The sequence below is a fragment of the Erinaceus europaeus genome, chromosome 1 (assembly GCF_950295315.1).
Source record: "Erinaceus europaeus chromosome 1, mEriEur2.1, whole genome shotgun sequence".
In the NCBI taxonomy this organism is placed as follows: Eukaryota; Metazoa; Chordata; class Mammalia; order Eulipotyphla; family Erinaceidae; genus Erinaceus; species Erinaceus europaeus.
In genome coordinates, this window is record NC_080162.1 from 47,915,433 (window position 1) to 48,059,611 (window position 144,179).

Genomic DNA, 144,179 nt, shown 5'->3' on the forward strand with positions numbered 1-144,179 from the left:
TAACAGGAGTGAGTAGAGAATTTGAAAAAATTGTAATCAGAAATGCAGGAACAACAAATGAGAATATGGAAGAAAATTCTAATTATCTCATGGTTATTAGAGAGCTGAAAGCTGAAATCACTGAGCTAAGAAGGCAACTAGCTGAACAAGCTAAAACAGTATCAGAGCAGGGCAACAAAATAGATGAATTCCAGAAAGCAGTAGAGGGCAGAGAGAATAGAATCTATGAGGCTGAAGACAGAATTAGCAAGATTGAGGATGAATTAGAGACAACTAAAAAAGAAGTAAGAGATCTCAAAAAAAGATTAAGAGATGCTGAAAACAACAACAGAGTCCTATGGGATGACTTCAAAAGAAACAATATACGCATTATTGGCTTACAAGAGGAAGAAAGAGAAGGAGAGGAAGAAAGCATTCTCCAGGCCATAATAGCTGAAAACTTCTCTAGTCTAGACAACACCAAAGGCATAAAGATTCAAGAAGCCCAGAGGGTCCCAAACAGAATTAACCCAGACCTAAAGACACCAAGACATGTCATACTTAGAATGGAAAGGAATAAGGATAAAGAAAGGATCCTCAAGGCTGCAAGAGAAAAACAAAGAGTCACCTACAGAGGAAAACCCATAAGATTAGCAGCAGACTTCTCCACACAAACACTACAGGCCAGAAGAGAATGGCAAGATATCTATCGAGTGCTCAATGAGAAAGGCTTTCAACCAAGAATACTATATCCTGCCAGACTGTCATTCAGACTAGAGGGAAGCATCAAAACCTTCTCAGACAAGCAACAGTTGAAGGAATCAACCATCACCAAGCCTGCCCTGAAAGAAGTTCTGAAAGGTCTCCTATAAACAACCAGACCACCACAAATAGGACATATATCAAAACACTCTAAAACTCTTCAAGAATGGCGTTAAAATATCTTCAATCTTTGATATCAATAAATGTCAATGGCCTGAACTCACCTATTAAAAGACACAGAGTAGGAAGATGGATCAGAAAACACAACCCAACAATATGTTGTCTACAGGAAACTCACCTAACTCAACAAGACAAACACAGACTTAAAGTGAAAGGATGGAAAACTATCATACAAGCCAATGGCCCACAAAAAAGGGCAGGAACAGCTATTCTCATATCTGACATGATAGACTTTAAAATAGATAAGATTAAAAAAGATAGGAATGGACACTACTTAATGCTCAGAGGATCAGTCAATCAAGAGGACTTAACAATTATTAATATCTATGCACCCAATGAGAAGCCATCTACATACATCAAACTTCTACTGAAAGAGCTACAGCAATATATTAACAGTAACACAATCATAGTAGGGGACTTCAACACCCCACTCTCACAACTTGACAGATCATCCAGGAAGAAAATCAGTAAAGACATAAGGGAGCTAAATGAAGAGATAGATAAACTAGAACTATTGGACATTTTCAGAGTCATTCATCCCAAGAAACTGGAATACACATTTTATTCAAATCCACATGGGTCATTCTCAAGGATAGACCATATGTTAGGCCACAAAGACAGCATCAGCCAATTCAAGAGCACTAAAATCATCCCAAGCATCTTCTCAGACCACAGTGGAATGAAACTAACACTTAACAATCAACAAAAGATTAGTAACAGTCCCAAAATGTGGAAGCTCAACAGTACACTTCTTAACAACTTCTGGGTCAAAGAGGAAATCAAGGAAGAAATCAAAATGTTTCGAGAGTTCAATGAAAATGAAGACACAAGCTATCAAAATATTTGGGACACAGCTAAAGCAGTCCTAAGAGGGAAGTTCATAGCTATACAAGCACACATTAGGAAACAAGAAAAGGCACAAATAAACAGCCTGATTGCACATCTTAAAGACCTAGAAGAAGAACAACAAAGGAATCCTAAAGCTACGAGAAGGACAGAAATCACTAAAGTTAGGGCAGAAATAAATAACATTGAGAATAGGAAAACCATACAAAAGATCAATGAAAGTAAATGTTGGTTCTTCGAAAGAGTGAACAAAAGCGACAAACCTTTAGCCAGACTCACAAAACAAAAAAGGGAGAAGACCCAAATAAATCGGATAGTAAATGAAAGAGGAGATATCACAACAGACACTGCAGAAATTCAACATATCATGCGAGGCTTCTATGAACAACTATATGCCATCAAGCTAGAGAACCTGGAAGAAATGAATGATTTCCTAGATACCTACCAACTTCCAAAACTAAGTAAAGAGGAAGTGGATAACATGAACAGGCCCATCACAGCTAATGAAATTGAAACAGTTATCAAAAATCTCCCCAAAAATAGAAGTCCTGGACCAGATGGTTTTACAAATGAATTCTACAAAACTTTCAAAGAAGAACTAATACCTCTACTTTTAAAAGTCTTCCAGAAGATTGAAGACACTGGAATACTCCCTGCCAGCTTCTATGAAGCCAACATCACCCTGATACCAAAAGCAGACAGGGACACAACCAAAAAAGAAAACTACAGACCAATATCTCTGATGAACATAGATGCGAAAATATTGAACAAAATTCTAGCCAACCGGATACAGCAGTATATCAAAAAGATTGTTCATCATGACCAAGTGGGGTTTATCCCAGGCATGCAAGGTTGGTTTAATATACGTAAATCAATCAATGTGATCCACCACATCAACAAAAGCAAGACCAAAAACCACATGGTCATATCAATAGATGCAGAGAAAGCCTTTGACAAAATACAACATCCCTTTATGATCAAAACACTACAAAAAATGGGAATAGAAGGAAAATTCCTGAAGATAGTGAAGTCTATATATAGCAAACCTACAGCCAGCATCATACTCAATGGTGAAAAACTGGAAGCATTTCCCCTCAGATCAGGTACTAGACAGGGCTGCCCACTATCACCATTACTATTCAACATAGTGTTGGAAGTTCTTGCCACAGCAATCAGGCAGGAGCAAGGAATTAAAGGCATACAGATTGGAAGAGAAGAAGTCAAACTCTCCTTATTTGCAGATGACATGATAGTATACACAGAAAAACCTAAGGAATCCAGCAAGAAGCTTTTGGAAATCATCAGGCAATACAGTAAGGTGTCAGGCTATAAAATTAACATTCAAAAGTCAGTGGCATTCCTCTATGCAAACACTAAGTTAGAAGAAATTGAAATCCAGAAATCAATTCCTTTTTCTATAGCAACAAAAACTATAAAATATCTATGAGTAAACCTAACCAAAGAAGTGAAAGACTTGTATACTGAAAATGATGAGTCACTACTCAAAGAAATTGAAAAAGACACAAAGAAGTGGAAAGATCTTCCATGTTCATGGGTTGGTAGAATTAACATCATCAAAATGAATATATTACCCAGAGCCATCTACAAATTTAATGCTACCCCCATCAAGATCCTAAGCACATTTTTTAGGAGAATAGAACAAATGCTACAAATGTTTATCTGGAACCAGAAAAGACCTAGAATTGCCAAAACAATCTTGAGAAAAAAGAACAGAACCGGAGGCATTACACTCCCAGATTTCAAACTGTATTATAGGGCCATTGTCATCAAAACTGCTTGGTACTGGAACATGAACAGACACACTGACCAGTGGAATAGAATTGAGAGCCCAGAAATGAGGCCCCATACCTACGGACATCTAATCTTTGACAAAGGGGCTCAGACTATTACATGAGGAAAGCAGAGTCTCTTCAACAAATGGTGTTGGAAACAATGGGTTGAAACATGCAGAAGAATGAAACTGAATCACTGTATTTCACCAAATACAAAAGTAAATTCCAAGTGGATCAAGGACTTGGATGTTAGACCAGAAACTATCAGATACTTAGAGGAAAATATTGGGAGAACTTTTTCTGCATAAATTTTAAAGACATTTTCAATGAAACGAATCCAATTACAAGGAAGACTAAGGCAAGTATAAACCTATGGGACTACATCAAATTAAAAAGCTTCTTCACAGCAAAAGAAACCACTACCCAAACCAAGAGACCCCTCACAGAATGGGAGAAGATCTTTACATGCCATTCATCAGATAAGAGTTTAGTAACCAACATATAAAAGAACTTGCCAGACTCAACAACAAGACAACAAATAACCCCATCCAAAAATGAGGGGAGGACTTGGACAGAATATTCACCACAGAAGAGATCCAAAAGGCTGAGAAACACATGAAAAAATGCTCCAAGTCTCTGATTGTCAGAGAAATGCAAATCAAGACAACAATGAGATATCACTTCACTCCTGTGAGAATGTCATACATCAGAAAAGGTAACAACAGCAAATGCTGGAGAGGGTGTGGGGTCAAAGGAACCCTCCTACACTGCTGGTGGGAATGTCAATTGGTCTAACCTCTGTGGAGAACAGTCTGGAGAACTCTCAGAAGGCTAGAAATGGACCTACCCTATGATCCTGCAATTCCTCTCCTGGGGATATATCCTAAGGAACCCAACATATCCATCCAAAAAGATCTGTGTACACATATGTTCTTGGCAGCACAATTAGTAATAGCCAAAACCTGGAAGCAACCCAGGTGTCCAACAACAGATGAGTGGCTGAGCAAGCTGTGGTATATATACACAATGGAATACTACTCAGCTGTAAAAAATGGTGACTTCACCGTTTTCAGCCGATCTTGGATGGACCTTGAAAAAATCATGTTGAGTGAAATAAGTCAGAAACAGAAGGATGAATATGGGATGATCTCACTCTCAGGCCGAAGTTGAAAAACAAGATTAGAAAAGAAAACACAAGTCGAACCTGAAATGGAATTGGAGTATTACACCAAAGTAAAAGACTCTGGGGTGGGTGGGTGGGTGGGGAGAATACAGGTCCATGAAAAATGATGAATGAAATAGTGGGGGTTGTATTGCTAAATGGGAATCTGGGGAATGTTATGCATGTAAAAAAAAAAAAAAAAAAAGAAGTAGAAACGCAAAGCAGAAATTGACTGAGTTTGGAGTATGGCACCAAAGTAAGAAAGCAGAAGTACACTAGAGTTTGCAGTGAGTACCTCCCTAATACTTCCTCTCCACTTTTCCAAGTTTTGGGTCCAGGTTTGCTCAACAATTTGTTTGGCTTTGTATGTTAACTCTCTTTTCAGTCACCAGGTTCCAGGTGTCATCAGGATGCCGGCCAGACTTCCCTAGATTGAAGACCCCACCAATGTGTCCTGGAGCTCAGCTTCCCCAGAGCCCCACCCTACTAGGGAAAGAGAGAGGCAGACTGGGAGTATGGACCGACCAGTCAACGCCCATGTTCAGCGGGGAAGCGATTACAGAAGCCAGACCTTCCACCTTCTGCAACCCTCAATGACCCTGGGTCCATGCTCCCAGAGGGATAGAGAATAGGAAAGCTATCAGGGGAGGGGGTGGGATATGGAGATTGGGCGGTGGGAATTGTGTGGAGTTGTACCCCTCCTACCCTATGGTTTTGTTAATTAATCCTTTCTTAAAAAAAAAAAAAGAATAACAAAAAAAAAAAAAAAAGGAAGGGAAGACAGAGAGGGGTAAAGAAAGACAGACACCTACAGACCTTCTTCACCGCCTATGAATCGACAGCCTTGCAGGTGGAGAGCCGGGGGCTCGAACCAGGATCCTTACTCCGGTCCTTGTACTTTGTGCCACTTGTGCTTAACCCGCTGTGCTACTGCCCGACTGACTCCCTTTTCTATATTTTTAAGATTTATTTACTTACTTAATGAGAGAGAGAACTAGAATATCACTGTGGCACATGAGATACCAGGGACTGAACTTGGGATCTCATACTCCCGAGTTCAGGGCTCTATCCACTGCACCACTTCCTGGGTTCCCGTGGTTCCTCTTTTAGCTGGGAATCAAATTATGCACATGCCAGGATAATCAGTAACTCAGGAAAACATTACTGAGTTGCAGGCTAAAAACTCCTTGAGTCGTCCATCAGACAGCACAAGCACGGAGCTCTGCTTGTAGCTGTTAGGGGTAGTGACATATTAGGCACTGCCCTAAGTTAACAACTGAGTTACTTTCTCCCCAGCTGCTGGTTTAGTCCTGAACTTCACAAACGCCATTTCATTACTGGTCTATCCAAGCCTACTAAAATCCTATCTTTTCTTATAAGCCCTGAACTATATAAACTACTATACATACTGGGACCAGGTGGTGGCGCACCTGGCAAAGTGCACACTTTATAGTTCAAGGACCCAGGTTCAAGGCCCTATCTCCCACCTGCAGAGGGAAAGCTTCCCAAGTGGCGAAGTGGGGCTGCAGGTGTCTGTCTCTCTCCCTTTCTTTATTTTTTTAAAGAATTTATTAACTTAGTCATGAGAAGGCTAGGCAGAGAGAGAAAGAACCAGGCATCATTCTGGTACATATGCTGCCAGGGACCTCATGGTTGAGAACCCAGTGCTTTATCCACTGCACCACCGCCCGGACCACTGTCTCTCTCCCTTTCTGTCTTCCCCTCCCCTCTCAATATTTCTCTGTCCCTATCTAATAATGAAAATAAATAATTTAAAAAAAAAAAAAGAAAGAAAAGAAAACACAAGTTGAACCTGAAATGAAATTGGAGTATTACACCAAAGTAAAAGACTCTGGGGTGGGTGGGTGGGTGGGTGGGTAGAATACAGGTCCATGAAGGATGATAAATGACATAGTGGGGGTTGTATTGTTAAATGGGAAACTGGGGAATGTTATGCATGTACAAACTATTGTATTTACTGTTGAATGTAAAACATTAATTCCCCAATAAAGAAATAAATTATTAAAAAAAAAAAAGAAAGAAAGTTCTGAGCTATGGCAGGCACACAGACACACCCTATGTCAGTGCCCCCAATAGCAGAAGCAAATGGTGAGGTGCAGTGGTAGAGGAAGCAGACTTCAGCCAACTTTCTTCAGCACTGAATGGGCTTCAGTTTCTCCATTTTTTTAAAAATAAAACTTTTAGTTATTTATTAAAAAAAAAAATTTCAAGGCCTCCCTCGATCCACAGAGAGAAAGTATAAAAATAATGATGGCTCCCATTGGTGAAGCACCTGCTCTATATTAGTCAGGTTAGATAGTGTCGGTGGCCAGGTGGTAGCCTACCTGGTTAAGTGCACGCATTACAGTATGCAAGGACCCAGGTTCAAACCCCTGGTCCCCACCTGCATGGGGAAAGCTTCACAAGTGGTGAATCAGGACTGCAGGTGTCTCTCTGTTTCTCTCCTTCTTACCTCTCTCCCTCCTCAGTTTCTTTCTGTCTCTATCCAATAATAAATAATTTAGACAGTGTCTTAAATCCTCATAGAAACTGCAGTAGAACTGTATGATACCTATCTCACAGATCCAGACTGGGGGCTCAGAGAGGTGAAATGATTAGCTATGGTCATAGAGAAAGAGGAAGAAGCAAGACTGATGTCATGTGAGGCTCAGTCCTCCCTTTTTCCATTTCTTTAGAAGGATAAGTTAGTTCCTCCAGAAAGACTAGTGTCCTCTCACTGCCCCTAGAGCAAGACTTTCTTAATTCTCTTTCCAGGATCTTCTAAAATTTCATAGGTCATCTCTACTTAGACTGCTGACCAAGTGAGTCCCGCCCTCACTGCATTGTTTCCTAGTTACTCACTTTCCTGTCAGTCTTGCCACTGGGCTGTTTGATGCTTCTACTGCATCATCTCTGCATCTGTTGTGCCCAGACTACTCAGCACATAGCTACTGTTCTTTCAGCGATGATTGAGCACTGGCTTGTAGACTGGCACTCTGCTACATGCAAGTTTACTCCAGAGACTGAAATAAAACCTTTGACCTACAGCCCAGGAGATAGTAAAGGCGTTTAAGCAATAGACTTTCATGCCCAAAGTTCCAAGGTTCTAGATTCAATCACTGACACCGCCATAAGCTAGAGCTGAACTGTGCTCAGGTAGAAAAAAAGAAAAGAAAGTAAAGAAAACAGAAAACCAAACGAAACCACAATAAGAAAGAAAACACAACCAACATGATATGGCTTATGTTCTGAAACAGGAAATTGAGAGAAAAATAAACAACCCATATACATGTGTTGCCTGATGTCACTGGATAAAAAGGGGCTCGGGATTTGGGTGGTATTGCAGCGGGTTAGTGCACATGGCACAAAGTGTAAGGATCCCGTTTCGAGCCCACCCCCCCACTCCCTACCCCTCCACCCCCCCCACCCCCCGCTCCCCACATGCAGGCGAGTCGCTCCACAGGAGATGAAGCAGATCTGCAGGTGTCTATCTTTCTCTCCCCCTCTCTGTCTTCCCCTCCTCTCTACATTTCTCTCTGTCATGTACAACAACAACAATATCCACAACAACAACAATAATAATAACTACAACAACAATGAAAAACAAGGGCAATAAAAGGTAAAATAAATTTAAAAAATTAAAAAGAAAGGGCTCTAAACCTCATCCCACTAGAAAAAGATAGAAACAGGCTAGGGGTATGGTTTAACCTGCCTATATCCATGTTCAGCAGAGAAGCAGTTACAGAAGGCAAACCTCCCACCTTCTGCACCCCATAATGATCCTGGGTTCATACTCCCAGAGGGATAAAGAATAGGGGGTGGTCTGGGAGGTGGCGCAGTGGATAAAGCATTGGATTCTCAACCATGAGGTCCTGAGTTCGATTCCCAGCAGCACATGTATCAGAGTGATGGCTGGTTCTTTCTCTCCTCCTATCTTTCTTATGAATAAATAAATTCTTAAAAAGAATAGGGAAGCTTCCAGTGGGATAGGGAACTCTGATGGTGGGAATTGTACCCCTGTTATCTATAATCTTGTTAGTCATTATTAAATCACTAAAAAAGGGAGGCTCTGAAGAAAAATAAGGCTAAGAAAGGGGATAGAGTGTTTTGAGGTTGAAAAGGGAAACTATTTTCGAGGAACGCTCTGTCAGAGAAGGTAATTTCAAACAGAGACCAGAATGTGGTGGGTTTGTTTGAATGAGAAACTGAATAGTCAATGAATGAATGAATGAGTGAATGAGTGAATGAATGAATGCAGGCTTGATTGAGTTGGAAACCTTACTTAGAGTGCAGAGGGAAGAATTTGAGATAGGGATTCTTGCCACTTTTTTAAAAATTTATTCTCCTATTATAGAAATAATGTTGCATTATAGATACCTAGACACCTATCATCAGGAGATGAGAGGTTGTACCTATGTGTCAACAATGGTATTGTAAACCATTAACCCCCCAAATAAAATAAAATAAAATAAAATAAAATAAAATAAAATAAAATAAAATAAAGAAATAATACTGTGACCAGGGAGGTGGCACAGTGGATAGAGCTGGGCTCTGAAGTATGAGTTTCTAAATTGTATTTCCAGCATCACACGTGCCACAGTGATGCCCTGGTTCACTGTCTCATAAATAAATAAAATCTTTTTTTTTAAAAAAAGAAAATGCTATTCTTCTATTTGAAGAAGCATCAAACATCATCAGGGCTGTCAAGATGGTTCACCTCGGAGGGCACCTGATTTGTCATGTGTGTGATCTAGGTGTGAGTATACCCCATGACAGTACTATAGCACTGGGGGAAGCTTTGATACTGTGGTGTTTCTGTCTCTATATATATCTAAAAAAAAAAAAAGTCATCCTGGACTGGCCTCTCTTTTTCTTTTAATATGTAGAATAAAATAATTGGACCAGGAGATCACTGCAAGATGCCTGCACGAAGGCCTTGGTTCAATCCCCCGCACCCCCCCATCATTGATAAAACAATAGCCTTGGGTCTATAGAGGTGTCTTAGTGGTAGAGTACATACCATGAATGCATGAGGAAAAAACAAAAAGAAAAAAAACCTCTCATTCTTCTCCAGTGCTTTTTTATTTAACACAGGGCAAGAAGTCAAGACTGGTCATCGATGTGCAGTCCTGAGATGGGAAAAGCTCATCTGCTTTCACAGAAAGTAAGGGATTCCTTGCCTACCTCAGCAAAGGCAGAGGTAGGTAGTGTGGGACTCCGGAAGTAGAAGATATTGGTTGCTTTGCATTGCCCAGATCTCCAGCATTCCTTCCTAACCGCTGTCCAAGGAGGGCCAGCCCCTCCTCTTCCCTGTCCGGGTTTAGCCAGAGGTAAGAGTAGCCCCTGTGCCCTAATAGCACTCTGAGGAAGTCAGTCCTCTGTCATTTACAAGGGTATAATGAGGGAGTGAGGGTTGCTAGAAGAATGTTTAAGACCAGATAGGAGCAACCTTTGGCCTATTTCACAAGGGTAGAGGCACCTCTCTCCTTAGGACTTCCAGAACATACAGTCTCCTGGCTTTGCTTCTTCTTTTTTTATTTTTTAACTTTATTTGTTTACTGTATAGAGACAGAAATGTAGAGGGAAGTGAGGGAGAGAGAGAGAGGGAGAGAGAAAGACATTTACAGCACTACTTTACTTCTCAGAAAGCTTCCTTCTGCAGGTGGGGGCTAAGGACTTGAACTGGGGTCCTTGTGTAATGTGTGTGATTTCCTGGGTGTACCATTGCCTAGTCCATGTTTCTTTAATTTTTTTTAAATACAATTTTTGTCAGCGGTATGATAATGATTTATAAGATTGCAGGTGTGTAGTTCCACATTGCACCTACTATCAAAGTTCTGTGTCCCCTCCCTATTACCACTTTCTAAGTCTGCTAGGCACCACCCCCCCATTCTTTTTCCTGAAAGTTCACATGTTTCAATTATCTATAGTCCGCATATGAGCAAATTCTTCTGGTAGTTGTTCCTCACCTGATTGCTTACTTTCTTTATTTAGTATCGATTCAGAGAGAAATTGAGGGCAGGGGTAGACAGCGTAATGCAAACAGACTCTCATGCCCAAGGCTCCAAAGTCCCAGGTTCAGTTCCCTGAACCACCATAAACCAGAGCTAAACAGTTGCTCTGGTTAAAAAAAAAGAAAAGAAAAGAAAAAAGAAATTAAGAGGAGGGGTGAGATGGTGGTTGAATGCACATGTTGCAATGTTCAAGGACCCAGTGTTCAAGCCCCGTCTCCACCTGCAGGGGAGAAGCTTTACAAGTGGTAAAACAGGTCTGACTCTCTCTCTCTCTCTCTCTTTTTTTTTTTTTGCCTCCAGGGTTATTGCTGGGCTCGGTGCCTGCATCACGAATCCACTGCTCCTGGAAGCTATTTTTTCCCTTTTGTTGCCCTTATTGTTTATGGTTGTTTTTATTATTGTTGTCATTGCTGTAGTTGTTGTTGGATAGGACAGAGAGAAATTGAGAGAGGACAGGAAGACAGAGGGGGGAGAGAAAGACAGAAATCTGCAGACCTGCTTCGCTGCCTGTAAAGCAATCGCCCTGCAGGTGGAGAGCCACGGGCTGGGATCCGGATCCTTAAGCTGGTCCTTGTGCTTTGCCATTTGCGCTTATCCTGTTGTGCTACCGCTCGCACCACCCCCTTTTTGCCTCCAGGGTTATTGCTGGGGCACGGTGCCTGCACTATGAATCCACTGCTCCTGGAGGCCATTTGTTCCCTTGTGTTGCCCTTGTTGTTTATCGTTGTTGTTGTTATTGCTGTCATTGTTGTTAGATAGGACAGAGAGAAATCAAGAGAAAAAGAGAAGACAGAGAGGGAGGGAAAGGACACCTGCAGATCTGCTTCACCACCTGTGAAGTGATCCCCCTGCAGATGAGGAGGCCCGGTCTCAAAACAGGAGCTTTGTACTATGTGCGCTTAACCCGCTATGTTACTGCCTGGCCCCCGGTCACCTCTCTCATTTTTTTTAACCAGAGCACCGCTTAGCCCTGGTTTATGGTGGTGCAGGGGATTGCCCTTGGAGCCTTAGGCAAGAGTCTGCACAACCATTATGCTGTCTACCACTACCCTCTCTCTCCCTATCTCCCTCTTTCTTCTCCATATCTTGCTGTCTCTATCCAATAAATAAATATAATAAACTATAATTTTAAAAATGGGGGGAGAGATACCTGATGCACTTCTTCACCTGCAGGAGGGGACAGGGGGTAGAACCTGGGTCCTTGTACACTATAATGTGTGTATTCAACTGGGTGCACCACCATCCAGACCCCTGCTTACTCACTTTACTAAGTATAATCGCATCCATTTCCGACAATTTGTTCTACAATTTTGCTTCCTATCTCTCCTATCTTTGATCTTCACCTAGTCATCAAAGTTGAACTTCCTCAAGGCTTAGCCTCTGACATTCTCTCCCTTTTTCAGAACTGGAGCCCCACAGATAGTATCGAAGTGTGGTTATAATTAACACTTTTGGATAGACAGATACACTCAAGCACTTTTATTTATATCTGCTTATCATTCAAGTATGTTCTATCATGAAGGAAGACTTATTTATATGTTTATTTATTTTTACCAAAGCACTGATCAGCTCTGGTTTATAGTGGTGTATGGAATTGAACCTGGGACTTTGGAGCCTCAGGCATGATAGTCTCTTTGCATAACCATTATGCTATCTACCCCCACCATGAAGGAACTTAAGTCTTTTGCTTCTTTGTTTCTTACTGTGCTGTGAATCTTGTGTTTGTAAATCTCTCTCTCTGCATTTTAATTATATTCTGTATATGATTTCCTTATAATTGATACAGTTCTATTTTCTCCCCTACTGTGCATACTATCCTTAATGGTGTCTTTTGATGAAGAGACATTCTTTTTTTTTTTTTTTTCTAAATCATCTTTATTTATTTATTGGATAGAGACAGCCAGAAATTGAGAGGGAAGGGGTGATAGAGAGGGAGAGAGACATAGAGACATCTGCATCACTGCTTCACCACTTGTGAAACTTTCCCCCTGCAGGTGGTGACCAGGGGCTTGAACCCAGGTCCTTGAGCTTTGTAACACGTGCGCTCAACCAGGTGCACCACCACCCAGCCCCAATAAATTCTTATCTTAATAAAGCCTAATTTACCAAGTCATTCTCTTTTCTAATATTCTATTTATTTTATTTTTATTAAGAAAGAGATGGAGAAGAACACTACTCATTCAGCTGTAGTTTATGGTGATCCTGGGGACTGAACCTGGGACATGAGATCCTCAGGCATGAGAGTCTTTTTGCATAACCATTATGCTAGCTCTCTAGGCCCTTCAAGTTTTGCCTTTTGGTTGATGTTTTTGATAAACTTGTAAATTAAAAAAAAAAAAAAGGGAAGCTGAGCGGTAGTGCAGTGGGTTAAGCGCAGGTGGCGCAAAGTGCAAGGACCATCATAAGGATCCCTTTTTGAGCCGCTGGCTCTCCACCTGCAGGGGAGTCCCTTCACAGATTGTGAAGCAGGTCTGCAGGTGTCTATCTTTCTCTCTCCCCTCTGGCTTCCCCTCCTCTTTCCATTTCTCTCTGTCCTATCCAACAACAACAAATAATAATTATAACAATAAAACAACAAGGGCAACAAAAGGGAATAAATAAATATTTTAAAAAGTTTAAAAAATAATAAAAAATTGCCTATTGCCTACCTGAAAGACATGAACATATTCTGCTTTCATCTAAAGACTTGTTTTATTGTTCACATTTAGGTTTGCAATTATCTTGGCTTATTTTGGAGATAGTGTGAGATATGAGTGTAAAAAATCTTTAAAAATTTTTTCCACATGGAAATCCAATCGTCCTAGTACTTCTTAGATTAAACAAAGCAATATGTGATTATGTTACAAGGTATTCATTCTTTCAATGTCTTATGATTTAAATTTTATTTTTATTTATTTATTATTGAATAGAGACAGAGAAAAACTGAAAGGGGGGAGGAGATAGGGAAAGAGACAGTGAGACACCTGTAGCCCTGCTTCAGCACTTGTGAAGCTTTCCCCCTGCAGGTGGGGGCCAAGGGCTTGAACCCAGGTCCTTGTGTACTGTAGTGTGAGTGCTTTACCAGGTGCACAACCACCTGGCTCCATGACTTAATTTTTTTTTTTTTTTTTTGGTGGGAGTGGGGTGGGTTACAGCAGTTTACTCAGCAAAATTTCATGCTTTTGTTTAAATAAAAATCTTAAAATGGGACCAGGTGGTGGCACACCTGACTGAGTGCACATGTGACAATGCGCAAGGACCTGGGTTCAAGCCCCCAGTCCCCACCTGCAGGAGGAAAGGTTTGCAAATGGTGAAGCAGGGCTGCAGGTGTCTCTGTGTCTCTCCCTCTCTATCACCCCCTTCCCTCTAGATTTCTGGCTGTCTCTATACAATAAATAAAATAAAAATAATGAAAAAAAATTTTTTTAAATCTTAAAATATTGGTGGAAAATGATGAAAAAAAGAAAAAAGTAGAAAGCACAGATAGACAAATTATGTGGGAGTAATACAATAAAAACACCATGTATAAGTTTTGATATGATGTGCTAATAAAACAGCTATGAAAGACATTTACTAAATAATGAGGAAAATTTGAGATTGGCTATCACAGGATATTATGGTTGATCATTTTCGTAGTCGTGATACCATTTTATATAGGAGAATGCTATTTTCCTTAATATTTCTGCTGAAGTATTGAGGAGTGAAGTACAAGGCAGAAACTTACATTGAAACAATTCAGAATATATATATATATATATATATATATATATATATATATATATATATATGAAAACAGAAAAACTATAATGATTTCATCTAAGTGGAGAATGTACAGAGCTCTTTGCACTATCCTTCTACGTTTGTCTGTTTCAAATTATTTATTAAAGGCATGGTGGAAGAGGGACCTTTGTGTGTACTGAAAAAAAGTTCAGCTCAGGTTATTCCAACTATTTGAGAGTTCTGATCCAAGCCCTCATCTCTGCTATTTCACTTACATTGCATCACATAGCTATGGAGGCAATGTGCACTAAGTGGTTGGCCAGTACTGGGCCCCTCAGTGCATAGCTCCGAGGGGTATGACTTGCTCACACAGCCCACTAAGGTCAAATCAAGATTTGAACCTACTAATTAACCGAGTCAGAGTTCTCATGTTTTATTTTCTTATTATTTATTTTCTTTTGGTTAAGCCCATTTCTCTCTCTCCCTTTTGGGCCACTGCACCTGCTGTTCATTCTTTCATGTCTCATCTCCATATCTCCATGTTTAATGAGGTCTTTTTTGACTATGCTAGTTTACCTTCAGCCATTCATCCACTTTATTGTGTTCAGATCACTTACCACTACCTAACATGGACTGATTTAAGAAAACAAAGATTTTTGTTTGTTTTCTATTTTGTAGCATTCGCAGCGCCAAGCGTGGTGTCTAAGCCTATGTGTGGCACAGGTCTGGAGTTCCATAAATGGTGACTTGAATGAATGAATGAATGAATGAATGAATGTAGGTGTATACTGAGCCTCTACGCCAACAATCTTCCGCCGCAGTGGGCAACCAACCGTATCAGACACTGCCTACTGCGCTTTAGCTCTCTGGTTGGGGGCGCTAAGCACCCGGCGGACAGTCACTTGACCGACACTCCCCGAAAGCCTGGGCGGTGGCCGGGGAGGCACAGGGGCTGTGGCCTTTTGGCGATGTTCTTAGCGCCGGTGGGGATGGGCGGGGGTCGTGCGGGGAGCACGCGCTGCGCGGGCGCAGGTCTTTAGCGACGGTGCCCGGCGGCGCTGGCCACGCCCCCTCCCCAACCCCGTGGGGCCCGCCCCGCCCCGCCCCGCCCCGCCCCGCCCCCGTGCTTGCTCGGGGCCGCTCAGGCCCCCGCCCGCTTCATGTGGCCCGGCCCGCGGCGGCCGGTGGCTGGGAGCGGCGAGGCCCAGGCAGCAGCGGACGGGGTGCGGCGGGAGCAGGCCTGGCCCGGCCCTCGCGCGGTCGCCCGGCTGCAGCATGCGCGTCCGCCGGGGGCTGCTGCGGCTGCCGCGCCGCTCGCTTATCGCCGCGCTCTTCTTCTTCTCACTCTCGTCCTCGCTGCTCTACTTCGTCTATGTAGCGCCCGGCATAGGTAAGGGACGAGACGGGGGGCGCGGGGCGGCTGGGACCCCAGGGTTGCTGGTCTGGTCTTCCGGGGGCCCAGGGAAAACCCCTGCCTAGCGCTGGGGGAACCCCGGCCCTTGCGAAACCTCCGACTGGGAGGAGACCCGCAGCCCGGCCTCCAGGAGGTTGCGGGACCGGGACCCGACCTTCGGGGACCCCCACTCCCGGCCCCTGGGGGACGCCAGAGCCTTCCCGCCCTCTGCACCCGGGCTGGGGGCGCCCGAGGTTCCTCTTTTCCCGCCCGCCTCCTTGCAGCCTTGGCCGCGTCCCACAGCCCCTTTCCCGCCCTCACCTCCCCAGGTCCCCCGCTCCCGCTCCCGCTCCCGCTCCCGCTGCGCCGGGTCTCCGCGCCCGGGCTCCCGGCATTCCGCGCACCCCAGCCCCCGCCCCCCCCCCCTCTGCCAGCCCCGGGGCTCAGGGCTCCGGGCGCTCCTCCTTCCTCGCTCTCTTCCATCCTTCTCTCTGCTCTCCAGTGACTCCTTCGTTTCCTGCTCCCCCCTCCCTCTTCCCGGGTATCTCCACCGTTTCCTGCCACCCCCAGCCCCAACCCACCCCCGCTTTCTTCCCTCCACTTTGCCCGGTTACATCCACGTCCAGGTCCTCCCCAACACGCACATTTTCTTTCTCAGAGCGGCCGGGTTCCTTCCCTCTCCGGGTGGCACCCTTTCCGCCACCTTCCATTCAGTCTACACAACCTCCCAGGTCTTCTCGCTCCCCACCTCCCCCCAAGGACACACCCTTGTCACCACCTGCCTCTCACCTCCTTTCCTTCCCCAAATTCTCCACACGCCGGTCCTCAGCCACAGTTTCCTCTTGAATGAAGACTTGGCTAAGAAGGCTCTTCCTTTCACGGCTGTCCTCTCTTAGTCTCGAGGGTTAAAGGTGGCCCTTCAGTATCCGCCTGGACCTGCTCTGGAGATAGAAGGGAAATTTAAATTGGCTCCAGAGCAGGGGCTAACACAGCACCTGGGGTGAGGGCTTGTCAGGCAGGAAGGGGAAGCTTAAAGAAAAGATGAAATGGTACTCATTCCCTTCCTAGGCATGCCTCTGGGTATACAGAATACTGCCCTAGCAGAGACTTTGTAAGACCATGAACAGATCTCTAGGCATAAAGAAAAATATTAGAAGAAATTCAGCCTGAGAATTAAGGACCTTGAGATCACCCTTGGATTCTAATTCTTGCCCTGTATGACCTTGGGCAACACTCGAGCCTTAGCTTTTCTCCTCTGTGAAATGGGGATACTTGTTTTCACCTCTTAGGGTCTTAAAAACAGAAGTGGGCACATTTTTTATCAAGGTACTTGATACAAGTAACCTGAGAGAAAGAAGGGAATGGGCAGAAGGTTTAAAGAATGTGTTTTGCCTGACTTGTCATTCCAGACAGGTTCTAGACAAAACCTCTGTTGAGGGTGAAAAATGATTAGAAGCTGCTGTTGGGGATGGGGCAAAGAGAGTGTGAAGCTGCAAATTCTGCTATCAAAACTACAGATTGTTTGGATGTTAGGAAAGGGTTGATGATTTATTTAACCATCAGTGGAGTTGCCATTAGGATTGACTAGTGCTGTTCTCACTGACCTGCCAACATTGAACTAGCTGAGTAGAGAAGTTTCCTGGTAGAATCGGAGAATTTTTTTAAAGCAAATTTCCTTTAATTGTTAATTTGATGGCATATGCTGTAAACTAGGCCTAGGAAGATTAAATGGGTAAAGTCAGATTGCCTTGTTTACAAGGTATTCTAGGGAAATGATCCTTACAGGGAGGTACAGTTGTATGGCCTTGATGGATTGGATGAGTAGGTTATGAAAGAATAGGAATTTTTGTAGCAGAACAGGTAATTAGTAGGATTAATTTCAGAAAGATTCACTAGCTTACTGAATATTAAATTATAAAATAGATGTGAAATGATGCAACCTTGGAGCCATAATTTCTTTTAAGGAAGTGACAGGTTACTTCTAGTGTTGGTGCATAAATCAACCATATCTTAATGGAAAACTATGTCCTGTAGGGATGCTAATCTCTCTTTTGATTAGAAAGGTTAGCAGCCAAATTCTCCAAGAGAATTCCTCAACAGTAGATGTTTAGGTCAATAGAACCTTTACCTAGTATAAAGCAATGGATTCTTAATATCTTTAGACTCTGTATCATTGATTACTAGCAAAGATCCAAACCATTTATTTTTCATTATTATTTCTTTAAATATAAGTTTCCTTCCTTCCTTCCTTCCTTCCTTCCTTCCTTCCTTCCTTCCTTCCTTCCTTCTTTCCTTCCTTCCTTTTTCTTTTCAGAGCCTTGCTCAGCTCTGCACTGCAGGGGGTTGAACCTGCAACTTTGGAGCCTCAGACATGAGAGTGTGTTTGCATAACTATTATGCTATTTATCCCTAAATGTAAGTTTTCTAAAGGGCAGATCTACTTAGGATTCTAGTTATCAGTTGGTGAGGAGAGCAATAAAAATAACTTGAAGTGGTTCAGACCACTTGAAGTGCTTACATTCAGTGATAGATTTTTTTTTTTAATCTTGGATTTATAATAATGAACTTAATTTTTTCAAATGACCAGCTTTGGACAGTGTGATGGCAATTTTTTTCAAAAGGTTAAGGCATTTTGCAGAAATTAAAGATCTTATGTGCTTTGGGACCTTATTTGAGGCACTTATTAAAATGAACTTCTTATAAAATAATATTAGGTTGAGCCATAGTCTGCTTTTGCATGTGAGAAGCAGTTGTAATTGGCAGTTTGATATAGCTTAGCTAAATACATTTCCAAATAATAGTAATTCTGTTTTCTGGCACAATGGAAAACATCAGACTTGTATTTTTTTCTAATTTACTTTTTTCCAGTTCCTGTTTTGATTTGCCATTTTACTCAATTGAAAAGAAATCATTACTCTTAAGAATGTTACAGCTGTTCTGAAATATGTAGATTTGAATTGGAGAAAAGGGAAAAGTCATGTTAGAAATGTCATTATTTTGCCACCAGGGTTATTGTGGGGACTCAATGCCTGCACAACTATTGCTCCTGGTGGCCTTTTTTTTTTTCGTTCTTCTTTTAGTTAGAGGGGGAGAGAGAGAGAGAAAAGAAAAAGAGAAAAGAGAGAGAGAAGCAGAGGCAAAGAGATTCTATAGCACTGATCCACCACTTAGCTTGTGAAACTTCCTCCCTGTGGTGACCTGGCCTTGAACATGCATCCTCAGATTGGTGACTCAGTCTGAAAGCAGAGGGCATTTTTTCCTGTACATGCTGAAATGGGAGAAATGATCTAAAAGGGGAAAATTTCTAAGTGTGATTTATTGTGGGTTTGTAGCAAGTGCTGAATGTGGCCACTTACTTTAATTTTCATACCCCAGTCTAGTTAGTATTTTTAGAATATGGCTTCACTGGTCATTTTGCTTTTGTTATTAATCTTATTATATCAGTAGTCTAACATTAGAAATGAAAAGGGTGGTGGCATACCTGGTTAAGTGCACATATTACCATGCACAAGGTCCTAGGTTCAAGCCCCTGGCCCCCAAGTGTAGGGGAAAAGCTTCACAAGTGGTGAAGCAGTGCTGCAGGTGTCTCTCTACCCCCTTTCCCTCTCAGTTTCTTTGTCCTAGTAAATTAAATAATTAAAAAATAAAATTTAAAAATCATAATAAAAAAGTATAGGGTAGAAAGTGTGAGAAAGATGGTGGAGGTAAGTAACAGGATGATTGATAAAAAATGCATGCATGCTGTTCCTCTCTAGCCCTCTTCCAGCATATCTCATACTTTGAGTAATTCTTTTGTATGTAATCATTTGTTTCTCCTGCACTGTTGAAATAGCCCTTTTCCTTTTAGGGTTCTGAAGATAACTTTGAACTTAAGATTCTTTAACTTAAAAAATTCTAAGGTCACAGAGTACTTCCATACTTCATTCCTTTTTTATTTTTTAATTTTTTATTATCTTTATTGGGTAGAGCCAACCAGAAATTGAGAAGGTAGGGGGAGATAGGGAGAGAGAAAGAGAGACACCTGCAGCACTGTTTCATTACTTGCAAAGCTTTCCCCCTGCAGGTGAAGGTGAGGATGGGGGCTTGAACCTGATACTTGTGCATTGTAACATGTGCACTCAATCAGGTGTGCTACCACCTGGTCCCTTCTGTACTCCATTCTAATCAAGTCTTTTTGAAGATAACAGAAGTGAACTATTAATAGATGTACATATGGGGTGCTGATTTAAAACCATTTTAATAACATATGGGGTGCTGATTTAAAAACATTTTAATAACATTTATGCTACCATCATATGATAGGGTTGTAGAGGGGTTATTGATCTTTGCAAACTGTTAAAACTGTTAACAATTTTGAGAGAAATCATGCATGCTGACAAAATTATAGTCCTTGCACTAATGAAATTGTTTTAAGGTTTTACCATTTGGACTAGTTTTTCCTTTGTCCTTTGATTATTGAAGAAAGGAGATGGGGAATGATTTTTCCCTTTTGATCTGCTTAGTTCTAGAAACGTTTGATTTATGAATGGCATTTGGAAGGCAGGAACCAGTAATTCTAATCCCACTTGATTTGACCAACTCACCATGAGCAAGTCACTTGATTTTTTTTTTTTTTTTTTTTGTTCTTGGCAGGAAAGCACTCACTCACTCACTCACTCACTCATACTTTGCTCCTGTTTGAAAGAACCACTTCTTAATCAAACTTTTAGTAAGATATATATATTTGACATTTCACTTACAGTTTGTACAAACTTGATAACTAAGATTATACATAAGGTATACGTTTTACGCAATCAAATGCAACTTAAAAAAATAACAATAAGGAAACTGCAGATTCACCATAGTTAAGCATAGTATGAAATTATATATATATTTGTTGTTCTTCACATGAAAATGCCCTATAAATACCTTAGTGTACTTTGTTCCTAAGCTTTTTTCCCCATTTATTTATTTATTTATTTATTTATTCATTATTGGATAGAGACAGAAAGAAATTGAGAGGGGAGGGGGAGATAGAGAGGGAGAGAGAGAGACACCTGCAGCTCTGCTTCACCATTCCTGAAGCTTTCCCTTTGCAGGTGGGGACCAGGGGTTTGAACCCGGGTCCTTGCTTACTATATAATATGTGTGATCAACCAGGTGTGCCATCTCCTGGCCCTGAGCTTTTCTTTTTAAAATTTATTTATTTGATAGAGGGAGAGAGAAATTGAGAGGGGTGGGGGAGATTGAGAGGGAGAGAGACAGACAGACACCTGCAGAACTACTTCACCACTCGAGAAGCGTCTACCTTGCTGGTGGGGAGTGAGGGCTTTAACCTGGGTACTTGTGCATCGCAACATGTGCGCTCAACCAGGTGCACCACTGACAGGTCCCCTGTTCATGAGCTTTTCAGGAAATACATATGGTAAAATGTGAGTTGTTTGTTTGTTTATTTATTACCAGAGCACTGCTTAGTTTTGGGTTCTGATATTGTGGGGAATTGAACCTGAGACTTTAGAGCTGCAGGCATGAGAGTCTTTTTGCATAGCCATTATGCTATCTCCTCTGCAAGGGTTGTTTAATTTTAGAAAATGAAAAGGCCTCCTCCTGCTAAAGTTACTTGCTCCCTCTTCCCAGATGTGCTGTACACGCTCATTCAAATAATTTGAGTATTGTGTCATGTCTGTTTTCTTAGAAGACAACCATATTTGCAAGGCAAGTTGAAATTATAGGTTTGTACAGTGACACTTTTTTTTTTTCTTTGAGAGGCAGAGAGTGAAAGACCACAGAACCAAAGCTTCCTTCAGCGTAGTGGGGGCTAGGCTTGAATGTAGGTCACACGCATGGCAAAAAAGTTTCCTAAGTGAGCTGTTTTGCTGGCCCTTGTACCACTTTTTTTTTTTTAAATTAGTGATTTAATACTGTTTTACAAAATTGTAAGATAATAGGGGTGTAATTCCATACAGTTCCTACCACCAGAGTTCTGTGTCTTATCCCCTCCATTGGAAGCTGCAGTAGTTCTCCCAAGGCCACCAATATGGGCTGTTTCTATAACTCTATGTGTGTATTTCTCTCTTTTTTTTTTTTCCAGTGGTCCTGCCTTCACCTCCTTTCTAGTTCAAACCTACTCTATTACTACTTCCAAGTACCTTTTGCCTTTTTTCCTTTTCTCGTAAAAAAAAAAGTAAAACCATGCCTGGCTCCTGGTCTTTTACAGATTTCTCCCCTTTTATTGATGGTGTAACAACAAAGTTTCTGGTGACAGACTTGTTGAGTCATTGTTGAGCTCTCTGGCTTAGTTCCCTTATTGTTTACCCCTCTGGGAGTATGGACTAGAATTCTTTATGGGGTGCAGAAGATGGGAGTTTTGGTTTCTGTAATTGCTGCTTTGCTGGACATAGCGTTGACAGGTTAATCCATACCACCAGCCTGTTTCTATCTTTCATTAGTGGGGTAGAGCTGCCCCAGCACCACTTTTAACCAGGACATTTGTGATTTTCATATGCTCTGTGCAGAATTTTGTTACATTAGAAGCAAAGTCTTGCCGATTGAAGTAGAAATGTCTCAAATAGTGAAAATAGGCTAGTTTAGGAAAGTCTTTGGAACTAGCAGTAAAGCCTTATCATTTACCATTCTAGGCCACATATAATACTGTAGCCTGTAGGTGATTCTGCTCCAATCCTGACATGTTTCCCCCAGCCTGACAAGCAGGCAGGGAGCAGCATGTAATAAATCGCCAGGAAGGAGGGTCTCCATTGCCATGACTCCTTAGGACTCTTCAGAAGAGAAGGATTTCCACAGCTCTAGGTCAAAATAGCTACTGATTTGCTTCCATAATTTTTCGGCTTTTCAGATCATAGAATATACGTTGGGCACACCCAGCCATGTACAGCAAATAAAATAAAGCTTTTAGCAGAGCTAGTGAGGAATGCACTTTTTCTGAGACCTGTTGAAGAAATAGAGAAGACTGGGGGGTTAACAGTTGTCAGGATAATGGATAATCAGAAGCAAACAGATTGGGCGTTGGCTTAAAAGAAGTTAGTGGCGCTTTCATGCGAAGAGAAGGCTGGCATGCATCATCAGTGAAAGGGCAGTTACTCTTTAATTTTTAAAATTTATTTTATTTTATTATTATTATTTTTTTAAGTTTTTTAAAAATAGTTATTTATTCCCTTTTTTTGCCCTTGTTTTATTGTTGTAGTTATTATTGTTGTTGATGTCTTTGTTGTTGGATAGGAGAGAAAAATGGAGAGAGGAGGGCAAGACAGAGAGGGGGAGAGAAAGACACCTGCAGACTAGCTTCACCGCCTGTGAAGGGACTCCCCTGCAGGTGGGGAGCCGGGGGCTTGAACCAGGATCCTTATGCCAGTCCTTGTGCTTTGTGCCACCTGCGCTTAACCTGCTGAGCTACCACCCGACTCCCAGTATTATTTTTTTTAAAACCAGAGCAGCCATGAGAGCTAAACTGCGGCTTCTGGTGGGACTGAGATTTGAACTTGGAACCTTTGGTGACTGGCGTGAAGGCCTCTATACTATGTAACCAGTCTTAGTTTCTAATACTAAATAAAGCTGTGACATCTTTGGCACACTAGGGATATTTTAGTAGGAAATTATGAGCCAATTAAAGGAATTAAGATGTGTGTATCAGTAATCATTGTGTGTGTGTGTGTGTGTGTGTGTGTGTGTATTTCCCTTTGTGGGATTTTGTAATTCTGGGTTAAATTTTCAGATAGAAAAAGACAGAAAGAGGGAGAGGAAAAGACAGTGCAGTACTGAAGCTTCTCCCCGTGGGGTGAGGGCTGGCTCAGATGAGGGTCTTAGGACAAAGGAGGCACCCTCTCAAATGAGTTATCATGCTGGCCCAATATTTGCTGGACAAGTAGTGATGTACCAGTGTAGTGCACATACCACCATGTGCAAGGACCCAGGCTCAAGCCTCCATTCTTACCTGCAGGGAGGAAGCTTCACAAGTGGTGAAGCAGTGCTGCAGATGTCTCTCTCACCCTCATGGTCTCCTTCCCTCTCCATTTCTTTATGTCCCATCAAAAGTAATCAACAAACAAAAAAGTTAGTATTTGAGTGTTCACCTGTTGTGTTACCAGCTATAGGAGATACTTGGATTCTAGACTTCTTTCATTTAGCTGTATAAGTTGAGTTGTCAACTAGCCCACAGTTAAGAAGTATAAGTTATCTATGAGGGCATAAACAGTATGGTTTAAAAGATAAGATTTAGCACAAGAAACAAGCAGAGAAAAATGTAAGATAGTATGTAACCAGTTGCTAAGTCATAATAGTCTTGGTGAAGTAGAAGTACAGATGCAGGCATTCATTTACTTATTCAAATTAATTTTCTGAGTACTTCTTACCAGTTAGCGTTTTGGATGTTGAACAATAGAGAAAGGAGCTTGCCTTCTAGTGGGAGGTTTCTAACTCTTCTCATGCTTTTGATTCTAGTGGGGAGACAGCCAGTAAGGGAGATACTTTCAGATATGAGTTGGAGTAATTAAGGACCCGTTTTCAGATAGACTGTCCAGAATAAATCTAGTTGAAGGGGTGATACTTAACTTGAAGAGATAGAACCAGTCAGACACAGATCTAGGTTGGGCTTGAGGGGTGTCCAAATTGTCCAAATGCATGTCAGGACCCTGAGATAGGGATGAGGTTGAATGAAGGATGAATACACACACAAACACACACACACGCACAGAGAGAGGGAGAGGGAGAGGGAGAGGGAGAGGGGATGAATTCAGAAAGGTAGCATACCATAAAGGACCTTGCAGGTCTCAGTGATAAATGTGATAGATAGAAGAGGATGAACAGTAAGTAGTTTAGAAATCAGCCAGTGTATCCTAGGGTTGGATACTCTGATTTGGTAGGTAAATCTTTGTTTTTTTTTCTTCCAGATTTATTTATTTATTTGAGGTGGGGGAGAACCAGAGCAACACTCTGGCACATGCCATTCCAGAATGTCAGGGATCAAACTTGGGACTTACTTGATCAGAGTCCAGCCCTTTATCTACTGCTCCACCTCCTGGCAATCACCCCCCCCCCCCCCAATAGATTGAGGGTACTGTCTGCTCAAGATTCTTGTGAGATTGAGTAGAATACACATATAAAAGGGATTTGCACAGAATTTGACACAGCCCCCATATGTTTATAATTGATATTTGTAAGCATAGGTATCCTCTTTGTCTTTCTTGGTCTCTGTTTGGACCCCCCTCCCCATTCCCCCCTCCCCATTCCCCCCTCCCCCTTCTGTCTTCCAGGTAGTGCTTTTACATTTTAATCTGCTAAGTCATTTTTCTCCTCCAGTTTCACACTTGCTTTTAGGTATGAAATAGAGCACTGGAGTCATTATCTCCTGCCCTATCCTCAGTCATCTAGGTAATTGAATGTTAAATGAAAATGAATATTACACTTTGATCCATTAGTTCTTTTTATACTGTGGCTTTATACTGAAGAACATTCATATCTCCTGCATATCCTGTGAATTCAGTGTTTTCCCAAGCATGGGAATCACATTGAATAATTTAACTTTCTGTCTCTTCTCAAATTTCCCTTTCCTCCCTCCTTTTGTTAATTGAGTAAGCATTTCTAGACTCTAGATACTGTTCCTCTCCCTTCCCAGGTTACAGAGATACACAGGTACTTTGCCTGAATTGGAAGGGAGCCTGGTCATTGTTTCTGAGATACCTTCGTTACTGTCATCAATTATGAATAGTTCTCTGACTGGTTGCCTAATCATTATGATGATGAAAAAAAGTTGTGGACTATCAAGTACAGAGTGTAGATTGTGGGGGAGTTGAGTGTTGTATTTGAAAACATAAATTGACCTTGGGTATACTAGTGAGCAAAGCTATTAGTTATTTTTATTAAAGATCTATAAATTTTCAGTGTCAATAGAGGGAACTGTTCTTTCCCCTTTCAGCTGGTCCTAAAAGTATGATAAAAATGGTGGGGTAGTTAGCATAATGGTTATGCAAAGAGACTCTTATGCTTGAGGCTCCAAAGTCCTAGGTTCAATCCCCTGCACCGCCATCAGCCAAAGCTGAACAGTGCTCTGATACAAAAAAGACCAAAAAAAAAAGGATGATTAATAGACATACAGGGGCCAGGTGGTAGCACACCTGCCTAAACACACACATTCCAGTGTGCAAGAGGGGTCAGGTAGTGGCGCACCTGGTTGAGTGCACATGTTACAGTGTGCAAGGACCTGGGTTCAAGCCCTTGGTCCCCACCTGCCAGGGGAAAGCTTCACAAGTGGTGAAGCAGGGCTGCAGATGTCTCTCTCTCCCTCCCAATTTCTGTCTGTATGCAATATATAAATAAAAATAATTAAGAAAGACATATAGACCTTTTTTCTTAATTGTGATGTGTTGAAAAAATTTAAAGTTGTAGAGATTGAAAAAACAGGAATATTTTTTCCTTTAGGGAATGGCTTGATTACCCATGTTGGGAAGTTTTGCTTTTGGTCACCAAAGCTAAATTATGTTCCTGATTTCGATATGCTCTTTGATTAGTAGGCCTTTGCTTTGTGAAGGTCAGAACAGTTTTTCTAAATGTTTGTATAGTTAATAAAAAACAAAACAAAATGTTACCTCAGTTCCGGCATGAAGCCCAGCCAGTCTATCTTGGCGTTACTCTCGATCGCACCCTGTCATTTCACGAACATCTCATAAAAACTACAGCAAAGGTGGGCGCGAGGAATAACATCATTGCAAGACTGGCCAGCTCCTCATGGGGCGCGAGCACTTCCACACTACGATCATCATCTCTGGCATTATGCTATTCCACTGCAGAATACTGTGCCCCAGTATGGTTCCGTAGCCCCCATGTCCACTTGGTCGATTCCAAATTATATTCCTCCATGAGGATTATTTCTGGAACCATCCGTTCCACCCCGGTTCCATGGCTGCCAGTTCTTAGCAACATCGCCCCGCCAGATATTCGTCGGGATGCGGCATCATCTAAGTTCGTTTCCCACGTCTATGCTCGACCGGACCTGCCAATATACGCGGATATCTTTGCCCACCCTGTCCAACGCTTGACGTCTCGTCACCCAATCTGGTCCCCTACGCCTACACTGATCTTCTCTGTTCCAGTCTCTTGGAAACAGAGTTGGCAGTCAGCTGAGGTAAAGAACAAACACCTCATCACAGACCCCTGCAAGCGTCAACCCGGCTTTGACCTAGCACGTTATGATTGGGCCCTCCTCAATCGCTATCGAACAGGCCATGGCCGGTGCGCCGCTATGTTCCATCGCTGGGGAGCCAGAGACGACCCGAACTGCCCCTGCGGCTACAGACAGACTATGACCCACATAGTCAACGACTGCCACCTCTCCAGATTCAAAGGAGGTCTCGAAACTTTACATCAGGCTCAACCTGACGCTGTTGACTGGCTACGGAAGAAGGGCAAATGCTAGAAGAAGAAGAAGTTCAGAAAAATGATAGAAATAGCTGCTTAAGTTAGTTAAACCAGATGAACCAACCATGATGGTAAGAGTACTTTAGGGTCCTTGAAATACTTTTTTAAAATTTGTATTTTAAATTAATATTTAACATTTTAACTTACTAAGAAAATCTCATGGGGTCAGAGAGATATGCAGTGATTGTGCACTAGACTTTTTCTTTCTTTTTTTTTTTTTGCCTCCAGGGTTATCGCTGGGGCTTGGTGCCTGCACTACGAATCCACTGCTAGAGGCCATTTGTCCCATTTTGTTGCCTTTGTTGTTGCCTTTGTTGTGGTTTTTATTGTTACTGTTGTTATAGCTCTTGTTGGATAGAACAGAGAGAAATCGAGAGAGAAGGGGAAGACAGAGAGGAGGAGAGAAAGATAGACATCTGTAGACCTGTTTCACTGTATGTGGCTTTGATCCCTGGTTCTGCATATGTTACATTGGGGTGATACTCTGATGTCCCTCCTACTTTCCCTCCCTCCCTCCCTCATGAAATAAATTATTGGGAGGGGGGAACTTGGGGGGCGAGGGCTGGGTGGTAGAACACCTGGTCGGGTGCACATATTACCAACTGTAAGGATCCCAGTTCAAACTCTTACCACCTGCAGCGGTCTGTTTCATGAACAGTGAAGCAGGTCTGCAAGTGTCTATCTTTCTCTCCTCTCTTTTTCTCCTTCTTAATTTCTCTTTGTCTTTTTTAAAAAATCTTTTAAAAAATATTTATTCCCTGTTGTTGCCCTTGTTGCTATTGTTGTAGTTATGATTGTTGTTGTTGATGTCATCGTCGTTGGATAGGACAGAGAGAAATGAAGAGAGGAGGGGAAGAGACAGGGAGAGAAAGATAGACACCTGCAGACTGCTTCACCGCTTGTGAAGTGACTTCCCTGCAGTTGGGGAGCCCGGGACTCGAACTGGGATCCTTACGCGGGTTCTTGCACTTTGTGCCACCTGCGCTTAACCTGCTGCGCTACTGTCCGACTCCCCCTTTTTCTTTTGTTTTAAAGATATATAATTTTACCTGAGATAAAGTTCTGTTTGAGGGCAAGAAAGAAGCCAGAGCCCCACTCTGGTACATGTGGCACTTGGGATTGAACCTGGATCCTTAGACTTGCAGTGCTGGCACTCTACTACCAGCTATGCTATTTCCCTGTCTGTCAAAATAATTTTTTTTTTTAACCAAAGCACTGCTCAGCTCTGGCTTATGGTGGTGCGTGGGATTGAACCCGCATAACCATTATGCTATCTACCCCCTGCCCTCAAAAGAATTTTTTTATATGACCTTTATATTTATTAATAATGCAAAGATGAAAGGGCCCATAGACACACCTCTCAAAACTTAAGTACGGGAGGTTCAGGCTAATTAATCACCTGGGTTTTTGGATAATTGAATTTCAATTTGTTTACGTGTGTTGTTGATTCAGTTAACTTAAATGAGTGTTTTTCTTTTTAACAAGTAAAAAAGAGTAGTATATAAAAAGGATTATTATGAGAAATGAAAAGAGCGAATATTTTGTTAGCTTGGTACCTGTTAGGTACATGTCCTCTTTCCCCCTTCACAGTCTTAATCACAGCGCGCTGTGGAGTAGAGAGAAAGGAAGGGGAACAAGCTCTCCTCTGCTAGTGTTAGCAACGTAGCTGAGTCAGAACGCGGTAGAGAGGAGGGAACAAGCACTCCTCTGCTAGTGTTAGCAACGTAGCTGAGTCAGAACGCGGTAGAGAGGAGGGAACAAGCTCTCCTCTGCTAGTGTTAGCAACGTAGCTGAGTTAGAACGCGGTAGAGAGGAGGGAACAAGCTCTCCTCTGCTAGTGTTAGCAACGTAGCTGAGTCAGAACGCGGTAGAGAGGAGGGCTGATGTAGTTGATTACATCAAGGTTTCTAGAGGATTTATTACTTTTCCCCCTACTACTCCATCCTTTATTTGAGCTTTTGAAATTTAAAACAGGAAGGACAAAGGTCAGCATACTTGTGAAGGAAAAACCTTTGTCCGCTCCTGCGGGGGAGGAAGGATGGGGGAAGGGGGAAGGCTCCGTGGAGCTTGGAGCAGGTGCTAAGACTGAGGATGCTGAGGTCTCTCAGGGACCTGGGAGCAGTCAATTACTGCCAGAGTGTATACCACCTGTGTTCTTTTGGTTCCCTTGGCCTTTTATTATCCCCCCCCCCCCAGAGGCTATTGTCAATTTCTGTAGCTATTTACATCAGCTTTGACCATAGCCAAGTGCATCTCTTGCAAAGAAGTAAAAATGCCCATAAAAAGAACTTGTTTTAGCCAAGGTTTTGTTCTTTGTGTTGAGTATATCCTTCTACTGCAACAAATTAAACAGTAATAGAGTTTAATTTCTACTAGTTTTGTAATTAAAGTAGCAGAGTCTGTGTAGATAGCAACTCTTATTTCAGGTCATATTGTATGTGTGAAAGCCTAACTCTTCATTATGAATTTTGAAAAACTCACAAGTAGATTACTTCTGTACACTTGTATGATCAGCATACGTTAAATCATGTTTAATTAGAATCTAGCAAATGTTACCACTCTGGTTCTTTTTTTTTTTTTTTAATATTTTACTTATTTTATTATTTTGAGAGATATGCAGAAGGAGAGAGACAGAAACACCAGAGCACTGTTTAGCTCTGGCTTATGGTGGTGGTGGGGGGGGCAGGGATTGAACCTGGGACTTTGGAGCCTCAGGCATGAGAGTCTGTTTGCATAACCATTATGCTATCTTCCCCGCCCACCACTCTGGTTCTGTTGAACAATATTTTAAAACCTTTAAATCAATTTTGAGAATAATAAAAGGAAATTACAATAATTGATTGAAAATCATCTCATCATAAGTGTTTTCATTTCCTTGTTTCCTTCTCCTCTTCGTACACACAGAAATTTGAAAAATTTGCACCTTAAGAGTTACTAGGCTGGGGGCCAGGTGGTGGTGCACCTGGTTGAGCGCACATGTTACAGTGCTCAAGGACCCAGGTTCGAGCCCCACCTGCAAGGGGAAAGTTTTGCAAGTGGTGGAGCAGGCTGCAGGTGTCTCTCTCTCTCTCTCTCCCTTCCTATCACTCCCTTCCCTCTTAATTTCTAGCTGTCTCTATCCCATAAATAAGTAGAGATTAAAAATAAAAAAGAGTTACTAGGCTGAGAAAACTGCTTTTGGAAAAATGACCAACAGTCTAATAAATGCTGTGAATGTTGTGCTAGGATATCCTTTTAGAATCTTTTTGCTGTAAAACATTTCCTGGTTAGTTGTAGGTTTTCCCCACTATAACTAAATATGTGTCTTGATACAAGTTTTCCTGAAAGGAAAGCTGTAAAGAAAACATACTTGCTATCTTTACTATTATGTGCACAAATTGATAGGGAATTCTAGTGGCTGTGATTATGGCTTTATGCTTACTGATTATTTTTTGCCAGTCTTGTATTTCCTCTCACGTTTTTTGAGTAACTAATCTTTGAGAAGTTACTAACGTAAATCAGATGACTTGAGCAAAGCAGATAGGGTAGGCTTTCCTACTAACATCAAACATACATGGCACTGCCATGGTTTCCTCTGCTTTGGCAAATATAGGTGGGTGATACAGCTTGCCCTCTGCATCTCTAGATAAAAGAATTACGTAGTTAAATTTAATTTGTGTGGCCTTTCCCAGGCAGACCTAAGCCTTCTTGTCCTTTGGACAATCCTGCCTGGAGTCATTAGATGCTATAAAACTCTGGCTGGTTCTTTGCTTCTGAATTTTGGAGATGATTAAATTGAAGACAAAAGTGGTATTTTCTTTCCCTACCTTCATTATTAAAAAAAAAATACACACACACACATGCACAGAATGGGGATGACATTGCCATCATATCATTTATTCTTTTCTGTAAAGATTTTTATTTTAGTTCTGCTATAATGTAACAAGTGTTCTTAAAGTCATGATATTATGTAAAATTGTTGACAAGTCATAGAACTTTAGAAACAATGAACATAGAAAAAATGAGTTTAGCTACACAACAGTTAGAAACTTCTTTAGTGATACATATTAAAACAAAGGAGCCCGCTAAAAACAGTAACACAATTTTACAAGTTAAATAGGTTGAGAAAAAAAATTGCAGCCAGGGAACTTTACTTTGAAAAAGACATGGCATTTGTGTTGAAGTGGGCATCAGAAAGAGAAGGGAGATTGTAACAAATGTTTGAGATACTGACTCAGAACTGAGGTTGCTGGTAGAAGTTTGAGGTGTGTGCTTAGGTGTGTGTTTGTTCAGTGGGTGGAGTTGCCCATAAGCAAATGTAAAATTCTATTGTTAATATAAAATATATCAGTTGATACATTTTTCTTAATTGTATCAATTATTTAGCAACAAATGTACTTAAAATTTTAAAAAATATTTATTTATTTTTCCCTTTTGTTGCCCTTGTTATTTTATTGTTGTAGTTATTATTGTTGTTCTTGATGTCGTTGTTGTTGAATAGGACAGAGAGAAATGGAGAGAGGAGGGGAGAGAAAGACAGACACACCTGCCAACCTGCTTCACCGCCTGTGAAGCAACTCCCCTGCAGGTGGGGAGCCGGGGGCTCGAACTGGGATCCTTAAGGCGGTCCTTGCTCTTTGCACCACCTGCGCTTAACCTGCTGCGCTACCGCCAGACTCCCCAAACGTACTTTTTTTTCCCCCTCCCTTGTCACTGAGGCTTCTCTGCTGACTTTTCCTGATAGGAAAGGAAAAGGAAAGATACATACCAGGGCACCAGAGCGTCCTTCACGGTTCACCAGGGCTGGGCTTAACCCTGGGTCATGGGCATAACAAAGCAAGTATATTATCCAGGTGAGCTGTCTTGTGGGCCCCCCGATGTGCATTTTCGAAAATTACATTTATAGCTGTCTCTATGACAAAATATGTGATAGGACTTTTTTCTTTTTGCTTTCTTTTTTCAGAACACTGCTCAACTCTGGTTTATGGTGGTTCTGGGGATTGAACTTGGGACCTTTGGTGCCCTGGGCATGTAAGAGTCATTATGCTATCTCCCTAGCCTGATAGGATTTTTATACATATATGAGACTTTAAAAATAATTGAATGTTAAAAAATTGAGATAGTTCCAAGAAGGATGACAGAGGACCTAGTCGGGGTTGTTTTGTTATATGGGAAACTGGGGAATGTTATGCATGTACAAACTGTTGTATTTACTGTTGAATGTAAAACATTAATTCCCCAATAAAGAAATAAAAAAAAATTGAGATAGTATTGGCTTTTAACAGTTTTGAAATCTCAAACTTAAAGAAAAAAAAGTTGCCTAATATAGTACATATGCTTTTCTTGTTAGAAAGATGTATTTTATTTATTATATTTGAGAAAGAGAGAGAGAAATGGAGTTTTACATAAGATAGAACAAAAAAAGGAAGAGAGAAACAAGCCAGATCTCTACCCTGGTAAATCTGCTAGCCATGAATCAAACAACCAGGAATATCAGGCATGCAAGACTGGTGCTCTATCAGTTGGGCAATTTCTCTAGATGCTACAGTGACTTTTTCTTGAACCATCTGATGATGATGTGATTGATGTCCCTTCACCACCAAATACTAGTTTTTTTTTTTTTTCTTGCACACATATTCTAGGAATAATCCAACAAGTAAGCATTGACAATTTACCTTAGGCCACCTAATCCTCCTAAAACTGATCATTAAAAATTTGCCAATTGTTCTACAATGTCTTTTTTTTTTTTTTAATCAAAGGGATCTAGTTTAGTTGTAATGTTTTTTTTTTTTAATTTTTTATTTAAGAAAGGATTAATGAACAAAAACATAAGGTAGGAGGGGTACAACTCCACACAATTCCCACCACCCAATCCCCGTAACCCACCCCCTCCCATGATAGCTTTCCCATTCTCTAGCCCTCTGGGAGCATGGACCCAGGGTCGTTGAGGGTTGCAGAAGGTAGAAGGTCTGGCTTCTGTAATTGCTTCCCCGCTGAACATGGGCGTTGACTGGTCGGTCCATACTCCCAGTCTGCCTCTCTCTTTCCCTAGTAAGGTGTAGTTGTAATGTTTTTTCTGTCTCCATTCAAGAAATTCTGAAAAAGTCCCGCAATATCTCCCCCTCTCCCCGTATCTCTTGGACTTACATGACCTTGACATTTTAGAAGTTGGCAGGCTGTTTTGTAGCATGTCACCACTTTGGTTTGTTTAATGTTAATAACTAGCATACTTCAGATTATGCATCCACTGGCAACAAAACCTCAGCCGTGATGCAGTAGCCTTCTGACGCATCCTACTGTATGACACAGGATTAGGCTTTGTTCCATTGCTGATGATGTTCTCTATATTATTCACTGAGGGGTTTTCCACCACAAAGTAACTAGTTTCCCATCTATAGTCAGGAAGTATTTCGTGGGGACTGTGCTTTAAAACTATCTATAAACACTGTGTTCTTCATTAGACATTTTTTTAAAGTAGATATTAATAATTTTTTAAGTTTATTCCCTTTTGTTGCCCTTGTTTTATTGTTGTAGTTATTGATATCGTTGTTGGATAGGACAGAGAGAAATGGAGAGAGGAGGGGAAGACAGAGGGGGAGAGAAAGATAGACACCTGCAGACCTGCCTCACTGCCTATGAAGCGACTCCCTTGCAGATAGGGAGCCGGGGGCTCGAACTGGGGTCCTTATGCTGCCAGTCCTTGTGCTTTGCACCACCTGCGCTTAACCTGCTGCACTACCGCCCGACTCCCTATTAGACGTTTTTTATTGGTGTTAGGAGTGAATTTATTTTCTTGAGCATATGTAATACCATTGAGCAACCTTCTAGACTCATTTTTCTTTTCATATTTTTTAACTCAAAGATATTCAGAGGACAGAGAAAAGAGATATATAGAGGAGAGACATCTCATACACTGCTCCACTACTCATGGAGCTGCCCCCTGTGCTGCTCATGGTGCTGGGGTATGAACTTGGAACCTTACGCACATTCTATGTAGTGATCTATCTCCCAGCCTCCATACTTTTCTCTTTTTCAGTTTGTCTGCGTGCATGACTGCCTGCCTGCCTATCTATCTATACCCAGGCCTTCTAATTTATTTTTATTAGGATGGGGTTGTCGTGCTTATGATCTGTTACTGTCCTGATTAGGATATTGAGAATTGGGGTCTGGGTGGTGGCCAGCACCTGGTAGAGTGTACACATTACCATGCACAAAGACCTGGGTTTAAGCTTCTGGTCCTCACCTGCAGAGGGGGAGCTTCGTAAGTAGGGAAGCAGTGTTACAGGTGTCTCTTTCTATCTTCTCTTCTCCACTCAATTTCTCCATCCTTATTAAAAAAAAAAAAAAGAAAGAAAGAAAGAAAAGGAAAGGAAAGGAAAGGGAAAAAAAATACCCACAGGGAACAATGGGTTTATTTGTGTAGATCTAGATCCATTGTGGTGACACCTAGAATAACAATAGCCCTGCTGGCTATTGTAAGTAAGATATCTATCTATCTATCTATCTATCTATCTATCTATCTATCTATCTATTTATCTATCTATAGATATAGCTATGGCTACTGTAAGCAAGATAGATAGGCAGGCAGGCAGGCAGACAGACAGACAGACAGATCAACCACCTGCTTATCCCGGTGTCTGTCCTTTGACACGTCCCCATCATTCTTGAACTCTTGTTTACTTCTTAGCATAACACATTTGTGACCTAGAATCAACTATTGATATTTCTCTAAAGTACTTCTATTCCTTTAATAAAATTGGGAATATCATTGCTATTGGAGTGTTATAGTTTATGACAGGCCTTTTCAGCGTAAAGTGCTATCAAATATAAGTATGCACACACACACACACACACACACACACACACACACACACACACACACACAGATTAACATCTGTATTTTCACCTGTAAAGGACCTGGTCTAAGGGAGCAAATATCTGCCACTCTAAAATATGTCTTAGGCAAAAGGTTAGCCTCATGGGATGGGACATGAGGGAAAATCAAATCAGTGGAGAAGGCAGAACTTAAATTTGAATGCATTGTTTACTACCTCTCTCTCTCTCTCAAAATTATTTATTGGATAGAGACAGCCAGAAATTAAGAGGAAAGGGGAAGATAGGGAAAGATACAGAGAGACACCTGCAGTACTGACTGCTTCTCTATTCACAAAGCTTTCCCCCTGCAGGTAGAAACTGGGGACTCGAACCTCTGTCTTTGTACATTGTAACATGTGCGCTCAACCAGGTGAGCCACCACCCAGCCCGTTTACCACCTGGCCTCTGTTTACTATACCTTTCCTGGTAAGCTTTGTACTTGGTATTTCTCCTTCTCAATCTTCTCTTCCAATCTTAAGCTATTTAAAGATGACATATAAGACTGTGTAGTGAATTAGTTTTTCTGGTTCTCTCCATTGTGTAATTTATCTTGTGTAATTATCTGTTAAGCAAAAATTACCAAGGAATGTATTATCAATCTCTCTGATATTTGATTATCTGGTCAGCTTCCAAGGAACCCAGAAGTGTATGTTATTGGGAGTTCAGAACTCCTGAGATCACAAACTCCATTCTTAGGTTTTCCTAGTTCTTTCCTCTACAGTGGAGAGACTTACCAAGTGTGGGAACCATTAACATGTTGAGACAACATTTATTAGGATTTAATTCAGAGACAGTAAAACCCCCCACCAAGGGGATGTTCTGAAGAGGAACAACAAACAAACAAAAAGGGGGGTTGAGAGAGCTGAAGGTCAATTTCCTTTGGATTTTTTATAGTCTTCTGAGTCCACCCCCTCTTCTCCATCATTTGTGGTGGGCCAGTTCATATTTGCATGGAGTGATTCAGTCCTTATAATCACACAGGTGAAGGCAGGTGATTTAAGTTATGTACATCTTCTTGTGAGGTCATTGTATGTAACCAGTGGCCCGCTTGGGCTAATACCCTGCATCAGATTGTCCCTGTGTGCAGACACTCCTCTCACTCCCTGCTTGAACTCTGGCCCTCTGTTCTGACACCTCTTACTGGGTGCCCTCCTCACCCATCTTGACTCTGACTCTTCGTGAGGGCCACCCTCTTCAACCTGCCATGTTCAGATAACCCTCTGTGTCTTGTCTGCCTGGCACAGACACCTACTAGCTTGGCCCCACCTAATGACTTCAGGGCTGAATTATTTTAGAAGTAAAGAGGAAGAAGCTATATAAAAAGCTTTTGGTAAATAAATTCACGCTTTTGAGGGAAACTTGTTCCCTGGACCATATTACCTAGTTTTGCATTCTGCAGATATCCTCCCCATACTTGGTTGAAACTTGAATTTAGACATTTTTCCTGTCTCTTCAAGAAGAGGATATTCTTTTTTTTTAATATTTATTTATTATTATTTATTCCCTTTTGTTGCCCTTGTTTTTTTATTGTAGTCATGATTGATGTCGTCGTCATTGGATAGGACAGAGAGAAATGGAGAGAGGAGGAGAAGACAGAGAGGGGGAGAGAAAGACACCTGCAGACCCGCTTCACCGCTTGTGAAGCTACTCCCCTGCAGGTGGGGAGCCGGGGGCTCGAACCGGGATCCTTAGGCCGGTCCTTGCGCTTTGTGCCACGTGCGCTTAACCCTCTGTGCTACCGCCGGACTCCCGAAGAGGATATTCTTGACTTCTTCCTATAGTTGGCAGATTTTTGGCTAACAAGAGGAGTGACAGTGAAACATTTAGCTTACATAGTTGTAATCTCCCACCTCCCAGTCAGTCTTTCCTATGACTGTCTTAGTCTGGACTATGCATTTCTTCTTCTTCTTTTTTTTTTTTTTTCTTCTTTTTAAAAACATTTAATTAATTTATTTATTGGATAGAGACAGGAAATTTTTTATTTACATATTTATTTATAAAAAGGAAACATTGACAAAAACATAGGATAAGAGGGGTACAACTCCCACCACCAGATCTCTGTATCCCATCCAATCCCCTCCTTTGATAGCTTTCCTATTCTTTATCCCTCTGAGAGTATGGATCCAAGGTCATTGTGGGATGCAGAATGTGGAAGGTCTGGCTTCTGTAATTGCTTCCCCATTGAACATGGGCATTGACAGGTTGATCCATATTCCCAGCCATGAGACAGGAAAATTGAGAGGGGAGGAGAGATAGAGATGAAAAATGAGCTACACCTGCAACACTGCCTCACTGCTTGTGAAACTTTCCCCCTCCAGGTGAGGACCAGGGACTTGAACCGGAGACCTTATGTATTGTTATACATCTGCTCTACCAAGCGCACTACTGCTCAGCCTCCATGGAGTGTGCATTGCCATCATCTTTCTTCAGTAGCCCATCTTCTGTCTCCCAACAGGGGTGGGCAGCAGGTGTTGCCTCCATTCAGTGAACCTTTCTAGAAATGTTTTGCGCACATTATTTTATTCACTAACATTATTTTATTCACTAACACTCTAGCTCTGTGGGATGAAAGGTTTTAGTGGTGAGGGATCTATACCTGGAAAAATTAGACATTTTGTTCAAGATCACATAACTTGTAAGGAGGTACACTCGTAATGTGAGCCTAAGTCAGATCACCCCAACTCCTCCAGAGTCTGTGGATAAGTCTTGAATACGTCTTTGCTGCCTGTATACTATTAGGAGAGATTTGACTGCATCAAGCTTCCCAGTCACTTTCTGATTCCTTTTGATGTAGGAGGAGGAAGTGTAAACTCTTGAAATTTGTCAAAGAAAAATAGATGCACTCAGCTATCCAGAAACATTGACACTTAAATGACTATTACTGGAATAGGCCCAAAGGAGTGATAAATCTGAAACCTGGATTAGCCTTTGTCTTTTCTGATCTAGATATAGTTCCTCTCTTTATACAGAAGGATCACTTTGAAGTATGATGATCAAAACTGTATAACTAGGGTGGGAGTATAGCATAATGGTTATGCAAAGAGACTTTCATGCCTGAGGCTCTCAAGTCCCAGGTTCAATCCCCCACACTGCCATAAGCCAGAACTGAGCAAACAAACAAAAAACTGTATAACTTCTGTTTGGAAACTAATGTACAATTTTTAAGCTGCTTTAAAAAAAATTTTTTTTTTAAAGGAAGAGCCATTTAGACTTCTGCTGAACTTACTGTTTAGCACTGCTAGTTTTTTAAAATTTATTGTGTGTGTGTGTGTGTGTGTGTGTGTGTGTATGGAATGATGTGGTTAACTGTTGAAAGTAAGTATCCATCTTGTGGCTATTTTCCCAGTGTTGTCTCTTCCCTTCTTAGTGGAACTGGTGTTAAGTAATCCAGGAATGTGGAATTTCCCCAGGTCACTTTTTATGCTGGTTTGTTATTTATGCAAAACTTCAGGCCTGCCCTGGAGTCACACTGCCGTCTAACCTCATTTGCTAGTGTAGGAGCTGAGCTAATAATTTCTGAGTGCAAACACATTGTCAGATTTTCTGAAAGTGGTGAGCAAAGTAAACTTGTTTCTTGATAATGTCTAACCTTGACAGTAGTGAGGATATTTATACTTAAAATTCTTTGACTAGAGATTTCAGATGTAGAAAGCTTACTTTCCCTTTTTGTGGTACTGACCTTGAGAAACACTTTATAAGTTACACTGAACTCGGTGATTGCACTGTATTTAGGACAAAGGGAATTTGCCTGTACCTGTATCTCAGTGAGTTCTAAGCTCATGTCCCCACATTGCAATCTGCTGCTTTTGTGACTTTGGACAAGTTACTGAGTCCTTCTACTCCTTTAATTTTCCCATAGCATCATAATAGCTCCTACCTCCTGGTTTTTAGTAGTGGTAAACATAACTTATGATACCTGCTACTAAGGTTGACATTCTGCCTATTGGAAGATTGTAATCTTAAATGTGTTTTTAGGACTGTTACATACACAGGACACAGGATGTAATAAAAAGAATTACAACCAAAAAAAAAAAAAGAGTAGGAGAGGTTATTCAAGATAATTGGACCAACCTCTATATTTTACAGGTGGAGAAATGGAATCTTAGAAGGATTTATTCAGCCCACCAAAGCTAGAACTGATTCCCAATGTAGTTGTTTTACTAAAGATTTTTAGCAGGTTTATCAGGCATTGAATGATGACGGTACTAGGATCTTTGGTGGGGTGGGGTGGGTGGGTGGTAAGGGAAGGCCAAGAGGCCATGTGTACAAATAGAAAAAGCACACTCAGCATACTGGTTGTTTTTGTTTTAACTCAGATTATGGTGAATGACACACACACACACACACACACACACACACACACACACACACACACACACACACACACACACACACGCAGTCACGACCCTGACAGGTAAGAATACACCAGACAGTGAGACACTGATTGTCGTGAGCATAGGTTTAAAGCTAGGGAGGGAATTACTGTCTGCTGCTGTCTTAGAAGCACGAGGCAAGTGGGTTGTCAAGTTGGACTGCTGCTGGGAGAGCCAGGTTGTTTACAACTTCGAGGTGAACTGGAAGAACAAAGAAGGTACAAAGGACACTACAGCTTTATTATCAGTGTTACCAGGGTCACTATAGGTCAGTTACAGGTAGGTTTTTTTTTTTTTATTCTTCAGTTGAGCAGTTTTGTTTTTTTAAAAAATATTTATTCCCTTTTGTTGCCCTTATTGTTTCATTGTTGTAGTTATTGATGTCGTTGTTGGATAGGACAGAGAGAAATGGAAAGAGGAGGGGAAGACAGAGAGGGGGAGAGAAAGACACCTGCAGACCTGCTTCACCGCCTGTGAAGCGATCCCCCTGCAGGTGGGGAGTCAGGGGCTCGAACTGTGATTCTTGCGCCGGTCCTTGCGCTTTGTGCCGCCTGCGCTTCACCCACTGCACTACTACCCGACTCCCCAGTTGAGCAGTTTTTATGTATTTCTAATCATAAAATAATATATTTAATGTATAAAATTTGGAGAATAGAACAAAGCATAAAGACAACAGAGTTAGCTTAGCATTTCATAACGTGACATAACATTTTTACTGCTATTTCTTATTTTCTGTATGTGTAATTTTCTTTTTAAAAAGTATTTATGAGACTTAGAATCAGAGCATCACTCTGACTTACTCAATTCTGGGAATTGAACTGAGAACCTCAAACTTTCAAGTCCAGTGTATGGACTGGGCTGGTGTATGTGTGCTTTTTCAAAAACATGATTGAGCTTCTAATGTATGTACTGTTTGATGTACTAATTAAAAATGAAGGATAGTCTAGAGGCAAAGTGACTATAGGGCTTTTAGCCTACAGAAAATGGGAATTTCGCTATGTGCAATAAAATGCTCTTTGGTGTGTCTTTCATATGTTAATAGTCTGTAAAAAAAATTGTGCTATAACTTAATTTTGTTGTTACCATCACTGGGGGTTCATTGCTCCAGGCCAGCTTTTTCTGGTGGAAGGACAGAAACAAAGATAGATAAACAGAGAGAAAGACCACAGCACCAAAGCTTCTTTTAGTGTGAGTGGGGACAGGATTTGAACTTGGGTCATGCCTATCTGTGATAAAGCAAGTACATTGTCCAAGTGAGCTATCTGGTTGGCCCTGCAACTTCATTTTAATTATCAGTACGATGACTCATCTTTCCATTATGGGTAGTCATAGACATTAACATAATACTGTTTATTCCTCGAGGAGGTTGTGCCTAGCTCAAGGAGCAACAGTTTGATTCTCTTACAGCTCTTATCTGCTCTTTGTTAATATTCTAGGACTAAAGCACAGACACAATTTGCCGTAATTTATGTTAAGTGGTTGCCAGATAAATTCAGGTAACTATAGTTCACAGCAGAGAGTGAGCAATCCATTATTGCCATGAATGGACTTGCTCATCTGCAGAAAGAAAAGCTAAATAGTCCAGGAATGAAAATCATCAGATGAAGCTGAAATCTAAGGATGAGGGTTCCTTCTGAGTATATTTTGTACCTCTATAAGTTTATAAAGACAAAATTTCATAGTGCAAGAATATTGTTAAATAAGTGTACATTAGTGTGCCTTGTTAGGAACTAAATAGCACGTTGAAAAGTAGGTTTATATCACTTTAAGAACATATAGTTGGGTTTAAAGATGAGGTTTATCATTCTGGTTTTTTGCTACCAGTTTATTTTTGGGGCTTGGTGCCTGCATGATGACCTTATCGCTTCTGGTGATCTGTCCCTCTTTTTCATTTTCCTTTTTATGGAAATGGAGAGATACACATAACACTGTTCCATCTCTTGTAAAGCTTTCCCCCTGCAGGTGGGGGTCAGGGAGTTGATCCTGGGTCCTCTCACATGGTTGTGTACACTTCACTGGTATACCACCCTTAGCCCCTCATAACAAGGGGGGGGGGAAGGGAGGGAGAGGGAGAGGACACTAAAGCATCACTCTGGCATAAGTGATGGGGTGGACTTTGAACTCAGAGCTTCATGCTTAGAAATCCAGTGCTTTTTCCTCTGCCACTTCTTAGATTTCAAGATTTTTTTTTTTTTAGAAATTAAAAGTAATATTCAGTAGTAAAAATGATATTATTAAATTTAGCTCCGGAAACATGTTTTTGCTTAATATTTTAAAATTAAATGACTGCCTCTTAGAAAGGTTTATTTATATTATTCCATATGACGAAGAAGGGGGAGATATGGAGGGAGAAAAAGACACCTGGGGTCATGCAGTGGCACATCTGGCTAAGTGCACATGGTACAGTGCCCAAGGACCTTAGTTTAAGCCCCTGGTCCTCACCTGCAGGGGAAAAGCTTCATAAGTGGTGAAGTAGGGTTGCAGGTGCCTCTCTGTCTCCATCTGCTCCTCCTCTCTCAATTTCCTTCTGTCTCTACCCAATAATAAATAACTAAAAATTAAAAAAAATAATTAATTAATTTTTAAAATATTTATTCCCTTTTGTTGCTCTTGTTGTAGTTACTGTTGTTCTTGTTATAGATGTTGTTGTTGTATAGGACAGAGAGAAATGGAGAGAGGAGGGAAGACAGAGCGGGAGAGAGATAGACACCTGCAGACCCGCTTCACTGCCTGTGAAGCAACTCCCCTGCAGGTGGGGAGCTGGGGGCTCGAACTGGAATCCTTAAGCCCATCCCTGTGCTTTGCTCCACATGCACTTAACCCGCTGCGCTACCGCCCGACTCCCCAACTCCCCCAAAATACTTTATTTAAAAAAAAATATTTATAAAGTGGAAATATTGACAAGACCATAGGATAAGAGGGGTACAATTCCACACAGTTCCCACCACCAGAACTCCGTATCCTATCCCTCCGTTGAAAGCTTTCCTGTTCTTTATCCCTCTGGGAGTATGGACCCAGGATCATTATGGGGTACAGAAGGTGGAAGGTCTGGCTTCTGTGATTGCTTCCCCACTGAACATGGGTGTTGGCAGGTTGATCCATCCTCTCAGTCTGTCTCTCTCTTTCCCTAGTGGGGCAGGGCTCTGGGTAGACCAGGCTCCAGGCCACATGGTGGGGTCACCTGCTCAGGAAAGTCAGGTTGGCGTGGTAGCATCTGAGACCTGGTGGCCGAAAAAGAGTTAAGATATAAAGCAGAACAAATTGTTTACTAATTATGAACCTAAAGACAAGAATATTGCAGATGAAGATTGGGGATCTCCATTTTGGAAAAAGCTTGTAGGACTATTTAGGTATATTCCAAGGGGCCCATGACTTTACTAGTTTTTGCTTGAGTCTGACAGTTAACATGCAGGTGGACCAAGGTATTGTCTAAGGGAGATGATGTCATAGTTGGTACTTTTACTTTTTTTTTTTTTAATTTGCCACCGCTGGGACTTGGTGCTAGCACTTCAGATCCACCACTCCCTGTAGCCATTCCCCCCTTTTTCTTTCTAATTTTTATTAGGACAGAGAAAAATTTGAGAGAGGGTGGGGAGATAGAGAGAGGGACAGAAAGATAGACTCCTGCAGACCTGCTTCACCACTTGCGAAGCAGACCCCTTGCAGGTTGGCAGTAGATGCTTGAACCCAGGTCCTTGCACTTGGTGATGTGTACTTAAATGGTCACGTCACCCTTGGGTCTATACTCCCAGAGGGATAAGGAATAGGAAAGCTATCAGGGAAGGGGATGGGATACGGAGATCTGGTGGTGGGAATTGTGTGGAGTAGTAGTACCCCTCTTATCCTATGGTTTAGTCAATGTTTCCTTTTTATAAATAAAAAATTAAAAAAAAAACAAAAAACAATGGCACTGCCCAGCCCCCAAAACTTAAAAAAAAAAAAAAAAGAGAGAGAGGGAAGGAAGAGAGTCGCGTGTATTACTGCTTTACCGCTGATGAAGCTTCCTGCTTACAATAAAGGACCGGGCTTGAACCTGGGCCCTTATGCATGGCAATGTGTGCACTACCTGGCTCCTTTTAAAAACATCATTCTTCTAACATTGACTCTTCACCAAGAGTCAAGGGCATGATCAGAGCTGTAATTATATAAAACGCTGCTTTGAAAAATAGTGGGTTAACAGTCACACTTGCTTTGGGAAGGGGCTTAAGGCAACTTGATAATATATTTGGGTTATATAGGTGTTTGCATTTGTCAAAACTCTGCAAGCACACTCTAAATTCATAGTATGAAATTTTAGATCAGAAGGGAAGTTTATGTAGGGCCAGCGAGATATTTCAGTAGTAGAGCAAAGGACTTGCACTTTTGAGGTTCCAGAGACACCAGATTCAATTCCTGCACTGCTATATGCCAGAGCTGAGTGATGTTCTTTGCATGCTCTCACTCTCTCTCATTCATTAAAATTCATAAAAATCAGACCTTTAAGAGCTAAATTATAAACAATAAATTTAAACAAACACTAATACCAATCTCTTGTTAACAGTCTGTATGCTAAAATATTTCTGAAGTTTACTTGGATATATATTTGAAGGATGCATAATGGATTTGTAGCAACCCTAAGTGTGTGTTATTTATTTATTTAATAAACCTTTCTTTAAAGAGAGTTCATCATATTTATTAGGGAAACAGAGAGGATGCCCCACTTAATCAGAGATCAAGCCAAGGTGTGATTTGGTGAAACTATTTCTTGTTTGCTTTCAGTTGCCCTGTTTAAGAACCTGGGTTGTAGGGAGTCGGGTGGTAGCACAGCAGGTTAAGCTAAGCGCACATGGTATAAAGTGCAAGAACCTGCATAAGGATCCCGGTTCGAGTCCCTGTCTCCCCACCTGCAGGGGAGTTGCTTCACAAATGGTGAAGCAGGTCTGCAGGTGTCTGTCTTTCTCTCTCCCTCTCTGTCTCCCCCTCCTCTCTCCCATTTCTCTCTGTCCTATCCAACAATGATTGACATCAATAACAACAACAATAATAACTACAATAACCAAAGAAAAAAAAAGAACCTGGGTTGTTTACCCTTTTCCTTTGTCATCTCCTGAGCACTTGGTTGATAAAAACTTCATGTGCTCTTTGGAGGCTTCCTTCCTTCCTTTTTTATTTTTATTTTTTTAGACTATATTTATCTATTGGATAGAGACTGCCAGAAATAGAGAGGAAAGAGGGTGATCGAGAGGGAGAAACCAGCAACACTGCTTCACCACTTGCAAAGCTTTCCTTCTGCAGGTGGGGACCGGGGGCTCAAACCTGGGTCCTTGCACATTTTAACATGTATGCCTGCTGACATGCAAGCTTTGAGATTCTACAATTGTCTTAAGAAAATTGGCCTAATTCTTCTCACTAGGGTCCTGCCCTTTAGGACTCTTGTTTTTGTTTCTTCATGCCTGAAATACTATCAAAAGATTTGCCGGTTTCTCTGCCCTTTAGTTAGCGGCTCCAGTCCTGTTCCTGCTCCAGTGGTTGGTTTCCTTAGCCTTGTTCTCGGCACCCAGAATTGCCAACTGCCCTGAGAGACAAACCACCTGTGGTATGTTGGTTCACCCTGAGGAGGTCCCTTCTTCAGGATTTTATCCCTTCATGTCAAGGTTGCAGCAGCAGTTCTCCAACAACTTAATATGTTGTATCTGGGTTTTCTTGTCCTCGGGGGAACCTCTGGAACAAGCTATTCAGTCATAGTCAGAAACAGAACTATTTTGATACCAATTTAGTTTGTGTATTCTATTCTTTAGGCTATAGAAAAGATGTTAAGCCTATTATTATTATTATTTTTTAATATGGGAAAACATTTTCAGTTCAAAGGGAATGGAAAAGAAATAGAGGGGCCAGGTTGTGGTACACCTGGTTGAGTGCATGTTACAATGCACAAGGGTCTGGGTTCAAATCCCCAGTCTCTCCCTGCAGGGGGGAAGCTTCACAACTGGTGGAGTAGTGCTGTAGTTGTCCCTCTTTCCCCCCCCCTCTGTAATTCCCCCTTTCCCTCTCAAATTTCTCTGTCTCTATCCTAAATGAAGAGTTAAATAATAGAAATTTTTTAAAAAGAAAAGAAAAAGAATCTGTTTCTTTTTTTTTTTATAAATATTTATTTTATTTATTTATTCCCTTTTGTTGCCCTTGTTGTTTTATTGTTGTAGTTACTATTGTTGTCGTTGTTGGATAGGACAAAGAGAAATGGAGAGAGGAGGGGAAGACAGAGAGGAGGAGAGAAAGATAGACACCTGCTGACCTGCTTCACCGCTTGTGACGCGACACCCCTGCAGGTGGGGAGCCGGGGTTCGAACCGGGATCCTTATGCCGGTCCTTGTGCTTTGCACCACCTGCGCTTAACCCGCTGCGCTACAGCCTGACTCCCGAATCTGTTTCTTAATCCAAAATTAATGTGGCCACAGGGTAGAAGGTTCCTCTGTTGGTAGTAAACATGTAGTAAACATGCCTTCATGCTTTTCCATGTGATGTTCTGGGTTTGTTTCTAACCACATTATAGGCCAGAGTGGTGTGTGTGTGTGTGTGTGTGTGTGTGTGTGTGTCTGTCTTAATTTAAGAAAATAGGATCAGAGAGATACCGCAGTGTATTGGGCTCCTGCCTTGTTATGCTCTTGGCCCAGGTTGGAGCCCTGGCATACTCTGAGAATGCCCTGGTCCTGGGGGAAGCTTTGGTGCTATGGTATTATCACTGCAATGTGTGTTGCGCGTATGTGTGATGTCGTCACCATTTAAGTACCTGATGTGAATTGGGAGTTTACTTGGAACAAGTTCACATGTTCTAGAGTTGAGAAACAGACTTTTGATTCCAGGTGCAAGTAACTGTCCTCATCTGCAGTGTCTCTGGCATTTTGCAGAGCATTTATGTTACAGCCAGTTTTCATTATGATCTGATGCACGTACAGTCTTCAAGCTGACTGGAAAAAATTAACAGAAATTATTTCAGGTAATGTCAGTAAACATTTGGAACTGATGATAGAAAGGATGTGAAGAGATCAGAATCAGGGCTATAAAAACAACAGAAAAAGGGTTAAAAGAGAAAAGGATGATTTCTGAATGATTCGACACTGCCAGAAATGATTTAAGCTGGTTGCTATTCTTTCTCTTACTCTGCAGACATTTTTCTGTTTTCCAAGTCTTTCTGCTTTGATGCCAAGGTTTTTATTAATTATGCATGGCTTTTTCATGGTACTCCTTCCCATCATGCCTTTTAGGTGCTGAGTCAGAGAAGATTGTAATAGCAGCAGTTGAAGACCAGTAGAGAGGAGAAATCCCTCTGCATTGCTCGAATGCTGCCCTTTTTCTGGCACACATGTCTTGTAGCAAGCAAACTTTTCACTCCACAGCTTCAACTCTGAATATGTTGTTTTTTTTTTTTTTTTTTTTTTTTGCTTACTCTTAAAGAATAAGGCTTTAAAAACTATTAAGAATGACCTATGATGGGAGATTTCTGATAATTCCTAAATTGGGTATAAAAAAAATGAGGGGAAAAAATAGGTCTGCTTGTTAGTGTAGATTGAATTTGATTTCTGACATTGTTGCTACATTGTTGCTGGTATTGTTATTATTCTTTTAATTTTCTAACTATTGTCTGGAAATATCTCTTCAAAGATTTTGATTTCTATTTTGTAAAAATTAAATAATGCTTTTTATACTACCTTTATAATAGGCAGCTGCTAGGAGTCAAACAGCTACAAGGGAACGGGACAAGTAATTAATTGTTTGGTGGAGCACTAGGATCCAGGCTTGGATCCAACATTTTCTTCCTTGACCATTGTCAGCCCACAGCATTCTGGATGTCCACTCAGAACCTGACCTTCGAGAGTGTGGCAATTTCTCTCTCTGCTGCTTTCAAATGAAGGTCTAGCTGGGCTGCAGTCTCTCATTTCTTGAATGGCTAGGAAATACTGTGTTGTGATGGTGGCCCCGGGAGAAAATAAAGAGATTTTTGACATTGGATTTGTGGTGGGGAGTTGAGGACCATGTCCTAATGTGCTGTCCACCCCCGCTGGTAATATGGAGAAAAAGGTGCTGGGTCTCTAATGAGCACGGTAGTCTCTTGGTCATGCCTGCCTGTCAACTCTGACACATCCTCTGGCAGATGTTAAATCAGTTTACCAATGTGATGTGGTGGATTTAAGTCAAGGCTCTCCCAGAGCAGCAGTCTTCATTGTTGTCATGGTTTTTATTAAATGGAACTTAGAGAGTATTTACCTCTCATCACGAACAGCCATTGTATAGATAACAATAATAAATGCACTGGAACTCAATGTAATATTGCCACACTCCCCCACCCCCACCTCGTAGATCTAAACTGAATCTAAAAGAAACAGTTTGTAAAAGAATAACTGACTTACTATAGACACAGTCTATTCTAATCATTAATGTTTTCCCCCCTATTTTATTTGATAGGACAGAGAGAAATTGAGAGGATAAGGGAGATAGGGAGAGAGAAGGATGGACAACTGCAGACCTGCTTCATTGCTTGTGAAGAGTCCTTCCTGTAGGTGGGGAGTGGGGTCTTGAACCTGGGTCCTTACATATGTTAATATGTGTGCTCAGCTGGGTACACTGGTGCCTGGCCTCCTTATTTATTTATCCATTTATTTCCAGAGTACTGCAGCTCTGGCTTATGGCGGTGTGGGTGATTGAACCTAGGACTTTGGTGTCTCAGACATGAAATTCTTTTGTATAACCTCTGAGCGATCTCCTCCACCTGACTTTTTTTCTTTCCCTTTTTATCTTTTTAAATAGAGACAAATAGAGAGGGGAGACTGAAAGAGAGGGAAGGGAGACTGAAAGAGAGAGAGATACTGCACTGTTGGACTATTTTGAAGCATCCCCCCCTGCAGGCAGAGATTGGGGGGGGGGGGAAGGCTTGCCCAAATCCTTGCACATGGTAACGTTCACTCTACCAGATGTGCCACACCTTTTGGCCCCAACATTTGTTATTTCTGACCCTCATAAGACTATAAGAAGGTTGGTCAGGAGCTCAAGACCATACAGTCCAGCAGAGTCGAGACTTCAGCTTTTGATCTGAGCTGAATGAAAGATGAATCCTACCTCATGATGCTTCTACTCTGTTCACTGGTGGTGGGTGGTAGTGGTTGTGGAGATAGAATTGGTTGAACAAGTGACTTTTCCTTGTATCTCCTTCATATCTTATACAACAAGCCTTTCTTCCTTTGTGTTACAGCACCACTAATATTGTATGGTATGCCAATCTACACATCCCATGTTCTTGATAGCTGATCTCTTTTAGTTCAGGGACCAACTTTTTCCTTCCTTCCTTCCTTCCTTCCTTCCTTCCTTCCTTCCTTCCTTCCTTCCTTCTCTTTTCTTTCTTTTTTTTTTTCTTTATTAAGGGGTTAATGTTTTACAGTTGATAGTAAATACAATAGTTTGTATATGCGTAACATTTCCCAGTTTTCCACATAACAATACAACCCCCATTAGGTCCTCTGCCATCATGTACCAGGACCTTAAACCATCCCCCCACTCACCCCAGAATCTTTTACTTTAGTGCAATACACTAATTCTTCCCTTCTTTATAATTAGCTGAATTCTGAACTAACATCTCAATGCTAACTATATAGAAGGCCCAGTTCTTAGAGCTTTGCATGTGTTGCTTTTCTGCCTAACCCAACAAGGTAGGTGCTTATTATTTTCCTTGTTTTATAAGTGAGGAAATTGAGGTCCGGAGACTCTAGCCTGACCAAGGTTACATAGTTAATATGTGACAAAGCTAGCACACAAGTCCAGGCAATTTATTCTAGAGTTCAGGCTTGGCACCATTCATAATGTCTTAACCACATTTAATGTCTGTGGATCCCCATCATTTCGTAAACACTTAGATACTGATGGTTAGATTAATACATTAATTAATATAAAGACAACTGTTTGGGGTGTGGTAATGAGGTTTTGACTTTATGAATATTTTTCTTTTACACTTAGGTCAGAGGGCTGGTGTCTGTAGGTTAGGCAGACCCTTGTGAGGCGTGGGACCAATTAAAAATAATTCTATTGTATTCTGTTAAATGAAGGCAGCCAGCAGGCTACTCAGCACTTGAGGACAGTATCAAGGTTTGAATTCTGAGTCCATGGTTGCTAGGTCATCCTGTCTTTCCAGAGAAGCTAGGAACTGGTTTTTTTTTTTTTTTATGTGACTAATAATACATGCATACATAGAGCTTATTGTGTTGCACTTTTACTTTAGTGACTTACAAATATTGACTTATTTAATCCCAAAGTAAGAGAGGAATATTATTGTCCCCATTTTATGAATGATTTGAGGCACAGAATGGGTAAATTGCCCAAGATTATTAAGTGGACTAGGATTTAATCCTAGGTAGTTCTCTACAATGAATACTTTTAATTGCTAGGCTGCTTATCTGGTAATTAATCAATAGTTTAAAGATACTGAGAGAAGCATCAGAAGACACCCGACAGGCCAGATATACTTATATACTAATAGTTTATAGCTTCTTATTTTAGTATTAACTGTGAAATCAAAACAATTTATCTCTATAACTGCCTCATTAAATTTTTTAGTTAAGAATTTTTAACTACTGCATACAATTTATTTTACTCTTCCCATAATTTATTTTTCTCTTACAAAGGAATGCGAAGTTATATAAAATTTAAACATTACAGAAATATTCAAAAGTCATGTATAATCCCTTTCAGTTCCTCCAAACAATCATTAAAAGTGGACTGTATCTTCTCAGTTTTTTCCAAACAGACTAATGTGTTACTGGCTTCTAAATTCATTTCTGGTGTATCAGTGTTCTTGTTAAATGTCAAAATTGTGTTTGTTAAACCCCATCAGGCTGACTTGTTACTTTGTTTGGAAAATTCAAAACCTGTAGATCTCCTTAGTGTTGATTGTGGGACAAAGTTTTTATAATCATTCTTCCCATCTTTGGCTTTTCTTACATGGTATTTTTTTCATTTTTTAAAAGAATTTATTTATTTATGAGAAAGATAGAGAAAGAACCAGACATCACTCCGGTACATATGCTGCCGGGGATTGAATTCAGGACCTCATAGTTGAGAATCCAGTGCTTTATCCACTCTGCCACCTCCCGGACCACTATTTTCCATCTTTTAAATGTTTCTTTTAACATTAGTGCTTCCACTTTTAGGAGCATGGGCTGGTGCTTTGTTTGTTTGTTTTGTCTTTTTTTTTTTTGTCTCCAGGGATAACACTGGGCCTTGGTGCCTGCACTACAAATTCACTGCTCCTGGAGGCCATTTTTTTTTTTTTTTTTCCATTTTGCTGCCCTTGTAGTTATTGGATAGGACAGAGAGAAAGCCAGAAGAGGGGAAAACAAAGAGGGGAAGAGAAAGATAGACACCTGCAGACATGCTTCACCATTTGTGAAGATGGGAGCCAGGGGCTCGAACCGGAATCCTTACTCCTGTCCTTGCACTTCACCATGTGCACTTAACCCAGTGTGCTACCACTCAGCCTCTCAGCCTCCACAATGCCTTCTTTTTCTTTTTGTAAATCTTTAACCTATATTATAAAAAAGCAGTTTTTTTTTCCTTTTAGTTCTGGTCATTTTAGCTAAAAAGATAAACTGAAAAGCCTACTTAATGGATAGTAGCATAGAATATGTACATGTATAAATTATATATGGATATGTATAAATTAAGATGTTAACTTCTAAAGATTAAAAATAAAACTTAAAGTTTAGTGAGATGTAAATTAGAGAGCTGTAACTTGAAGCAGATTTCAGGTTGTCAGCACACATTGTATTAAATGAAGCTGTAGACTAACATTTTATTTTTAGTTGAAAAAATGAATTCTTAATTTTTGAAGTATTTGTTTATATTTGAAATAAGCCAGTTGTATCTTCAGCTTCTTTTTTTTTCTTCAGAGTTTGTTTTTTTCATCTTGTTAATCATTTGGTTCTTATCCCCTGTATAATTAAAATGTCTTTAGCTGACTAACTAGCATATATGCTCTTTTAAATTAGTGATTTAATATTGGTTTACAAAATTATAACAGGGATGTAGTTCCATACCTTTTCTACCACCAGAGTTCTTTTTTCTTTTATCATTATTATTTATTTCTTTTTTACTTATAAAAAGGAAACATTGACAAAACCATAGGATAAGAGGGGTACAACTCCACATAATTCCCACCACCAGAACTCCATATCCCCTCCCCTCCCCTGATAGCTTTCTTATTCTTTAACCCTCTGGGATTATGGACCCAAAGTCATTGTGGGTTGCAGAAGGTGGAATGTCTGGCTTCTGTAATTGCTTCCAGGCTGGACATGGGCGTTGACAGGTGGATCCATATTCCCAGCCTGTCTCTTTTCCTAGTGGGGCGGGGCTTTGGGGAAGCAGGGCTCCAGGACACATTGGTAGAGTTGTTTGTCCAGGGAAGTCTGGTCAGCATCATGCTAGCATCTGAAACCTGGTGGTTGACAAGAGAGTTAACATACAAAGCCAAACAAATTGTTGATCAATCTTGGACCTAAAGGCTGGAATAGTGCAGATGAAGAGTTAGGGGGGTCCTCTATTTTGTAGATAGCTAGTAGGCATATTTTTATATTCCAAAGGGCCATGACTAGACTAGTTTTTTTTTTTCCCCCTGAGCCTGACATCTGATACGTAGGTTGATCCTAATTATTATCTGGGGAGATAATGTCATGGCTGGAAAAAGGACCAGAAAGCTGGATTAGGGAAGAGAGTGGCTCCCAATTATGGGAAAGGTGTATAAATATTGTTGACTGTAAACCCTATCGATTTGATATGATCTGGGGCCCACACTCAGCTTAGGAGCCTATGTGATGTCTGCATGCCTGTAGATCTGAGCTCACATTCTGTGTTTATGAGTAGGAACGTTCCAAGCTGCCTCAACTTCAGGACCCATCTTCCTCAACCACCAGAGTTCTTTGTCTCCATTCCCTCCATTGGACACTGCAGTAGCTCTCCCAGGATCACAGATATGGGTTGACTGTTATTTCTGTAACTCTCTGTCTGTATTTATATATATACATTTTTTCTGTGTTCCTGCCTTCTCTTTCTAAGTCATACCTACCACTTCTGAGTGCCCACCCCCCTTTTCTTTTTCCTCTTTGCTCTCCGGGGTCGTGGTGGAATTGGAGTTCAGAGCCTCTGGGAGTATAAGCACATATACTCCTAAGCTGCACTTTATTGGGCTATTACTATATAGAACTGGGATACTCATACAAACATCTCTTCCCAGAGAACCCAGTGGCTGTTGTATTGTTAGGTGGAAAACTGGGAAATGTTATTCATATACAAACTATTGTATTTACAGTCAAGTGTAAAATATTAACCCCCCAATTAAAAAATAAATAAATAATAATAAAAATAAATAATAATAATAAATAAAAAAAATAATAAAAAAACATCTGAATGTTAACCACGGGGGAAAAAGAAAGAAAAGAAAAAAAAATCTGCCCACTTGAGCTAATATTCTTGCATAGGGAGGAAAGTCAGATGAATGCTATAGAGAAGGATAAAGATGAGGAAACATGTGGATATGTGGTGGGGGTGGGGGGAGAGTGCAATTTTAAATTTAGCGTGGGTGGGGAAGGTCTTACTGAGTTAACACTGAAGTTACAGGAGTTTCACAAGCACATTTGTCTGAGGGGAGAGCAGCTGGTCTGAGACAGCATAGGCTGGGGCCCTAGAGTGGTATATATATATGTCTCTATAGCAAGCAAGAAGGCTCATTTGACTGGAGGTGGATAGGCAGAGAATAAAGAGAGGAGGAAAACGAGGTGAAGATGAGGTACAAATCATTTAGAGTAGGCTCAGGCAAACTTCTCTTGTAAAGGGCAGCTGTGAAATGTTTTAGGTTTTACAGTCTCTGTAGCAGTAACTCAGTGCTGCCTGATAGCTTGTAGCTAGGAAGCGGCCATAGACAATACACAAAAGAATGGGTGTGGCTGAGTTCCAATAACACTTTGTTTAGGGAAACAGACAGCAGGCACGATTTGCCCCCAAAGTTTGCTGACTTTTGATTTACAGCTGTATAAGCTGTGCGCCAGAGTTTGACTTCTACTCAGAGAGGAGGTTTCTAGATAGAGAGGAAATCCTCTGGCTTCTGGTTTAAGAGATAGGGGTTAAGGATAGAGTTACTTGGACCCTGGGGATGGCCCTGCAGTATAGGGCCTGTCATGCTTGAGCCTCTGGGTTGAATCCCTGGTACCCCATGAGAGCATCAAGGAGAGGTCTGGATCCAGGTGAGAGGGGCTTTGCTCTCTCTCCCCCTTCTTCTCTGTCATTCTTCCTCCCTCTCTGTTGTTCTCTCTCACTCAAAAAAGTTTTTAAAAACTTGTGCTGGAGAGGTGTCTTGGTGACAGTGTGCTTATGTAAGCCCTGGATTCAACTTCCAGAACTACATAAAAATGAATACATCTATTATTGATTTATTGTTTAAAAATTTATTTATTTATTTATGAGCAAGTGAGAACCAGAGCACCACTTCAGCATATACAGGCCTAGAGATCAAACTGGGCTAGGGCCTCATGCTTGCAAGTCTGTTGTTCTAGTCACTGTACAATACCCTGGCCAGCAATAATAGTAATAATAATAATAATAATAATTTTAGCTAGAGTGACTGTTGACCAGATAGAGCACGTTATGGGTGGGAAGGAATGGTGATTTGGTTTGGGGCAAATTATTTTTGAGAAGACTGTTGGAGACCCAGATCAAGATGGTGAGGATGCAGCTGGTTTACAGACATGGTGTTTAGGGTGGAAGTCAGGGAGGGACTTTGATTAGAGCATCTCAGCCTAAATCTGGTATCTAAAGTCATGAGATTGTATGGGAGACTGAGAGTAACCATAGCAGTTTCTACACTGTTTCGACACTTCAGGAATGTTGATTCTGATTACGGAGCCTTCTTGTTTCCAAATTAGGTTTATTGTATGCAATCAACAACCTTGTTAATCTCTAATTCTAATTTTTACACACAATTTTTAATAGCTGTGGTAAAGGGGCCCATCAGTGGTGCACCGGTAGAACACACACTTTACTGCGTGTAAGGACTTCACCAGGTTCAAAACCCCAGTCTCCACCTGTAATGGGGAAGCTTCACAATCTGTGAAGCAATGCTGTAGGTATTTCTCTTTCTCCCTTGCTATCTCCTTTCTCTCTCTCAATTTCTCTGTCTTATCAAATACAAAGAAAAAAGAAACAAGAAAAAAAGGGGAGGGGGAATGACCACTGAAAGTGTGCTGGCACTGAGCTCTAGTAATAATAACCTTGGTGGCAAAAAGATATTTGTAACAAAACACATAACTTACTACTGTAACTCTTAATTTTTCAATTAATTAATTAACTTACTAATTAGAGAAAGAGCACAAGCAAATCACCCTGGCACTTGTGATACCAGGGATCAAACTTGCACCACCATGCTTAGAATCCAGTGCTATATCTACTGTCCCACCTCCTGCTGTGGTCGCTATTTTTAAGACTACAATCTGGTGGCACTAAGTACATTCATAACTTCTATAACCATCACCACTATCCACTTCCAGAACATTTTCATAACCCTAAGTAGAAAATTTGCAGCCACTAAATAATAGTTCGCCACTCCTGATCCTTTTTCAAGGATATAAATGGAATCATATGATATTTGTGCTTTTGTGTCTGACTTACTTCACTTAGAATAATGTTTTCAAGTTTCACCCATGTTATGGCATGTACCATTTCATTTTACATACTTTTTAAATCCTTTGAATAATTAATACAGCTGTCTGATGTAGAGTTTTCTTTCTAAGAGGAATTTTTTGCTGCAGAGAAGTGTCAATAAACTCAACTTTGTTTTCCAAAATACTCAGGTACTGTGTGTTGGGAAGGTTTGAGAGTTTGTTGACATGGCCATTCAGCACATGCAGCCCCATCTATGTGTATTACAAGTAAAATAATGATATTAATTGGCTGTGTGATTCTCTAGCTAATGAGACTTGGTGGATCCTCTGGTGTTATCTGGCATTTTAAATCAAAGGATAAGCTTGTCTCATTTGTAATAGCCAAAAAAAAAAAACTTAGTAAAACGACGACAACTTAAAGGTACTGGTCAGGTCAGAGTAGATTCCTTCAGGAAATGGAGTGAGAAGTATTTTGGAGAGCATGATTTAAGGTTTACACATTTGACAAATTGCTGAGCTTGAGGGTAAGTGCTGTACTTTGCCTCTCTCTTCAAGGCAGTGTTATTTGTGTATCTACTAAATAACCTCTTCGCACTGCATGATAACACTGGCGTTTATGGCATCAGTGGGCATAGAAGGCAAACCTGGTTATCCTTTGGGGTTCAGGAGTTAAGTCCACTGAAAGCCTAGTTGACATGTGAACAATGCGTCATTTGTTAAACCAACAATTGTTCCTGCGGATAAGACTCAGTAATGTTCTTGATTGTGGTGGCAGAGAATGTTGATAGAATGAAAAGTTTTAGCTTTGTGACATGGCTGACAATTACAGAAATAACCAAACACTATTTTGGTTTAAAAAATTAAGGGGAAAAAAAAGAGGTTAAGAATTTATTTTTTAATACACTGTTTCATTAATTTCCAGTAGATCTTTCTGGTCATTTTTCGTAATTCACTGAGTCATCTCAGTAGTGCTGAAAGCCAGCAGTAATTAAAGGTAAAAAGATCCAAGTACCCATTGTTTTCCCCTTTTGAATTCTGGTTAGCTTTGGGTCTTGGTCCTAGATTTTTACATTTTTCACTTTTATATTTTTGACATAATAATCTAGTGGGTCAGAGATTAATATATTTTGGAGATGGGAAGAGTCTGTACTTTGGGTTCCAGGAACCCTGCAAATTTAATTTTTGCCTGAGCTAGCAATGATAGTAATGCCGTTGTTTGTATTCAAGTACATATAAAAGTCAAGAAACATGGTAGCTTTAGTTGGAAAACTTTGCAGAGAGCTTTTATGCCAGGGTGAAGGGTGAAGCAAGAGTTGACTTTTAATAAATATATATATATATATTTGGGTTCCAATTGTAATTTGTTCAAAGTGCACAAATTGTACCTATTTCATTTTAAAAAAAATTATTTCTTTATTGGGAAATTAATGTTTTACATTCAATAGTAAATACAATAGTTTGTACATGCATAACATTCCCCAGTTTCCCATTTAACAATACAACCCCCACTATGTCATTTATCATCCTTCATGGACCTGTATTCTCCCCCCCCACCCACCCCAGAGTCTTTTACTTTGGTGCAATACGCCAATTCCATTTCAGGTTCTACTTGTGTTTTCTTTTCTGATCTTGTTTCTCAACTTCGGCCTCAAAGTGAGATCATCCCATATTCATCCTTCTGTTTCTGACTTATTTCACTCAACATGAATTTTTCAAGGTCCATCCAAGATCGGCTGAAAATGGTGAAGTCACCATTTTTTTTTACAGCTGAGTAGTATTCCATTGTGTATATATACCACAACTTGCTCAGCCATTCATCTGTTGTTGGACACCTGGGTTTCCAGGTTTTGGCTATTACAAATTGTGCTGCCAAAAACATATGTGTACACAGATCTTTTTGGATGGATGTGTTGGGTTCCTTAGGATATATCCCCAGGAGAGGAATTGCAGGGTCATAGGGTAGGCCTTCTGAGAGTTCTCCAGACTGTTCTCCACAGAGGTTGGACCAATTTGCATTCCCACCAGCAGTGTAGGAGGGTTCCTTTGACTCCACACCCTCTCCAGCATTTGCTGCTGTTACCTTTTCTGATGTATGACATTCTCACAGGTATGAAATGATATCTCATTGTTGTCTTTATTTGCATTTCTCTGACAATCAGAGACTTGGAGCATTTTTTTCATGTGTTTCTCAGCCTTTTGGATCTCTTCTGTGGTGAATATTCTGTCCATGTCCTCTGCCCATTTTTGGATGGGGTCTTGTTGTTGAGTCTGGCAAGTTCTTTTATATGTTGGTTACTAAACTCTTATCTGATGTATGGCATGTAAAGATCTTCTCCCATTCTGTAAGGGGTCTCTTGGTTTGGGTAGTGGTTTCTTTTGCTGTGAAGAAGCTTTTTAATTTGATGTAGTCCCATAGGTTTATACTTGCCTTAGTCTTCTTTGTAATTGGATTTGGTTCATTGAAAATGTCTTTAAAATGTATGTGGAAAAGAGTTCTGCCAATATTTTCCTCTAAGTATTTGTTTGTGGTCTAACATCCAAGTCCTTGATCCACTTGGAATTTACTTTTGTATTTGGTGAAATACAGTGATTCAGTTTCATTCTTCTGCATGTTTCAACCCATTGTTTCCAACACCATTTGTTGAAGAGACTCTGCTTTCCCCATGTAATAGTCTGGGCCCCTTTGTCAAAGATTAGATGTCCATAGGTGTGGGGGCTCACTTCTGAGCTCTCAATTCTATTCCACTGGTCAGTATGTCTATTCATGTTCCAGTACCAAGCAGTTTTGATGACAGCAGCCCTATAATATAGTTTGAGATCTGGGAGTGTGATGCCTCCGGTTCTGTTCTTTTTTCTCAAGATTGTTTTGGCAATTCTAGGTCTTTTCCAGTTCCAGATAAACATTTGTAGTATTTGTTCTATTCTCCTAAAAAATGTGCTTGGGATCTTGATGGGGATAGCATTAAATTTGTAGATGGCTCTGGGTAATATATTCATTTTGATGATGTTAATTCTTCCAACCCATGAACATGGAATATCTTTCCACTTCTTTGTGTCTTTTTCAATTTCCTTGAGTACTGACTCATCATTTTCAGTATACAAGTCTTTCACTTCTTTGGTTAGGTTTATTCCTAGATAGTGTTTTTGTTGCTATAGTAAAAGGAATTGATTTCTGGATTTCAATTTCTTCTAACTTAGTGTTTGCATAGAGGAATACCATTGGCTTTTGAATGTTAATTTTATAGCCTGACACCTTACTGTATTTCCTGATGATTTCCAAAAGCTTCTTGCTGGATTCCTTAGGTTTTTCCATGTATACTATCATGTCATCTGCAAATAAGGAGAGTTTGACTTCATCTCTTCCAATCTGTATGCCTTTAATTCCTTGCTCCTGCCTGATTGCTATGGCAAGAACTTCCAACACTATGTTGAATAGTAATGGTGATAGTGGGCAGCCCTGTTTAGTACCTGATCTGAGGGGAAATGCTTCCAGTTTTTCACCATTGAGTATGATGTTGGCTGTAGGTTTGCTATATATAGATTTCACTATCTTCAGGAATTTTCCTTCTATTCCCATTTTTTGTAGTGTTTTGATCATAAAGGGATGTTGTATTTTGTCAAAGGCTTTCTCTGCATCTATTGATATGACCATGTGGTTTTTGGTCTTGCTTTTGTTGATGTGGTGGATCACATTGATTGATTTACGTATATTAAACCAACCTTGCATGCCTGGGATAAACCCCACTTGGTCATGATGAACAATCTTTTTGATATACTGCTGTATCCGGTTGGCTAGAATTTTGTTCAATATTTTCGCATCTATGTTCATCAGAGATATTGGTCTGTAGTTTTCTTTTTTGGTTGTGTCCCTGTCTGCTTTTGGTATCAGGGTGATGTTGGCTTCATAGAAGCTGGCAGGGAGTATTCCAGTGTCTTCAATCTTCTGGAAGATTTTTAAAAGTAGAGGTATTAGTTCTTCTTTGAAGGTTTTGTAGAATTCATTTGTAAAACCATCTGGTCCAGGACTTTTATTTTTGGGGAGATTTTTGATAACTGTTTCAATTTCATTAGCTGTGATGGGCCTGTTCATGTTATCCACTTCCTCTTGACTTAGTTTTGGAAGTTGGTAGGTATCTAGGAAATCATTCATTTCTTCCAGGTTCTCTAACTTGGTGGCATATAGTTGTTCATAGAAGCCTCGCATGATATGTTGAATTTCTGCAGTGTCCGTTGTGAATTCTCCTCTTTCATTTACTATCCGATTTATTTCGGTCTTCTCCCTTTTTTGTTTTGTGAGTCTGGCTAAAGGTTTGTCGATTTTGTTTATTCTTTCGAAGAACCAAAATTTACTTTCATTGATCTCTTGTATGGTTTTTCTATTCTCAATGTTATTTATTTCTGCCCTAACTTTAGTGATTTCTGACCTCTCGTTGCTGTAGGGTTCCTTTGTTGTTCTTCTTTTAGGTCTTTAAGATGTGCAATCAGGCTGTTTATTTGTGCTTTTTCTTGTTTCCTAATGTGTGCTTATATAGCTATGAACTTCCCTCTTAGGACTGCTTTAGCTGTGTCCCAAATATTTTGATAGCTTGTGTCTTCATTTTCATTGAACTCTCGAAACATTTTGATTTCTTCCTTGATTTCATCTTTGCCCCAAAATTGTTAAGAAGTGTACCGTTGAGCTTCCACATTTTGGGACTGTTACTAATCTTTTGTTGATTGTTAAGTGTTAGTTTAATTCCACTGTGGTCTGAGAAGATGCTTGGGATGATTTCAATGCTCTTGAATTGGCTGATGCTGTCTTTGTGGCCTAACATATGGTCTATCCTTCAGAATGATCCATGTGGATTTGAGTAAAATGTGTATTCCAGTTTCTTGGGATGAATGACTGAAAATGTCCAATAGTTCTAGTTTATCTCTCTCTTCATTTAGCTCCCTTATGTCTTTATTGATTTTCTGCCTGGATGATCTGTCAAGTTGAGAGAGTGGGGTGTTGAAGTCCCCTACTATGATTGTGTTACTGTTAATATATTGCTGTAGCTCTTTCAGTAGAAGTTTGATGTATTTAGATGGCTTCTCATTGGGTGCCTTGATGTTAGTAATTGTTAAGTCCTCTTGATTGACTGATCCTCTGAGCATTAAGTAGTGTCCATTCCTATCTTTTTTAATCTTATCTATTTTAAAGTCTATCATTTCAGATATCAGAATAGCTGTTCCTGCCCTTTTTTGTGGGCTATTGGCTTGTATGATAGTTTTCCAGCCTTTCACTTTAAGTCTGTGTTTGTCCTGTTGAGTCAGGTGGGTTTCCTGTAGACAACATATTGTTGGGTTGTGTTTTCTGATCCATCTTCCTACTCTGTGTCTTTTAATAGGTGAGTTCAGGCCATTGACATTTATTGATATCAAAGATTGAAGATATTTTAACGCCATTCTTGTAGAGTTTTAGAGTGTTTTGATATATGTCCTATTTGCGGTGCTCTGATTGTTTATAGGAGACCTTTCAGAACTTCTTTCAGGGCAGGTGTGGTTGCTTCCTTCAACTGTTGCTTGTCTGAGAAGGTTTTGATGCCTCCATGTAGTCTGAATGACAGTCTAGCAGGATATAGTAATCTTGGCTGAAAGCCTTTCTCATTGAGCACTTGATAGATGTCTTGCCATTCTCTTTTGGCCTGTAGTGTTTGTATGGAGAAGGCTGTTGCTAATCTTATGGGTTTTCCTTTGTAGGTGACTCTTTGTTTTTCTCTTGCAGCCTTCAGGATCCTTTCTTTATCTTTATTCCTTTCCATTCTAAGTATGATATGTCTTGGTGTCTTTAGGTCTGGGTTAATTCTGTTTGGGACCCTCTGTGCTTCTTGAATCTTTATGTCTTTGATGTTGTCTAGACTAGAGAAGTGTTCAGCTATTATGGCCTGAAGAATGCTTTCTTCCTCTGGTATGCCAATAATGCGTATATTGTTTCTTTTGAAGTCATCCCATTGGACTCTGTTGTTGTTTTCAGCATCTCTTAATCTCTTTTTGAGATCTCTTACTTCTTTTTTAGTTGTCTCTAATTCATCCTCAATCTTGCTAATTCTGTCTTCAGCCTCATAGATTCTATTCTCTGTGCCCTCTACTGTTTTCTGGAGTTCATCTATTTTGTTGCCCTGCTCTGATACTGTTTTAGCTTGTTCAGCTAGTTGCATTCTTAGCTCAGCGATTTCAGCTTTCAGCTCTCTAATAACCATGAGATAATTAGTATTTTCTTCCATATTCTCATTTGTTGTTCCTGCATTTCTGATTACAATTTTTTCAGATTCTCTACTCACTCCTGTTATTATTTCCTTAGCTAATGTTTGGATGTTGAACTCGTTATTTTGTGCTTCACCCTCTGGAGGACTTTTTGCTGGATTCTTGTCCTGGTTCGATTCTTCAATATTTTTTCTTGTTGTTTTAACCATTTTTTTTTGTTTGTTTGTTTTAACCATTTTATATATTATGTTATGAGTTCCCTTTATCAGTACTTTTGAAATTATTGATCACTATTGCCTGGATTGACTTGTGTCTAAGTAAGTTATTAAAGGGTTCACAGTGGTGGAAGTTAACAGTTGTTTCAATCCCTGAGTTGGAGCTTAGTGGCTTAAAAGCCTCTTTTTTTTTTTTTCTTCCCTGTAGGCTATGGGAGCCTGAGGGCTTTTAAACTGTCAATAGGCTTCTTAGCTTAATCACTGACTCCTGACCAAGAGATAAAGCAGGGTGTGGCAGAGATAATCCAGTGGTTATGCAAAGAGACTTTCACAGCCCCTTAGCTATGCCACCGAGGTATAGGTCTTCTTCTGAGTTTCTTGGTTAGATCTCTGTCCCCTGGTGTCCCTCCCTGTCACTGCTCCAGATTCTGAGGGTAGTAGCAATGGAGACTCAGAGTTGCACTTGGTGAGTCTCTGGGGAGTCCTCTCCTCCCTTCAGCTGTCCCCTTGTTGGTGGAGCAGACTGGAGGTGGTGTCTCAACTGATAAACTGCTGAACTGTTAGCAGTCACTTAATCTCTCCTTAGGCTCCTCTCTCCTCTCTGTCACCAGCCACACATGTTTGTACTCACCGGTGATTTACTGGGTTCCTGTGGTCATTCTAGTCCTGTCTTGTTTCGGTCCCGGGTGGTCTCCTTTGGTATTCCTAGTTGATCCAGGAGAGGAGAGGAGAGGAGGGGGGGGGGGGGCGGAGAGGGGGAGGGGAGGTGGGAGGGGAGGCAGGGGAGAGGAGAGGAAGCGATCTGCTGCTTGTAGCTCCGCCTCCCCCTATTTCATTTTTTTAAAAAAAGCTCTGGCTTATGATATTGGGGTGCACAGGGGGTTAGTGTGTGTGTGTTCAGGGAGCCTCAGGCATAAAAATCTTTTGTATAACTGCTGTGCTATCTCCCTAGCCTCTATTTCATTGAATGTAGACAACCTTTCTTATTATTTTTTCGAGAAAGAGAGCAAAAGATTATAGCTCTGACTCTTCAGTACGGTGGGGCAGGCTGAACCTGGGTCACACACGTGGCAAAGCGGCATACTATCCAAGTGAGCTATTTCACCTGCCCTTAATTTTTTTTTAAAATTTTTGTTTATAAAATGGAAACGCTGACAAAAAAACATAGGATAAGAGGGGTACAATTTCTACCACCAGAACTCTGTATCCCATCCACTTCCCTGAAAGCTTTCCTACTCTTTATTCCTCTGGGAGTATGGACCCAGGTTCATTATGGGGTGCAGAAGGGGGAAGGTCTGGCTTATGTAATTGCTTCCCCACTGAACATGGGTGTTGGCAGGTCTATCCATACTCTCAGTCTGTCTCTCTCTCTCTCCCTAGTAGGGTGGGGTTCTGAGGAAGCGGGGCTCTAGGACACATTGGTGGCGTCATTCGCCCAGGGCCTTAATTTTTTTGTTTCTTGATTCTTTGGGGAAGGATATGTCCTCCCAGAGACCCAGTGAGCTCCTAGGTGGCTTCCAGGACTCAGTGATTATCTTATCAAGTATTTTATCTAGCAGGCATTTGGTAGACTTTAAAAAAAAATTCCCTTAAGGCCTTATGACCTTGTTTATCAGCCTTGCCTTTCAAAGGCAATGCCCACACCACTGAGAGGATGTAAGACTGGTGCTTAGTTTATGGCTACAATAGGAAGGTACTGCATTCTTGGAATATGATGTAACTCAGGAAAGGGCCTAATATCTCTCTCTCTTACATTTTTGTTTTTAAATTTATTTTGGATAGAGCCAAAGAGAAATCCAGAGGGGAGAGTTGCGATAGAGAGGGAGAGAGAAAGAGAGACACCTGCAGCACTGTTTCATCAGTTGTGAATTTCATCCCCTGCAGGTGAGACCAGGGGCTTTCAGCCTGATTGCTTGCACATGGTAACACCTGTGCTTCGCCACTCAGCCTCCCCTTTACATTTATTTATTTATTTGTTAATTTTTTAATTGGGATTAATGGTTTATAGTCAACAGTAAGATACAGTAACAAAAAATAAAATACAGTTGTTTATACACGTATAATACTTCTCAGTTTCCCACATAACAATTCAACCCCTCTAGGTCTTTTGATAATCATGTTTCAGGACCTGAACCCTCCCACTCACCCCAGAGTCCTTTACTTTGGTGCAATACACCAAATTTATTATTATTATTTTACCAGAACACTGATCAGCTCTGGCTTATGGTGGTGCGGGGGATTGAATCTGGGACTTTAGAGCTTTAGGAATGAGCATCTCTTTGCATAACCATATGTTATTTACTCCTGCCCCACTAATTTATTATTTTTTAGCCTTTTTGTTCATGGAAACAGAAATTGAGAAGGAAGGGAAACATTAAAAGGGAGAAAGACACCTGCAGCACTCCTTCACTGACCGTGAAGTTCCACCTCCCCTCCCCACAGATGAGGACCAGAGGCTTGAACCCAGGTTCTTAAGCATGAGCAGTCTACTGGCTGTGCCATTGCCTGGCCCCCTAGGGCCTAATCTCTCTCTTTTTTAAATGTTTTGTTTATTTATTATTGAATAGAGACAGAGAAATTGAGAGGGGAGGGGGAGATAGAGAGACAGAGAGACACCTGCAGCCCTGCTTCACCACTCATGAAGCTTTCCCCCTGCAGGGGGGGACCAGGGGCTTGAACCTGAGTCCTTGCACACTGTAATGTGCGCGCTTAACCAGATGCGCCACTGCCTGGCCCCCAGGCCCAATCTCTTATTTAGCCAAATTATGATCCACTTGTCCTGGACTACTGATAATGTGAAGACACACATTCAGTTCTATTTGAGTTCCAGGTTTGGTTCTGTTTCTGCCTTGACCTCCTTGGGTAGTCTCTGGGAAGTAAGTAACTGAATTGACTGTTATCTTTTAATTTATCCCAGGAGCCCTAGGCTGTATCTGATTCACATAACAGGAGAGGGTGAGATCCAGGGTCGCTTCCAATGTCATTTGAACTTCTACTTTGCCATTTTTCCTTTGTTCTGAAGAAATAAAGTCTCTTTATTTCTGTTTTGTGTCATAAGGTAGAAGTATCATTTAGAGCATCATGCTATCATATGATTTAAAATTTTGTGCTTCACAGCCTGGCGACATAGCACCATCAGTATAGCAATGAACTTTCATATCTGAGGCCCCAGAGGTCCCCGGTTTAATCCTGAGAACAGTATTTTTAGAGAGTGTTACCCTATTTTATGTTGTATTCTCGCTATATTTAATTTGCATTTATCCATTCAGCTGTAGATTTTATCCATTGACTATAGATTACTTATTTCTTTATCAGAGCTCTGCTATGCTCTGGTTTATGGTGTGGCAGGGGACTGAACCTAGGACTGTGGAGCCTCAAGCATTAAAGTCTGTTTGCATAACCATTATGCTATCTACCCTTGCCCCTCAACTGTAGAGTTTTTTTTTCCAGGTCCATCTTTAGCCTTCGTTTTTCAAATAAGAAAAACAACATCAGGAGTTGGGTGGTAGTGCTGCGGGTTAAGTGCACGTGGTACGAAGCGCAAGGACTGGCATAAGAGTCCGGGTTCGAGCCCCCGGCTCCCCACCTGCAGGGACAAGTTGCTTCACAGGCGATGAAGCAGGTCTGCAGGTGTCTTTCTCTCCCCCTCTGTCTTACCCTCTTCTCTCCATTTCTCCAACAATGATGACATCAGTAACAAAAAGAATAATAATTACAACAATAAAAAAACAAGGACAACAAAAGGGAATAAATATATAAGTAAATATTTTTAAAAAAAAGCATCTGACTGCCTCAGGTATTCTCCAGGCTCTTTCCCCACTAACTACATACCGGAACATACCTGAGACTTCATACCTGCATAATTCCACTGCTCCCAGCAGACTGTCTGTTCTTCTTCTTTTTTTTTTTTATTATTCACTCCCCTCCTTTCCAGATAGTGAGGGAGAGAGACAGAAAAAAAAAGAAGGGAGGACACTACGGTACTGCTCTACCTCTCATGAAGCTTCCCTTTTGCATGGTACGTGGTGGCTGGGGACTCAAACCCAGGTCCTCTTACATGGTAAAATTGCACACACTATCAGCGTAAGCTGCCTGCTGGTCCTCTTCATAGCTGTATAATTTAAAAAGCAGTTTCCACTCTTTCTTTATGCAGGTAGTTCACATTTTTCCTTTCCCTTTTTCTTTTTGATAGAAACAGAGACATTGATGAGGGTGGAAGAGATGAGGAAGAAAGACATCTGCAGCAATGCTTCACTTTTTATGAAGCCCCCATTGTCCTGCAGGTGGGGACTGGGGGCTTGAGCCCAGGTCTTGTGGGTAGTAAACTTTTATGCCTAATCAGGTAACCCCCCCCCCCCCCCCCGCCCTTTCTTCTCTCTTGCTGTCTGAGGTAAAGCCCTGGCCACAACCAAAAGAAAAGGAACAGTGTTGTCTTTGAAATACTGTTTTGGGGATACAGGAGTAGAAAAAAAGGGAGTGGGGAGTGGGGATACAGGAGAACAAAATAAGGGGGGATGATGGTGTAGTGTTAAGGGGATGGAAACTAAGTTTCCAGCATCATACTTGACCTCTGTGGTGTTGCAGTGTCAGACTTTTGGCAAGGAGTTCTCACACTCAATAAAGGGCTTGATTTCAGTTGAATGTGAATCTTGTTCCATGATGGGAGGTGTGGTCATGACCATCTTGAAGTCCGTGGTGGTTTCCTTTCTAGCAGGTGTTCACCAGGTGCCACTTGAAAACTGTAGAATTTTCTGGCTAATACAGTAAGTTTCTTCTGACAAGACTGTAGAAATGCTCCCAAGGGAATGAAGAAGTCAGTTAAGTTATAAGGACATTTAAAGATGGGTTCATACCTCACAGGGTGTTATTGGCATGTCCCAATCCCGTCATTTTGGAGTGGTTATGCCTTCGTGTAGGTAGAGGAATACAGAGATAATTCTCTGGTTCTCAGGACAACTTCCCATCATTACTCAGCAGAAAGCTCCAGGTTCTAGTCATGTTGATCCCAGCATATGAATGCCATTTAACCCTGCTCATAGAGCATGGAGCCCATTACCCTGCATTTCTCCTTCCTCCAGGATGGGCCAGGACAGGCCACTCACTGCTTCCTTTGTGGCTGTGCCACTTTTCCTTTCAGCGAGCCAGCTTTCTACTAAATAGGTCGTAAGCACCCGTATTAATCCTTGTACCGTGCGTGAGGTCTTCACTGATTTCACAGCCACCACACAGCTGCCAAGTGCAAACAGTGTTGCCTGTAAGAGCAACCAGACTTCTTCTTTTTCTTTCTTTCTTTCTTTTTTTTTTTTTTTGCCTCCAGGGTTATCACTGCCTGCACTACGAATCCACTGCTCCTGGAGGCCATTTTCCCCATTTTGTTGCCCTTGTTGTGGCCAATGTTGTTGATATTGTTGGCTAAGACAGAGAGAACTTAAGAGAGATGGGCAAGACAGAGAGGGGGAAAGGGACACTTGCAGACCTGCTTCACTGCTTGTGAAGCGACCCCCCCTGTAGCTGGGGAGCTGGGGGCTCAAACTGGAATCCTTTCACCAGTCCTTGAGCTTCCCGCCATGTGCGCTTAACCCGCTGGGCTATCACTCCGCCTCCTTTTTTCCTTCCTTTTTTTCTTTTTTTAAAGAGATTATTTAGCTTGTACATTTGAACTGGATTTGGAAGATTCTCACTTACTCATCTTTCCCTCACAAGGTCAGTACAGTTCTCAGCAGCTTAACTTCATCTCTGCTTTTACTGCTGCTTCCAGCACAAAGCCATTTAGCACAAATGTAGAATAATCTAATAAGACTATTCAGTATTGTCCTGCTGTGAGCATCATTTTCTTGAGTGTATTGTGTTTAGTGGATTCATTTAGACAGGTAGTTTGTGTAAAAGGTTATAATTGCATGTCCTCCCCCTTTTTAGAAATTTTCTTTTATTCCTAAATAGTTCACAGTTTTCCTGTAGCACTTAAAACAACAACACTTTTTATGTGGCAATATTTTTATCCCTTAAATTACTAGTTGAGGCCAGGCAGTGGCGCATCTGCCTTGAGTGCACATGTGACTGTGTACAAGGACCTGGGTTCAGGACCGCAGCCCCCATGTGCCGGAGGGAAGCTTCATGAGTGGGAAAGCAGTGCTGCAGGTGCCTTTTTGTTTCTCCCTCTCTACATTCCTACCCTCTCAATTTCTGTCAGTTCTATCAAATTAAAAGATTTTTTTTTTTTTTTTTTAAATTACCAGTCACCTCAGTGAACTGAGTGATTTTATAAGCAAAGATCAGAAATACCAAGCTTTGGGATTGGAGCTGGGAGAAGAGGCAATATTAATCCATACAAGTCTAACCTGAAGACTCAGGGAGTTCCTATGTTTTGAGTTCAAGAGTTAGCTTTATTTTACAGTAGTTTTATAATAACTACAGTGACCTTGCTCTAAGGATGAAGTCACTCACCTCTTTAATGATTTGCCAGATTTTTGAAGTAAAGTCTAGAGCTGAAAAGTTTGCTCCTTTTTAACAGTGATATAATTGTGAGAAGTACAGATGGCTACTGACGTTTACAAATGTTAGGCATTTGCTGATTTTAAAAATAACTGTGAGAAAGGAAAACCAAGGTGAGAAGACTCAAAATCAGATTAGGGTTTGGATCCTCAGACAACAGAAGAAATAAAACAAAATGCAAATACACAGAATTTGCTCAGGTGATTATAATAGTCCAGGTTTCTTGCTGCCCTGTACACTGAACTGAACCCTTGGTGCTTTGTTTGTAATAGGCTACTCGCCAGAGGCATCTGCTCACAAACCCATGGGGTCATAAGCACCTTTGATCATCTAGGGAGCTTCTTGTTGGGTGTAATGGGGAATGCTAATTGGCCTCTGAGTGAACTAGGAGCTCTGCTAGGATTCTTATCCCTTGATAAACTTACTCCCTCTGGCAGGCTTGTTAGTATTTAAAAATAAAATACTGAATCTATTACCAAGCAACCTAATTTAATTTTTGTGACATTCCAACACTGTATGGTTGAAAACAAAGGGTCAATATCTGTTATTTTTTTTTATTTTATGCCAGAGCACTGCTCAGCTGTGGCTTATGGTGGTGCTGGGGGTTGAACCTGGGACCTTTGGTGCCTCAGGTATAAAAATCTTTTTGCATAACCTTTTTACTGTCTCCTCAACGCAGGGTCATTATTTTAAAGTCTTTACTGAATTTTAATACTTTTTTTTTTTTTTTCATTTTTCTTTTGGTCAGCTTGGAGCCTCATTTCTAGCTTAACTGTTTTCAGATAGAGACAGGGAAGCAGAGAGGGGGGGAGCAAACCACAGCACTAAAGCCTTGTTCTATGTGGTGGGGGCCAGACTCAACCTGGATCATCATGCACCTGGCAAGACAGCAGTACACTACTCATGTGAGCTTTTTGCTGATCCCTGAGATGTGTTCCCCTCTCTCTCTCTCTCTCATTATTAGTGAGGCCTATACTACAAATTCACTGCTTCCAGAGGCCATTCTCTCCTTAAAAAAAAAAAAATCATGATAGAGACAGAGAGAAATAGGGTGAGAGAGTGAGGGAGAGACACTTTCATCCTGCTCCACCACTTGTGAAGTTTCCCCCCCCTGCAGGTGGGGACCAGTCCTGCAAACCAGGGTCCTTGTGCAGGGTAATTTGTGTGATTACTACCTGGCCCACTGAGTTTTAATTCTTCTTCTTTTTTATTTTTAGTGTATTTATAAAATGGAAACACTGACAAGATAAGAGCGGTACAATTCCCACCACCAGAACTCTGTATCCCATCCCCTCTCTCGATAGCTTTCCTGTTCTTTATCCCACTGGGAATATGGACCCAGGATCATTATTGAGTGCAGAAGGTGGAAGGTCTGGCAGTGTGTGTGTGTGTGTGTGTGTGTGTGTGTGGTGTGTATGTGGCAATTGTCTGACAGCATGGCCAGTCTTAGAAACTAGTCTTTTTTTCTTTTGATGAATGTACACATGTAATTGAAGAGAGCCACAGACAAGCCAATCCAAGCCATGCTGCATGTAAACGGAAGGGGAGGCACAGCTGCATCTGGTATTCACTGGACTCCCCCCCCATGCCTACCCTATCCCTTTTCCATCCTGAGTTCAGATTTTTTGTTTATGATAGATGAGTTTTTCTAGGAAATTTTCAACGTGTAAATCTTGGACTGTGTGTGTTTTTTAATATTTATTTATTTATTTTCCCTTTTGTTGCCCTTTTTAAAAAAAATATTTATTCCCTTTTGTTGCCCTTGTTGTTTTATTGTTGTAGTTATTATTGTTGTCATTGTTGGACACAACAGAGAGAAATGGAGAGAGGAAGGGAAGACAGAGAGGAGGAGAGAAAGACAGACACCTGCAGACCTGCTTCACCGCCTGTGAAGCGACTTCCCTGAAGGTGGGAACCGAGATCCTTACACCAAGATCCTTACGCCGGCCCTTGTGCTTGGCGCCACCTGCGCTTAACCCACTGCGCTACCGCCTGACTCCCATGACTTTGTGTTTTTAAATTCTGGGCAATGGGAACAGCATTGTCTGGGATCTTGGCTGCTTCTAGGTAATTGCTATGCCCATTGTGACTGGAGTTGGGGAGAGGCCAGATCTGACATTGCAGAGAGAGGGTCAGGTTTTATGGTCTCTTTTAAGTCATGCTAATTATGAGGAATTTGGACTTCACCTTGACAGTGGTAGAAAACCATTCAAATATTAAGAGAGCAACAGGAAGTATTATTTTTAACTTCTCTTCGCTCCTCCTATGAAGTTATATGTAAAGAATGAATTCATTTCTTGGTTCTAAGAACAGAATAATGCAGTGGTTTTGTTCTGTGGTGCCCAAGAGATGATGCAGTACATAGTGTTATATTTTCAAGCAAGAGGTTCTGAGTTTGATCTCTTGCATTACATGTTCCAGAGTAATACTCTGGTCCCCCCCCCCCCCCCACCGCCATTAACAAATAAATCTTAAAAAAATAATAATTTTCTGGCTTGGATTTGCTAATAGATATTTAAACATCTGTGTGAACATTACCAGGATATTAACTCCCTTTATTTATTTACTTAATGCATGTGTGTGCTCTTCTACTGCTGTGCTGCAGTCCTAGTCTGTATTACAAGTTTTGATCTACCAACAGGATTCTTAGGATTAGTAGAGTATTAGAGTATTTTAGGTTTCCTTGCCAGTTTAGATACATCCACAATCAAAATTCTCTCCACTGTTTTATTAAAGATCAAAAGAATAACATACTGAACCCATGACCCTCTACCTGGAATCAACAGTTAATACATTTTGCCCCATTTCCCTTGTTTTCCCCAAACAGGTGAAATTAAATAATATTGATGGATATCAAGACACTTAACCTAACTACTTAAGCATATCTCTCTCTCTCATTTTATTTTTATTTTATTATTGTGTTTAACCTTTGGACAGAAAGATTGAGAGAGAGAGATTTCTTCATTGCAGTAGGGACCAGACTTGATCCTTTGTCATGCCCATGGCAAAGTAACTAGATAATGTTATTGAAGCCATGAAAATTAATGATATTTTCTTTTTTTTTTTAATTTTTATTTATAAAAAGCAAACACTGATAGAAACCATAGGATAAGAGGGGTACAATTCCACACAATTCCCACCACCAGAACCCTTCCCCTGATAGCTTTCCTGTTCTTAATCCCTCTGGGAGTATGGACTCAGGGTCATTATGGGGTGCAGAAGGTGGAAGGTCTGGCTTCTGTAATTGCTTCTCCACTGAACATGGGCGTTCGCAGCTCGATCCATATTCCCAGCCTGTCTCTCTCTTTCCCTAGTGGGGTGGGGTTCTGAGGAAGTGGGGCTCCAGGACACATTGGTAGGGTCGTCTGCCCAGGGATTCCGGCTGGCATCATGTTAGCAATGATATTTTCTTAAGATCTTCTAATAACTAGTCTGCAGTAAAAGTTCTGCAGCAATGCTCAATGCTATTTACAGTGGCCACCTCACCTTTATTATAGTAGCTTTGTGAAGAGTCAAGCTCAGTTGTCTCATGCCCTGTATTCTAGAGTTGCCGGTATCAGTTTGATGAGTTTCTAAAGCTCTGTTTTTTTGCCCCCCCCCCCCCCACTAGGGTTAATGCTGGCTGGTGCTTGGGCTTGGCACTATGAAGCCCAGGCTCCTGGCGACAATTTTTTCCTATTTATTTTTTACTTTTACTTAACAGATCAGAGATAAATTGAGAGGTAAAGGGAAATAGAGTTGGAGAGAGGAAGATAGATACCTGCAGACCTGCTTCACCAGTTGTAAAGCATCCTGCCAGCAGGTAGGGGGCGGATGCTTGAACCCAGATCTTTGCGCATGGTGGTATGTGTGTTTAACTGGATACGCCATCGCCTGGCCCCCAAACCCAGTGTATTTTTGTAAACTAGTAGATGGGTATAAATATTGATTAGACCTCAAGGTTAAGACTGCTTGGCAAGAATCCCCTGAAGAGAATGTCAGCATGTTGCAGTGTTAGTGTTGTCCAGTTTGATCCTTTGGTTGAGTGGCGCCTGCCTTACCTCTCCATTGTATATGTGAAGCCTGCTTGGTGCCACAGCATATAAACACCATGATAGCATCTTTTGCAGCAAAGGGGAAGGATCTTTATTGCCATTTAGAACTGGCAGTGGAAACAGGAACTCCTACTCAAATCTGTTTCCCTCACTGTTCTCCTTCAAGCAAGTATACTGGTAGAATTGGGACTGACTAACCAAAATGTGGGTTGGCACAAACAAGATGGGGGTCTGAGGCTATGCACTCTTCCAACCTCTCCTGGATCATGATGGACATTTCTGGACATTGATGGACTTTCTCTGAATTTCCTCTTAAAACATTAAAACCTTCTACACATCTTCTTATTCTGAAGGACCCTAGACATCTTCTTATTCTGAAGGACCCTAGACATAGCAGAAACAGGGCATGAAGCCCTTGTTGTGTCCATTTGTTAGCCAGCTCTGTTTCAGTGTGCTGCCTGTTCCTGCAAACAGGGAGAGTTAACTTTTGCCTATCCCATTTTATCAGCCTCAGATCACTGTTCCTTCAGGAAGCCCTGTTCTTCAGGGCCACCATTTCAAATGCATGTTTTCCCTTTTTACAACCAAGTCATCTCTGGGAAGAGTTTGTTTCTAATGTCCCAGAGTAGTTTTGCAAGTCTTGACCACAGATTAAGCTTTCTGACATTCCCCTGTAGAATCGGTTGGCTTTTCTGTTTCCCTGGACTTGGTCGGTCCATGGAAACATGCATTTGTTGGTTTTAATGTTTAAGCATCACTTAGCTAAAGAAAGAAATGTCTGACCCTTCTGGATAAAGTAAAAGAAAAAGCCATATCATAAGTAGCAGAAAAAACCCTGACTTACACGTGGAGTCTATGACTACGGTTTGATATTTGCTAATGATAGTCTAGCTAGTCTTTAAGAAGGAAGGGTTTCATAGCCACAAAGGGCTATGGGAAAACTCTGCTTTGCAATATGTATGCTTCAGAGTCAAGATATGGCCAAGTGTTTGCTCTAGTCATTTTTGCCTTCTTGTGTAAATCATGGCTCTGATTTCATTTATTTGATAATTTGGGTGTTCCTATCAGTTGGAATGTTACATTCTGGAAATACTTAAATTCCCAAAGAGTATAAATAGGCTTATTAGTCTGTTACAGTCTTGCAGACTATGGATAATATGATTATAATATTATCCCTACAGGACACGGAGAATAATCTTTCCACAAGAGGTTCAGTCAGGCAACCAGAGAACTGTCTGTAGAAGAATGCTCTTGGATTGTGGGTTAGCTAGAGCAGACTTGCTTGGTGCAGTTATTACTGGAATTATCAGAAGTTTTAGAGCAGTTATACACTATTTGGTGGGTAGGCAAAGGTAGAATGGTTCAGGACTAAGAAAATTATATGTAGATCTGGAGCAAGCAAAAAGAGGTGGTTATTAAGGCAAAAAGCTCAGTTTTTTTTTTTTTTTTTCTCTTCAAAAAATCTATGGCCAGTGTTATTCTTACTAGAAGACTTTATTTAATTTGTAAAATGTTTTGATAAGGAAATTAAGATTGAGATGGGAAGAGAGAGGGAGAGGGGCAGGCAGAGAGAGACCTGCGGCACTGCTTCACTGATCATGAAGCTCCCCCCCTATAGGTGTGGACTGGGGGGGCTTGAACCCATGTCTTTTAACATGGTAGCATGTACAGTGGTTCCTATGACCACTATTTTAAAAAAATGAAAACAAAAGCCATGAACAGGTCCTTTGGTAGTGTTCCTGAAATACGTTCATGGGTATGAAATAGATACTGCATGAAAAATTTGTAGTACAGAAGCAGTTTGGTTGTTACTTGCAGAGTGTTTCAGTGATAGTGGTTAGGACTTGGTTGAGGAGACTAGAGAATATTATATCTAGCTCAGTGATGCCGGGGACAGATGGATGAGGCAGCAGAATTCCAGTGACGATCACTGAGCCTGTCAGGGACAGGACTAAAATCAGTATTGTTGGCCTCCCTAGGCCAAGAAACCCCCCACCCCCACACCGCCATTTTTCCCTTAGAAGGAAGTTTTTATGAGGGGTTTCTTTTGTGGGTTTGTGCATGTAGTGCTGGTTTCACTCACACAATTACACTGCTCCAAATACACTTTTTAAATTTTTTTTTTTTTAATTTCAGAGGGGGAGAGACATCACAGCATCACTCCACCTACTGTGAAGCTTTCCCCAGTATGGCCCATGTGGTGTCTGCACTCGAACCCTGGGGCCCTGACATTCTACTGCATGAGCTACCTCCCTAGGAGGGATTTCTTAGCCTTCCCGTCAATGTCTGTTGTTTGTATAGTATAGTTATACTCTGACTCCTAATAGACAGACAATGAGAACCCTTTATCAGTACATGCATTTTTGGCTTCTGTAGATCTTTGCTGGTTCTTAGAAACTCTGGGCTAAGGCTGGACTAGAGATTAGTTCAACTGGTAGAGTGCAGGCCTTGAATGCCTGAGGCTCTCAGCTTGACTCCTAGCTCTTTGTATGCCTGAGTGGTGCTCAATCGCTATCGAACAGGCCATGGCCAGTGCGCCGCTATGTTCCATCGCTGGGGAGCCAGAGACGACCCGAACTGCCCCTGCGGCTACAGACAGACTGTGACCCACATAGTCAACGACTGCCACCTCTCCAGATTCAAAGGAGGTCTCGAAACTTTACATCAGGCTCAACCTGACGCTGTTGACTGGCTACGGAAGAAGGGCAAACGCTAGAAGAAGAAGAAGAAGTGGTGCTCTGGCTTCTGGCGGCTGTCTAGGTGTTTTTCTCTTAGATAAAATTTCATTTGATTTAAACAGTGAAGTGAATCTTTATTTATTTTTTTAAAGGTTTATTTATTTATTAATGAGAAAGTAGGAGGAGAGAGAAAAAACCAGACACCATTCTGGTACATGTGCTGCCTGGAATTGAACTCAGGATGTCATGCTTAAGAGGCCAATACTTGGGTGTGGGGAGATAGCATAATGGTTATGCAAACAGATTCTCAGGCCTGAGGCTTCATAGTCCCAGGTTCAATTCCCAGCACCCTCATAAACCAGAGCTGAGCAGTGTTCTGGTCAAAAAAAACAACAACAAAAAAACTGGAGAGAGAGAAATTGGGGGGACGGTGGATACAAAGGGGGAGAATCTCAATCTCTCTGTCTCTCTCTCTGCAGCACTACTTTTAACCACTTGGGAATCTTCCTTCCTGCAGGTGGGGACTGAGGACTTGAACCCAGGTCATTGCGCATTGTTAAGTGTGCTTAGCCAGGTGTATCACCCACCTGGCCCCTCACAGTTAATTTATTTTGTTGATTTTTAAGTTATTCCCCAGTATTTTCCTTTCAGAAATAATTAAATAAAAAATTTACACATTTATTGTCTGTATGCATGCATGCTGCGCGCGTGCACACACACACACACACACACACACACACACACACACACACACACACACTTGTGCGATACCACTGAACCACCTTCAGATCCAGATCCAGATCTTTTCTTCTTTTCTCTTTTTTGCCAGAGCCCTGCTCAGTTCTGGTCTGTGATGGCATTGGAAATTGAACCTGGAAGTTCAGAACCTCAAGCATGAAAGTCATTTGCATAGCCATAATGCTATCTCACCAGCCACAGATGCAGTTTTTATTCTATGTTTTTGGAGGGTACAATACCAGAGCACTGCTCCTCTGTTCACGCAGTCCCCTTGGTGCTTTCACACCTGAGTGGGACCTAGGCCTGATGCCTGGTAAGATGTACATTCTATCTGTTGAGCCACTTCCTAGTCCCTTGTGCTATATATATTTTTTCATTGTTCTTTGTTGAACTTGCAAATCTTTTTTTTTTTTTTCCAAAGGATTATACCAGTTCACACATACAACAGCAAAGTCCACTTTTCTCACTTACAGAGTTTGTGTGGTTGCAGAAAAACCAGCCTGAGGCAGTAAAATAGTATAGTTTGGGCCAGTGATGGTGAGCAGAGAAGTGGAAGAACTTAGTAAATAAGTTAGCAGACACCAGAAAAAATTATAGAAAAGGTTACTGTTTATTAGAGTCAGTTAAGAAATAGTCACCAAGGGAGGTGATGATGGGCAGACAATGAAGGACCAGCTGCCAGCTGAATGCTGGGAAGAATTTATAGGCGTGCCTGTAAGCTTGCGGGGTTTCTCAAGAAAGCCACTTCTTCCTGCCCTATCTTACACATTGAGACTGGGCTCTATCAGAACTCTTCATCAGTGGTAGTCCACAGCCTGGGGTGGATGACAGGAAACTTCTATCAAAGTTCTTAATCAAGGTGGACTGCAAGCCTGGTTGTTTCAGTCACATGACCTCTTCTTATAAATACGGCCACGTACTCTCTCACCGGTACTGAGGTTTTTGACTGCATTTTTGCTCATCTTTATAAGTCTGGCAAAAGCCACATTTATGGATTTATGAGACAGCACAGCATAAGTAAGTGAGGCACTTTCTGCACATGGCAACAACAAAATCCTGTGTGCAGGATTGTAATTCATGATTAATAAATAGCGGTCAGTGCCTGCTATTTATCAGGCACTGTAGATTAAAAAAGGGCACATCCTGTTATGCTAGGGATCTTACAGCCACGTTCTCTGAGAGACAATGTGCTCAGGTTTATAGGAATTTTTGTGTGTTGGGAAAGAGCCAAGACAGTTTCAGTGACGGGGGTGGGAAGATAACAGGAAATGCTATTAAAGTGCCATTAAGACATAAGAGTGAGCAGTTGTCACCAGAGAGCATTCACTCAGGAATGGTGTCCACAGCTGCTGGAGACCAAAGCATCCAGGTTGAAACAACAAGGGGTGAGATATAATGGGGGCAGGTCAGGCCCAAGGAGGGGGCAGAACCTTTGTCAGTAGTTAGCTCCAGAGAGCAGTGTTGTTGCACTGCTGGTCTGTGTCTCTAGCACTTTTTCCACCAGGATGAGGTAGAGAGAGAGTACAGAAGGCATTTAATACCAGTAACACCTGAAAAATAGGTTACGATTTTTTCCCTTTAACTGTTAGGCTTCATTGAGGCTTCATTTAGTGGAAAATTTGAACATCCTTGTTTGTCTAGCCCCTCTTTTGTGGGTGTGTGCTTCTGGAGGTTGGTAATTGACCAAGCTATTCAAATTCGTTTTGGGAACAAAGTTGAAGCTTAGATCAGTTGAGTGATTACTTACCATAGACTACTCAGCTGGTTAATCTGTTTAGGCAGCATTTTGATGTCTTATTTCATGTATAGTTTAGTAATTGAACAGGTAATAATAAACTCTTGGGTTGGTGGGAATGTTTACAGGGTACTGTATAACTGCTAATTTTTACCATGGCTTTTGTTGTTACTAGCTGGGAATAATAATGAGAGGATGGAGAATATACCTTGGTAGGCTCTCTGTCTCAAATTGGAAGATCGAGGAAAACAAAAGTTTTCATCAAATGAAGACTTCTACTCAAAAATTTTTTTGTAATTCTTTTCTCTTAATATCATTCCCTCCCAACCCCAGAGTTATCTTTAAACACTTTTTTGGTGTGAAAATTGCCACACAGTTGCCAGGACATTTAAATTAGATAGACCAAGGGTGTAAATCGTATTGTGTTAAAAAAAAAAAACTTGGCTTAATTTTTTTTTTTTTAGTTTTTCTTCTTAAATATGTGTCACTATGCACCCACTTAGTATCGTGCCCCCCTCCACTTAGCACTGTGCACTCACTTAGTATTGTGCCCCCCTCCCCCCAGCACTTACTAATAAACTGTGGCTTCTGGAATTTGAGCCTGGACTCATTGGTGCTTCAGGTATGAAGGTCTTTCAGCATAACCACTATGACATCTCCCCAGCCATTTAGATTAGACTTTAATATCTCTCAGTCTGTAGTGTGAGTATCCTCCATTTTAAGAAAATCTGAGTATAAAAATTCAGAATTCTCACTAAAGCTTCGCACACTTTTGAGAGCAGTACAATTTCTGGAGTACATTATTCTGTATTATGAGCATTCTATATGTCCACCACTACTGAGGTAAAATATTGGAAGCCAGTCAACAATGAAGTCCCAGACAGATGGAATCAGTAAGAAAGTGTAGGAAAGGTGGCTGAAGATGCCAGGAGTTTTTAGGCATAGGCAGCACGAGACATGGTAGAGCATGTGTGTCAACACTTAGACACTGGAGACAAAGGCATGTTATAATATAGTCAGGCTGCTTGTCCACTCCTCAGTTTCTTATAACATGAGGCTAATAATAATTTTCAGTTCATTCTGAAGATGAAAGGAGACAACGCAAGTCTCAAGTAGGCACCAGTATATAAGGACTCAATATATGTATTGCTCTAGATAGGGCTCCATCTTATTTATTTATTTATTTATTTGTTTATTTATTTATTTTAGGTTAAGATAGAGAAGGTAGAGAAGCTGAAAGAAAGTGAAAGAGACACAGCACCAAAACTTCTTCAATGTGCTGGGGGCTGGCCTTGAACCTGCCTAGTGCACATGCCAAAGCTGCACACTATCCAAGTGAGCACCACCCCAGCACTCTGTCTCTTGAAAAACAGAATAAGGGGGTTTATTCTTTGTGGATCATCAGTTATCCAGAACAATGAAAACTTGATAATTTCTGATTTGGGGGATAGGAATCAATTATTCTTCAGGCTTCTTTTGTTAGTTTGCTTTTAAAAAGTGTTGCTCAACAAGGTAGTCTGGTGTTTACCAAAACAAAAGACTCTGAGGAAGGAAAGCTAGGGAAGAGGGGGAGGGGTTTGGAAGTCCTAGTGTGTAATGATGGAAAGGGACCTAAGTTTGGGGTGAAAGTGTACTGTAAACCATTACCCCCCTTCCCCAAAGTGATAAAAATTTTTAAAGGCATTACAGGTTTTACAGATATTCTAGCATGACAAAAGTTGCCATGCTTGAAATTCAACATTCCTGTGACACGTTTGTTTGTTTGTTTTACTGTCTCTTATATCCATATCCTATATAGGAGAAGAAGAGAGAGTGGCGAGTCTTCTGAATTTCTTCTGTGTATTCCTTTTCTGCTCACTAACCCTTATTTTATTTTGAAAGTGTGGACATACATACGGCTGAAGTATCACCCATGGTTCATGGTTTTTGTTTTTTTTTCCCCCTTTTAGTTTCATAGTGTCAAATTATTTTGCGTTTAATCTGAAATGTCAGATTTCATTATCTTGAGGAATTAGTATGAGTCAGAATCATTTATTAATGTGTGTTCAAGTGAAAGTTCTGCTCCCTGACTCATGAGAGTATGGAGGCTGACTGGAATTCTAATGCCAAGCTGGGAATATGACTTCCTGTTTCAGTGAAGGGCAAGTGGAAGAAGGACTCTGTTGTTTTGCCAAAAGGTGACTGAAGGGCAGGAGACCTGCTGTTATGCTCTGGGAAACTCCAGTTAAAGCCATAACCCAGGGCTGTTAACATTGGTATCTGGGTGGAAATTTCTAACTGTATAAACCACAGTTTTCTTTCTTTCTTTCTTTCTTTCTTTCTTTCTTTCTTTCTTTCTTTCTTTCTTTCTTTCTTTCTCTCTTTTTTTTTTTAAATCTTATCTCTCACCTGAATTATGGTTGGTATGGTTGGTCATAGGAGGTGTCTCACCATAGAGAATAGGACTTGATAATATGTACAATTTCTCATGAGAATATGAAAGTTGTTAGCTTGACTTTATAGATCATGGGGGTTTTTTTTGTTTGTTTTTAAGCACTTATCACACTACATTGTTACAATATTTTGTGTCTGTGCCTTGTTTGTGTAGTCTTATTCATCTTTCTCTCAGAACTGTATTACTGGAAAGCACTGCTTTTCAAAGTAAAACTTGTCAAAAATGTTATGGAGGGTCAGGGAGATAGCTCAGCCTGTTGGAGCACAGAACTTGCATACCTGAAGTCCCAGAGGCCACAGGTCCAAACTGTCGTATGCCAGAATCAAGGAGTACTCTAGTCTCTCATTCTGTCTCTTTCACAGTTAAACAAAATATTGTGGAACACTTCACCTGCTCTTTTTCCTTCATTAACCACGTGACCTCTAAAGTACATGACTGCAAGAGTAAATGAAGATGAAATCAGTTCCTTACAGCTGCGAGTTTTTAAATGAGATAGTTTAGATTGAAAGCAACAAGTGTATGCAGATGTAGTTTAAGCCAGAACCATGGGTTAAATTTAGCAATGAGACTTTTTATAGGAACATTTGCTAAGGTCTTACAGTGTGATCTAGATAACCAACTGCATGAGCACAGAACAGGGAAGGGCTATGTAGCAGCAACAAAGTCTCCAACAGTTTATAATGAATGGATTTTGCCTCCAGCAAGCTTTATAGAAATCGGTAATTTGTGACTTGCTCAGATTTGCCAACATTCAAACCCAACCCAAAGTAGTATTCTTTTACTGTCTGTCTGTCTATCTTTTCCAGAGCATTGCTCAGCTCTAGTTTCTGGTGGTACAGGTTATTAAACCTAGGTTCTCAGAGCCTCAGGCGTGAAAGTCATTTGTATAGTCATTATGCTGTTTTCCCTAGGCCAGAAGTAGCAATTTTGAAAATGCCAATGTTTCATGTGTTAGACATTCCTGGGAGATGTCATTTTGGGGTGCCATGGAAGCATTTGATGGCATTATGAGTTTTTTAAAAATTCTTCCCACACCCTACTTTCTGATTTTGTCATTATTTTCTTTTGGTGATAATTCTTTTCCCCATCCTTTAATTTAATTTTTTTAGCATTATGCTAGTTTTTGTGGATACTCAGAAAAAGCATTAATAATATTGTTTTAGTAAATTTATTGAATGACAAGACTAATACATGAGACAGCAAACTAAAACAAAATATAAACAAGCACCACATTTGTGACAGTCGGTCGGTCTGAGCGGTATTGCAGCAGGTTAAGCACACATGGCGTAAAGCGCAAGTACCAGTGCAAGGATCCCGGTTGGAGTCCCCGGCTCCCCACCTGCAGGGGAGTCACTTTGCAAGTGGTGAAGCGGGTCTGTAGGTGTCTATCTTTCTCTCCCCCTTTGTTTCCCCCTCCTCTGGATTTCTCTCTGTCCTATCCAATAACGACAGCAGCAACAACAACAATAATAAAAAAGCAACAATAACAATAAACAACAAGGTCAACAAAAAAGGGAAGAAAAAAAAGTACCATGGAAGTTTGAAGGCTGAGACATAATGGTTCTGCAAAAGCCTTTCATGCCTGAGGCTTTGAGGTCCCACATTCAATCCCCAGCACCATAAGCCAGAGCTGAACAGTGCTCTAGTCTGTTGCTCTCTGTCCTTCTCTCTGTATCTCTTTCATTAGAAAGAAAGAGAGAGAGAGAGGAAGGAAGGAAGGAAGAAAGAAAAAAAAAATGTGTGTTTAAGTTTGAGAAAGTCTTTCTGGAGAAGTGTGTGAACTAGGGTTTGAATGATGACTATGATTTGCATGGTAGAACAGAGAACAGAAATATTGCAGATCGGCAGAAATCCAAGGACAAAAGCAAGAGAGGCATAGAATGCTTTGGAGCAAGAGCAGTGTGAATAAATCTGTAATTAAGAAAGATCCATCTGGCAGCTTTGTGCAGGAGATTAAGATTTGAACACCATCTTCTTAAGAGAATCATTTAAACCATGTGGGTTCTTGAAATCTTTGTGAGAGAGGCTGTAGCCAGAATACAGATCAGTGAAGTCTTAAAAGCTTAGTGGTTAAAACTACAGGTACACTGGTTTAAATTCATCCCTCTGCTGACCTCTTGGAAGCCTGAAAGTTAAGGGTAAATTGTGTAGTATTATCAGCCTCTTAGGATAATTATTAGAGACTAATGAAGTAAGGGATTATGTGATTAACTGCTCAGTATATGTTATCCACAATTATTTACTGTGGAGCTGAAGCTCTCTAGAACAGTGGCTCTGGAATTGTGTTCTTCAGACCAACCACTTTGGTGTCACGTATATTTATAATTTATTTCCAGAGCACTGCTCAGCTCCATCTCATGGTGCTGATGATTGAACTTGGGACTTAAAAGCCTCAGGCACCAAAGTCTTTCTGCATAACCATTATGCTATCCCGCCCACCTGCCCACCCATTTTTAGTATAGGTGCAAAGTTTTGGGCCCCATTCTGAAACAGTCTTTAGAGGTGAGGGGGAGGAAGTGAACTTTATTATTTATTTATTTTTTTAAAAAGATTTTATTTATTTATTTATTTATTTATGAGAAAGATAGGGGAGAGAGAGAAAGAACCAGACATCACTCTGGTACATGTGCTGCCAGGGATTGAACTCAGGACCTCATGCTTGAGAGTCTAGTGCCTTAACCACTGCACCACCTCCTGGACCACGGAAGTGAACTTTAAAAGTTCTCCAGGCCACTGGAAGGGAAAAGCATCTAGAATCTATGGGTTGTCCTGCAAGCTAAGAAAAGGTGTGTTGAAGGTGAGACTAGACAGCATTGAAGATAAAAAGTAAAGAAGATTTTGGTGTTTTTGCATTGACTAACATACAGCTTTATATTCAAAGTTCAATAAATACTTGTTTTTCTGTTTCAATTTGGATCTTCTAAAACCTAGATTCCAACCTGTTTGTGAAGACACTAACAGTTCTGACACTATCCAGAGATATTGTCAGGCTCCTCCCTAGACTTAAGACTCAAGTTTCCCAAAACATTCTTTTACTTTAGGAACTAGGCATAAGCCCACACTGTTAATTATGTTTCTGATCCACTGGCTGCAGATTGGAGGTTCCTCAGAAACCATCTCCATATTTTAGGTAGTACTGGGGAGTAAACATATGTGAGTGGCTTCCCCAGCCAAGTTTTCCATTCTGTGTTTTTGAAGAGATATCTTGCAGCACTGCTCTAACCATCATAGAGTGCTGCCCATGGGGCTCCCATGTGACGCTGGGACTCAAACCCAAGGCCTCACATACACAATAAATTGTACATTCTTGTGGGTGAGCTATATTCTGGCATTCCCTCCTCTGTTTTAATTTGCTACAATGACTCACAGAACTCAGGAAACCTATTTATGTACTAGATCACTGGTTTATCACAAAGGGTACTGGTGGAACATGGGGGTTGGGAGGATGGTTTCAGGACTGTGTGCACAAACAATATATAAAATATATATATTAGCCCAAATAATAAACACTTCACATTAGAGGTTTGGTATTGAAGGGTTAAGGAGATGAGCAGAAAACCAGTCCTATGATAGGTCTCAGGTTTGATCTTCGGCACCATAAATAACCAGAGTTGAATGGTACTCTTGTTAAAAAACAAACAAATAAACAAAAAATAAGCTACAACAACATTCCAGTCAGAGAGAGAGAATAGCAGTATATCAGACTTTTATGCCAGAGACCTCAGAGGTTGCCATTTCAATTCCTGGCACCTGAGTGGTGCTTTGCGCGTGCTCGCTCTCTCTCCCCCCCTCATTATTATTATTATTATATTTTATTTTACAGAGCACTGTTCAGTTCTGGTTTATAGTGATGGTGATGGGGGGGATTGAATTGGGGGCTTTGAGGCCTCAATCATGAGGGTTTATTTGCATAAACATTATGCTATCTAACCCCCCTTCCCTCCCTCTCTTTCTCTTTCTCAAAAATAAATATAGCAAATCTTTAAAACAAAAAAGAAACTTCTATTAGATGAAGCATAAATTGTATGTTTAACAGATTTATAATCAACTGTCTACCTTATATAACTAGTTACCATGCTATCTCCTAGAGATAGAAAATTTCGTATAAACATGTTTTTAGAGACTTCAGAGTTACTTTTTTTTTTTTTAAACAAAGGATTTGAAGCTATCTGAAGCTTATCTTTTTCTAGCTGCAGAGAATGAATACTGTGTTTGATAATGCCAGAAGTTAAGCATGTGGTTGCCTTCCAATCAGTGCAAGACCTAATTTGAAAATGTTACTTCCTTTCTAAAATATTTTGAATGTCAACTGTTTTACTCTTGGGTTGTCAGGACAATCATGACATGATGCAAAAATGCTTTATGACTTTTCTGGCAGCCCAAAATATTATGGTTGGGGATATACCTTGGCTGACAGGATGATCTGAAATCTTTTGAAAGGTGTTTGGTTCCTATTTAATGTTGGTCGCCTGGATTTTCAACATTGAGAGCTATGCCAGTTGCTTTGCTCACACCCCTACCCCCATAACCAATATAAATACCAAATAAAATAACATGAAAAGTAAATTGACTTCTGAGCTTTATCCATTTAGTCTCTATTTACTCCCCATTATGTGTAAGCCACTATGATAATAATGAGGAAACTGTGTCAACAAAACATGTCTTGTCAAAAAGCCAGAATGGATAGCTCGAGGCTGAATAAATTGAGTTTGCAGGAGTCCCAGGTCCTGGTCATAGTCTTGGCCTGACTGGGGCCTGGCTGGAGGTCCAGTCAACCATTCAGATGATCCCTGGCACACTTGGGAGTTGAGATGTGTAAATGTGCTACTCCTATAAGACAGCCACCCGCCTCTTACAATGATATGGGGAAAGTGAGTTGATAAGAATGGCTGGTGAAAGAAGCTGTGTTTTTCAGCTTTGAAAACAGATGGCATGGGTGCACATGTTATAGTGCTCTAGGACCAGGGTTCAAGCCCTGGCTTCCCACCTGGGGGTGAAGGGAAGTTTCAGAAGCAGTGGAGGGAGTAGTACTGCATGTATCTTTCTGACTGTCCAAATAAATAAATATCACACACACACAATAGATGGCATTGTATGTGACAGTGAACTATAGAAATTATATTCTCATGTGTTTGTGATCTCCTAATTTAGTGTCATAGAGACTTTTCAAGAAAACCCAAGTGGAGATCACTCCTGAAATGATTACGATTGTTCACTTAGCCTGGATAGTCATCTGTTGAGATTGTGTTCTAACTCCTGGACTGTGCATTCCTCTTTCCCCATGGTTTTTCCTTCAGACTTTGGGGCTGAGTTGGGTGGCCTTGAGCACTGCTGTCATTCTTTCATTGTCTTCTTTCCCTTTCCAAACCTTCCAAAGAAAAGTAGCTGGGGCCTTTTCAGAATGTTACCAAGATCGAAACTAGATTTAAATGTGTCCAGTAGGCACAGACTGGCAGATTCTAGATTTAAATGTGTCCAGTAGGCACAGACTGGCAGATTCCTTCTCTGACTATCACCATCAATGTTGAGATGTTGAACTTAGAAAGCAGAGAGGCCTTTTTAAAGTATCTGAATTGATCCACACATGTCTCTTTTATCATTGCAATGTAGGAAGACAGATTGGGTATTCGAGGATCTGGTACAATATAAATTTTAAGTTGCTGAATATTGACTAATATCCCCCCCTAAGCCCACTAGCTGTCCAAGGCATATCATTGTCTTAAAAACATTAGAAAAGAATGCTATTGCAATTGTAAAGTTTTTTAAACCTGAAAGAGGTTTTAAAAAGAGGGAAATCCAGTTAAAAGTGGGTACTTTTGCTTTGTTTTAATGATTGCTTTTGAATTCACCTCCCCCCCCCCCCCCCTTGTCTTCTGCAGTGAACACCTACCTCTTCATGATGCAAGCTCAAGGCATTCTCATCCGGGACAACATGAGAACAATAGGCGCTCAGGTTTATGAGCAGGTGGTTCGGAGTGCTTATGCCAAGAGGAACAGCAGTGTAAATGACTCAGGTATATTTTTAGGCAGTCCGATTAGAATGTCTTCTAATTTGCTTTGGGTAATTATTTTTGATAGAGGGGAATTAAAAAAAAAAAGGAAAAGCTTTTCTGAGTCTTGCCTTTGCAAGAAGCTCTTGCAAAGGCAAGCTCTTGTTCAGAAGTTTTGTTAGCAGTATTATGAGACTAGTTGGATGACTTCCATTTTGATCCCCACAGTTTTCAGGGAGGAACAGGTAAGGAGTATTTTTTTAGTCTCTTCCTCTTCCTCTTTCTGTTCCTCCATCCCTTCCCCACATCCTCTCCCTTCCCCTCCCTCTCCTTCCCCTTCTTCCCTTCCCCTCCCTCTCTTTCCCCTTCTTCTTCCCCTCCCCCTCTTGATGAACTAAGCAAAATTATACAAAGCTGTTTCTGGGAATGATATGGTAACACTTCCCAAAAAGGTGTCTATTCTACCAATGAGACAACCTGGAACTTGGTTAAACCAGGTCTACTTTTATTTTGAGGCTTAACATGTAGGATCTGTTTGTTTACTTTGTGTTTCTGCAGTGTTAGGAACAACCCAGAGCCTCATGCTTATGCGACACAGCTGAGTGGCCACAGTGACCCAGTCCTTCCCTGCCTCCCTGCCCCTTTTCTTTCTTTCCTTCTGGTCCTCCCTTCCTTTTCTTCCTTTTGGTTTTTTGGTTTTTGGGGTTTTTGTTATCATCAGGGCTTCACTGCTCCAAGCCAGCTTTCTTTTTTTCAGATAGAAAGAGAGAGCCTCAGGGAGAGAGAAAGGTACCATAGCACTAAGCTTCTTCCAATGCTTTGAGGACTAGGCTGGAATCAGGATTGTGTGCATGCCAAAGCAGGCACTCTTGAGGTGAGCTATCTTGGTGGTGCTTCCCCAGTATTTTTAGAGAGGGAGAAACACCACAGTATGAAGCACTATTTTGCCATGCTTGGAGGCCTTGATACTGTCCTCAGCGCTTTGATGTGATGCTGGGGATTGAAACCCAAGGCCTCATGGGCTTATACATCAGAGGTATACAGTCTACCCATTGAGCTTACCTCTAGGATCCTGCTTTGCTTTTTGAGTTATATACCTGGTAATGGTGGTCTATGGTGTTTAAAAAGTTAATCTGTTCCTACAAAATAAACTCTTCTCTTTGCTAGGCAGGAAGAGTTGCTCTAAGTCTGTTCTTCCTATTAGAACTGTACTTTATTTATTCAGCGCAGTATGACTTATTTATCTCATCACTAGGCTTTAGTTGAAACTGAACAAATTTTCATTTCATAGAAATCATGTAAGCTGGACAATTTACACAGATGGTAAGTATAAAAATAACTTTTGGAAGACAGTTTACCTGATACCAGGTTATCATGTGTTTTGAATTGATAGCCAGACTCATTCAGCTGAACATAATGATAGACATAGCAGTAAACGTTTCTGCCTCAGTTTTGGAACTTTCACCTGTGCCTTTCATTCTTTTTTTTTTTTTTTTTTTTTTTTGCTTTATTGTACCTTTTATTCTTAGATGCACCAGTTGTATAAACAAAAGGGATGCACACACATGAATTGGATGACCTTCCTAGCACTATGAGAACATGTCGCTGAGTCTTGGTTTTGAATATAACTATTTTTTATAGAAGACTATAAAAAAAAAATTCCCCCCCTTTCTGCAGGGTTATCGCTGTGGCTCAGTGCCTACACTACAAATCCACAACTCCTGGAGGCCATCTCTCCCCCCCCCCCCCATTTTATTCGATAGGACAGAGAGAAATTGAGAAGGGAGAGGGAGTTAGAGAGGGAGAAGAAAAGATAGACAGTTGCAAACCTCCTTCATCACTTGTGAAGCCATCCCCACTGCAGGTGGGGATTGGGAGCTTGAACCTGGGTCCTTGCACATAGTGCTGTGTGTGCTTAACCAGATGCACTGCTGTTAAGACAGCCCCAACTGTCTTTTTTTTTAAGGTTTTTTTCTTCTTTTTTAAAAAAATATCTATTCCTTCTTGTTGCCCTTGTTTTATTGTTGTAGTCATTATTGATGTTGTTGTTGGATAGGACAGAGAGAAATGGAGAGAGGAGAAAACAGAGGGGGGGAGAGAAAGATAGACATCTGCAGACCTGCTTCACCAATTGTGAAGCAACTTCCCTACAGATGGGGAGCTGGGGGCTTGAGCTGGGATCCTTATGCTGGTCCTTGTACCTTGCGCCACCTGCGCTTAACCCCCACTGCGCTACCACCCAACTCCCCCCAACTGTCTTTTTAAACTAATTTCTCCCTCTCTCCCTTTCTTTTTTATATATATATATATATATATATATATATATATATATATATACATACACATATATACACACACACATATATATATATTATTTATTTTCCCTTTTGTTGCCCTTATTGTTTTTTATTGTTGTTGTAGTTATTGATGTCGTTGTTGTTAGATAGGACAGAGAGAAATGGAGAGAGGAGGGGAAGACAGAGCGGGAGAGAGAAAGATAGACACCTGCAGACCTGCTTCACCGTCTGTGAAGCGACTCCCCTGCAGGTGGGGAGCCGGGGTCTTGAACTGGAATCCTTAAGCCCGTCCTTACACTTTGCACCACCTGCGCTTAAGACGCTGCTCTACCACCCGACTTCTCCCCTCTCCCTTTCTTTCTCTGTGTCTTTCTTTCCCAGAAGTTTAATGGTTAAATGGGATAGTCATTAGGTCTTTCCAATTTGGCTTGGGAATACAAGAAGAGTTAACATATAAAGCCAAACAAATTGTTGACTAATCATGAACCTAAAGGCTGGAATAGTGCAGATGAAGATTTGGGGGGGGTCTCCATTTTTTAGATAGTTAGTAGGCCTATTTTAGTTATATTCCAAAGGGCCCATGACTACTAGGTTTTGTTTTTTTTTTCTTTTTTACTACCTCATTTTTTAAACTAAAGACCATTGTGCTTTCCTTTTCTCTTTTTTTAATTCCCCTTTTGTTGCCCTTATTTTTTTTTTATTGTTGTTGTAGTTATTATTGTTGTTGCAACTCCCCTGCAGGTGGGGAGCCGGGGGCTTGAACTGGGATCCTTACGCCGGTCCTTGTGCTTTGAGCCACGTATGCTTAACCCGCTGCACTTTTCTAGGTAGAGATGGAGATATGGGAAAGGGAGATAGAAGAAAGCAGAGGGGGATGAAGGGAGAGAGAAAGAGAGAGAGGAGAGAAAATGAGAGAGATAAACAGCCCACAGCATCAAACCTTCCTTTTTAAAAATGTTTATTTATTCCCTTTTGTTGCCCTTGTTGTTTTATTGTTGTAATTATTATTGTTGTCGTCGTTGTTGGATAGGACAGAGAGAAATGGAGAGAGGAGGGGAAGACAGAGAGGGGGAGTGAAAGATAGACACCTGCAGACCTGCTTCACCGCCTGTGAAGCGACTCCTCTACAGGTGGGGACCCGGGGGCTCGTACCGGGATCCTTACGCCTGTCCTTGTGCTTTGCGCCACGTACGCTTAACCCACTGTGCTACCACCCAACTCCCCATTGTGCTTTCTTATGACTTTATTTATTGGATAGAGACAGAAATTGGGGGGGGGGGAGGATAGAGAGGAAAAGAGATAGAAAGATTGCTTTGCCACTTGGGAAGCTTTCCCTCTGCAGTCAGAGACTAGGGGCCTGAAGCTGGGCCATTGTACACTGTAATGTGTGTGCTTAACCAGGTGCACTACTACTTGGCCCCCCTAGACTTCTTAATTTCATTTGAGCCTTATGTTGTAAAATCTGTATATTTCAAAAAAAATTTTTTTTCCTGCAAATCAGTTCACTTTTGTTCAATAGTAAGAGTAAAGCTTGTCTGAATCTCACTGTAGAATGTGAAGTTGCTTCACAAACATTGCATATGAGGACAATCCAGTAGGAATTGGAATTTCTAGAGGAAGCAAAGGGAAATTTAATCTTTAAAAGGATTGGCAACATCCTAATTTACCGGTCTGTTCTTCTGGCAAGATCAGAAGCAACAAAGAAGTAGAATTAGCAAACCGATAAACTTTGGTACTTCCTTTCTTCTTCTTTGCATGGAGCTGGACCAACTTAGAGCTTTCTAGCCTACAGACAAATTGAATTCTGAACTGAAGAGGACTCTCTGTAGTCCCCAAAGTAATTGAGGGAAGGCTAAGCACATTTTTGTTTCCTAATTAATTTGGACTGCCTGTGGTTTTACAAATGATCCCCATACGCGTTCTCACTCGTCGAGTATATATGGTTCAGGTTAGATAGGCAGAGTGAACTAGAGAGGTCTTTGGCTGCTGTTCCAGAGTCTTTAGCCCTATATCAGTCTGATTAACGGACACTGTGCTGTCATGACAATTATCCAGTACAAGTGTCCTGCAAAGCTTAGGTAATGGCTAGAATCTTTCTTTCCGGGCTTTTGGGGAAGAGATTGGCACACAGCAGGGATCTGTGCCTACACAGAAGACTTCATGAATTCCCCGAGCGGTTATTGTCTTTGGAAAACTGAGCACAGATGTGAGTTGCACTCTTGGGAGGTATATCCAGTGACCCATGTTATTATGTGCCTTTGTATGATTTTGTTCTCAAATTACCACACATCAAAATAATTCTTCATAGCATCTCTCTGGTTGGAAAGTTACTCAGATGTTTTGTGCTTAATGGTTCTATTTCCCTTTTTAAATTGGATGTCTTTACCTTTGGGGACTCTTAGTGTATGCCAGGTACTTTTCTTGCATTGTTTCAGAGCATCCTCATAAGAACTCAGCAAGCTACTGTGTCTCTGTTTCAGGGATAAAGCAGCCAAGGTACAAGGAGTCACATGGACTGAGTACAGCTGTGAGTTAAGATTTGCTGGCCATGATTGGTAGGACCCGCCTTGTGAGACCCAGCAGTGCCCTCATGACCTTTTCCATCTTATGTCCCAGTGAATTTTGGAGGCTCTCAGTAAATTACTTTTCAGTGTGTGAAAGAACAGATTTAATAAGAAAACACATTATAACATAATTCTGATATTACTACTTTGATTTCTGCATTACTGGCACATTGTTGGCAAGTATCGAAGAAGAAATACGATTTCATTGAAAATGTGTCTAATGAAAAAATACCATTCTTATACATTGCATGTTTTCTGCCGATTGCAGTCAGAGAGGCAGGTGTTCTGAGCCTAAAGCTGCTGACTGAGATAATCAGTGACTGCCATCTCTGGCCAGACCACTTCCACCCAGCGAGAGCATTAAGAACTTGGTGACAGTAGTCTGGTCTGGTATTGTCTGCCAGGTGAGCTGCCCCTGGAAAGAGTGCTGGGACACAAACCCACATTCAAAGCCCTTATTCAGGCCAGACATAGCCAAAAAGCTTGATGTTCAGGTAATGTTAACTTTCTTTTTACCCTGAAAGCTAAAGCCTTAACTGTTTAATAAGACTACATTTTGAGGAATCAACTGTGAGCCTGGAAGTCAGTTTTAAGTAGTGACCTAGAGCTCAATGTTGTCATTGAAAGTTACTGGTTGCAAACATTTAAAAACTTACTCTAAGCCAAGGGCTGAATGATAGCTCACCTAGTAGAACACACACTTTTAGCAATGTGAAGACCCAAGTTCAAACCCCCAGCTTTCCATATGGAAGCACCCCGCAAAGAGGAAGCTTATAAGTGCTGAAGTGATGCTGTGAAATTTCTTTCTCTCCTTCTCTGTATTTCACCCACTATCTGGATAAAGAAAAAAGTCTATCAGGAGTGATGAAATCCAAAAGGCTTGAAACTCTGGTAGCAAAACTTGTTGGAAACTGTTGAAGGAAGTCCTCAAAAGGGTATTGTAAGTTCAGCAAGTCTAGCCACTTAGTTCCTTAGAGGTGAGTGGTGAAATGGCCTGGTATTTCTTGTTCATAAATACGAATTTCCAGGAGCCATTCTATATAGTCACTTTAATCAGAGGGAGTATTTGTAGTCAACAGTAAATACAGTAGTTTGTACATGCATAACATTTCCCAGTTTTCCACATAACAATACAATCCCCACTGGGTCCTCTGCCATCATGTTCCAGGACCTGAACACCCCCCCCCACACACACCTATCCAGAGTCTTACTTTGGTGCAATACACCACTGACTTTTTTTTTATTTATTTTATTATTGTTGTAGTTATTGTTGATGTCATCATTGTTAGATAGGACCGAGAGAAATGGAGAGAGTAGGGGAAGACAGAGAGGGGGAGAGAAAGATAGACACCTGCAGACCTGCTTCATTGCCTGTGAAGCGACTCCCCTGCAGGTGGGAAGCTGGGGGCTTGAACTGGGATCCTTACACCAGTCCTTGCGATTTGCGCCACCTGCGCATAACCCACTGCGCTATCGCCCGACTCCCTACTGATTTTTTTAAAATGTTCATTCCATAGTGTTCTTTATGTTTATTTTTGGCATACTAGCCCCCCCCCATCTGTTTGCTTTTAAAGGTTTTAATTATGGGGGAGGGGAGGGAAGAGTAACACACCAGAGTGCTATTCGGCTATGGCATATCACAGGTAGTCCCAGGGATTGAAGCTGGGACCTCTGTGTGCAAATCTGGTACTATCTGTCTGGCTTAAGCATGCTCTTAAAAATATTAGTTCTTTATATTTTATAAACACTTGACAACTTTTTTAGTATTTACAAATTTAAATGGCGGGGGGAATGATGGTTCTTCCTGGAGTCTGTAGGTCTTCATTTTACAATTCCTGCTCAGCTATACTTGGCTATACTATATAAAGGAGAATTTAAAGAAGACTTTTGCTGCCACTGTGTATTGAAGTAGCCTTGTCAAAACTGACAAGCACTGGAAGTTGGAAGAGGGGTATGAGAGGTGTACTTTAAGATCTCCCAATGCTTGCACCTCACCTGTTTAAAATGATGCTGCAGTAAACTTCGTGGTAGATATAACTCTTTGTGGTAGGGTTTTTGTATTCTTTGGCTACACAGAAATAGGATGGAACTTGTGTAGCTGTCTTTAGCTCCTTGAGGAAGTGCCATAGTGTTTTCTAAAGTAGTTGCGCCCATTTATATCTCTAGAGCATTAGGAATTTTAAAAAGCTTCCTAGATGATTCTAATGTGCAGTCAAGGCTGCCAGACCACTGATATAAATGGAAATCAGATAAGCAACTGTTCAGAGATGTTGGCATATTAGTATCATGGGGTGAATGGTTATTTGCATCTGCAGATAGAAAGGAAATCTCTGGCGCCTGGTGGTAGCACATGGTGTGAAGCACAAGGACCAGTGTGAGGATCCAGGTTCGAGCCTCTGGCTCCCCACCTGTGGGGGCAGAAGGGTCTCTTCACAAGTGGTGAAGCATGTCTGCAAGTGTATCTTTCTCTCCCCCTCTTTGTCTTCCCCTCCTCTCTCAGTTTCTCTCTTTCCTATCCCAACAACAATAACAACAAGGGTAACAAAAATAAGACTGGCTTCCTGGAGCAGTGGATTTGTAGTGCAGATATCAAGCCCCAGTGATAACCCTGGAGGCAAAAAAGGGAAAGGAAATTTCTTATTTTCCCATTTCACAAATGTTGAGACAGCTGCTTCCTTTTGCCCTTCTACCTCTTGTCCTGGAAGAACATGTACTGATTTGAAATAGATTAGATTTAAAGTAAAAAGTGAAACAGTCATAGAAAATCAGCTAATTTTGTTGGTTTTCCTCTTAGTACTTCCCTCATTCAATAAGTATGTGTTTGTTTGTTTTTTTATTTTTACTTATAAAATGGAAATATTGACAAGACCATAGGATAAGAGGGGTACAATCCCACACAATTCTCACCACCAGAACTCCGTATCCCATCCCCTCCCCTGATAACTTTCCTATTCTTTTCCTCTGGGACTATGGACCCAGGGTCATTGTGGGGTGCAGAAGGTGGAAGGTCTGGCTTCTGTAATTGCTTCCCTGCTAAACATGGGCATTGATAGGTTGACCCATACTCCCAGTCTGTCTCTCTCTTTCCCTAGTAGGGCGGGGCTCCAGGATACACTGGTGGGATCGTCTGCTCAGGGAAGTCAAGTTGGCATCATAGTAGCATCTGGAACCTGGTGGCTGGAAAAAGGTTAAGATATAAAGCAGAACAAATTGTTGAGTAATCATGAACCTAAAGGCAAGAATATTGCAGATGAAGATTTGGAGTCCCCATTTTGGAACAAGCTAGTAGGTCTATTCTAGGTATATTTCTTTTTCTTTTTTTTAAAATTTTTTATTTAAGAAAGGATTAATAAACAAAAACATAAGGTAGGAGGGGTACAACTCCACACAATTCCCACCACCCAATCCCCATAACCCACCCCCTCCCATGATAGCTTTCCCATTCTCTAGCCCTCTGGGAGCATGGACCCAGGGTCGTTGAGGGTTGCAGAAGGTAGAAGGTCTGGCTTCTGTAATTGCTTCCCCGCTGAACATGGGCGTTGACTGGTCGGTCCATACTCCCAGTCTGCCTCTCTCTTTCTCTAGGTATATTTCAAGGGGCCCATGACTTTACTAGTTTTTGCCTGAGCCTGACATCTAATATGCAGGTGGACTTAAGTTATTGTCTGGGGAGATGATGTCATAGTTGGAAAAAGGACTAGAAAGCTGAAAAAAATAGCTCCCACATTTGGAAAAAGTGTATAATTATTGTTAACTGTAAACCCCATTAATTTGATCTGAGGCTCATATTCAGCACAGTAGCCTATGTAGCCTCTGCATCCCTGTAGGTCTGAGCTCACATTCCATGGTCACAGCTAGGAACATTTCAGGCTACAGTAATTCAGGTAGTAGGTAGAGTATGTTGTCCAACCTCCGTTTGGAGAATGGAACATTCCCTACCATTGTTGATCCACATTGAGGGCAAGGTCCTATGGAGGCACACAAGAGGGTCCACTGTGTTGTTCCTGATGGAGATGACCAGTGACAGTGGTGAGAGGGATCTGTTAGAGGTCTAGGTCCATTATATCTGTGTGGGAATCCCAGGACTCCCTGACTAGGGCCCCAGATGATGGGGTGGCCTGGCAGTGACTAAGGGAGTCATCATTAAAAGTGTGCCAGTCTCCTGCCCTCATTCAGCTTTTGTAGTCCTTTGTTTGACAAGGTTAGCTTTGGAGTGATTGAGGGACGTGTAATAGGAGGTAGGTGAGGAGGGTATCTAGGTTTAAATAGAAACTATTTCATTAGGTACTTTATGGTGTCGTTTTGGGTCTTTCTACTTGCCTGCTACATTTATTAACTCACTGCAAAGTATTGTGCACCTTTGCTTTAAGGTATATGTTTTCCCCTAGCTTATGGATATGTGTACATATATCCTATCTCATGGGCCCTGGTCTGTATTTAGGTATTGAGGTTTGTTAAGAGATGTACCACCCGAAATGGAATTAAGGAGTCCTATGAGCTAAGAAAAAATCTCACCAGAGTAATGAAGCTGAAGGGTTGGCATTCCACATCTGACGTCTCTGGACACAGTCTGAAGTGAAACATGCCAGCATGGTACTGGCTGCATCGATTGGGTTGGGTTCAGCAGATGAGTATCAGTTGGTGTGAATTGAGAGAAGCATGTGGGAAAATGAGCCCCCCCCCCTTTTCTGCCTCCAGGGTTATTGCTGGGGCTTGGTGCCAGCACTACGAATCCACTGCTCCTGATGGCCATGCTTTCCCATTTTATTGGATAGGACAAAGAGAAATTGAGACCCTGCTGCCGGTGGGGAGCCAGAGGCTCGAACACCGGTTCCTGCACAGGTGCTTGCACATAGTACTATGTGTGCTTAACTGGGTGCGCCACCACACGGCTCTCATTAGGCACATGTGCTTGGAGAGTAAGAAGATGTTTGGAACTCCTGAGGAGTGTGTCTTGTATCCCACCCATAGCTGGGCAGTTGCAGAAAAACTTTGACCACAGTAATCCTGCAGTTAATAATATGCAGTTAATTTCTCCTGCCTCTTCTGGGACTGAGAGTCAGCTAACCTGCCTTACTATGTCGGGTACCCCAGGTTCAAGTCCTGGCAGCACAGGATTGGAGGGAGCATTATAGATGGTGGAACAGTGCTGTGGTCTCTCCTACCCAGGAATAAGGTAGAAAAGAAAAAGATTTCTACTGCTCGTGAGTCAATTTCAGTAAAATTTTAACGTAATAATTTAATTAAAAACCAGGAGACTAGCAGGGGTAGATAGCATAATGATTATGCAAAGAGACTCTCAAGCCTGAGGCTCCTAAGTCCCTCATACCACCATAAGCCAGAGCTGAACAGTGCTCTGGTGAAAACTAAAAAACAAACAAATGAGGAGACCTGGTTGTTTTTGTTTGTTTGTTTGTTTTTTCTGCCCTATGGTATATATAGGGCAAGCCAAGGAGGACTTCTACTTAGGAGATGTGTCTTTCAAGTTTTCTAGAAATATGTGTTAATTTAGTCTTTTAATTTTATTTTTATTTATTATCTTTATATATTTACTCGATAGAGACAGCCAGAAATCGAGAGGGAAGGGGGAGATAGGAAGGAAGAGAGACAGAGAGACACCTGCAGGCTTGCTTCACCGCTTATGAAGCTCTCCCCCTGCAGGTGGAGACCGGGGGCTAGAACCTTGTTCCTTGCACAATGTAACGTGCACTCAACCAGGTGCGCCACCATCCGGGCCCAAAGAAATATGTGTTAATTTAGTAACCAAAAGGAAATAATAAGTTTTATTTCCTGGTAGTCACTGAAGTGAAACATGTGAATGAATGCTTGAAGGAAGTAGATAGGAATTTTCTGAATCTTCAAACAAAATTCCCCAAAATAGCAACAATAAGACTAAGCAGTACCTTGTCTCCTTTCTTGCCTTCTTTTGTTTTCTGTTTAGGTTATATTTTGAAAGTTTGGTTCTGCCATTACCCAGAATTATTATTCCCTTCTGCTTTTGTTGATTTGCTTATGAAAGTGCATATTACAGACCTGCAGGAATCACTTATCATCTAGACAGATATAATTACCATGATGTTATTTCTAACCAGCTCCTCTGCCCACACATCACAATACAAACATAACATTTTTACTAAGCATAAAACAATTTTTAATTAAATACAATCATTTTTATTGGTGGTATATACTTACAAAAATACATATTAATATATATCACTACCATACTAATATTAAGAAACAAAATAAAAATCATACAGAGTAATTAGTATTGGAGGTTCATAGCTTTTTGAAGCAGTAATACCTTCAAAAAAGACTCAAGACAGTTGCATATATGAACTCCAAATGTTGGGCTAATTTCTGTATGAATATAAATTTATATTTATATAAATATGAGGTTTATATAAATATAAGGTTCCTGCTGTCTTGGTTTACATCTATGTAAATGTAGGCTTAGTGTTTTTCAGAAAAACTACAGCTAAAAAGGGCAGAAGGCCTTCTATTCTGTCATTTTCCTTCCCTGTTAAGAGTCTCAAAATTCTTCAAGCTGCCTCTCATTGAGTTTTGTTCTCAGAGTACTGTTGGAAGAGGCAGTCGAGTGCCTGATTAAAAAGAGTTCACTGTAGTGGCCATTTGATTCTTGGAAACCCTGTCATAATGCTCTTTGAAAAACTTCTTGAGTTGAAGATTCTAGAATTTCAGGGTCAAAGTGAATTCAAATAAATTTCAAATTTTATAGAAGCATCATGAATCTAAAAGGACTGGTAAAAGATTATCTATTATTATCATTGTAAGATTTATTTTTATTTTTAAGATTTTATTTATTTATTAATGAAAAAGATAGGAGGAGAGAGAGAAAGAACTAGCTATTACTCTGGTACATGTGCTGCCAGGGATTGAACTCGGGACCTCGTGCTTGATAATCCAATGCTTTATCCATTGTGGCACCTCCTGGACCACCAAGATTTATTTCTCATGAGGTAAAGGAGTTTCACATGAGACAGAGACAAAGAGATAAGGTGAGGTACCATAGCACCACCCCACCATTGTTGAAGCTTCCACATGAAGGTGCTCCCTGGTGGCCAGGAGCTTGAGCCAGGATCCTCCCACTTGGTAAAGCTTGTCTTCTGCCTGGTGATCCATCTCCATTACCCCATTCTTCTGCCATTATCACCACCACCACCCTCATCATCATCACCCCGTCATTTGCTTTTAAGGTAGCTTTGATTTGCAAGATGTTTGAGTTCACTTTACCAATATCCCTTCACCAAAGTCCATTGGAACCTCTCCACTCATGCAACCCAATACTCACCCCCAACATCGTTTGGTAACCAAAGTTTTATATGCCATCTAAAGATTTATCTTCATTTGATTTGGCTTGTTTTCCTTGCTTTGTTTCTTTTTCCCTTTGAATGAGATCTTTCTGTACTTTGATTATTAGGGGTCCAGGAAGCCAACACATTCTGTTTTTCAGAAAGAGAGAATAGAATGCAGAAGAGGGAAAAATCATCACCAAAGTGATACATTCCTACCTCCTAAAAAAATATTCCAGGACAAGAAGTACACGAAGTTTCAAACTTTAGAGGCCCATCAAATGGCCAGCATTGTAGGTGAAAGAGACCCAGAACAGGGCACACAAATGTGAAATTCCTTGAGCAGAGGGGGAGTTTGGTTTTGTTTTCCCTAAATTAAAAAAAGGGGGGGGGGGGATCCAGGTGGTAGCACAGCAGGTTAAGCGCAGGTGGCGTAAAGCGCAAGGACCAGCGTTAGGATCCCGGTTCGAGCCCCTGGCTCCCCACCTGCAGGGGAGTCGCTTCACAGGCAGTGAAGCAGGTCTACAGGTGTCTATCTTTCCCCCTCTCTGTCTTCTCCTCCTTTCTCCATTTCTCTCTGTCCTATTCAACAACGATGACAACAATAATAACTACAACAATAAAACAACAGGGGCAACAAAAGGGAATAAATAAAGAAAAATTTTTTAGAAAATTACCATATTTATTTATTAGAAAGAGACAGTCAGAATCAAGAGGGAAGGAGGAGATAGAGAGGGAGAGAGACAGACACCTGCAGACCTGTTTTACCACTCATGAAACATTCCCCCTGCAGCTGGGGACCGGGGCTCGAACCCAGGCCTTTGTGCATTGTAATATGTGCACTCAACCAGGTGTGCTACCACCCAGCCCTGAGGGGGAGTTTTTTTTTTTTTAACATTTCAATAAAGAAATAGCTGATCGCCATTTGCAAAGATCAAAACATGGAGCTGAACAGTCATGCTGGCATCTAAAAGGCAGTGGAACCACAACTTCACGATACTCAATGAAAATTACTTCCTGCCAGGAGTCGGGCGGTAGAGCAGTGGGTTAAGTGCATGTGGCGCGAAGCACAAGGACCAGCTAAGGATCCCGGTTCAAGCCCCAGGCTCCCCACATGCAGGGAAGTTGCTTCATAGGTGGTGAAGCAGGTCTGTAGGTGTCTTTCTCTCCACGCCCCCCGTCTTCCCCCCCTCTCTCCATTTCTCTCTGTCCTATCCAACAACTACGACATCAATAACTACAACAACAATAAAAAAAAAAAAAGAAAGAAAGTTACTTCCTGCCTAGAGTTCTTTGAGTCCAGCCAACCTATGAATACAGTGAGGAAAAATAAAAATAATCAGCTATACAGGGGCTCAGAATCACTTCCCTTTCCCCCTTCTAGGTAGCTATTTTGAAAATGTAGAGAAAGAAAGAAACAAGATTTGGTGAGACTCAGTACTGTAGAGAGATGAAGGAATTCTCCAGAACATGAGGAAGGAAGTCAAGAATAGTACCTACTTGGACTGGGACTGGAGTTGGTGTATTGCACCAAAGTAAAGGACTCTGGAGTCAGGGGGAGTGTTCAGTTCCTGGAACATGATGGCACAGGAGGTGTGTGTGTTTGGGGGGGGGGGTGTAGGTTAGAGCTTTCTGTGGAAAATTGAGAAATATTATGTATGTACCAACTTTCTGTTGACTGTAAAGCACTAATCCCTTCAATAAGGGGGAAAAGAATAGTACCTGCTTATGAGACACAAGGAAAACCCGTGTAGTCAGAGGTCACTGAGTCTTTGGGAAGATGAAACAGAGAGCACATGACGGTCTGCAGATGACCTAAGAAATGAAGGGCATGGTATCAAGTTAGTCTTCCATATGGCAAATAAATGCAAGTTTCTTTTCTTTTTCTTTCTTTCTTCTTTTTTTTTTTTTTTTTATCAGAGCACTGCTCAGCTCTTGCTTCTGGTGGTGCGGGGGGATTGAACGTGGGACTTGACGGAGCCTCAGGCATGAGAGTCTGTTTGCATAATCAATATGTTATCTACTACCACGTATGGCAGATAAATGAAACATTCACTCCAGGGGGAAAATATGCAGGAAAGGAAAAATAATCATAACCTCCCACATTTACTCAGCTGTGAATATTTATACTTAGGACTCAATATGAATACTGAAGATTGTCTTAACCACAGTTATCCCATGTGACTGTTGGGAGACTGGATGTGGAAAAGGATTTGTGTATGTTGAGGGCAGGGAAGAAAGGGGATGAAATTGTCACCTCCGTAGTGAAAAGTTCATAGGTAAGATCTTACACTGAAGCGCCGGGATTAGCTGTGTACGGGTCCAGGAGATGACACATTAAATAGAGCTCTGGATTTCCAAGCATGAGAGCCTGAGTTTGATTACAGGCATCATATATGTCTGAGTGCTATTTACTTATAAATCAACATTTATAAATGAAATTAAACTTTCTTCTCTGCCCCTCCCTTTGTCATCATTGGGGCTTCAGTGCTCAAGCCAGTCTTAGTATTTATTTGTTTTTAATGGTGGTGCTGAAGATTGAACCAAGGGCCATTGGGGCCTCAGGCATAAACATAGTTTTGCATAATCATTATGCTATCTCCTCAGTCCCCAAGCCAACTTTTCAGATAGAAAAATAACTTTTCAGATGGAAAGAGAAAGACACCACAGTGCAAATATTTCCTTTAGTGTGGTGGGGGCCAAGCTTGAACCTAGGTTGCACACCTCACAAAGCACTATCTGGGTGAACTATCCTGCTGACCCAAAATGAATCTTAAAGATTTTTAAAAAGATTAATTGAATATAGGCTAACGAAATGAGAATAGTACTTTTGGAGAATAGGGTGTGGGATGATGTTTTATTTTTAAATGCACAGTAGAATTACTTGGCTGTAAAGTGAGTGCATATAAGGGTGTAATACAAATAAAATAGAAATGCTATTTTAAATGTTAACATCGGATTCACATTTTTATTAGATTATTATTATTTTTTTAGCTACAGTGAAGAGCTAGACCTGAGTCCTGCTTCCGCCAAAGACGATGTCCAAGAATTACAGAATTGGTTCCATGTACCTGAGCTGCCTTTTCTTCTTACTTCCTTAGATTATCCCCTTGACTTGAACCACAGTGAAACTTTCCTACAAACCACAACATTTCTTCCTGAAGACTTCACCTACTTTGCAAACCATACCTGTCCTGAAAGGCTCCCTTCTATGAGTGAGTAAAGCTCTTACTTATCATCTGCTGCATTTAAACTAATGTATCTGTGAGTAAGATAAATGGGAGAGTCTGTGAGGTCTCTCAGTATGCCTACCACAAAGATAGCATGAATGTCACACCCTCCATTGGGAACAGGGATTCTGAAAGTTAATGTCTTCCCTGACTCCTCTTCAGGCTTTTTGCAAGGTAACCTGTTTTCCTGGTGTAGTTTTATACCACATTTTTCACTCTTTCCTTTGCACATGGCTTCCTCCTTTGCAACTTAACTGGGGTCTGTTAGCCTGTCCTAGAGAAAGTACAGGCAATCATTTTATGTGTTAATACAAATCTCACACTAATTGTAACTTATGTGTTATAAGAGATACTATTTTCTTATCAAAGAGATAATTAAAAAAAAACCAGGTTAAATCCTCTCTCTCTCTCTCCTTGGAATCCCCTGTGCAATCTAAAACAGTAGTAGCAAACTATCATACCTTCTTCATATTTTTGGTACATTTTAGAGACTTCTGCTTCTTGACTTAGATCAGAGATGATGTTCTGGACTTCACCAGTTAGGGTCACTGATAAGGAAACAACAGTGTTTCTGTGCTTGCTTTAAGCTCAGCCACTTTCCGCCTTTCTCTTTGAGAAGTTCAGAAGCTGTTTTGTTTTTGCTTTAAATCTTAATCTCTTTCTACTCCTTTGATAGAAGCAAACTCTAAAATCTCAGTTTCTTGATTCATTGCTTTACCCGTTATAGTGATGAACTGAAGTGGAGCTTTTTGGAAAATAGAGGAAAGGACTCTTATCCTTGTTAAAAAACAGTCAGCTGGAAAAGCATTCAACTTCTTCAGGGAATAAAACTCTGGGCAGAAGGGGGAAAAGGCTTTCATCTTCTATTTTTAATTCCTTCTCCGTTTCTCTATATAGAGGGCCCAATAGATATAAATATGAGTGAAATTGGAATGGATGTCATTCATGAAATCTTCTCCAGAGACCCAGCTATCAAGCTTGGAGGCCACTGGAAGCCTTCTGACTGTGTGCCTCGATGGAAGGTAGGGTGTAAAGCCAGATGTGAGCATTCTGGGAAATTACCCCACATCTGTGACATTTTATAATTTCCCCCTACTTCTTGACGTAAAGTGTTTGCACTTTGTGGAAGCAGCTTCCCCTAAGGACTCATATTCTATCTATTGCCACAGAATTTGGCATCATCTCGGTGAATGAGCAAGATACTTTCATCTCCCTACAGGAATATTATCTAAGCAGGATATTGGGAAGGTGGTGGACGGGTTTCTTATGACTCATTTACAGAAGCCATCATAAATTTAGTACTTCATGCCTTGTTTGCTTTTGTTACACTGAGTTTAGTGGTATTAGCTAGCCTGATAGAGAATTGTTCGGAAGGGGGACAGGTGGTGGCGCACTGTGTTAAGCGCACATCAGATGAAGCTCAAGGATACCGGCTTGAACCCCTGGCTCCCCACCTGCAGGGAGGGGTCACTTCACAAGCGGTGAAGCAGATCTGCAGGTGTCTCTCTTTCTCTCCCAATCTCTGTCTTCCCTTCCCCTATCAGTTTCTCTCTATCCTTTCGACAAATAAATAAATAAATAAATAAATAAATAAATGAGAGAGAGAGAATTGTTCGGTACTCTTCTGAAGGATGATAGCTAGAAGACAGACTTGTAGCATGTATATAAGTCCACTCTTTGAACAATGATCACAGATGATCTTAACCGAGATATGTTACCAGCCCGACATTGGGATGTAAAACACATTTAATGATCAGCATTAAAAGATAAATACTTACACATACAACCTTGTAGATATTGCCAGTTACATGCCAGCCAACACACACTTTTGATCTCCCAGTGCATATAAAAGCTATTGATATTTTTATAATGTAGTCTTCTAAGTGTGCAATGGCATATGTCTAAAAAGAAATTACATACTTTAACTATATGTACCATAGATACCAAGTGAGTACATGCTATTGGAAAAATGGTGCCCATAGACATACTTGATGCCACAAACCTTCAATTTGTAAAAATTGTAGTGCCTATGAAATGTCATAAAACCAGGCAGTCCAGGGGTCAGGCGGCGGCACACTTGGCTGAGCACACATGTTATAATGTGCAAGAACCTGTGTTCCAGCCCCTGGTCCCCACTTGCAGGGGGGAAAGCTTCACAAGTGGTGAAGCAGGGCTGCAGGTGTCTCTCTGTCTCTCTCCCTCTCTATCACTCCTCTCTTCTCAGTTTCTGTCTCTATCCAGTGAAATAAAATAAATAATAACAGATAATAAATACATAAAGCCAGACATACCTACATATAAAAATGCATTGCACATTGCAAAGAGAAGAATTGTTTGTGAGCACATTTACTTCTTTTTTTTAAATTTTTTTTAATATTTATTTTATTTATTCCCTTTTGTTGCCCTTGTTGTTTTATTGTTGTGGTTATTATTGTTGTTGTCGTTGTTGGATAGGACAGAGAGAAACGGAGAGAGGAGGGGAAGACAGAGAGGGGGAGAGAAAGATAGACACCTGCAGACCTGCTTCACCGCCTGTGAAGCGACTCCCCTGCAGGTGGGGAGCCGGGGTTCGAACCGGGATCCTTATGCCGGTCCTTGTGCTTTGCGCCACCTGCGCTTAACCTGCTGCGCTACAGCCCGACTCCCGAGCACATTTACTTCTATGTTCACATAGCAATGGATTGTTTTATATGTACTGAGTCGCAGTGTAGAAGGTACACTTTCCTCACTGTTGTGGTCTAAAATCTACTCCTTGGTGTATTGATCCAAAGGAAAAGACTCTGGGGTGGGGGGAGGGCTCAGGTCCTGGAACATGATGGCAGAGGAGGACCTAGAGAGGGTTGAATTGTTAGGTGGAAGACTGAGAAATATTACACGTGTACAAATGACTATATTTTACTATGAACTGTAAACCATGAATCCTCTCCAATAAAGAAAAAACAAACAAAATACTCTTTTCTGTGGCCCACAAGGCACACTTTCTTACATGCATTTTAGAACACAATCCACTTACTTCCAAGGATCAACTTGCTAACCTATATCTTCATTTAGAGGAAATCAAAGACAAAGCAGCTTCCTGGAGCTTCCAAGTGTTGTCCACTGATTCTTCGGATGTTCTACTACAAAGCAGAAGCTAAGGGAACTAACAGGTGGTTTTTTTTTTCTGCGACCCTCCTACCCCCAGGTGGCAATCCTTATTCCATTCCGGAACCGCCACGAGCACCTCCCAGTCCTGCTTAGGCACCTGATTCCCATGCTTCAGCGACAGCGCCTGCGGTTTGCATTTTATGTGGTTGAACAAGTGAGTGGTCCTTTCCCTTCTGTTCTTTGTCTTCTGAAACAGCAGGTTAGAGTGCTTCCAGTCAGTTCATCTTTTAGTGTGAAGAACCAACAGAACTGAACTCTAATAAATGGGTCACCTTGTGCAAGGAAGGGGAGCAACAGCGGGCGATTCTGGGCGCCTGGCTTAAGAAATCTCCTAACTCCAGCAGATTTGTGTCCAGGATGTCACTCTGTTTACCCATGAACAAAGGCCACTTGTATGGTTTCGCTAGTGCTGTCTTGGGGATGGTGCCTTAGGCTCCTGACCCAGGAAATTCCCCTTAAGATAAGGAACCACAAAGTAGAAATGGCACCATTCTTTCATGGAATTGGATACTCATTTCAATGCTGTTATATATGACTGTCACCCTTTATTTTATTTCATTTCATTTCTAAAGAAATAGAGATTAGAGATTAAGTGAACTTTTGAGTCAGTGGTGAATGGTGCTGGACTACTGTCACTCTGTCCCAGTGATCTTTACTTGTCAGTTTCAGTAAGCTTTGCTTTGGGCAGGGCTATAGAGTGGCGAAGACTTTGCTTCAAAAGTTCTTTTAAGAATTAACTTCTACTCCTTTAGGTTGGTACCCAACCCTTTAATCGAGCCATGCTTTTCAATGTCGGTTTTCAAGAAGCAATGAAGGACTTGGATTGGGACTGTCTTATTTTTCATGATGTGGATCATATACCAGAGAGTGATCGTAACTATTATGGTTGTGGACAGATGCCAAGGCACTTTGCAACTAAATTGGATAAGTATATGTATCTGTGAGTATCATTTACTCTTAAAGAAGTTAAACCTAGTAGAGTGATGAGATATGCAAAGACAGCAAAATTCATATAGTTTTAACTCTGGTATTGATTAACTAATAAATGAATTTTAAAATGTAGTATATCCATGTAATGGATTACTACTTGGCAAGAAAAAGGAATCATGGGGCCAGGTGGTGGCGCACCTGGTTGAGTGCACATGTTAAAATGCTCAAGGACCTGGGTTTGAACCCCTGGTCCCCACCTGCAGGGGGAAAGCTTCACAAGTGGTGAAGCAGTGTTTCAGGTGTCTTTCTGTATCTCTGTTTCCCCCTTCCTCTCAATTTCTGGCTTTCTGTCCAATAAATAAATTGAAAGATAATTTAAAAAATTTTTTAAATTCGTAATGATATGCAATAGCATACATAAACCTAGAAAACTTTTAAAATTTTTATTTTATTAGTGAGTTAATAATGATCAACAAGATTGTGGGTAAGAGAGGTACAATTCCATACAATTCCCACCATCAGAGTTCCATATCCCATCCCCTCCATTAGAAGCTTCCCTGTTCTTTATCCCTCTGGGAATATGGACCAAAGATCTTTATGGGATGCAGAAGGTGGAAGGTCTGGCTTCTGTAATTGCTTCCCCACTGGACATCAGCACTGACAGGTCAATCCATACCCCCAGCCTGACTCTCTCTTTCCATAGTTCGGTAGGAGTCTGGGAAGGTGGGGTTCCAGGACACACTGGTAAGGTCATCTGCCCAGGGAAGTCAGGTTGACGTCATGTTAGCAACTGCAGCTTGGTGGCTAAAAAGTATTAAGATATAAAGCAGAACAAATTGTTTAATAATCAGGAACCTAAAGGTAAGAGTATAGTAGATGAAATTTGGGGTCTTTGAACCTAGAAAACTTTATGCTAGGTAACAGAAACTAGTCACAAAAGACTACAAAATGTACAAAATGTCCCCACTGGCAGATCAATAGGGACCGAAGGGAGAATAGTGCTTGCTTAGGATGGAAAGAATTAAAGGAAATGCGAAATGAAACTGTTAAAGGGTACATGGCGGCGGCTGCTGCTGCTGCTGCTCCTCCTTCTCCTCCTCCTCTTTTTTTTTTTTTTTTTTAGATTTTATTTATTTTATTAATGAGAAAGATAGGAGAAGAGAGAAGAGAAAGAGCCAGACATCACTTTGGTACATGTGCTGCCGGGCATTGAACTCAGGACCTCCTGCTTGAGAGTCTAGTTCCTTAACCACTATGCCACCTCCCGGACCACTACAAGGCTTCTTTTATGGAGTGATTGTGGTCATGGATGCACAACTCTTGAGAATATACTGAAACCCTATGAATTGTGCTCTTGAAATGGATGAGTTATATGACATGTTGTCTGTCTCAACAAGGTTGTCATAAACATTCAGAAATTTTAATTAGCGGCTTAAGTTGATGCATTTCAGCTTGAGAACACAATTTCACACCGTACAGGACAGTTGCACACTGAACATTGCCCATTTAATTAAAACTTAGCTTTCTAGAGAGGTGGTCTGTTGGTGGGGAGGGGTGGTGGATCATTCTTTAATGCACAGGTGGTTGATGCTGTATATCTCATTGCAGACTTCCTTATACTGAGTTCTTTGGTGGAGTGAGTGGCTTAACAGTGGAACAGTTCCGGAAAATCAATGGCTTTCCAAATGCTTTCTGGGGTTGGGGCGGAGAAGATGACGATCTGTGGAACAGGTAACCACCCTTCTCCTCCCCCCTTTTGTTGCCCTTGTTGCTCATTGTTGCTGTTACTATTGTTCTTGTTGCTGGATAGGACACAGAGAAATCGAGATGGGGAAGACAGAGAGGAGGAGAGAAAGATAGACACATGCAGACCTGTTTCATCCGCTTGCAAAGCAGACCCCCCCCCCCCTTCTCCGCAGGTCGGGAGCCAGGGGCTTGAATTGGGATACTTAGGCTGGTCCTTGCACTTTGTGCCATGTATGTTTAATCTGCTGCACTACCGCCCAGCTCCCAAGGTACCACCCTTACTTGTCTTCTAAAAATGCTGCCCTAGACTCTTCAGACCAGTGTTGTTCATAGGAATATGATACAAGCCATATGTATATTTTAATTTATTCACTTTATTTTATTACTTTATTTTTTACCAGAGTACTGCTCAGCTCTGGCTTATGGTGGTGCTGAGGATTTAATTTCAGAGCCTCAGGCATGAAAATCTTTTATGTAACTATTATGATGTCTCCCTAGCCCCATATGTATAATTTAAAATGTAAAATTAAAAGGGAAATTATTTCATCTTACTGAATCTTTTAAACCTGGTACATATTCTGCACTCAAAATACTTTTCCTTGAAACTTCTTCAAACCAAGGGTCAAAAAATACTAGCAACATATATCTACAGATTTACCTGTGACCTCCAGATAAGGCTTATTTTACACAAGTTTATATAGTGACCCTTGGTCCATAAAGATAAAGAATAGGAAAGCTGTCAGGGGAGGGGATGGTATACAGAGTTCTGGTGGTGGGAATTAGCCTATGGTCTTGTCAGTGTTTCCATTTTATAAATAAAAATTAGTTTAAACAGTCCTTTGTCAATAATGTATTTTTAATCTAGTAAGAAACAAAAGAATTTCCACCTTGTATCTGCTTACTTTCTGGCTTAGTTTTTAAAAAAGAGTTTGCTGACTATTAATTAACAAACCCAGTAGCCACATTTAAAAAATTTACTGTAAAAAATTTAACAGTATTCACACTAAAGTGTGTAAGTTAGAGTGTGACTTTTAAAAAATATTTTGTTTATTTTGGTTAGAGACAGAAATTGAGGTGGATAGGGGAGATAGACACACAGAGAGACACCTGCAGCACTGTTGCACCACTCATGAAGCTTTCACATGCAGGTGGGGATCAGTGGCTTGAACATGGGTGCTTGCACATGGTAATTATTTGTACTCTACTAGGTCAAAGAGTGAGTGCAGAGCACTGCTCAACTCTGGCTTATTGACAGGACCCAAGCAAACCATTTGCCTGTGCTGTGGGCATTCCGCTGCTGTGCTTGTCTCGGAGGCCCTGCGACAAGCCTTGAGTCTCAGGATTTTATCGTTTTCAAGTTCTGACATGTCTTATTGGCTCCCTACACCTTATTCTAAGCCAAACCTGGAGACATCTGCGCATTTTAACTTCCAATTTCCCTAAGGAAAATAGCTGATTGCCTTGCTGGTCTTCACTGTTGGGCTTTGGCTTCATTTTGGCCAAGTGGAAAAATGTAAGCCCTCCTTACAGAAATGTGCCTCCTCAGTGTCTTCTTGGCCTCGATCTGCAAGCTGCCAGGTACTCTGAAGGCTCATGCAGTGACTTGGCACACACCCCTATATTTATTGGTTGTCAACCTGAGTCAGTCCTCCTCTTCCTTGCACCCATGGTCATCTTAGGTTGGTGAAGGTCAAGGTTACTGTTAAATAACTACAAGGCATAGGGTGCCACCTCCTCATAACAAAGGGTGCTGTGGTTGTAGAATACCAGTTTGAACAAGAAAACATCTGCATCTGACCTTCACCCACTACCAGCAACATCTCTGCCCACCACTAAAATAAGCTGCAGCGTCTCCAGATACTGTTTCACCCCAGTTGAGAACCGCTGGTTCAAGTTGATCAGTTGGTTCAGTAAAGGAATCACAGACAAAGATAATGTGCTCACTCTGGCAGCGCATCCACTAGAATTGGGCCAGTACTGGAAGATTCGCCTGGCCTCTGCTCAAGCATGATTTGCAAATTCATGAGCTGTCCCCCAGTTTTAAATAAGATGAGCAAAGAAAGCAACACACTCTTAGACCGTGAGACAAAATGATGGCTACCAAAAGAGAAGGGGAGAAGGGGCTGTGAGATCTAGTGGAAGGGGTCGGCTGTGTGAGGGAGAATGGAAGTGTAGACCTCTAGTGGCAGTCACGGTGTAGCACATCTCAATAGATGTTGAATTTTCATGTTGCCTACATATGAAAGCCATGTAATGTTATCTGGTTCTACTTCAATAGAAGTATAAATCAGGGGATTGGAAAGATAGCTCACCAGGTATTTCCTGTACCTTGTCATGCATGGGGCCCAGGTTTGAGTGCCTGTACGGTGTGGAAATACCACTACAGGGGAAACTCCAGTACTGTGCTTCACCTTCCCCTAATTCTCTCTTGTCTCTCTGAATATTAAAAAATAAAATAAAATTTAAAAAGTCTGGGAGCAGTGAAATCAAAGCCCTGACTTGAAAAGAAAAAAAAGGGGTAAGGGTGCAGCTGAGGGTATAGCATAATGGTCATGCAGAAAACCATTCATGCCTGAGACACCAAAGGTCCCAGGTTCAATCCCCACCACCACCACTGGCTAGAGATGAACAGTGCTCTGGTAATAAATAAGTACAAGACTTCCAAAATATAGAAAATAGAAACTCCCAGTCTCTTAATTTTATCTTTTAAAGAGAGGTGAATGTCTTAACATCTCTGGGGTTAATAAGCATGCTTGCACAGTTGACTTTTTAATCTAGTGCTAGGCGTGGCTCTTCCATTTGATTGTGGCTCCACTGATTCTCTCCTCTTTTCTGCTGAGATCAAAATCACAGCACCCTAACTCAGTTCCCAGTGTAGGCCTCTTTAAAGTAAAGTGAAAATGGCTTTAAAATAATCTAAAGTGGCAACGTCCTCCTAAATATTGACGGCTTTACCTTCAGTGTTGTACCCAAGCCTAAGTTTCCCAGGTGGGGGCGGGGGGATCAGCTGGTTTCCTTCAAGTATTTTTTCAAAGCAGTCAGTCTTTGTTATGGAGATAACTCTTTCCTTTCCTTTGTTCTTTCTTTTCTTTTCTTTCTTTTAAAACTGTGTTTTATTCATTTATATACTGGCTAATTAGATTTCTTTTTGCTATAGTAAAGCAGCCAGCTTACAGGGATTTATAGGTAGTGACCCGTGGTGAGCACTCAGCTATGCTGGTCGGAGTTGGGTTATGCAAACCCATCAAAGAGTGGACAGTTAGCCTGGCTCACTCAGAGGCCTGTGCTCATCAGCCACTCTGTTTTATGGGGAGTGAAAACTTGAAAAAGCTAAAAAGATGGGTTGTATTGTTAAATGGGAAACTGGGCAATGTTATGCATGTACAGACTATTGTATTTACTGTTGAATGTAAAACATTAATTCCCCAATAAAGAAATAAATTTTTAAAAAAAGCTAACAAGATGAATAAAAAAAAACTGACATGGTGAGTCAGTTCAGTGAAGATAAGTTGAGAATGTTTTTGCTGGACTTAATTGCGAATGTTGTCTTAGGGTTTGGTTACCTGTAGAACTTGACTGTTTTGTCTGAAAGCCCATTCTCTGTCTTAAACAGAGTGCAGAATGCAGGTTATTCTGTGAGCCGGCCAGAAGGCGACACAGGGAAGTATAAGTCCATTCCTCATCACCATCGAGGAGAAGTCCAGTTTCTTGGAAGGTTGGTGCAACTTAATTTCTTTGTGCTTTTCCTTTACAGAAATCCTTATTCCTACTCTCCACCCACTTGCCAGGTGCTATTCTGACAGCTGCTTTATATTCCTGTGTATGATTTAACTGTGAAGCAGATGTTTAGGCTTAAAATCAAGCTGTTGGTGAAATATCAGGAAATCACTTCCCCTAGGTTGTTAGGACACTGTCACTGTTCCACTGTGACTGTTGGGGAGTTGAAGGAAATCATTATGCATAGTGGTCTATATGATCTGGGCTTCCTCTCTGTAAGCTTTAGTTCTGGAAGGATGCCCCTACCTCTGTGTGATGGCAGTGGCTTTATTGTCCTCTTTGAGTAATAAATCCCTGCTCAGATTAACTGGAACATGTAGAAGGACTGACATATATTTTCAAGAGTGACTCTTTTTGCCTTCTATTATTTGGGAGATGTTCCCTAGACAGCCAGTTTTAGTCACATGAATGCAGTCTTCCTGGGGGTAGTGGCCCTGAATACAGACCCTGAGCTTTCTCCTTAATTTCTTTTTTCATTATCATCATCATAATAATAATAATAATTGCCCCCAGGTTTATCACTAGGGCTTACTGGTGCCGACACTAAACATCCACCCCTCTTGCTGTTTTTTTTTTTTTTCCTTATCCCCTTCCTCTTTCTTCCTCTCTTTCCTTCCTTCCTTCCTTCCTTCTCTCCTTTCTACTTGATAGGACAAAGAGAAATTGAGATGGAAGAGGGAGAGAGAAGGATAGACACTTCCAGACCTGCTTCACTGTTTGTGACATATTTCCCCTATAGGTGGGACTGAGTGCTTGAACTTGGGTCCTTGCCTAGCCCCTGAGTTAATATCTGACTTCTACTTATTTCTGTGACTTCGGGAAAGTCATGAGTACCTTGAGCCTCACTTTCTTTGTGTGTGTGTGTGTGTGTGTGTGTGTGTGTGTGTGTGTGTGTGTAGTGAGGGGCAGTGTGGAGGGTCATCTAATGAAGTAATGTAATATGTTAAGCACCAGGCCTAAAACAGGAGGTATTACTGATAATATTGTTCAGCATAGAGTGACTGAATGAACAGGTTGCCCACACTGTGGCACAGAAGTAGCACCATGAGCCCTTAATTTTGCTCTGCCCATCCTTTCTCTGGGCAGCATGGACCCTCGCTCAGGCCCCCCTCTCTGTTCTCTGCTTCAACAGGTATGCTCTGCTAAGGAAGTCCAAAGAACGGCAAGGGCTGGATGGCCTCAACAACTTGAACTACTTTGCAAACATCACATATGACGCCTTGTATAAAAATATTACTGTCAACTTGACACCCGAGCTGGCTCAGGTGACTGAGTACTGAGATAAGAAGAGAGCATATGTTTGTTTTACCCACCACCACCAGAAAGTAACCTGATGAAATGTCTCAGGGGCTCTTCCCAGGAAGACAGCAGAAATACAGCCTAACGAAGGATCACAGGGTTCAAGGATAAAAATGTGAACAGAGAACACGTACAACACACCTTCAGTGCTGGGACCCACTGGGATTAATGGAGTCAACTCGGGAACTTCCTTCATCAGGACTGGCTTTCTAGTCTCACAAGATGGACATCTGTCCTGCTGCTCTTCTCCCCCGTCTCTTACCACACTGTTCGATCCTAGCCACAACATCTGGAACTGGAACTGGTGGTCTACCAAGATACAACCCAAAAGCCTGTTTCCAGGAAGAGCCTTCAGAGCAAAGAGGCAGACCCACCACAGGGCAGCTGTGTTTTAGGAAGAGCAAACGAAACTCCACACACCATACTTCATCTTGGTGTTCCCTTTGGTTTCTTCTTTCTTTCTTTTCTTTCTTTCGTTCTTTCTTTTTTAGAAAAAAAAAAAACAAAAACAGTTACCTGAGTGGGAGTTTGGGGGCGGAGGGAGGGATGAGGGAAGACAAATAGACATATAACAATCACTTCTTGAAGAAGTATAATTGTAAATAAGCCATGTAAAATGCCTTTTTTTTAAATTTAATTTTCTAGCTGGCTCCAATTCAAACAGGATTTGTACATTCGCTCACTACTTTTGGTTAGCAAATGCAGGGACTTAGTTGAATTTAACGGAAGGATATCATCTTCAAAACAACTGTCAGTTTGGAAGGGACTGGATATAGAGGGCACATTGGAAAAAGAACAAAATGGGCCAATCGTTATATCCCTGGTTGCTAACTGTTCTGCCTCCACCCACCCACACACACCCCTTTCCAAAACTCCAAAAGTCTTTCTTGACTTTTTCTCTGTATCCTCCCTTCCCTGTTGGGCACAGCCACTGTCACCCCCAGACTCCGGCTCCAGGGAAGCTGCTGTTGTAGAGCACACTGTTCTACCTACTCAGAGCAAACCCTTTAGGATGGCTCGTTGTGCACATGCCCCCAGGTCTCTCTCTTTTTTTTATCGTGTCATCACCACAGAGGGTAGCTGTTGGTTTCCCTTTCTTTTCTCTCCCTTTCTCCCCACCCCCATGCCCTTCTTTCCCTATTTCTTTGTACTCTTGTGGAGCTTGGCCCCACTTTCTGAAGTCTGGGGTCTCCATTACCGACTAGCTTCAGTGATTCCTCTGAATGCTTTTTTGTTTCTGGAAGCTTCTTTGTCAGCATTATTTATAGTCTGTAGGACTAACGAGCAATCAAACTATGAAGAATTTAACTAGGGAGCCGGTGACATTTTTGTGTACTCCGGGTCAGCTGAGAACCAGGTGACACCAGACTAGTTGAAATTGGACTAATGAGTGCCAGTTTGTAAGAGCCCAAGCGCTCTGTTCACACCCCCATGTGCTTTTTTGAAATCAGATTCTAAATTGCATTTGAAATTATGCCTCTGCCTTTCCCTGAGCCAAATCCCTCAATTCATAGCCCCTCTTGGCTTCTACAGAATTTTGAAAAAAAAGATGCCAGTTTTCCCCCCTCCTTTTCCATAGAAACATATTTATATATATCATGATCAGGAGTACTCTCTGAAGAGTACTCCTTTTTTTAGTTGCCTTTTTGCCTTCAAATTCCTTAATTTTCATGGTTTACATGGATGTGTGTGCAGGGGATATATTTGTGTGTGTGTGTGTGTGCGTGTGCACGCGCGCATGCGTGTATGTGTGTGTGTGTGTGTGTGTGTTTCCCCTGTAATATGAGTTGGTTCCATGGACATATGATCCCCACAGACTGTGGGAGTGATTGGCCAGGCCTTCTTTCTTGTTCATGCTTTTGTTCTTTTTGAAGACTAGAGTGGTATTTAGAAAATAAATTGCATTGCAATGCTCTTATCAGCTCATATGAGAGAGCAGGCTCCTGCCCTTGAAAATGCTGGTAAGTTGTATCATATGTTTTAAAAAGAACTTGGAGCATATCATGCTTTGAAGTACCTTCATGAGGGAATATCACACAGAGAAGTTCATTGGTTCTCCTTTGATGTATGGTGCATATAGCAATAAAGACTCCCCCTGCCCTGCCCTCCCCTGCACCCAGGCTTCTGCTGGCCTTGGGCTCTTCTCCCTCTTTTCGTTCTTCTCTCTGGTCGCTGAAAGCTGAGAGTGGCATTCAGTGTGATAAAGCTATGATGCCGTTTGGAAGAATTTATCAGGTCAGGTGGATTCTGGCTAAGGACGGTGTGTATACATGGCAGTGTTGGCGGGGGGGGGGGGGATCTTTTTGAAGTTTTTCATTAACATACTTATCAAGAAAAAAAAAGTTGGCAAAAGGCTAACACCTGATTTTACTTTTTAATGCTGATTTGAGGACGAAAGCAAAGGTTTCTTCACTGCTTAAGGAAATAGGGCCACTTCAATTATTTTGCAACCATGTGTAAGCATTTATTTTAATGTGAAATCTCTTAATGTGCACTGTTAGTCATATATTGGCTGAGTTCAGTGTTGTATGGGAAATGTAAATGTTCAAATGTCCAAAAAATTTTCAGCCAGGCCCATGTGCTCTTATTAGCATGAAATTCTCTTGGTGTTTTTTTTTTTTTTTTCTCTTAAATAAGAACCAAATGTGACCTTGTGCATATTTTGGCAGCTGAAATTCCCTAAGGCTACTGATGGTTGACCCCTTAAATCAATCTTGACTTTGATTGCTGGGTGTTGGGAAAGTTGTCTCCTTCGTGCTGTTGTTTGGGAGGGGGGTTATTTGCAGAAATACTGATGTTGACAGCACAGGGACTCTGGAGTTCCTCTGTCACAGATATTAGCAGCTGGGCAGTAGCCACCTTCTTGATCGTAGCCACTTACCATTGATGACGGCATTGAACACAGCTAGCTTATTTCCATCACTACATTTTTTTTGTTGTTTTGTTTGAGCTTGCCCATGATTTAAGAGGTGCCAGGGGTAACATTTTTGCACTGAAATCTAAAAATGTTTTAAAAGACACTTTTCACAAGAAGAAAAATAGTCCTTTGTCATTACATTATTTACTCATGTGTTTGTACATTTTTGTATGTTAATTTATGAATGATTTTTTCAGTAAAAAAAAAAAAATACATATTCAAGAACCAAACCTTGGTGGTCGTATCTCTTTTTTTTTAAACAGTTTCACTCCCCGAGGCCTCGCCTTTCCTTTCTCCTGAGAGTTCAGGAGCTTAGTTTTCACTTTACCCTCCAGATCTGGGGCCGCTTCTGGTTGCCCACTGACCTCGGCAACCAGACCACGTGAATGACAAACTCAGCTGACTAACCAGGCACCCACGGTTTTTATTTCAAGAACTGGTCTGGGCGATATCCTTTGAGTATGACAGCTGGGGAGGGGGCGGGTCCATGGAGGCTGACAACAGAACATTTGCAGGCCTCACCAGAGTTTGTTGTTTGTCTGACTGTGTAGAGATTGTCATCACAGCTTCTATTTGTTGACTCTTTCCGTGCATTGATAACTACTGAACTGACAGTTCTTTGCTCTGGTAAGGATATAATAATTATCAAAATAATACAGGGTCAGTGGCCTCAGCAAACCTCATTGTCCTTTTCATGGCTCTTCCCTTCCAGGGTAAAGATCATGAGTAAGACTGTAACCTTGGGGGCTACACTTGAATAATGTGCTGCTTTGCTATGTGCTTGACCCGGGTTTGATTCTGGCCCCCACTGCATTGAAGAAAGAAGCTTTGATGCTGTGGTCTCCATTCTCTCTCTCTCTCTCTGTTCCCCTCTCCCTCCCCCCCCCCCCCCCTTTTACCAGAGCACTCATTGCTCAGCTCTGGCTTATGGTGATGCAGGAGATTGAATCTGGGACTTTGGAGCCTCAGGAATGAGAGTCTTTTTGCATTACCATTACGCTATCTACCCCTGCCTCTCTGTCTCTACCTTAAAAAAAAAAATTGTAACCATGATAAGTTTCTCAAAGAGATTAAAACAATGAGTGCATTAAAGGGAGGTAGGTCTGAGTGTTCATGGGTAAACTGAGGGAAGATTGATGCTGAGAGAGCCACCTGCTAAGACTGGTACAGGGAGGGCTAAGGAAGGGCGACACTGAGCACTGTTAAGACTATGGACATGAGCCAGACTAGACTTTGTAGTGCAGGCCAAGTAAAGAGTTGGGGGTTTTAGGGGGTCAGGTGGTACTGCAGCGGGTTAAGTGCACATGGTGCGAAGCACAAGGACCAGCGTAAGGATCCTGGCTCCCCATCTGCAGGGGAGTCACTTCACAGGCAGTGAAGCAGGTCTGCAGGTGTCTTTCTTTCTCTCCCCCTCTGTCTTCCCCATATCTCTCCATTTCTCTCAGTCCTATCCAGCAACGAGGACATCAATAACAGCAACAATAATAACAACAACAATAAAAAACAAGGGCAGCAAAAAGAAATTTTTTTTTAAAGTTGGGGTTTTATCCTTAGGGTGGTGGGCTCATTAGTTCCCTGCAGAGAGGGCTGAATGTGATGTGATTAGACAATGATTTTATTCTGTGCTGCAGGAGGAGGGGGAGGCTTGGTTATAGAGAAGCAGGGGACCAGGGAGATGTGCGCACTCGTGAGATGGAGGATCGGAGATGGAGGGATGCTGAGGTCCCCACCGGATTTAGGCATGGATTACTATTGGGATGGAGGGATCCCCCCATGGCTCTGCTCCTCTGCTTGCACTGGGGAGTAGTGTCAATCCCTGAGACATGGGTACAGGAATTAGGCAGTAGGTTGCATGCTTGACCATCCATGAGGACGCAGGTTTGAGATCCTGGCCACCAAATGTGGGTGCTACATAGTAGAGTGGTTTCCTGAACAGATGAGTATTGTGTTGTCTCTCATTTGTCTGTCTCTTCCTCTCAGGAGTGTGTGGCGGGGGTGGGGTGGGGTGGGAGGAGTGGAAGACTGCAAGGAATAGTAGGTAGGATCCTGCAGGCACAAAAACCTGGCAGCAACGAGAAAAGTGGGTGAAATGGGCTAATAGAAACAGTTCACCCAGTAGGGTGCATGTCCTTGCCATATGGATGGCCCAGGTGTGATGAGCACCCTATGGGAGGTACTATGATCTTGCCTTTTGGACTCAATCCGAATGAAAAAGTGACCCAGAGTGGTGAAATCATTATATGCTTGAGGCCCCCAGCTACACACTAAAAGAAAAATGGGTGAGATCATTTAGACATTGGGTCAAGCAGGAAGCACAGAGGGAAAAGAGAAAGTGGCCTTAGGCCAAGCCTCTCAAAACTATTTAGTAACAGTTGAGCAGCCCAGGAGCTGGCACAGGGGATACAGTGTTTGCCTTGCAAGCATGAGGTCCTAAGTTCAATGCCTGGCATCACATGTGCCAGAGTAATGGTGCTCTGGCACTCTCTTCCCTCTTGTTAATAGGTAGATCTTTAAAAAAAAAAAAAAAAAAACTTGAGAAGAGGATGAGTGAGCAGGGCAGCCAGGCAGCCAGGAGGAATGATAGAACAGGCATGGATAGGCTAGGATAGGATATGAGCATCCAGGAAAATGAGCATCCAGCAGTGTCGAAAGCGGCAAGGTGAGCGGAGACTACTGACTCACAGCAGGGAAAACCTTGGTCATGATCCTCATTACAGGACTGGTCCAAGGACCAGGGAGTAGGTGAGACGAGGAAATGAAACAGTAGTGAATGCAGGCATCTCTTAAATTTCTATGTGGGGAGTCGGGCGGTAGCGCAGTGGGTTAAGCGCACGTGGTGCAAAGCACAAGGACCGGCGTAAGGATCCCAGTTGGAGCCACCGGCTCCCCACCTACAGGGGAGTCGCTTCACAGGCAGTGAAGCAGGTCTGCAGGTATCTACCTCTCCCCATCTCTGTCTTCCCCACCTCTCTCCATTTCTCTCTGTCCTATCCGGCAACAACGACATCAATAACTACAGCAATAATAAACAAGGGCAACAAAAGGGAAAATAAATATAAAAAATTTTTAAAATTAAAAAAAAAAAATTCTCTGTGAAGAGTTAAAAGAGAAGACTGATAACTGAGCAAAGAACGCGAGGCTTGGCCAGGGTTTTGGTTTCCTAATGAGAGAAACCTGAGTATGGGTGCATTTTAAGTGTACTTGTTTAGGAACTGGAGAGAGAGCTCACCTGGTAGAGTGCACCACCCAGGCTTGAGCCCAGGCAGCGCATGGGAGGGAGCTCCATTGTGCTATCATTCCCTTTCTGCCTATCTAGGCCCAGAGTAATTGTCCATGTGTGAGGCCCCAGTTGTGTGTGTGTGTGTGTGTGTGTGTGTGTGTGTGTGTTTTACTTAATGAGGGAGAAGCAGAGCACTGTTCTTGCATTTGTAGTACCAGAGATTCAACAAGGAGGCCTCACTCATGCAAGTCCTATATGCCCAAGTGTATGTTTTTCAAAGATTTATTTATTCATGTATTTATTCTATATTTCTTTATTGGGAGGGGGTTAATGTTTACAGTCAATAGTAAATACAATAGTATGCATAACCTTTCTCAGTTTTCCACATTAACAATACAACCCCCACTAGGTCCTCTGCCATCATGTTCCAGGACCTGAACTCTCTCCCCCACACACACACACTTCAGAGTCTTTTACTTTGGTGCAGTACACCAATATTCATGTATTTATAATAGAACACAGAGAAGCAAAGCATCCCTCTGGCACACATAGTACCAGGGCTTGAACTCAGGACCTCATGCCTTTAAGTCCAGAGCTCTAGCCTCTTTGCCAGAAACCAGTCGCCTGAATGTGTTTTTGGACTATACACAACTGTCACTTAGCTCAATGTACAAGTGACAAAAGTAATTCAGCAAGAATTATTTTACTAAAAAGTAAACCAAACACACACAGGGAGGAATTAGAAGCTCTTCATCTGCCATCTCTCACTGGCAGACACACCCTCCTAGTGAAGATTGCTGTCGCTGTTAAAAAGATGAAGGAACCTTTCCAGTAAATCACAAGGACTGGGATTTGGCAGACTTAATCCCCGGTCCTTGGCTCCTCCTAAGATTTTTTCGGGGCTGTGGGGTGGAGAGGATGTGGAAAGTCCATTCATAAAAATAGTTGTTCCCCTTTATTGAGGGGTTCTGCGCCAGTGGCTGTGCTAATTGACTCAGCACATTGTGCAGTGCGTTTCTGGCTCTGCAAGGTAAACACTACCACCTTCTCTAGAGCAGGGTGTCTCAACCTCAGCTCTTGGACAGTTCAGGCCAGCTCATTCTGGTACTGACCATCAGCATAGGCTTGATGTACTCTGCACCATAGCAGAGTTGGCAGCATCTTTGGCCCCTGCCCTCTAGCTACCAGTGGCAACTAAAAATGTCCCCAGACATTGCCAAGTCATCATGAAAAGAACAGAATTACCCTGTGGGGAACCACTATGCTCTGGAGCTTAGAACAGAAGCCACAGCTGGACTGATGTCACACAGCTAGCACACAGAGTCCTTTTCTCCCCAAGGGGAATGTTCTGAGCTCCTGACACTTTCAGACCTAACACCCTTTTTTTTTTTTTGCATAGATACTGCTAATATCTTTTATACAGAGCTCACAAATAATTCTATTTTAATCTAGTATGTGAGTGCATGATTGCAAAAAAAATTAAATCTCCCACTGAATATCAGTCATTTGGTATCTATATTCATATATTATGGAGGGGGGGAGACATTAAAGGCATATATACCTTTTTTAAAAAGCAGGTTGTCTTGAAATTATTTTTTTCCTTTAATCTTGATTTCTTGGAGATCTCTGTGATTGAAAGCTTTCTCAAATACAACTCAAATGCCACCTCAGAGAGGCTTGGCATGAGTGCCCAGTCTAATAATACCATGGGCTGGGGAGATAGCATAGTGGTTATGCAAAAAGACTTGCACACCTGGGATTCCAAGGTCTCAGGTTCAATCCTTAACACCACTTCAAGCCAGAGCTGAGCAGTGCTCTAGGAAACGATACATGTCACATCTCTTGCTCCCCTATCTTCTGCCTCATGAAATTTCTTACTCAGATATTACATTTTTCTAATATAAAAATATTTTTCCAAGATCTTTACTTCTCCTGTGTACTGCTCTGTTCACTGGCCTCATGGAAATATAATCTTATGAATGTGGAGACTTTCTGTCTCCAGTGCCAAAAAAAGCTACTACCTCATGTATGAGATGATGATTCACTTTGTTGAGTGAACACATGGATGAAGCTTATCTTACTCTTTAGAATAGCAACATATATAAACCCATTATATGGGTGGATGTAATCTGTTAGTTATTCCCCTCTTGATGGGCATGGAAGTTTTTTTTTTTCAGTTTTTAAAAATTATTATTTAATTTTAACAAGAGAGATATAACTAGGAATCTTGACCACAAGCTACTTCTGTAGGATTTTTTTTTTTCTCTTCTTCTGTATTTATTGGATAGGACAGAACAAACTTGAAAGGCAAGAGACAGAAAGAGAAGGAGAGAGACTTAACAGCACTACTTTACCAGTTCATAAATCTGTCCCCCACCCACTTCAGGAAGAGACCAGGGGACTGAGCCTGCACCCCTGTGCATGGTAAGGTGTGTATTCAACTGGGTGTGTCAACACCTGACCCCCCAGTAAATAAAGTTCTTCTTAAGAATTAGGTACTTATGAAAGAGCTCTGTCCACCATCTGCCCAATATGAGTCAAGCATTGCTCTGGGGAACATATATGTCATTGCCACATGTATTCTTCATAATGACCTTCTTTATAAAGGCATCATCACTTCCCTTTTCCAGAAGAGAAAAGAAAATGAGAGAAATGTGATTTACCACAAGCACCAGCTCCCAAGTAGGACTCAGCTGGGTGTATCTGACCTTTTTACATCTGCGGCCATATTTGCTTCTTGTCCAACTGCGAAGTTTTCTTTCATTCAGCTGCTATATGGTACAGATCAGTAAACAAAACAGGGTCCTTCTACTCCATTCTAATTAAGGAGACAGATAAATAATACTCACTTCATAACATATATGATATTAGGGAGTGACAAGGTACAGTTTAGATTTCAATTTTACGTTGTTTGGTCCAGTAAGTATTGATAAAAGAATGTGGAGAAATCGAATCGCTTGTCTACTTTTGATGGGAATGTGAAATGATACAAGTGCTATGGGAAATAGTATCCTTTCAGATACCTTAATGTCCAGTTGCCATGCAACTCCACCTCTGCATATATATTCAAAAGAATCAACAGCAGAGGCTGGCAAGATAGCTCACCTGGGAGGACACTTTACCATCAAGCAACCCAGGTTCAAGTCACTAGTGTGTCAGTAGGAGTACTGTGACATAGGGGGAAGCTTTGGTGCTGTGCTGTCTCTCCCTTTCTCTCTCTCTTTTTTAAGTTTCTTTATTTTATTTTATTTATTGATTTATTCCCTTTTGTTGCCCTTGTTTTATTGTTGTAGTTCTCCCTTTCTCTTCCTATAAGAGAAAGTCTGCCTGGTCCCATTTTCCTTCCCTTCCTTTACCTGAGAGGAAAGAAGAAAAAGGAAGGACACCTGGAAGGTTTCATAGGTGCAGGAGTGATTTACAAAGGAAGTGGAGGGGAGTCGGGCGGTAGCACAGCGGGTTAAGCGCACATGGCACAAAGCGCAAGCACAGGCATTGGATCCCAGTTCGAGCCCCCGGCTCCCCACCTGTAGGGGAGTCACTTCACAAGTGGTGAAGCAGGTCTGCAGGTGTCTCTCTTTCCCCCTCTGTCTCCCCTCCTCTCTCCCTTTCTCTCTGTCCTGTATAACAATGATGACATCAATAACAACAACAATAAAAAACAAGGGCAACACAAAGGAAAATAAATAAATATAAAAAAAAATTAAAAGAAAAAGAAAGGAAGTGGAGACGAGACCTTAGAAGTGAATATAGATTGGCACCAGCTTCCACATAGGGTCAGCCATTTTTGTTTCAGTGACCCATGTGCTTATTCTGATGCTTACCTTTTTCATTTTCCTGATTAAAAGTTTAAAGTACCTTGGGCAAAGGTGGGGGTGTATGGAACCATATGAAGAATACTTTGATAAAGTTAGGAGTAAGGAAAAAAAAAGGCCTTGGGGGTAGTGGTGCTTATGGTTGAGCGCACATGTTATATTGCCCAAGGACTGAGGCTCAAGTTCCTGGTCCTCACCACAGGGGGTGAGGCTGCTTCTGCCACGTATTTCTCCTCTTACAGAAAAATTCCTATCACCCGCCCAAGCTGGTTTCCGCCCAGGAAGATCTACCTGCGAACAAGCCCTGGCCCTCTCAACTTACATTGAAAATGGATTCCAGAAGAATTTAAAGACGGGTGCTGTCTTTGTTGATCTCACAGCAGCCTATGACACGGTCTGGCACCGTGGTCTCCTAGTCAAGATCTCAAGATGCCTGCCTCCATGGGTGGCCAACACTATATCGTTTCTTCTCCAAAACAGAAGATTCCGGGTGCATCTGGGTGACAAGTCTAGCAGATGGAGACTTGTCTCAAGTGGCCTCCCCCAGGGCTCTGTTCTGGCTCCTACGCTATTTAATATTTACATCAATGACCTCCCAGAAACTTCTTCAAGGAAGTTCATCTACGCCGATGACATCTGCTGTGCAACTCAGGCATCCAAGTTCGACATCCTCGAGGAAACACTCACGAAAGACATGTCTGATATCTGATTACTGTAAAAAATGGCGACTAATCCCTAGCACTGCAAAAACGGTATCATCTGTTTTCCATCTACACCATGCCTCGGCCTGGCGTGAGCTTAATGTGCAGCTTGGCGATACGAGAATCCGGCATGAAGCCCAGCCAGTCTATCTTGGCGTTACTCTCGATCGCACCCTGTCATTTCACAAACATCTCATAAAAACTGCAGCAAAGGTGGGCGCGAGGAATCACATCATTGCAAGACTGGCCAGCTCCTCATGGGGCGCGAGCGCTTCCACACTACGATCATCCTCTCTGGCATTATGCTATTCCACTGCAGAATACTGTGCCCCAGTATGGTTCCGTAGCCCCCATGTCCACTTGGTCGATTCCAAATTATATTCCTCCATGAGGATTATTTCTGGAACCATCCGTTCCACCCCGGTTCCATGGCTGCCAGTTCTTAGCAACATCGCCCCGCCAGATATTCGTCGGGATGCGGCATCATCTAAGTTCATTTCCCACGTCTATGCTCGACCGGACCTGCCAATATACGCGGATATCTTTGCCCACCCTGTCCAACGCTTGACGTCTCGTCACCCAATCTGGTCCCCTATGCCTACACTGAACTTCTCTGTTCCAGTCTCTTGGAAACAGAGTTGGCAGTCAGCTGAGGTAAAGAACAAACACCTCATCACAGACCCCTGCAAGCGTCAGCCCGGCTTTGACCTAGCACGTTATGATTGGGCCCTCCTCAATCGCTATCGAACAGGCCATGGCCGGTGCGCCGCTATGTTCCATCACTGGGGAGCCAGAGACGACCCGAACTGCCCCTGCGGCTCCAGACAGACTATGACCCACATAGTCAACGACTGCCACCTCTCCAGATTCAAAGGAGGTCTCGAAACTTTACATCAGGCTCAACCTGACGCTGTTGACTGGCTACGGAAGAAGGGCAAACGCTAGAAGAAGAAACCACAGGGGGAAAGCTTCACGAGTGGTGGTTAAGCAGTGCTACAGATTCTTTCTGCCTCTCTCTCTATCATCCCCTTCCCTCTCAATTTCTGGCTGTCTCTATTCAATAAATAAAGATAGTTTAAAGAAAAAAGGCCTGGGCAGGGGTAGATAGCTTAATGGTTATGCAAAGAGACTCTCTTGCCTGAGGCTCCAAAGTCCCAGGTTCAATATCCCACACCACCATAAACCAGAGCTGAGCAGTGCTCTGGTAAAATAATAATAATAACAGAAAAAAATCCTTTAAGAATGGAATAAAAGGGAGTCAGGCGGTAGCACAGCAGGTTAAGCACACATGGCGCAAAGCGCAAGGACTTCGCAAAGTACAAGGACTCGAGTAAGGATCCCGGTTCGAGCCCCTGGCTCCCACCTGCAAGGGAGTCACTTCACAAGTGGTGAAGCAGGTCTGCAGGTGTCTATCTTTCTCTCCCCCCTTTCCCCTCCTCTCTCCACTTCTCTCTGTCCTATCCAACAACGATGACATCAATAACTACAACAATAAAACAAGGGCAACAAAAAGGAATAAATAAATATTTTTAAAAATAAAATAAAATTATATAAAAAACTGGAATAAAAACCACTCATTCGAGTCTTATAAATACAAAATGAGAGAGAGAGGAGAAATTATGGGACATATACTCAATGGAATACTATTCAGCAGCTTAAAAAGACTATGTTGTATCCTTTGAGACAGAATGGATAGAACTGGGGGCTGATTATGCTAAGTGAAGGAAGGAAGAAGTGAAGGACAACTGCCACATGATTTCACTTATTTGTGGAATATTGACAGTTGAAACACATAAATGAAGGGGAAAAAAAAAGAATCAACCCGTATCTAAGACATTGGGGTAACTATGGTGGTTGTCATTTTGCGGGGAGGGAGGGGAGCACAAAACTGGTGGTGGGAGTGGTGTAGAATTAAACCCCCATTACCTTATGAATCATTAATGAAAATCAAAATATTAACACCCCCCCCAAGATGTCAGCCTGGAGCAGTGAATTCCTGATGGAGGAAGAGAGGTGAGAGGAGGGTATATAGAGGATGAAAAGGAAGAGGAATAAAGAAGAAGATAGGGAAGGAGAAAGAAAAGGAAGAGAAGGGAGGAAGAGTTGAAAGCAGTTTCAAAGAGATATTTGTACACCCAGTGTCCACATCAGTGTTATTTACAAGAACCAAGGGATAGGAACACCCTCAGTACCTATTGCTGAGTTAATAGTAAATTTATTCCAGATGATGAAAAATACTGTTTAGTTTTTAAATGGCAGGAAATTCTTACACATGCTCCATAGCAAGGATGAACCTTGAGGATTTGATAATTATGCTAAGTGAGATAAGCCAGTCACAAAACGACTAAAGCTGCATGATTCTGCTTATATGAAGTACTTAGGATTGCCAAACTCAGAGACAGAAAGAAGAATGGTGAGTACCAGGGATTGAAGGGGTATGAAATGGAATGGTGCTGTCCAATGAGTATAATGCTTGATATTTTGCAAGATGAAAGAGTTCTATAGATTGCATGATCATATGGATATTCTTTATTTTATTTTATTTATTCCATTTCTCTCTGTCCTATCTAACAGTGACAACATCAATAATAACAACAATAATAACTATAACAACAATAAAAAACGACAAGGGCAACAAAAGGGAAAATAAATAAATTTTAAAAAATCAATTCTATTAAAAATGCTTGTTTATTATTTGATAGAGACAGAGAGAGATTGAGAGAGGAAGGGAGAGAGAGCAAGAGAGAGAGAGAGAGAGACACCTACAGCATTACTTCACCGCTTGTGAAGTCTATCCCTGCAGGAGCTTGAACCAGGGTCCTTGTGTGTGATGTCATGGGTACTCTGTCCTTGATCATCTGTTTAGACAGAGTGACAGACAAAAATGTCTTGTCCTCCATCTCCCAAAATCTCCAGTTAGCTCTTTAGTTAGTCTGCTCCCAGGATCAAAGCTGTATAGCTTAATACTATAATTAACAATCCTTCCTGGGGTGTGCCCTTTCTGTACTTGCCAGACTTGCTTTTTCTGTTTCTGTCTAATCTGTAATTCTTCACAACCACTTCCTTTTCCTCTGTGTTGACTGAGCCTAACTTGTTTACCCATTCTTCTATTGTTGGGCATTCGATTTCCTTCCGTGTTACTGTTAGTAAGTGTTAAATGTTGATGCACCAGCCAGCACACATTGTTGGTTTTATTTTTCTTGAAGTTCTTCCTTGTTCCGTGATTGCCTTTCCCCTTTTCTCTTTCTATTGATTTTTAGCCCAATCCAGGGGTTGGCAAACTGTGGTCAGCCAGCTGCCTGCTCTTGTGAATAAAGCTTTGTTGGGATATAGTCACGGCCGTTCATGTATCCATTGTCTATAACTGCTTCAAGTTACAGTGGCAGAAATAAGGAGTTGTGACAAAACTGCATGTGTACCCCACTGTCTGAAAGATTGACTATGTGACCGTCTACAGAAGAACTTTGCTAGTCTCGTGCTTGACAGATTCTGTTCCAGGAACAGAATCTTAAGTTTGTATTTGAGTTAAATCTGTATTTGAGTCTGGCACTTCTTATGTAGGGCAGTATGTAAATTGGAGTGCATTGAAAGTTGATGCTGGTGGGGCCAAGTGGTGGTGCACCTGGTAGAGCACACACGTCACTATGCACAAAGACCTGGGTTCAAGCTCCAAATCCCCACCTACAGAGGTGAGCTTCACCAGCAGTGAAGCAGTGCTGCAGGTTTTTTTTCTCTCTCTCTCTCTCTCTCTCTCATCTCTCCCTCTCAACTGATCTCTGTCTCTGTCCAAAAACTGAAAGAAAAAAAAAAAGGTCTCCAGGAGCAGTGGATTCATTATGCAGGCACCAAGCTTCAGCAATAGTCCTAGTGGCAATAGATAAATAAATACACTGATGTTGGTGACACAGACTCTGGGAACTTTCCCTTGCCTCTCTGCAAGAAACACTCCTGTGACTTCAGGGATGATGTGTCTACCCTCAACAGCCAGTCTGAAGCAGTAGGTCATCCCACTCCTTTGTCACTACTCTTCACATAACACTGTAGAGGTTTCTACTGGTTTGTTTGTGCATTTACCAGTTTACTGTCTGGTTCGGTTCGTCTTATATGTTGTGGACTTCTTAAAGCAAGAATCAGCTCCCTTTTCCATCCAGAGCAATGTCTGACAATAGGTGGTACTGAAATGTGTGGAATGAGGGGAGGCAGAAGAGAGAAAGGGGAAAAGGAAAAGAGACTGTCCATGTTTCTTCGATTTGCAATTTTCTTCCTTACAAAAATATGTACTTTCTCCCCTTTGGCTTCCCCTCACTTCTCTTTCCCTGACCATGAAGTAAATGGAGTCCTGGAGAAGTGAAGTGACCACCCAGGGTTCTGGAGTTCTGGAGACTACAGAAGAAAAAGTGGTGATTGAGCACCTTTCCTGGTTCTTTCTAGAATCAAGAGCAGACTTACATTCCATTTAGCCCTATTTCTCACTCCCTGTCTCCCCACAAAGTGGTGATCTCTCTCCTGTTTGGCTGTGTTGCTGGGTCACCCACCACTGCCCTGGCAACAGTACCTGCCCATAACATGTCTAGCAGTGGTGGGGGCTGGGAGGTGGGGGAAGGTGGTGAGGGGAGAGGTTTGCCTGCCGTGATGATAGGACACAGGGCTGTGCTTCCAGAGGGTACATTGCCCATAACCTCCCAGGAAAGTTTCCTGCCAGCAACAAGCAGAATTTATCTCATAAGTGGCCGGAGTTACCCTTAACAGCTGGTTCTCATAGCCATTTCATAAGTAGTAAATATGAATCATCACTGAGATAATGGCCATTAGGGAACAGCTCATGCCTGCTCTACTGGAGCATCCTGGGGACCAGGTGTATCTGTCACACACCAGGAGCTTCAGATCAGGACTCAGGCTAGTTGCTGTGACAGATCCTGGGAGTGGATGACAGCTGTAGGGAGGTGCCTGTGGTCCTTTCCTCATAAGTTCAGAACCCAAAGTCACCCCAAGTAAACATGTAATGTAAGTCAAGTTCATAAGAAACACTATTATGCCTGAGCCATGAATTCACCACTCCCAGCAGCCATTCATTTTTCCCCCTTTCTGCCTACCTTCTTTCTCCCCTCCCTCCCTCCTTATTTCCTTCCTTCCTTTTTTTTTTTTTTTTTTTTTTGTTAATGAGAAAGATAGGAGGAGAGAGAAAGAACCAGACATCACTCTGGTACATGTGCTGCTGGGGGTTGAACTCGGGACCTCATGCTTGAGAGTCTGATGCCTTATCCACTGCGCCACCTCCCTGACCACCCTTCCTTCCTTTCTCTCTCACTCTCTTTCTTTCTTTTCTTATTTGGTAGGACATACAAATTGCAAGGGGAAGGGGAGATAGAGAGAAAAAGTGACAGAGAAGAGAGACACCTACAGAGGCATGACTGCTGAGTTTTTGCTCTCCCCGATCAACTAGGAAAAGCAACAATAATTACCTGGAAACTCAACAAAATATATCAGGATCTCTTCAAACTCACCAAGCCAAAGGAGTGAGGGAGCAATTCCCTGGATTTAAAGGCCTTATTCAGGTACAGCTGGTGCCAGTCTGGGAGTTTAGCAGTGAGGCTCACCACTTTCAGGTCTGAGTGACTTCTCAAGTCTCTATTGCTGTTGTCCCAGAGACACCTGCAGCATCCTTTCATCACACATGAAGCATTTCCCCTGCAGATGGGGATTGAGAGTGTGAACCTGGGTCTTTGTGCGTGGCAATGTGTGTGCTCATCTGGGCATGCCACTGCCGACCACCCCTCCTCCCCATGGTTTTTAAAGAAGATTTATTTATCAGAGGAAGAGAAAGCCAGAACATCACTCTGGCACATATGGTGCCAGGGCTTAATCCACTATGCTATCTCCTGGGCCACTACATCCACTCTCTTGGTGACACTGAGTTCTCAAGACCTTTTCCCCTTCCTCTTTCTGATGGGAGACAGCTCAGAAGGGCCAGCTCCACTTAGGCCTCTGTGAAGACATCAAAGCCCGACATCTTCCTCTGTCCACCCTGGCTGCCCTCCTTCTTAGGTGATGTCCTCGAGAGTACCCTCAGTATACCATCCATATGCCAAGCTTTGTCTCCCAGTGATCCCAGCCACAAATAAGCACATACTAGATGAGCCTCAACCCAGGAGATGATGCGTTGACTAGAGTGTTGGGCCTTAAAGCATGAGGTCTCAAGTTTGATCCTCTGTAGTGTGTATGCCAGAGCAGTGCTCTGTTTTTATTTTTTAAATTTATTAGTGATTTAATAATGATTAACAACATTGTAGCAACATTAGTGATTTAATAATGATTAACAACAATTCCATATAATTCGAACCACCAGAGTTCTGTATCCAATCTCCTATTCTCTTTCTCTCTCTCTCCCTCTCTTCCTCTCTCTCTCCACATATATATATTTCTCTCCTCACTCTGTATCTAGCTTACAACATGAATAAATTAAATCTTTTTAAAATTTTTTATTATATTTATTTTTTGGATAGAAACAGCCAGAAATCAAGAAGGAAGGGGGAGATAGGGAGAGAGACAGAGAGACACCTGCAGCCCTGCTCCACCACTTGTGAAGCTTTCCCCCTGCAGGTGGGGACCAGGGGCTTGAACCTGGGACCTTGCACACTGGAACATGTGCGCTCAACCAGGTGCGCCACCACCTGGCCCCAAAGATTATTTATTTATTTATTTATTTATGAGAAAGACAGGAGAAGAAAGAAAGAACCAGACATCACTCTGGCACATGTGCTGCCGGGGATCAAACTCAGGACCTCATGCTTGAGAGTCCAAAGCTTTATCACTGCACCACCTCCCGGACCACAATCTTTAAAATAATAATAATAACTGTGCTACTCTGGGCTTTTGGAGAAGTTTCTCTCGACTCAAGAATGTCCCAGCTGAGCTCACTTGGACCTTCCCCATGGCAGAGGCAGCCTAGCCCCCCTGAAATGAGTGAAGGCTGGAATCCCACCAGCAAGGCCAGAAACTTCACTCCTCAGACTTCCGGGCTTGGTGGCTGTGGTTGGAATAGTGTGGGAGGTTTTGCCTACTTTGATGCTGCTCAGCTCTTTCCATTGGAGGATTAGCCATTATCAGTTCAGATCACAGCCTGCTGGAGAGACACTAGTAAGTTTCAGATGTCATCACAAAGCCCCAGATTTAGGTACTTCTGAACCCCTGACCCTGATCAGTGATCTGAGACAGCAAAACGGTTCCATATTCTAAATCTGAGCAGTTCAGCTTTTGAGGTCTGAGGCGTCCTATTTCTGAGCCTCCTTGCTCACTGGCTTCTTGCGTCACAATGAGCCTACTTTTAACTCCTTCTGGTAATCTATATTTATTTTTGTTATTTCCATAACTTCATTGTTCAGAGAGAGAGAGAGAGAGAACCCAGCATTGAAGATTCTGCCAATACAATGGGGGCCAAGCTTGAATGTGGGTCAGACACATGGCAAAATAGTGCATAATCCAAGTGAACTATTTTGCTGACTCTCATCCACTAATTCTTTTTGAAATTTATTTTTATTATTTATTTATTCATGAAAAAGGTAAGAGGAGAGACAAAGCAAGAACCTGACATTACTCTGGTACATGTGCTGCCAGTGCTAGAACTCAGAACCTCATGCTTGAGAATTCAATGCTTTATCCACTGTGCCACCTCCCAGACCACATGTAATTCTTGTATTTTTCATCAAGCCTCTTTTGCTATAGTTGACCAGAAGTTAAATGCCAAGATACGGAGGCAAAGAACACCAAGGCCCTGCTTGCAAATGGTTGGCAACAAAGTGGGGGAAGCACTCTGCTAATGGATCTACTTCCTAGGGGCTTGGCATGAATGATTTCTTCATCTTCAGAGATGGCTGTAATCACCCTATTTGGGACCAGTTCAGAATGTTTTGAAAGTCACCAAGAAGAGGTTGTTGTCAGTTCTACAGGCAATGGGGAACCAGGGGAGTTTCTTGAGTAGAAAGGTAGCACGGTTAAGGCACAGTCTAGATTTATCTGGTTGTATATTTACCCATTTATCCAACTATAGCTGTCCACTGACCCTCACATCCATCCTAACATTTGTGGGGTAGCAAAACTCTGTCATCCCCCAAAATATGTTTTTCTCAAAAGGTTAATTTCGGATGTGAGGGTGATCTGACTGCAGCCTCTATCAACTGTCACCCCACTGATCATTACGGTTGATTCAGCTGATCTGGCTGGCCCTTCCTCCCTCCTGAAGTTGTATATTTGGTTGGATGACCCAGATGGTCAAGGGTCTACGAATAGCTGCACTCCCCTGCTAGAACCTCTAAGCAAGCTCTCAGAAAGCCTCATTTCATAGACAAGACCCCGAAGGTAGAATGGAGATAGTCTGTGAAATACATTTCCATGTAAAGGCTCTCCTCCAAAGGGAAGGTCTTATCAGTGAAAAAGGCAAAGCTTAAACCTGCATGTCTTTATTTTACTGTGCCCTCTTGGGATAACCTTTCTAACTGACTTTCTCTCTCTTCTTTCCAAAGTCTTTTTTAGCTAAACTACTTAAAACTGGTGTCTAAGTTATTCTAGCAAGTTATTCTGGATTTCCGGGTCTCTCCAGTGTATGTTGATAAATACCTTCTTACTTTTACTTCTAAAAATCTGCCTCAACTTATTTATTTAATTAATAACTCATGGGGTATTGGATGCTTTATACACAACCATTCATCCATTTATCTTTCCAACAAATATTTATTGAACATCTGCTATGTGCCAGGAGCTGTGCTACTTTCCATCTGAACAGTCAACAAGTTAAATGCAATTCCCTGCCCTCATGGTACCATTAATTTGGAAAGAAGGAGTGGCCAGACAATAAATACATTTTAAAAAATGAGTTAAGTGCTAGACATAGCTAGAGTCAGCTTGGGTTTATAAGAGAATGGGTGGGACCTGGTGGTGGCACACCTGGTTGCGTGCACATGTTACAATGCACAAGGGCCAGAGTTCAAGTCCCCAGTCCCCACCTGCAGGGGGAAAAGCTTTGCAAGTGATGAAGCAGTGTTGCAGGTGTCTCTCTGTCTCTCTCCCTCTCTATCTTACCCTTTCCTCTTGATTTCTGGCTGTCTCTAACTAATTAAGAAAGACCATAAGAAATAAAAAAATAAAAACAGAATGGGCAGTTATGACATGGACAGAGGAAAGAACTTCAAAAGAGAGACATGCACATGCAAAGGTCCTGAGGCAGGAAAGAACTGACTTATTGGAATACCATTAAAGAGGATGGGAGCAGAGAGATAGTTCAATGAGTAGGGAGTATGCCTTGCCATAGTGTGCGGCCCAGGTCTAAACCCTGACACTACATGGGAGTGCCATGGCACTGGTGGAAGCTCCCATACTATGGTGTCTCTCCCTCTCTTTCCAGCTGAGAGAAAAAAAAATGTTGGCCCTTTAGCAGTGGGGAAGTCACACATATCCAAGTCCTGTCTGTTGGGATGGGAGTGAAAGGGAGTGGGCAAGATGGGAGGGGGAGAGAGGCAAACTTGGGTCCTGGTAGGTAGCAGTGAGAGGTCCCTGGAAGGTTACAGCAGGTGAGACACATGCTTTGATTTGCATTTCTAGAAATCCTTTCTGGCTGCTGGGAGCACTGAAGGTGATGAGAAGGAGGTTTTGGGCCAGGGTGCTGTGGCTTGGGGCTGGTCTGGAGCAGCGGGATAGGACACAGGTGAATGGTTCAGGATGCATCCTGCTGGGGGCAGGAGACACAAGAGCCATGCTCAGGCTGGTGTCACTGCAGGGAGGGTGGGGGTGAGGAGAGGTCTCAGTGTAGCCGAAATCAAGACCTGCTTGAGGATGGTTCAAGTAGACAATTAAATAATCAGGTCCAAGGCCTAGGGGAGAGCAGGATGCTGAGTGGCCCTGGGACCCAGTGTGCATATGGTTATTTAAAGCACTAAAAGAAGGACATGGAGGGTAGGTGGCAGTGGGGGTCCAAGATGGGGCTCAGGAAATAAATGGCTGAAATGTGCCCATGAGTATGGGCACTACAAGTAGATTTAGCAGCAAGGGAGGCCCGGGAGTTGGAAGCCTGACTGCAGGATGCTGAGAGGGGAAGGTTGTGTGTGTGGGGGTGTGTGTGTGGGGGGGGGGTAGGAGGGGGGTGGGAGGGGACACACTTCATGGCTCTTGCTACAGGGGATTTTGGGAAGGGGAACCACTGTGGCCATCAAGAGGCGTGACTGCTAGAAGGATGATCTCCAGGAGGGAGAGGGGGTCACCAGCTATGCTTTCTCTCTCCTGTGTGGCCTCAGGTAAGTGGTGGGGGGTGTTCTGGACCTTAGTTTCGGCCTCTCCAAAATGGCTTACCCAGATGTCTGTTGAGGCAGGCTCATTCCAGAGGTGGGGAGAAGCTCCACAGGTCAGAGTGTGGTTCACCAGGCAGACAGTTTGGGTGGCTGACTCCTCTTAGTTCGTCGCCCTCCTGGACTGCCTCTAGGGAGACCACCAGGTTCATCTTGCCACACTGCCCACCTGGCTTTGCACCAAGGTGTATGACTAGATCTAATGGCCACTCTGTCTCTCTCTGCCCCCAGGGGCCTCTGTCCACAAAGCTGGACTTTGGGGCAGGGGATAGAGAGGGGAGAAGAGAGCTGTAGAATCTGAGGGGCTGCTCAGGTCCAGACAAAGGGGCTCCAGAGTGAGCTGGGACTGACTGACTGACTTCCCACATGGGAACATTGAGCTTAAGTCTTGGTTTCCTTTCCTCTTTTTTCCTTTGAAGCTCCTTCCTTCCCTCCTTCCTTCTTTCCTCCTTCCTTTTTCCTTCTTTTCCTTCCTTCCTTCCTTCCTCCCTCCCTCCCTTCCTTCCTTTTTTCTTTCTCTCTCCTTAGCTCCCTTCCTTTCTTCCTTCCTTTTATTTTTCTGTTAGACACAGAAAGATAGAAAGGAAGAAAGAAGGAAAGACACAGCACTTCTCTACCACTCACGAATCTTCACTCCTCTAAGTGAGGACTGTGGCCTTGAACCAGGGTCCTTAAGCATGGCAACATGTATGCTCTACTGCATGCACCACCGTATAGCCTCAAGTCTTAGTTTTCTGATCTGCAAAGTGGCATCATCATCCTCATCATCATCATCACCAGCATCACCACCACCATCACCATTGGTTGGTATAAGGGTTAAGCGAGATTGCTGTAGAATGCCCAGTATATAGTAAGTGCTCAGTGAAGTCTCCCATTTCCCATCTTTTCTTCTATCTCTCTCTTTCCCGTCCCTCCCCCTTTTCATTCTTTCTTTCCCTTAGAGAAGTCAGGCTTGGGCACAGGCATGTCCTTCTAGGGCTCTTTTCTCTGGTGGAATTCAGAAGCAGCCTTGGCATCTGCCATGCTGACAAAAGTCCAGGCCCATGGAGCCCACAGGGACTCTTGGCCACCTGCATTTATCTGGCCTATGCTTCTACCCTCCAGCCTGAGCCCCTTCAGAGCAACTAGGGATTGGACTGTACAAGTGACATGTTGGGCAGAGAGGGCAGGTGCTTGCCTGAGCCCACCCAGCAAAGGGAGGAAAGCATGACTGGTGGCAGCTTGTTACTCAGTGTCCTACAGGGTGCTCAGCTGGGCAGCCCTGTAACCGTGACTGGGCAGTCGAAAGGGTATGAGTATCCTAGGCAGCCACTGGGGCAAATGGCTCAGGACAGATTCCATGAGGAAAACCTCTGCTGGATGGCTCTTGGCCATTCAAGGTGAGCTCAGGACGTCCTACAGTCCTGGAGACACACAGGAACCTGGCAGTGTCTCTTAGTATCTATGTGACTTGGGGCAAGACATTAAAACTCTGGGTCCTCCAGCTGTGGGGCTGAGGGGATGGGTGGGTATAGATAGCATAATGGTTATGATGCAAAGATACTCTCATGCCTGAGGCTCCAAAGGCTCAGGTTTAATCCCCTGTACCACCACAAGCCAGAGCTGAGCAGTGCTCCGGTAAAATAAATAAATAAATAAATAAATAAATAAATAATAAAACAAAACTCCTGTGGTGTGGGAGGTGGCACAGTGGATAAAGCATTGGACTCTCAACAATGAGGTCCCAAGTTCAATCCCTGGCAGCACGTGCACCAGAGTGATGTCTGGTTCTTTGTCTCTCTCCTCCTATCTCTCTCATAAATAAAGAAATTATTTTAAAAAACAAAAACAACAACCCTGGGTGCTCCATCGCCTCCTCTGTAACACAGGGATGAAGGGATGATAACAATGGGAAGGCCACTGCTAGGAGGGAGCAAATGACATTAAGTCACTTCCCTGCTCAATTGCTTCCAGAGGCGCCCCCCAAGACTCCTTAACCCACAAAGCCCTGCAGCCTCAGGGTCCGTCTCCTCATATTCTCTATGCCCCAGCCACTCTGAACCCCCACCCTCACCCCTACCCCTGCTGCCCCTCCAAGGCTGAGAGTTCACTGCACCTGCCTGTCCCTCTGCCTGGTTCATCCTTCCTTCACCTGTTGCCCCAGGCTTCCCCCTCCACCTGAGAGCCCCCCACTTTTACATCATTCTCTCAACTCCTGTTTGCTTCTTCCCCAGCACTGGATGTGCTTCCTAAACAAGCAAGCAAGCAAGCAAGCAAACAAACAAACAAAAACCCCTCTTTACTTGCTTGCCCATCCCTTAGCTACCACTGAGTGCAGGAACTTGAGCTGATGACTTCTTGGTTCTTCCTGACCCTTTACATGTAGAAGATACACAAAAGATGGCAGAATAGGACCAAGTGGGAGTTGTACTGTTATGTGAAAATGTTATGCAAGTACAAACTATTGTATTTTACTGTTGACTGTAAACCATTAATCCCCCAATAAAGAATTAAACACACACACAAACCACTCTGCAAAAACCAGCTACTTAAAAAAAATTTTAATTGCTGGGAGTTGGGCGGTAGCACAGTGGGTTAAGCGCACGTGGCGCAAATCACACTGGCATAAGGATCCCAGTTCCAGCCCCCAGCTTCCTGCAGGGGAATCGCTTTACAAGCGGTGAAGCAGGTCTGCAGGTGTCTGTCTTTCTCTCCCCCTCTCTGTCTTCCCCTCCTCTCTCCATTTCTCTCTGTCCTATCCAACAACGATGACATCAATAACAACAACAATAAAAACTACAACAATAAAACAACAAGGGCAACAAGAGAGTAAATAACTGAATAAATATATTTTTTTAAATTTTAATTGCCACCAGGGTTATTGCTGGGGCTTGCAAACTGCAGGTTGAATCCATTGTCCCCACTGGCTCTTTTAAAATTTTTATTTTTTTTAAATTAAATTAAATTTTTTTACTATCTTTATTTATTTATTGGATAGAGACAGCCAGAAATCAAGAGGGAAGGGGGAGGTAGAGAGGGAGAGACAGAGAGACACCTGCAGCCCTGCTTCACCACTTGCAAAGCTTTCCCCCTATAGGTGGAGACCAAGTGCTGGAACCTAGGTCCTTGAGCACTGTAACATGTGCGCTCAACCAGGTGCACCACCACCCAGCCCCCCAATTATTTTTTATAGAGACAGAAATTAAGAGGGAAGGTAGAGATAGATCAATAGATCGATAGATAAGACAGACCTGCAGCCCTGCTTCACCCACCATTCATGAAGCTTCCCCCTATAGGTGGGGTCTGGGGTCTTGAAGCTGGGTCCTTGTGCATGGTGAGGTTTTTTTTTTTTTTAATTTTTATTTATTTTCCCTTTTCTTGCCCTTGTTGTCTTTTCATTGTTGTTGTAGTTATTATTGTTGTTGTTATTGATGTCGTCGTTGTTGGATAAGACAGAGAGAAATCGAGAGAGGAGGAGAGAAAGACACCTGCAGACCTGCTTCACCGCTTGTGAAGCGGCTCCCCTTCAGGTGGGGAGCCGGGGGCTCGAACTGGGATCTGTACACTGGTCCTTGCGCTTCACGCCAAGTACGTTTAACTCCCTTTGTTGTTGTTGTTGCTGCTTTATTTTTTATTTGTTATTGGATGGAGACAGAGAGAAATTGAGAGATAAGGGGGAGATAGAGAGGAAGAGAGACAGAGAGACACTTGCAAACCTGTTCACCGCCTGAGAAGCGATTCCCCTGTAGGTGGGGAGTGGGGGATTGAACTGGGATCCTAACTGGTCCTTGAGCTTTGCGCCACGTGCGCTCAACCCGCTGCTATGCCGCCCTACTCCCGTGCATGTTGAGTTGTATGCTCTACTGGGTGAGCCACTACCACCACCCAGATACTCATCTTTTTTTTTTTTTTCCCTAGCAGTCAGGAGATAGTTTTCCTGGCAAACTACATGCTTTATTGTGCATGAAGACCCAAGTTTCAGCACCACCTGGGAGGATCACACACAGGAGAAACTTCACAAGTGGTGAAGTATTGTTCTGGTGTCTCTCCTCCCCCTCTCTGTCTTTCTCTACTTGATTTTGAAATGGGGAAAAAAAGAGTCCTCTAGAAGTGGTGGACTCATGTAGGTGCAAAAAGCACAGGCGACCAAAAAAAAAAAAAAAAACAAGTCTTTTCTTTTCTCCCCCATCCCTCTTTCTTTCTATGACTATTTCAAAGTACCTCAAGGTTCCTGGTAATATGTGAGCGGAAATAGGCAATATAAGGGCTGACTTTTGGCAGTTGGCTTCTCATTCACCTGTTACTCACTTATTTATTCAAAACCCACGTCCCTGAGCATCTACTGTGCGCAGACCCTGAGCTGGATACTGGGCATGAAGTTGTGCAGCGAGGGTGGCGGGCTGTGCCAACTCTTTTATTTTATGCACTTATCTATTTATTTATGGGAGAGAGTAGGAACCTGAGCTATCTCTTTGGCATATGGGTGCTTCCTCCACCTTGCCACTCCTCTGGGCCCTGTGTCAGCTCTTCTTAGAAGAACAGCTTGACCCTCAGCTCCTAAACCTTCCACAACTCCCTATCACCGAGGCCCAAGTCCACATTCTTTATCTGAGAATGTCTGCTTGCCCTTATCTGGACTCAGCTGTTTTTCTAAAAGGTGCCATGGTCCCTGGTTGTTTGCAGTTTGTTTGTTTTTTCCTGTTCTAGAGTTGTCTTTTTTTTTTTTTTTTTTGGATATAGCTTCTTTTTTTATATTTATTTACTTTCCCTTTTGTTGCCCTTGTTTTTCATTGTTGTTGTAGTTATTATTGTTGTTGTTATTGATGTTGCCATTGTTGGATAGGACAGAGAGAAATGTAGAGAGGAAGGGAAGAGAGAGAGGGGGAAAGAAAGACAACTGCAGACCTGCTTCATCGCCTGTGAAGCAACTACCTTACAGGGGGGGAGCCGGGGGCTCAAATCAGGATCCTTACACCCGTCCTTGTGCTTTGTGCCACGTGCACTTAACCTGCTGCGCTACCACCCAACTCCCGAAGTGTTTGCCTTGACTGCCCCAACCTGAGCTGATCCATGATCAAGTTTATAAATGTGTTTGTATGAATGGTCAGGTACCTCCAAACCCCTCCAGGTCCTGCCCCATGCCCCTTCCCCTCTTTGTGCCAGGGAACACAGGCCTTCTCTGTCCTGTGCCACCAAACTAGGCCTTTAGCCTGCACTCTTCCTGTATATTAACATTATCTTGGGGGCTGGGCGGTAGTGGGTTAAGTGCATATGGTGCAAAGTGCCCGGACTGGCATAAGGATCCTGGTTGGAGCCTTCGGCTCCCCACCTGCAGGGGAGTCGCTTCACAAGCGGTGAAGCAGGTTTGCAGGTGTCTATCTTTCTCTCCCCCTCTGTCTTCCCCTCCTCTCTCCATTTCTCTCTGTCCTATCCAACAACAATGAAAACAATAATGGCAATAATAATAACAATGATAAGCAATAAGGGCAACAAAAGGGAAAAACTAACCTCCAGGAGCAGTGGCTTCGTAGTGCAGGTACCAAGCCCCAGTGATAAACCTGGAGACAAAAAAAAAAAAAAATTATCATGAGGACCTTGTACTTACCTCATGACCTAGGCTTTATTTTTGGTTCATAGAAGGAAGAGAGAGAGGCTTAACGACTTGCTCAAAGACACACAGCTAAGACGAGACCCAGCAGGCTGAACCCAGCTGTGATCGTCACAGATCTGCTCTAACTTGGGTACTCGCAGGGCCTCTCCAGAGCAATCTGTTCTCAGTCTGTAGGGACATGTGCAGACCTCCCTCTTCTCATCTGCCCTTGGAGGGAGAGTTGGCTTCTGGGTGCTGATATTTACTCCGGTACTTCACCCACTGTTTGCCCATAAGGTCTCCTTACCCAGGGGCTCTCTCCTGGTTCCCCCTTTTAAATTATTGATTTAATAATGATCAACATGACCATAGGATAAGAGGGGTATAATTCCATACAATTCCTACCACCAGAACTCCGTATCTCATCCCCTCCATTGGAAGCTTTCTTGTTCTTTATCCCTCTGGCAGCATGAACCCAGGATCATGATGGAGTACAGAAGGTAGAAGGTTTGGCTTCTGTAATTGCTTCTCCACAGGATATGGGCATTGGCAGGTCGATCCATACTCCCAGCCTGTTCCTATCTTTCCCCGGTGGGGCTGGGCTCTGGAGAAGTGGGGTTCCAGGGTACACTGGTAAGGTCATCTGCCCAGAGAAGTCAGGTTGGCTGGCATTTTGGTAGCATCTGCGGCTTGGTTGCTGGTTCCCCTTCTCATCACGCCAGTCTGGAGGACTGTGCTTTTTTATTTCATTTTTTTTTTCTTCTCCCAGGGTTATCACTGGGGCTCAGTGCTAACACTACAAATCCACTATTCCTGGAGGCCATTTTATTGGATAGGATACAGAGAAATTGATAGGGTCGGGGAGAAAGAGAGGAAAAGAGACAGAGAGACACCTGCAGACCTGTTTCACAACTTGTGAAGCATCCCCCTACAGGTAAGGAGCCGGAGGCTCAAACCTGGATCCTTGTGTGGGATACTTGCACTTAGTACTATGTGCACTTAATCGGGTATGCCACCACCCGGCCCCAGGACTGTGTTCTCCTTGGCCTCTCCTGCTGAGCTTCCCTTTCAAGCCCTGGAACATTCTATAATTGCAGTGCCAAGCCCTGTACTGGCTGCTTTATGGTCGTTGTCCAGTGTAAGGCTCTCATGATCCGAGAGTCGGGCAGTAGCACAATGGGTTAAGTGCACGTGGCGCAAAGTGCAAGGAGCGGGTGAAGGATCCCTGTTCAAGACCCTGGCTCCCCACCTGCGGGGAAGTCGTTTCACAGATGGTGAAGCAGGTCTGCAGGTGTCTGTCCTTTCTCTCCCCCTCTCTGTCTTCCACTCCTCTCTAGATTTCTCTCTGTCTTATCCAACAACGACAACATCAGTAACAACTACAACAATAAAACAACAAAGGCAACAAAAAGGGAATAAATAAATAAATATTAAATAAACAAATTAACATTAAATAAATAAATATTTAAAAAAGAAAGAAGCCTGCATCAGATCCAAATCTTCTTGAACACAAAACCTAAATCCAACTTTTGCTTCCCTGCTGGTCTTTATGCTTAGTCCTGCCACAGCTACCTGCTGAGGTTGGTCCCCACGGCAGTGGTCACAACTCACTATCACCTCTGACTACTGTAGCTAAACCTGCAGCTGGTGGCCTCCACCAAACACCTTGCAGACACCAGTCCACTTTGCAGGTGTGGGAACTGAGGTTTAGGTGTGTGACCAAGATCTCTCAGCTGGATTTAGGATGGATTTGTGAGGCCTCAAGACCCGTGCATGTCTCAGTGAGCAAGCCAGAGACATTCTTCTAGCCTAGGATGTGCAGTCTTTGTGATTAAAAAGCGCTCAGGAAAATGGCGCCTCCTCTAAGATCTTCGTGCAGTTAATAAAACCATGCAGGTTTGGGGCTCCCCCCAAAGGGGTTTGCCTCTTGCTTCCGCGATTGCCACAGGAATTCCAATCATAGCTATTGATATACAAGATTGTTTTTTCTCTATTCCCGTACACCCACAAGATTGTAAACGTTTTGCTTTCTCTGTTCCTTCTATCAATAATGCCAGCCCTGCTGATAGATTTGAATGGGTGGTACTGCCCCAGGGCATGGCTAATAGTCCTACTATTTGTCAAGAGGCTGTTAAATCTGCCCCTTTTCCATATATTCATAAGGGCCTTAAGGTTTTTCATTATATGGATGACGTGTTAATATGGGGAGAATTAGATACAGATCTCTCCGCTCTACGTTTCTAATCCCTGCCTTAAAGAGAAGTGGACTTAATGTAGCTCCTGAGAAGATACAGCTAATCCCTCCAATATCTTTCTTAGGCTCAGAGATTTCCCTAACGCAGATTCGTCCTTTAAAACCTTGTGTTACTTTTCCTTCTAATCTCACTCTTGCGTCTTAACAAAGTTTTCTTGGAAATTTGAATTGGCTTAGGCAGTATCTTTATCTGCCTACGAGCTGCCTGCAACCACTGTTCGATCTGTTAAAAGGAAACAAACAGCCCTCCTCAAAGCATATGTTAACCCCCGAAGCCTCCTTGGCACTGGAAAAAGTTAACCAGGCTCTCCAGGACATGCACCTCGTTCGGTTCTCCCCCTCCTCTCCAGTAAATCTTCTAATCTTTAGCTCCACCCCCACGGTAGTGGGCATTGTGGCAGAAACATGGCGTTCTCGAATGGCTTCATACGCCAGTAGGCGGAGCTCCAAGACTCCTTACCGAGATTGATGCCTTAGCATTTATGGTTCGCCAAGGAAGAAACAGATCGGTTCAGGTCTTAGGAAGGGAACCAGATTCAATCATTCTTCCCTTTTCTCTCACAGATACAGAATGGCTCATATGCCACCATTCTCGTTTTGCCATAAGTTTAATGGGTTTTCCAGGACAATTAGATAATCATTTTCCCTCTAATAATTTGATAGCTTCTTTACCTCTGTTGCCTCTACTAGTACCTAAACTTTTCTCTCGAGATCCCATCCCCTCTGCTCCTAAAGTGTTCACTGATGGTGGAAAAAAGGGAGCTGCTGCCCTTATATATTATCCAGACCAGCAATACCCCACACCTCTCTTTACTGAACTTCCTGATAATTCCCCTCAGTACAAAGAACTTTATGCTGTTCTCCTTGCATTAAAAGTTGTACCAGAATCCTTCAACCTTTTTTCTGACAGTGTGTATACTGTTAACTTACTTCCATGGCTTGCTCGATCTTATGTAAGAATTGATGACAACCCACTTTCTCCTCTTTTAATTCAAATTGCCTCTATGCTCTGTTCTCGAACCCAACCACTGTGTGTTCAGCACCTACGTTCCCACAGCCCTCTTCCTGGTCCCCTGTCTGAAGGGAATGCTGCAGCCGACCACCTTGCCTCCACAGGAATTCTCCTAGCCTCTGTCTCTAATCCTGCTGACTTTCATTCCCTAACCCATGTTAATCTTAAAGGTCTTTGAGTTCGATTTCCTGATATTCCTCTGCCACAGTTAAAACGTATTCTTGCTACATGTTCCTACTGTGCAAGTCTAATCAAAACACCTGCTATTCAAACTCTGGGGGTTAATCCTCGAGGTTTAAAAGCCAACGCTCTTTGGCAAATTGATGTTACCCACATACCCAACTTTGGCAAACAAAAATATGTGTTCGTCTCAATTGATACCTTCTCTAAGTTTATGTGGGCTACAGCTCAGACTGGAGAAAACTCAAAAAAATCTTATAAGCCATATGCTCTCCTGTTTTGCTGTAATGGGCTTACCTCTTCAACTTAAAACGGATAATGGACATGCTTTTACCAGATCTTTGTTCCCTTTGGAACATTACTCATACTACAGGCATTCCGTATAATCCACAGGGACAAGGCATTGTTGAGAGGGCCCATCAAACTCTTAAGGCTCAATTAAATAAAGAAAAAGGGGAAATGTACCCCCCCCAATATCCAGCTGGCAAAAGCCTTAACTACATTAAATCTCTTTAATATTTACAAAAACTCAGACCAAACTCCTATAATTCTTCATTGGCAAACACCACCCACCCTCCCAGCTATTAAAGTCAAATGGAAAGACCCACTTGATAAAATTTGGAAAGGACCTGACCCCCTGTTGACTATGGGGAGGGGTTTCGCATGCATTTTTCCACAAAATTACTCCAAGCCTGTTTGGGTTCCTGCCCGCCATGTCCGGCAATACCCACATGATGGCGTTGATATCCCTGAAGAACAAGAAACACTGCAAGAAGACTGGCTGCAAGAGGACTGGCTGCAGGATGCACCCCAGGATCCATAACACAGCATAGCAGAATCAAAAAATATATATATATATATATATATATGATTCACAGAACTCTTCCCCCCCCCGAATGTCTTATGCTATGACTGGCCAGTTGTATTTTGTGAGTGAGTTAAAAAAAAAAAAATGAGTGAGTTGAGTGACCAAAATTTTTGTATGACCCATTGTGCTCAGAGTACTCTGAAAGTTAACTGACTTTATATAAAATGGCTGGACGCAGCCATGGTTTCTGGAGACGTCGAGAAACAGTCCAAAAATTGTTCATTTCCCTTTTTGATTTCTTTTTTAAGTCTTGATATCAATATGAAATGTTTAGTCTTTAACTATGTGAGTAAAGATGGTTCAACTATGACAGTAGATCTAAATTCGCATTTGAAATGATATGTCTTATTTACAAGTTTTTCTCCTCCTGTGTGTTATAAACTATATGTTTAATATGCGTGTTTCAAGTTTGGTAAACATTAACTTAATGGTTAAATTGTAACTTCGAAGCTACATTCTTACGAGAAGAGGTAAAATCAATTCATTAAAGTAACTGAGTGTTTAAGGTAAAACTCTAAATATTCAATGTGACAATTCATCATCTCCTAAGTTAAAATACAAATCTTCTATACAGGACATTTTTGGAGGGTCCCCCAAAATGTCCTGTAAGCTCTCTTGTGGAAATTAATCCACAACAAATTTGGCATCAATCTGACATTGTAAATGTACAAAAAAAAAAAAAGTCACTAAAATGTGTTAATTCTCTAGTAACCTGAGTTTGCTTAAAAACCCAATGTAAAAATAGTTAAGAATCAATATATGTGACTTAAATTCGGTATGAAAGTTTTGCTATATAGAGACTGCTACATGAGGTCACATAAGATGACCTTTACACGAAATTATAAAGATACCTAAACAATTATAATCATTGAGTTATCAATTGTAGTAAACTTCTAATTTGTTACAAAGTTTTTTCATAAGTAATTGACTACAGCTATGACAAGCCTTCGCATAAAGAAGCATCTGCTCATATAGAATCCCCAGAAATCCATCTTGGACCCCTGACCTCTGACATCACCCACAATTACAGCCATCCCCCAAAACCCATGATGTGACCTGACATGATCTGGAGAACCTGATTCACAGACTCCAAAGGACAAGACTTTCTTACTGCCTTTTTCTCACCCATCGGTGTCTGCTCTTCCTGCTTCTGTTTCACCCATCATGTTTTGGCGGTTCCAGGTCACTCTCCACAGAGAAGAAAAGTTCCAGTGGCTGTCCTCCTCCATCAAGATAGACGTGTGGCATTTATTTCCTGGCCGTTGACATTGGACTGATGCTTCTATAGAACTTGCTGGACACTCCCTTTATACTGCTGGACTTCTTGAAGAATGACTGTAGC

The 144,179-nt window shown here is 41.9% G+C and overlaps 1 protein-coding gene across 1 annotated transcript; it reads left to right on the forward strand.

Annotated features, from left to right (window-relative positions):
- The first annotated feature begins 15,569 nt into the window (after positions 1 to 15,569).
- B4GALT5 (beta-1,4-galactosyltransferase 5) lies at positions 15,570 to 115,117 on the forward strand. Its single transcript, XM_007533196.3, has 9 exons — positions 15,570 to 15,825; positions 85,560 to 85,694; positions 100,943 to 101,056; positions 101,969 to 102,093; positions 104,256 to 104,372; positions 104,971 to 105,158; positions 106,757 to 106,879; positions 110,508 to 110,609; positions 111,804 to 115,117. The coding sequence occupies exons 1-9, from the start codon at positions 15,711 to 15,713 to the stop codon at positions 111,949 to 111,951; spliced, it is 1,167 nt and encodes a 388-aa protein (XP_007533258.1). The 5' UTR covers positions 15,570 to 15,710; the 3' UTR covers positions 111,952 to 115,117.
- Positions 115,118 to 144,179: the final 29,062 nt, after the last annotated feature.

Bases quoted from the DNA above. Each gene is read 5' to 3' on its own strand.
- B4GALT5 (XM_007533196.3), top strand. From the start codon at position 15,711: ATGCGCGTCCGCCGGGGGCTGCTGCGGCTGCCGCGCCGCTCGCTTATC. The intron at 15,826-85,559 runs GTAAGGGACGAG...TGTCTTCTGCAG, and splicing joins CTATGTAGCGCCCGGCATAG to TGAACACCTACCTCTTCATG. The intron at 110,610-111,803 runs GTTGGTGCAACT...CTGCTTCAACAG, and splicing joins GAAGTCCAGTTTCTTGGAAG to GTATGCTCTGCTAAGGAAGT.